General features: G+C 38.1%; 5 protein-coding genes across 5 annotated transcripts; 3 read left to right on the top strand and 2 right to left on the bottom strand.

Annotated features, from left to right (window-relative positions):
• Positions 1–8,194: 8,194 nt before the first annotated feature.
• Positions 8,195–26,093, bottom strand: LOC139719670 (uncharacterized). Its single transcript, XM_071631070.1, has 4 exons — positions 26,060–26,093; positions 22,016–22,129; positions 20,339–21,360; positions 8,195–9,148 (listed from the first exon to the last, which is right to left on the bottom strand). The coding sequence occupies exons 1-4, from the start codon at positions 26,091–26,093 to the stop codon at positions 8,216–8,218; spliced, it is 2,103 nt and encodes a 700-aa protein (XP_071487171.1). The 3' UTR covers positions 8,195–8,215.
• A 16,402-nt stretch (positions 26,094–42,495) lies between these two features.
• On the top strand, positions 42,496–63,040 carry LOC139719686 (SID1 transmembrane family member 1-like). The gene is made up of 7 exons (XM_071631084.1): positions 42,496–42,593; positions 57,040–57,113; positions 59,012–59,058; positions 60,639–60,744; positions 61,359–61,469; positions 62,103–62,216; positions 62,906–63,040. The coding sequence occupies exons 1-7, from the start codon at positions 42,536–42,538 to the stop codon at positions 62,966–62,968; spliced, it is 573 nt and encodes a 190-aa protein (XP_071487185.1). The 5' UTR covers positions 42,496–42,535; the 3' UTR covers positions 62,969–63,040.
• Positions 63,041–69,968: 6,928 nt separating this feature from the next.
• Positions 69,969–115,042, bottom strand: LOC139719669 (cilia- and flagella-associated protein 44-like). Its single transcript, XM_071631069.1, has 35 exons — positions 115,015–115,042; positions 113,303–113,374; positions 112,830–113,015; positions 111,489–112,116; positions 110,679–110,841; positions 109,563–109,882; positions 96,600–96,879; positions 95,813–95,971; positions 95,266–95,413; positions 94,625–94,719; positions 93,328–93,534; positions 92,750–92,860; positions 91,359–91,511; positions 90,910–91,036; positions 90,241–90,341; positions 89,451–89,611; positions 88,735–89,056; positions 88,179–88,394; positions 87,577–87,707; positions 86,809–86,999; positions 85,833–85,993; positions 84,855–85,043; positions 84,436–84,620; positions 81,543–81,684; positions 80,908–81,182; positions 80,313–80,427; positions 79,488–79,674; positions 78,539–78,654; positions 77,813–77,989; positions 77,011–77,207; positions 76,090–76,315; positions 75,627–75,761; positions 72,316–72,330; positions 70,864–70,932; positions 69,969–70,118 (listed from the first exon to the last, which is right to left on the bottom strand). Exons 1-35 carry the CDS (start codon positions 115,040–115,042, stop codon positions 69,969–69,971), a joined length of 6,138 nt encoding a protein of 2,045 aa, XP_071487170.1.
• Positions 97,031–100,792, top strand: LOC139719698 (uncharacterized). Its single transcript, XM_071631096.1, has 3 exons — positions 97,031–97,821; positions 98,594–98,796; positions 99,763–100,792. The coding sequence occupies exons 1-3, from the start codon at positions 97,169–97,171 to the stop codon at positions 100,785–100,787; spliced, it is 1,881 nt and encodes a 626-aa protein (XP_071487197.1). The 5' UTR covers positions 97,031–97,168; the 3' UTR covers positions 100,788–100,792.
• A 5,551-nt stretch (positions 115,043–120,593) lies between the features above and the next one.
• LOC139719685 (eukaryotic translation initiation factor 3 subunit F-like) lies at positions 120,594–132,966 on the top strand. The gene is made up of 8 exons (XM_071631083.1): positions 120,594–120,713; positions 122,336–122,406; positions 123,507–123,586; positions 124,669–124,806; positions 125,762–125,853; positions 127,052–127,188; positions 131,716–131,829; positions 132,783–132,966. The coding sequence occupies exons 1-8, from the start codon at positions 120,602–120,604 to the stop codon at positions 132,876–132,878; spliced, it is 840 nt and encodes a 279-aa protein (XP_071487184.1). The 5' UTR covers positions 120,594–120,601; the 3' UTR covers positions 132,879–132,966.
• The last annotated feature ends 11,213 nt before the right edge of the window (positions 132,967–144,179 follow it).

The raw sequence follows: 144,179 nt of genomic DNA, 5'->3' as shown, positions 1-144,179 counted from the left end.
GGGATGTCACTCATCCAAGGGATTCTCCTTTCCCTCAAATCATCCAACTTGGTTGGCGATATTGCTGCAACTTTAACCAAACGCATGCTTCCTAAAGAAGAGTGTTCTCTATTTTCAATTTTAGGAGCTTTAAAAAAAGATCTTAAATCCATGCAGGTCACATATTATCTCCTCTAAACTTGTTTCCTTTCTCAGACATCCTTCATATGTGATGCTGTACATGGGTTCACAATCTTTTCTCCGACCTGCGAGAGACCCAGTTTCCATGATAATACCTTCCAATCCCGTGTAGCATTCCTTAGTCAGACTCAGAAAGAGAGAATCATTACAACAGAGTATTATCTTATTGAGATCATGAAATCTGATAATACCTCAGAAGTAAGGTTTAAGTGGGTATTTCTTCTTCTCATTATCTGTGTCAATTTGACAAATTGACTCAGATTTAGAACTCAAATTTCCTCTCCCCTCCAATCTTCCCATCCTTCCTGTTGTTTGTTGAATGGATTCATCTTCAAAGGAAGAATCTTGAGGTTGGTGTAAAACTTTGGCTCGGCTGGGCAGCTCGATGTTTTAGATAAAATACATTTTTTAAAAAGTGACTTGGCAAGAAAACAGTTGTTCACTCTGTCCAGCATTCAAATGTTGAGTAGCATGGTGAGATTAGGGGATTACTCCAGCCTCCCGCCGAGTGTTGCCACAGACGAGTATTTTTGGCTTGGAAGGTTTTTAGCCTTGACTACATCCCACTGTTGAGGCTTGGCTGATTTCAGGCAATGAGTGGGAATATTATTGTAAGATAGGAACATTGGTGATGAGTGCAACATTATAATGTGGTCTGTGAAACTCTGTGTGTGGCTTTCGTGCCAAGATTTTACTGTATAGATATTTTTTAAACTGCAGGTAATGCCTTGAAATGATTGAAAACAATCTTTTACATTCAGCATATCAAACATATATTGGAAATAATGTCTATATTAGAATAAAGTACTGGATATATAAATAGTGAAAGGGTTTAATTCAATTCATTTGCTCTAAATTTTTTGCAGGTTGTTTTCTTTTTAAATTACTGAAACACAGTGGCCAGTATCCACATACTGTATAAGCTGTTATTTTTGTGAGGGTTAAATTTTCACAAATTTCGCGATTCACTCTTGGACCGCGAATTTAACAACATGCGAAAATGTCACTATGCGCCAGGGTAATAGTACACTTAGATAGCCAAGGTTTCCATTCGCGAAAATGTCCGAGACCTCATTCGCATAAATATCTGTATGCGAAAATAGCAGCTTATACGGTAGCTTACATGAATGGTACTTGTATCACTGCATGGTATTGGCATTGTATATCTTGGTAAGAAGAAAAAAGAAAGAAAGAGAGCATATATTATGATAGAGATTAACTAGGAGAAAGCCATGTTTAAAGAAGGGAGATACATAGTGCCAGTCAACATGGTATGGTAATAGTTGAAGTGATTGAAGTCTGCTGCTAAAAGTCTGTGGCCTAACGCAGGATTATAAGCCTGCTGTGAGTAATGTCAGTTTGATCTGTACTTTTGTTGGTCCTCATACCTGTGTGTACTCAATACACACACACAGTAATCTCAAACATGTTCACTCACATCTTGATGTATACTTTGACATCGCTTATCTCAGTGTTTGCATTTTGCATATTAGGAATGTAAAGCCCTTTTTACACTTCTGTTTCTTAACCCCGGACTTTCTCTGACCCAGGACTATCGTTAGTCCCGTACCAATTTTTTCAGCTTTTTACACTCGCCAATTAGTCCCGTACTATCTCTTGTCCGGGGCTAAGGAGAAAACTGACCTTTTTACACTCGTATTTCTTAGCCCCGGACTTTCCAAACCATATGAATATTCATGATTACGCTGTGTACTGTACACGTACACGCACGCACCGGCAGCACTTGATTACCTCGTTTCTGATTGGTCAGTGAGGGTCGGACTTCGTCTCCGTCGCTTAGCCCAGGATTATTTTTTCGTTCTGTTTACACTCACTTGCTTGGCACCGCAATTGCGGTGCTAACCCTGCTATTTTGCAGGGCCAGATAGTACGGGATTATAGGTGGGGCTAGCCCACTTTGGCAAAAACGAGTGTAAACAGAAAGTGGGCTAAGGATAGTCCCGTACCAACGGTGGGGCTAAGGCCCCCCCCCCCCCCCCCCCCCCCCCTTAGCCCCACCGTTGGTACGGGACTAAGCAAAAATTGTAAAGCAAAAAAAGTGTAAAAAGCCCTTTAGTATAATGTGTGTCTCCAAAAACATATTTTCCCTCCTTTGCTTTTACCTTGGTGACTTAATTGTTTCACATGTCAAACACACAACTATTACAACTTGCAGATTAATCTCAGTTACCATGGTAACAGCACAAATGCTGACAGCTGATTGGTTGTTGTGGCAGGTGCACCTGTAGTCATAGTGAGAATGATTGTTGTAAGTCTGGTAGATTGTGTGACACAGGGTCTTGGCATGGAGCTGAATGTGAGTGAAGGCTGCTGGAGCTACCATCGGGTTTTTACCAGGGTTTTGTTGGACACACTCCCAGCCAGCCCCACCCCGCCCCCCTAGAATGGGGGGGGGGGGGGGTGGTGGGGAGTGGGGGACTTGGTCCCTTCAGACAAGATGAACTGATAGTCAGTGGTATTCTTAGACACACTGCTGATTCACAGTCCTACCCTAGTCTTCCCAGGTTCTCATATCTACCTGACTTTTAAGCTGACATTTATGCCCCATTCACACTGAAACAGGATCAGACTGGACCATGACTTGAAATGTTATAGGTCACAACAATGGAAAGATTTCAGCAATTTTGATTTTTCTTGGTGCAAAAAATATTTTCACAATGTACAGATTGTCATGAAGCTTATCCCTTTGATAATTACATCTTTTGAAGTCATATTAGACATGTCTTCACACAGAACATGATTGCCTGAGCTCTGCACAATCTTGCACTATTTAAGGGCCATTCCATCTTCAGGAGCATCATTCGCCCAAAGAAGACAATTGATAATTGGCGAAAAGTCGCAACAGTGAGTTTGTTTTCCAGTTTCTTGATTCAACTAATTATTGAACAATGTGAAAAAGTATGACATGCTAAAGAAAGGTGTTTTATTATGTCACAACCTTACTAAACTTTTCTTACATGGAATTCATGTTGAAATTTGTGTGTGTGTGTGTTTCTGGCATTTAGGTCTAGGTGGGAAATCTGGGTCTGTTATCATGTAGGCCCAATTGGGAACCCAAAGTTTTTATTAAGGAAAAATACTGACAGCATATGCCTATGCACATGCTAACACTGCTAAATTTTCTGTGTATGTGAGAGAAAGGCAATCAAGTTTCAGGTGTGAATGGGGTCTACATTCACGTCTTGGCAGTGAGTTGAGCTAGCTGTAGACAGTAACAGGTCACGATACAGGCACTTTGCCAGGACCTGTAACCACAAACAGTAACTCACTCCCTCAGGGCTAGCCTCTCACCTCCCAAATTTGTCCTGTTCAGATTCTTATCTTAATCAGCCTCTAGAGTCAAAGGATGAGTTACATATTAATTGCTATTTACAAATAATGCATACCACACACATTCATGCTTTTTCTTGCTTGTGTATTCTTTCTGTATTTGCAACAGTTTTGATTCCATATCTGCACAGTGCATGAAAGAGTGCAGCTTGAGGAAATGGATTTGATCATGCTGATTGATACATGTTCTCTAGGGAAGAGGTCTGGTATTAGATTTCATCTCTAGCAGCTGTAAGAAACATGTGTTGGAGTGCCCTGTCTGTGTAGACAGCTTGAGCTTGTTCTCATATCATAGCAGTCACTTGCTATCAAGGAGCCATCACCTTGTGGTAGGAATTCTAGGCCAGGATTTACCGTCAGACAGGTGAAAACATTTGTCCAATGTGTATGTAAAATGATGAAAGTCTCTCCATAAATTTTGTGAGAAATTCATAGAATTAGGAGCAGAGGAAAGTTGTTGAAATTCTGCTGCCATTTTTTGCTCCTGATAATACTGTCCTTTCACCATCCTTGTCCAAATATTTCTATTTTTTCCATGAAACTTGACAGCACACAGAGAATAGTGAGATGAATGAAGAGTTTTGAAATGTTAAAGGCATTATTTACCATTTGCAATTGAAGCAAAAACCCAGCTTTAATGCTTCAAAATAGTTCTAGGATGTGAGTTAGGGATAGAAACAACTCATGTAACAATTTTAATCAGGATAATCAATGTTAAGTATTGTTGAATATACAAAAAGTTAACAATAGTTATAATAAAATTGTTTCTAGATTAAACCGGCTACAGTTATGGTTTAGTGAGAAAAATAGTGATATCTCCTAATATTTTATATTTTATTGCAAAATGTTTATATGGTAGGATGTTTTGTGATACAACTGACCTACACACGCATCAGATATAACTCAAACATTTTTGAAAATCGCTACTCCCAATAATGGTAAATTGTACCTTTAACACCATCCTGCAAGCCATTTTCCCCTTGATATCGACTGGAAATGGTAAATGAACTCAAGAAAGTGCATGCTGAGGTTTTTCAGGAGAATGTGAGAGAAACTCAAATTCATTCTTGGATATGAATTACTTGTCTCATTCCAGATTTGGTAGCCATGGCAACATCACGTCTTCATCTACATGTAGTTTCAGGTTGTTGTTTGTTTGACCTGATGCCATTTTTCACACCCAGTTGTTTTGCAAGCAAGTTTTGTTTAGAGCTTCACATCCTGCTTGTTGGTCTCGATGCATGAATTTGTGAACGTGTGAAAAGTTAGGAGAATTCTCAGTTTAGAAAATTTCATTTCAGATGGATAGATGAGACTATAGTATCAGGAAGTATTCATCAAGCTTTGCAATAAGTCAGTTTGTAATTATCCCATGTACACATAGTTCAAATGGCTTCTCATTTTGCTCAGTTGGTAAGGTTGCATTTATTTCATCTGATTTTCTCCCCTAATATATTCTCCTTATGTTTCATCATTGCTACAAACCAAAATTTGAGTTGTATAAAATTATTTTTCATGATTTTTTAGCCTTGCACCAAAAAACAAACAAACAAGCACTGACAAACAAACCCACACAAAATACCTAATGCACCATGAGCTATGAAGAGTTGCAGACTTACAAAAGAACTTGTTTACCAAGGTAGGATGTCAACACATATCATCATGATGTGGGTTGATTTCTGAAAGTCAAGCAAACTTGCCTTGACTCTTTAGCTAATTAAATTCTGCCTTGATATTTGCATTTTCCTGCAAAAACGTACTAGCCTATTACAGAGAGGTGTGACTGAGGCCATGTAGTTTGTGACACAGTGGTTGTTTGCAATATTTTTTGCTATCAGAGGTCCACAAGAAGATTTTTTTTTTTCAGTGTCTAAATGCTCCATGACTCTTAATACATGTCTTATAAATACATTTCAGAAATGTATGAATGTAAACAAGTTCTTCTGTGGAAGTCTGCAAATCTTTTATGACTATTTTGTCAATGACTAGATAATTAATTGTATACACCTGTTATAAACTAACTGTGGACAAAGTAAACATATTATATACAAGAGGTGGATATTCTGTATGGACTTTTATTACCAAGTTATTTGTTTCATTCTTTTTAATCAAACTATATACAAATACTTTACATACATATACACTACACAGTCTAGTCAAGAGATGAAGGTGATGAGTTAGAAGACACTGTGGGATTGGACAAGGTTTGTATTAAATATCTGTACAGAGCAATCCGGATTAATTGACATTATCAGTGAAATAATAACAGGTCTACTGTCTGGTGTATGGTATGAAGACAGAATGGAGGTTATTGGATGATTTAAATACCAAACTGCACTTTTCACAGTGATTTCATAACACAAAAATAAGGTTTGTATCAAGTTACACTCCAAGCATGGATAGATCTGCTATAGATTCTAAAGTTTAACACTAAGGCACCAAATACAGTTTAGCAAATGATTTTGCTATAACACGCATTTCCCATAGACACCTGTCTGAGTATAATCGGGACTAGTCTTCAACAGGGTAAGAGTGTTTCATAGCTGTCTTAAAAGTGTCTGCCTCTGTTAAAACTGTCCTCTTGAATTACCACCAGTAATCATCCGTAAGTGAGCAACAATTAATGACTTTATGCCATGAATGCTCTTCAAGAGTGATGATATAAGCTAGAAGTCTAGAGTTGGTAGGAATGCATGTTTCCTAGTATGTTTACATTAAAGTAATTGATATTACATAAATGTGATTAAACGCTGAGACAAAGATGCTCATTAGCATTGTCTAATATCTTTCCAATCTGATTTTCTTTACTTAAAATAAACAATGGACTTGAGCTCTTTTAGTATTAAAAGTTGCCTTTGATTATGAATACAAATTACACCACAGTTTTTTTTTTAAATAGTTAATTTGTCTGGCTGACAGCCAGGTTTGGTTGCGTGTGTTTCTTCTTCATTTTCTCCCAATTACAAGCCATTGCAAACTATGCATGCGGCAGTTCTCAGATTTCCTTTTTCTTGTTATGCCATGTGAAACCAAAGAGTATCATCCAAAATATAAGTTTGTTGTGCCGTCCATATGAAACTTCTCAAGCATTCTGATGTATCTGTATTACAACAAAAACATCAATATGTGAAAGTTTTCCTTTTTTTTTTTAAACCACTTAACAAATATGCTTCATATAAATATTATCTCAACATTTTATTTGTTGGGGGTGGGGTGACTTTGCTATCTTTATGAAAACAAAAACTCAAAATGCAAGAATCACATGTTATTGTACGGGCTGATAGCTTCTCTTTGGCCATCTTCATTAAAAGTAATGATATTTGAATTGACTGCAGAAGCGTATTTAGGTATTGGAGGGGAACATTGTGTGAACATGCTGAGTAGGGCTTACATGCAAATCCTACTGGGACAAAGGTATAGTGACATTCCTGTGTTAACCTATCGATGGCAAACTGATTTTGCTATAACATGCATTTCCCATAGACACCTGTCGGAGTGTACTGTTGATTAATCTTCAACGTGTTTCATTATCTTCAAGTCAAAGCATATAACACCATACATTACAGTCTTAAAACAAGTTATGAGTGGAGTTATGTACAGAGGATCTCAGTGTGAAATATGTAATAGATATCATAACATTTTTTGATTTTGCTGGCCAGTTTCACCAGTAATTGATATTAATATTTACTACATTGTATGTTGCATTTCATTGACACACTGGTAGAGTAGTAACAGCAGCATTAAAGAAAGTTTTATAAAACACTAGATATTTTGTGTCAACCATACCAGCATCTATATGCATTGATGAGATATATTGATGCTTATTACAATATCCTTTGCCGAAAAGCTGAAATTACATGCAATGCTACAGCTGTACTTACAGTACAAATTGTACATGTGGCTTTGATTCAATTCTGATTGATGTCATAATACTGTTTTATGTTTTTGTGTCAATCGAAAGCCATCAGTGCATTTGCAGTAACTTTATAATCCTGCTCTAGTTTGCTACAGTAAAGGTAGAAATTGAATTAGGTACATTTCTACTTCAGCTGTCATGAATATTCATGAGGTTTCTTTCATGCACACATTGCTTCTGCCTTAATGATGAAACAATAAGCCTCAATCTCTCTAGTGGCTTTCTCTCACAGTTTCCAGCTGGTCTGCCACTCTGACCTTCCTTTGAATCATTGCCACATTGACCTCCCTTTGAACCATTGCCTCATGTCTGAGATTGGAATGTAGTGTCATTTCCTCTACACTCTTCAAGCCCCATTCCTGTGATGAGCGCAGAGAAACTCAAGTCTTATCTAACATCCTTCATACTGACTTCAAAAGTCTGTATGTCTGCTGTAGTGTAGCTGTCTGTGAGACAGTAGTCTACATGAGGAGAAGACACACGATACATCCTTGGGTTCCTCTTCATGTTGCTCTAAAGCTATTTTCTGCTCTGTTTGAGAGGCTCATTGCCCCCAGAAAGGACCTCCTCCTTCCTTGCCCCGACTGTCAAGTTTAGGTATCCTGGCTGGCTCGTGGCACACACCGGCGGAAGCCATAATTACTGCTGTCCAACAGTTGCCTCCCTCATACTCCCTTTGTCAGTGATTATATCACGCAAGAATAGGTACTGAAGAAAATACTGCCTCTTTCTATAGCTCCATGGTTTTCCATGTCTCTGCTATTCTCGTCATGCACGAGGCAAGAAGTAGGTTCTCGCCATATCAAAGTCTTCCGTTGCATCTTTGTCGCGGGCATTTTTGATTCGCATCATGTGATTTGCTACAGACCTTGGTAGAGCCCTGAATACACTGGAAGGTGGGTGTGTCGTCGTCCTGGTAACGGCAGACACAAGAGGATTCCTACTGCCTCCATAGAGAGAATGTTCTGTGTACTCAGAGCTAGAGATGGAATAGGAGCGGGCGTAGTAGCTTGACTGCATGGCAGGGTCCTCTGGGTTCCTTGCAGCTTTCTTAATGGCATCCATGGCAATGTCATGCTCTGGAACCGTTGGTGGGATGTCGATCACTAAGGTATCCTTGGGGCTGGAGGCTGAGTTGTTTCCATTGTTGGCGTGGATACATCTTCCTGAGACATGGGCTGTAGTGATGTCAGGTTTTCTGGAAGGCTGCATGAGCTGAAGAGGCTTTGGAGTCAGTGCTTGTGTTCTAGTATGTGGTAGTACTCTATTGTTGGGTGGTGAGCCAAATTTAGGAGGTGCTCTTTCCTTAACAGGTGGTCCAGGTTTGCTGTATTCATGCTCCTTCTTTGGTGGGTTCCCAGCTGATGGCCGTGGTGCTAGAGGTGTCTTTGGGTTGCCATGGATCTCACAGGTCTGCTGGGCCCTGGCTCGTCTCACAGTGGCTGCTGCACCAATCACAGCCCTCCTCGTCTGGAGACACTTCCTCTGACAGCATAGAGCCAAGAGCATGATGAGGATGAGTGCTACCACCACGCCTCCCAAGATGATGGCTACCATGGTAACGGGTAACCCAGTCTCATTGAGGGACAATGAGCGAGTGCGCACCTCCACACACTGGTCCCTGAGGACAGCATTCGTCTGGCTCATGTTGATTAGGATGATGCTAACACACACAGTGTACTGTGAGTCTGGTTCTAGGTCCTGCAGGGAAAATAAAAAAAAAATAGACAAAAACAAACAATCACTATTTGTCAAAGACATATCAAATTTTCTCATTTATTTCATAGTCTTCAGCAAAGTACTACAAGTTAGTATGAACACTATAAACCATACATCTTTATAGTGTTCATAGCATCCTTCTATGTCAAAGAAGTGAATTTGGACTTGAAATGTAAGTGTTGCTGAAAGGAAGAAATAGGTATGATATAATTTATGATATTGATAATATATTCTATTTCTGGTGCTTTTTATATCACAAATTACTCAGTGTCTCGCTTTCAAGACTCATTAAATCATTATAAGAGAAAAAAAATGTATCGATTTGCACTAAAAGGAGATCGAATCAAAGCTGTTGCATGGAAAACAAGAGGATTGAAAAGTTAGAATAAAGGGGAAAAAAAGAGATAAATTGCTGGAGATTTTGGGAGGGGCATTTTAAGATAAAGCAAGTTTCGATTAATTCCTCGGGGAGTTTCTAGGAACTGAGTCGACTGAATGTCATCCTGCCTGAAAGTCATTTTATTTCAGGAAATTGAATGAGACAAACTTTCATTTTCTTTCATCCTACATTAAAGTTGCTAATGAAGGAAGCGTGCTGATGTGTCAACTGTTTCAAACTTCATCTTCGTCTGTTGTCATGACGATGGGAAGCTTATCTCCCTTGTGAGAGATGCTAGTTATTCATCTCCAAGGTCACCATATATCAGCTTGTTTGAGAGTTTGTTCAAGAGTTTGCAAAGAAGCTGAGAGTTGATTGATTGGGATTGACACTTTGTTTTTCTTCTTTTTTTATGGTTAGATGTGACAAAATCTATCGCTTAGCTGTGACGAAATCTGTTGCTGCGACATGAATTTTTGGAGCTTCATAATGAGATTAAGAGACTGCAGACTTCAAACACCTTTTAAAGTCCCTCAGCATCAAAGTGCATTGACTTTTGGTATGACTTGACTTCTTGATTAGAATACAGTTGGGTTAGTATCTTCTTTACAGAGTTTGGATCATAGCAGTGGTACTGGGAGTCGGATTCCAACATTTGAAATGTGCCATGATGAGTTTGAAGTGGTGTGGTCAGTGTGTGAGGGAAGATGTGGCATGATGGATGGTAGTAACTGTGTGTTCTCCTGGTTTGTTACACATCGTTGTCATGAAATACAAAGAGTTGTAGTGTGTGAATGAGTTCACTTGAATATTGTTGTTAGAGCTGTATATGTCGATGATCCAGATACCAGTAAATTTAATCAAATAAAAATTGTATATAATGTTCCATTTTATACTTTAATTTTGGTGTATAAAAGTAAATGACGTACAACGTCACTTATTTTAGGCAATACCAGCAGTCTGGACTGATGTGTTATGAAATCCTTGCAGGAAGTGAAATTATTGCATGGAATAAAAACACAGCAGGTGCTACACATATAAGTTTAATATATTTTAACAAATTTTTAGACATGTCCTTGGTAAGCAAAGCATAGTCTAGAGAAGGATCAAATGCTTTATATAACTTTCCTTAAAGCCTTAGAGAGCCATAACACGGTCTGCAGCATTTTTAGCATCTTTGACTTCCCTGAGGAAAGGGGTGGAAGGGTGACATTTAACCAAAGTTTGCCGACATCATCCGAGGATTGTGAGCTGGTTTTCAGACTCCTTTATTTTAGCCCTGGTCCTCCAGAGATATAGCCTGCCAACATTTCAATGTGGTCATGTGAAATTTTGAAATCCTTCCTTAAAATGTTTTCACACTTTTCTTTTTTTTTAATGGTACAGGATCAGATTTTGTGAGGTTCGACTGAAGGTCATTCTCATCTCAGGATATGACTCTTTGCAGAACTGAAGGAAGGGGGTTGGAGTCGGGTGGGGGGTCGGAGTCGGGTGGGGGTAAAATTAGCCATTGTCAAGATTGCGTGGGAAGCTAAATGATTTAAGACTTCAAACTATTCTTCTTTGCTTATAAGTAATACAGTATTTGCCATATATTTTGTAAGGTTTTCTTTTACACTAATTGCATAAGTTGGGATGTATTCCTTGAATTCAAAAACGTGTGATAATATTAACTCTTAGCCTGAAATCAATGCGATGTGTTCACAGACATTTCTCTATTTCACTAGAACTCTGATCCATGATCACAAATTTAACCACTCAAAAAAAAAAAAGATTGCTGAGAACTCTGGATTCATGAAAAATTAGACTTGCTAAATACATTGTATATGGCGTATACAGTAAGTGACTACCCTTTTCATTGGTTTATGTCTAAGTATACTTGGAATATTAAACTGAAAGAAAGTGATATTCTGCAGGTTAAAGGTCCTGTTTACCTTTGGGAACAGTGATTTTAAAAATGTTCAAGATATCACTTTTGATACATACAGCTGTATGTGTAGGTCAGTTGTATCACAAAACACCCTACCATATAAGATTTTTGCAATAAACCCTAAAATATAAGGAGATATCACTATTTTCCTCATTAAACCGTAACTGTAGACGGTTTAGTCTTGAAACATTTTTATCATAACTATTGTTCACATTTAGTGTATTTAACAATACTTAACATCAATTATACTGGTTCAAATTTTCACACTGGTTGTTTCTATCCCTAACTCACATTTTAGGACTATATTGAAGCACTAATGCTGGGTTTTTGTTTCATCTGCAAATGGTAAATTATGCCTTTAATATGGAGTGGAGTAAATACTCAGAATTGTCATGAATTCTGGTCTAGGAACTTCAGTTGCCACTGTATACTATATCAAAATAAGAGAAGGATTCTATTTTCAGACATAATTTACCTTGAGGTGGTCATAGCTTCTATAATGATCATGGCCATGACCTTGACATGATTTAAGCTTTCTAAAACAAGGCACAACACCAAATAGACAGTATTTACCATCTCACCTGAAATAGACAGATGAAGTGCCTGGGGAAAGGAAATTTGAATCAGTGGAGGGATAAAGCGGCCAGTAAAAGCGGCCAGTAAAAGCCCTATGTATACAAACAGTGTGGTATTATTTATCCAGGGTAGCAAGGTAGATGATGTCCAAAATTTATACAGTGTAGTTCCTGGTTATAATATATGTGATCAAAGCTGTTAACAGCTGTGGAATGGGTTGATGATTTGCACACCACCATTGGTATCAGGTTTGATTGTAGAGAGGAGTTTGAGTGGAACTCCAATGATACATGTTTCATAGTTTGTTTACTACCAGTGGTATCAGGTGATGATGTCAGAAAGAGCTATGAGGATGACATGACATGATTGGTCAAAAGCAGACCAAGTTAAAAAAAAATGAACTGAATAGAAAGAGAGATGAGAGCCATTCAAAGGACAAACTAAACGCAGCGCTCCTCTCACACAAAACATAATAGAACACCCTTCAAATTTTAGAGGACATAATGCCACGCCCCTTCTCAAACATGGGTAGGAGGCAATACAACACCCTTCTTAAAATTGGGAGGACATATTAGAGCACCCCTCTCCAAACTTGGGAGACACGTTACAGCACCCCCTTCTAAACTTGGAGGGTACATGACAGTACCCCTCTCCAAACTTTGGAGACATGTCACAGCACCCCCTTCTTAACTTGGGCGGGTATATGACAGTACCCCTCTCCAAATTTGGGAAGGCACATTACAGCACCCCTCTCCAAACTTGGGAGGATACATTACAGCACCCCTCTCCAAACTTGGGAGGACACATAGATTAACCGGCTTCCTTCAGGCAAGCGTGAATCACTTTACAGGTCTACATTGTTTGGCAGTATTTCCATATCAACCAGCAAAGGAAACTTTGAGCTAAAATTAAAGCTGCTCTAAATATAGCATCTGTCCAGTAGAACTTGACTTTGGGCAGGACATAATTAACACAGGAAGAGTTCTTTTTTTTTATAGTGTACTTTTGACAGTAAGGGTAGCAACCCTTTTCCAAAATCATGCTGAACTGTGTATTTATAAATCCATATACACTATTCTTTTTACACCAGTCCTTGTTACACCAACCTTGTTACACCAGCCCTTGTATACCAATCTCTTTACTCCAATGAGTTTTTACCAATCTTTGTGCATCAAACATTTAACACCAATTATTGTACACCAATCAATCCTTACATGACAATCCTGTTTTTTTTTTTTTGGGGGGGGGGGGGGGGGGGGTGGGGGTGGGGGGTGGGATGATTGGGAGGGGAGGGGTTCAGTGTAATATGATGACACAAATCAGTATGGTTATCTGGAAGTGAAAGGTGAATTTTCTTTACAATTCTATATTATATGAGAAACCTACTATGTTCTTCTATCTAAAAAAATACAAAAACTCAAATTTGACATTCAAAATATCAGTTCTATGGGTGGTAATTCATTGGCAAGATGATCAATCCTATTCCATTTGAAGTCATCCCCCTTGAGACTATGTAATCCTGTGGACTCTTGTGTTGTGACTTTTTTTTTTGACATAGCCTTTTTGGAGTTTGGAAGCTAAGGCTGCATTTATCTAACTTGAGAGAGAGAATGGCGTTTATCTAACCATCATACAATCGCGATTGGAGCGGTGTCACTGCTCAGCTGCTTTGCACCGTTTGACCCAGGAAGTAAAGGTTAACTGCATCTACTGCACACCACCGAACATGCCTCATCAGTCACACACAAATAATGGGTAGAGAGCACAACCGGAAACAGCTGGGATTTGACCTTGAGATATAAACGCGTTTCTAAACGGCATTGCGTTTATCTACTCACAGAACAGCGATCGTGGTCTCAAACGTCTTTCAAAATGCCCTTTGAAAGGCGTTTCAAAATGGCGTTTCTAAACGCGTTTGAAAACATGGTTGCATTTATCTAACCCCTGAAAATGCCTCAAAGGCGTTTAGAATCGTGATTCTGCCTCAGAAAATTTTTAGATAAAAGCAGCCTAAAACTAATTCAAAACTGAGCTTGTGAACAAAATGTTGTATGTCACACACTGTTCCGCCTCTCTCTTCCTACCCCTCCCTCTCTGTCCCTTTTCCCTCACCCCTCCCCCACCACCAATCTCTCAACTTCTCCACATAATGTGTGGTATCCATGTCTCTATTTCTGGGTGACCACAACTACAGAAGTTAGTCATTCTTGGCACAATAATGGACCTCCAATCCGCAAAGTTCAAAGAATTCTTTGAAATGGTTAGGTTCACAAATTGATGATGTAATGTTCAAAATGTTAGTGGTCTGTCTATTGGTCTTTTAGTGCCAACATTGTCTTCTGATGCAGAATGAGTTATCCTAGCGAAGGAACCTTTTACATTCATGACAAAACTTAACTTCCGGTAAGTTGCATTCTAGTATGCTTCTCAGATATACATGCCTTCAATCTGATTATGAAGTGTAAATCTCAGTATGATTACTATATCATCTGTTGTGTGAGGTTGAAAAAACAATGAATGAAACAGTAAAACAATCCTAATACCCCAAAACTGTCTTTGACTTCTAAGATAGAGTGTAAATGTGTAGAGTACAACTTTTCACTGAGAATCATCCACTTTTTAAATTGCTTCTTTAAGTACATATTTACTTTGAATTAACTTCCTTATGACAAGCTGCATTCATAAAAAACACACACATTTTTTTTTTCAGTTGTGTACCTAGTAATTTCTGCATTTCATCTTGTTATTATTTGTACTGCTAGAACCTTTGTCTGAAATCAGTGTTCAGACAAGAACAGATGTGTGCTCCACTTCCTATTAAATCCCATTCATGGTCAGAAGTCTGTCCGTTGTGGATTATCATAAATCAGTGCTGAATTGCAACAGTCTAAAGCCTCTGAGTGGTCACTTCTTTTGAGTGGTCACTCTTCCAGAAAGGTCCTTTTCTAGAGGTCACTCCTCACACTCCAATGGATATAATCTAATCTTTCCTCTGAGCCCCATGGCCAATTCTTTCCTTCCTTCCCAGAAATTGAGCTCGTTATCAGACAGTGGTCATGTGATATCTACCACTTCCTTTCATGTCTTGGCACTCTTACCCATTCTTTGTAATCTGATACTTGTGGTACAGTATCACCTTTAATTGATCCTAATCCAATTCAGTCCAGCAATCAGCCTACTAAATGGATTATCATGACAATTAGCAGAGCTCCTCTGGAATTTCTCACTTGTCTTTGGAATTTCTTTGTTTACACTTTTATCTTTTGTTTTGTTAATTTGTTTTTCTATCATTAAAAAAAAAAGAGCATTGAGAATTTAGGGTTTCTGGGATGAACACTGAACTAGGGCTTTCTATAGCTCAGTCGGTAGAGCACTAGGCTAGCATTTGGAGGTCTCGGGTTCGAATCCCGATGGAATCCCATTTTCTTTGCTCAATTTTCCACTAATGAAGAAAAAAAATGATTTACACCGAAAGAACATATGACAGTACGGCCTATTTTTCTCGGACATGTTATGTTTGATATGTGTGTGTGACAAAGGAGAATTTGAGTATGATTAACTGGAAGTAAGTTGATTGCCCATTAAGTGTAGCAATGAAACCAGAAGACAAGACGTGTTATGACAGTCTTACATTCTTCAGACCTTTTCAGGGGTTTGGAAGCTTAGAGAAAATTATGATCTACTTTGAAAACAATCTGGGATAGCTCTCTTACCTCAATGTCTACATTTATCTACCTTTCTATCTATCTATCTACTCAGTGTCTTTCTATCTTGTGGGAGACACAGGTCAAAGGAAACTTGGGATGTAAATAAATTTGAGGAGAGTCATTTTTTCTTTAATGATAAAGTAGTGTTTCCTGTCTGAACCAGTGAGTTAATAAGCAGGAAATTTCTCATGAGCTTCCCTAATGAGATTGTATGATATGATTATTTCTTTGTTGTTGTTGGTGTTGTTTTGTTTATTTTGCAGGCTAAGCGATACGGTCTTATGCCAGGATCACCATACCTGTGTATGACCAGCTTTCAATAGAAGTAAAAATCTTCATGGCAGATTTGGTATTAAATTTGAAAACAAAATCCTTAGATTGATTAGAATTAAAACCTTTTTCATTGTATGATACTCTGTATTTCTGACTTGTTGAAGTCTTAGTGCAAACTCTTGTAAGCTTAGTTGATTTTCGTATGCCTTTGTATTACTCTTTCATACAGGACATCTGGTGGAACAGTGTGTAAGGATATATTGTGTGGTTTGGAAGTGGTAGGATTAGCATCGGTTGAGTTACTAGGAAACCACATGTACGTAATGTAGTTTGGTGTTTGTCTGCGATAGGATGTTTGGTAGCAGGCATATGACTCTCTCTCGGACTTTTATCCTTCCAAAAGAATAAGACAGGATAGGATGATTTACAAGGATCTAAGTAACCTTGACAGGTGCAATATAGAGAGTGTGTCTTCCTCTACACATAAGTGGTCTTCTACTTCTGCAGTAGATCATTTGGTTTTAATTACTAGAGTTCTATATTGTTTGCTTGTCTTGCTTTTGATAAGGAAAAAAATGAATAACACAAGATGAAAGATGATGATTTTCCTTTCTTTCCTTCTGAAACCCCTGTAAGTTAATTTGATTTGATTTGATTTGTTAGACATATTTAAAATAATACAATATGGCATGGAAGGCAAACAGTAAGTCCTGTTTTAACTTATATCATGTTTAATTTTAAAGATAATAAAAAGTTTTGGTACCTCAAAAGTTTCCTTGAATTTCCTTGTCTTAGTTTGTGTTTCAGGTTAAAGTACCTTTCATATAACTAACACTGTGAGACTTACTCGCCCCAAAGTGCTTTCATGTCTTAGTAATCATGCAATTAACTGCGACCAGCAGCCCCATACGCATAGCGACCAGCAGTCCCATACGCATAGCGTAATCGGGCTTCGCATTGTAGCATTCAGGATCATCACACATTCAGGAACACATCACATGCGCACAAATTTCAAATCCATCACATGATAAGATGTTTGTGTGCGCATGCGCTGGCCGTAATAGTCAGTGTAGTAGCTCTCCCAAGGTCCTCTCGACCGAGTCACATTCAGTCATCAATTCGAAAAGAAAGGGACTATTGGCAGAACCAAACTTTGTTCGAAGCCTGTTTTCAATACTTCAACTTAATTGGTAAGTCTTCAAATCGAAGAAATTTTTGGATTTTAAGTTGCCATTTACCCGCGATACTAATTCTGTCATGATCCTGAATGCTATACAATGCGAAGCCCCATTACGCTATGCGTATGGGGCTGCTGGTCGCAGTTAGCTATGCGTACAATGGGCTGCACGCTGCTGGTCGCAGTCAGTGGTTTCGTACAATATTTATCGACGCCGTACGGCGACGGCTCTGGTACGAAACCATTATTGCATGATTACTAAGACATGAGAGCACTTTGGGGCGAGTAATTCTCACAGACAACGTACTTTAACGTGAAACACAAACCAAGACAAGGAAATTCAGGGAAACTTTTGAGGTACCAAAACTTTTTATTATCTTTAACGTGATGTGGGATGTTATTATTGTGCACAATGTTAACCTGTTGAGGACGGACAGATTTTGCCATTTCCCATAGACACCTATCCGAGTATACTCATCCTCAACGGGTTTAAGAAACATGAACAGGATCCAAAACACTAAGTACTATTATTACTTTTTTGTTTGTTTTTTTGCCTGAAATATATATGGATTAATTAGGGGCCATTTCTGGTTACGTTGAGTATAGTCCAACCACAGAGAGATGCTGGAATTTTGTCTAAGAAGATACACAAAAAGCAAAAATAGAATTTTCTCTCACATCATGTAATGAACAGTGTGCTGATAGACATAACTGTACATTACTCCATTTATAAGTCTGCAGAGTGTTAATGTAGTTGACCATTGTTGTGTTGCGGTTTGCTAGACAGCTGACCTAATTGAAGATAATTCCATTTATGACATGTCTGGAGGGCGTATACAGGCGGGGATCATCTAAATATTTTGCACACCCTTCCATCATAATTCCATATCCTACTACCCAAGATTCACAGGGCGAGACTGATTGTAGTGGAAGGAATCCTTTCATACTTGACTTTCATGCACACAGTGCATTAACCCACTAAATTTGGACTTCTCTCATATTTGTGCATTTTAAATGGGATTTGCGTGGTGCCAGAATCAAGGGGTTAAGTGGAGTATCGGCCTGATATCTTGTAAGCTTGTAATCTGTGAGCAGCCTGCTCTTGTACTGGGGCATACCAACCATGTAGCTTGGTGGAAAACTGGGTGCTTACACTGTATTACAGAGATTAAAGAGTCACTGGCCCAGATTCTGGGTCAATAGCAAGTGACATAGCCAAAAACAAAACTTCATTACTTTTATTTTTGTTGTTGTTAAATTTGCAAAGCATGTTTGAAGAGTAAAAGTGCATCAAAGCATAATGTGTGAGATATTCTAAGTGCTTATCATGTATGCAGTGAAATTTCACAAATTTCTAGCACTTTTACCACTCTCATGTCCTTGTGATATTTGGGTCTTTGTGATGATTACAAGAAGGACATTATTTCACTTGAAAACTGCAGACACCCAAACAAATGCCTCATAACAGACTGAAAAGCAAGGGGACTATAACCTCATCATTGTATCTTAGTGCTGTTTTACAATGTATTTGAACGCTGCATTGCACAAAAAGCCTTTTTTGAATACTTTTTGACACAGATTGTCCAGAATTACATGCATCTTGCCATGTCTAGAGGAGGATGCAAGTCTCTGTAGTCATAATTACTCATTGGTACTGTATTTTCCATATGAAAATAGGCGTATTTTTGTCATAAATTGGCACAAAATTGTGGATTGAGATGGTCCTTGATTTGTTTACAAAGTTGCCAAAGGTAGAGTGTAGTATGCAGTATTTAACCAAAGAGTATAGTTACAGTGTTTCAAGTGGTAACAGTATTCAGTATAGATAAAGCCAAAAGAATGAAGCAGAAACGATTGAGACTTACCACCGTCTTCAAACAGCAGCTACCTCAGTAAATCCAAGTGTGTAAAGACAGTGAAAGTGAGCTAGAACCTTTACAACTTTGCCTTCTAGGAAGTTATCATTTGAGAAAACAAGATATGTATGTGAAACTCCCCAGTGGTCTTAGACTAATATGCCAGAGTGTGTTTCCTGCATACGGAAACTGAGATTAGTGGGTGTTTGCCAACAGAATATTTCCTTCAATGAATTAGCCAATCAGATTGGTTCCGGATGTTTGTTTTTACTCAAAGACTCTTCCACACATGGCTTGGTATAACACAATGTTGAATGGGTGTTTTTGTTGTGAGTGTTTAGTCTTTTCACAGAATGACACGCATTCCATGGCTTCGCATTGAGAGAGGATTAAATGTCTGTAGGAAGTAGGGTCATTGTGAGATATTTCTTGATAATGTGAAGGCTGAAATGAGACTAATCACCTCACTGTGTGTGCCCTCACTCGGTCATACAATTAACCTGTTGAGGACAGACTGATTTTGCTACAACACACATTCCCCATAGGGTGTTTATATCAACTCTTTTTCTCGGCAGAAACAGGTTTTCCGAACGGCTTTCGGGGAACTTTTACAAGATGATAAACGCAAAGCTGTTTTGATTATGGGGTTCGGAAAGCCTTTTTGAAAGCCGCAAATTTGTGCTTTCAGAAACAGGTTTCCGAAACAGATTTCCGAAACAGGTTTCCAGAAACCTGTTTCTAGAAGCCCTTTGAAGCAAGATAAACGCAAAGCTGTTTTGAAACGGCTTTGTACTGCGGTTACAGTATATGACCCCTTCTCCTCGGGTCAAATTGCGCAATGCAGCTGTGAAGTGACAAGGCCAGTTTTCGTGTTCGCGATGAGTTGATAAATGCAACTATTTTGGAAGCCGTTTCTAAAGGGCTTTAGAAACAGCTTTCGAAAGCGCTTTGGAAACGGCTTTTGAAAGCTGTTTCAAACAGGGGAAAGATGATAAACGCAGCCTTTGACACTTGCCCGAGTACACTTGGGACTCATCCTCAACAGGTTAAAACATTCTTCCTAGTGTGTCACATTTTGCTGAATTTTCACCTGAACTAAATTTGTAGAATGGGTGAAAGATTTGTAAGTTTGTGCAGTTAGTTTACTTAGCCATCGATGGGTATGAAAGAAAACATGAAGACTTTGGAAAATATTATCACTTCAGACCCATGATGGTTTCACATGAATCTTTTAGAAAAAGTATTAAAAAAACAGTTAGTGAAGGTGGACTCACCGTCAATGTGAAGTCTGCTACTGAAGGATGTATGAAAGGACTGTAGTGAAAGTTTTCATAGCCAAACTTGTTGTACTGGACCACAAAGCCTGAGATCTCCTCATCAATACTGGGAGGCACTCGCCAGGAGATGGATGCCCTGGTGGTGGCGATGCTGTTAATGGTGATGTGCTGTGGTGGTGAGATGATGACCTCACATTGTTCACCAAGGTACAGATGACGACATTCACATCTAAATCCTTTGGTGTAGTCATCGATGCAGGTGCCTCTGTTCTGGCAAGGGTTCTGTGCACATGTGATCAGGGGTCCTCTAGGAGTGGCACCAGGCTCAGGTCCAACATTCCCCCCATTGTTTGGAGACCCTGGTCTTTTTGGAGGAGTTCCTTTTGGTCCACTGGGTCTCACGGGGTCCACCACAACTGGGCCCCGCCCATTACCGGGATTGACTACTCCTGGTGTTGCAGGACGTTGGGGTTTGCTCCCAACACCACCACCTTTGCCCACTGATGGCTTCTTGGGTGTCGGTTGTGGTCTCGCTTGTGGTGTGGGGCGTGGTGCTGAAGGTCGCTGTGGTCCAGGGTTGACTGGCCTCTGGGGTTTGTTAACGACAGTGCCACCTCCCCTGTTGGGCTTGTTGCCTCCTCCTGGATTGCTTGGTTGCCTTCCCCCAGGATTGCTTGGTTGCCTTCCCCCAGGATTGCTTGGTTGCCTTCCCCCGGGATTGCTTGGTTGCCTCCCCCCAGGATTGGAAGGTGACTGCCCTCCACCAGGTTGCCAAGGATGCTGTGGGGGCCTAGGGTTCACCGGAGTGCCACGATTACCAGGATTATTGGGGTTAGGATTGCTTGGATGGCCATGGTGAGGATTCTGTGGCCAGAGGGATGGGTCATAGGGAGTGTTTGGGTTGACTGGAACACTTGGAAAGTTGTAGCCTAGGGAGGCCCAAGGGTCATGGGGTTCCATGGGAAGTTGACCCTCTGATACAAAGCCCCCATTGGCTGGGATGTTCCCACTGAATTGTGCTAATGTAAGGATGCACATCTGCAGGAATGAACATATATGTAGGATTCTTGTTGCCATTGTTCTGCCTTTCTCCTATCTTGGATCAAATGCTTCAAAGTGAGTTTGGCAAAAATTGGGATTCTCACAAATATTTGTTCTGTGGTATGTGATTGGTAATAATTGCCCCTTTTTGCTCTATATATTCAAATGTTCATTTCATGATTCCTTCACCTCTGAAATTGGATTTTTAAGCAAAACTGTCTGATTGTCCATGTCAAAACTGAAATGGATGACTCAAACTCACAGTCCTCCACCAGTTCCCCCTCTTCTTTGAAGGAGATTGACTTTAATCGATTCCCTGGAGTAGTTATTGCTGTCATCTAACTTCCGTCTCAGTTTGTTCCAACCTGTTCTCTCCAGGTTACTAGACTGAAGGTTACCACCTCCTCACGTTCTCGGAAATGTCCCCAGGGATTTTCTCTGTCATCACTGTAGTCGCTGACTTCTCCTTAGCTCACTTCTCTCTTCCAGACTGAACAATCGTTGCTTCCTTTCTCTTGTGTGATTCAATGTGTCTAACTTTTCCTCATGTCAGAAATAGCACCGAGACAACCTCAGAAGACATTTCCGTTCAAAAACTTTCCATTTGTGGACCCCGGTGGTTGCTTCACCAACCATATCCCAGATGCTTCCAGATCTTGGAAAGAGTGAAGTGTTGCCAATTTGAGAGTGGTTTGTAGTTCAGACCAGCAGCCTGCAGGAATCTCTTGAGATATTTCAAGGTGATGTCTGCAGAGGAAGAGAATGGTGAAGAATTTATTTGTCTTGATTTAAGTCAATTTCTCAGAATTCACTGAAATAAATCTTGAGACAAATACAGCTAGCCAGACATTCTTTTTGTTGTTGTATATTATCAGCCTAACCAAATACTGTTTTAATGACAGTGTATTTGTTTGCAAGACATTATTTTCACATTTTTTTTTAATGAGCCAAAACCATGTCAAAATTACATTTTTACCAAAATGTTAACCAAAGATAGTAGAGGTAACAAGATAGGAAGGCGCGCGATAAAAATGGACACAAAATGGTTACCCTACATGATGATACAAAAGATAGCTAAGTACAAACTCAGAACACGTAGAAACGTCATTCATTTCCAAATGTAGTGGTATTTTTATTATCTTAAAAAGATTTGAAAATTATAGCAGTAGCTTTTTTTTTTCGATTAAGGGGATTATTTTGAAGAACGAGATTTTATAGTAATAAGGATTATTTCGTGGAGGCAAGAATTTGGCAACAACATCATCTAAAAACAATCAAAGGCGCTTGATAAACCACAACTTCAAAGACAGCGCGTCTCAGGCAAAGACGCATATCACCAGAGACGCGCTGTTTTTGAAGTTGTTGTTGTTGTTTATCAAGCGTCTTTGAGTGGTCTCAGGTGATGTGCGTAATACGCTTGAGGACCGCACGCTGTCCATTTGTTTTGTACAGGATTAGTGCACACTTTCCTGTCCTATCAGTTAAGCGTTTTTGATGTTAACCTCCCAGCATTGTAACTGAATAGTGTCTAATGAGTATATTAATACTCCCATCAAATTGAATAAAATTCTACGTTTGACAGCTAATAGGGGATAGAGGTGTGACAATGTGTGGGTGAGTTTTCTTTGACTTTTGATATGCATCATACATGGCTTTTTTCTTTCTTTTGATAAATAATCCATTTTCATGGTAGCAGTATGTAGCCTTCAGAATTCAACACTCAAAAGATACAGTTAAGGGGGGGGGGGTATGAGAATGAACGCAAATCATGAAAGAATTGATTATAGTGGTAAAATACGGTTCCTTCACATTGTACTCAAGTTTAGTCATGGGGTAGAAAGGCCAGAGCAGCTACATGTCATAAGGTTGTAATAAACAGTCATTAAATTTAAAATGAGAAACTTAGAATGATAACTTGAATCACAACATGTCATCACCCTAGTATCTTCCAGATGAGAAGTCATGAATGGATTATGGTAATCTTATAAAAAGACTCCAGGCTGAAATTACAAACTGCAAGAACAAAGTTATGTCTAATTGAAGGCAAGGTCTGAATAGTGTTGGTGTCTCTGTAGAAGACTTTTTATTCGTTGTCACGATGAATCAACTTTGTTTTGTGCTTGTCTATGTAGACACATCTACAATGATAAAAAAGAATGAATACTATTAAATTAACTTCATTGTGATTACCGTACATTATGTGTGGTCAGTATCCATCATTTCTTTCAGAATGAATTATTTTTTTTTACAGGTATTTTAGTGCCTCATCTCATTTCTGGATGCCTAATTTTCTTCTCACTTGAAGCCAAGGAATGACATACCACAGAATGAGAAACAGAAAACCCGACTCCTCAAACTTCGATCATCATCTAGTCTCTTCTCATTCCCCAGTTACTGTGAAGAGCTCATTTCTGTCAACTCTCAGTGGCTGATACCATGTTCACTGTAACTGAATGTGTTAATTCACTGGAAGAAATTTATGTAGATAGAAAGAAACCAAATTGGTGTTTAGTCTGTGTAGAACTCTACTTTTTTCTAGCTCTCTGAGGCTTTCTTTATACCTAACAAATTACTGTAAAACATGATATATTCGCAGCACGAAATTTTCATGAATTGGAGCCGACGACCTTTTTTGTGGCAAGAAATTTTCGCAAATTGCCACTTCCGTTCAATGCATATAGTGTAGATAAGAAATTTTGCGAGCATTTTAATTTCGCGAATCTTGGTGCTCGCGAAATTCGCGAAATTGAAATGCACGCGCACATTCCTCGTTTTACAGTAATCATCTGAGATTAGATGTTTATCAATGATGGAGATGATGACTCCAAGAAATATAACCCCCTCAATGTGCATGATATGACATCTGAATTAATAAGAGAAGAGAAGATTTTAAAAGAGAAGTGGAGTCAAACTCACCTTAGATTTGTTATCCTTGATATCATCACCCTGTGGGTCAAGAAGTGACAAACTGGATATCTCCCATTTGAAGAAGATGACAATCCAAATCCTACATGGAATCAATACATGTGAAGACCAACTCAAGGACACAGAACCGTTGCTCCGTTATATCCGTGGGCGCAGAAAGTTTGTGGTTAATCGGAGTTTGAATCTCGACTTTTGTAGGCGTGTTTGGCTTAGAACGAAGTGTGAAATCTTTGTTCGCCTTGGAGTTGACTGTCCTTGGAAACCTGCTTTGCTGAGGTAATATCTGGCTATGTGATCAGCTGTAGAGGACATGGACCGAGACGTTGGTGTTTCCCAAAGTGTGTAGGTTTGAGCTCTCTCGCTATCGCTGCTAGGTCATGTGTGATAGTACCAACACCTTCACGCTGCACCCTCAACTGATCAACTGAATCGCTCCTAACGATGAGAAGAACCTTATTTGACCTGCAACTCATACAGCAGTGCCCCCCTTTATCCAAGCTTCCTGTCTGATAACCCCTTCCCCCCCTCCTTTGACATGGGAAAGGCTGGTGGTCTACCATGGCGGCGCATGCGTCATTTAGCAAGGGAACTACATCAGTGGGCAGTACCATATTTACAGGGAGGGGGGAATGACTGCCGTAGGGGAGAGAAAAAGTTCCTGTAGAGGAGAAGGTGGGTGGCCCCCGGCTTGCTTCAACTGACACACTCCTACGCATATGAGTAGGAGTTGGCACATGATTTAGTCATGAAAGATTTTCATTGGACGACAGTGGGGGTTGATATTAAATGACTGCAATTCAATGTTCAAATTTAATGTTTAATCTCTAATGTAGCTTCCCTCCACCCCCCAAAAAGTGAAAACAAATATAAATAATTAATTGTACTTCATATAATTAGATTAGGAGAGCTGACATTTTTCTGTACCAATCTCATTGTATAGATAAAGATCTGTCTTGTTTTTGTCTTAGATGTCTTCTCCTAAAGAAGATGTGAGATTATTTCTCTTTTAGAGTTTCATTGATTAGTTGAGATATTCAAATGGTAGGAAATATCACAACATATTGTAGATGAGGTAATACTTCCTCATTTATTCTAATCCAGGATTTTACAAAATTCGTTGATATTGGTATTCAGAGCCCATGTTGGTATTGTTATAACTGTCAGTATAAAAGGAAATTCCATCGATTTTATGGTCAAATGTGAAATGAATAGATGAATATCTTCTCTTGTTTTCTGATTTGAATTCAATTCAATTTGATATTTGAGAAGAATTTTATTTGACTTCAGATGCTTGTCACATATATCCTTCTGAAATTCTGTGGAGATCTGTGGAGATAATGAATAATGTTGATTTAAAAAAAATGGGAAAATCTTATCACAATGATCTAGCATGAAAGCAATGAAATATTTGATAGCGTATTATAGTCTTGAGGAGATGGAAGAGAAAGGTTTGAAATATGAGATGATGGAAACCTTTGAAATCTTTTTCTTAGATGTGACTTTGACTAAAATATGATATTTGATATAAATATTACATGCTAAACCAAGGATGAGAATTCCACTTTCGTAGTAGAAGGAATCAATGACAGAGCCGAAGATCTGAGTATATAAGGAGAATTTTCCTTTATTTGATAGAAATCATTCTCTTGATACTTTCAAAGAGAGATCATGCTCTGTATATGTTTGATCATAGAGCAGATAATGAGTTTTGATCTGAAAAAAAAATGATCCATCCTGCATTTATCACATTACCTGACTGTACGGAGGTCCTAGGCACCTCAGACATGGTTAGTAGGATATGAGACAAGACGTGTGCAATCTGGCTTCAATTGTTTGGGAACCTGCAGAGAAAAGGACTGAACCAAACTCTGAGGCTCCAAGATGTGGGAACTCTTACACTCCCCAGGTCTCTAAGGTATACCCATTTCTGGCTTTTAGGACAGTTTTTTAGTCGTTCAGATATTCTATACAACCCATGAGACAGAAACACTGTACATCCTGTTAGCCTTGAGTCCAGATGTTTTTGCTTTGTTGTTCCCTCCCAGATCTTACAGAGTGGTAGACTTAAGTCCTTTTTACACTTGTGTTTCTTAACCCCGGACTTTCTCTGGCCCAGGACTACCGTTAGTCCTCTACCAATTTTTTCAGCTTTTTACACTCGCCAATTAGTCCCGTACTATCTCTTGTCCGGGGCTAAGGAGAAAACTGACCTTTTTACACTCGTATTTCTTAGCCCCGGACTTTCCAAACCACATGAATATTCATGATTACGCTGTGTACTGTACACGTACACACACGCACCGGCAGTACTTGATTACCTCGTTTCTGATTGGTCAGTGAGGGTCGGATTTCATCTCCGTCGCTTAGCCCAGGATTATTTTTTCGTTCTGTTTACACTCACTTGCTTGGCACCTCAATTGCGGTGCTAACCCTGCTATTTTGCAGGGCCAGATAGTGCTGGACTATCGGTGGGGCTAGCCCACTTTGGCAAAAACGAGTGTAAACAGAAAGTGGGCTAAGGATAGTCCCGTACCAACGGTGGGGCTAAGGGGGGGGGGGGGGGGGGGGGGGGGGGACTAAGCAAAAATTTACAAGTGTAAAAAGCCCTTTATGAGAATAGGTCTGTTTCTTTATACACTAATTTGTACAGACATGGAAGTGTATATCATTTTGTTTGAATAAAAATCTGGTGCACTGCCGAGAGAGAGATAAACTTTGCGAGAGCACAGTGAAAAAAAGTGATGAATCAAAACAAGATTTTGGGATCAGACAAAATATACATATCGTCGGATCTATATCGTAACTAGAAGGGATTTTGTTTGTTTGTTTGTTTGTTGATTATTTTTTTGGGGGGGGAGGATTGAGTCCTTGATACGATATATAGAACTTGATCTCATCTATTATGGTGTCAATTCTAAATTATTTTCATTTTCAGTGAAATGTTTAAAGTTAAAACTGCAAGGTTGCTATCTTACCCTGTATTGTATTTGGAACAATGCTTTTGAAATCTACCTACTTTTGATTTAATAAACTTTTTACTTCATGAAAATTGATTGTTTCGTTCCTATTTATGCTCAAAAATTAGAATGGGATAGTTCCTTCTGGTTCTCAGCTGAGGTTATCTTACGATTATTTGACCATTGTAGAGTCATCAGATACGGTGAGAACTGGATAGTGAATATCTTTCCCTGGGGTGATGTACAATGATTGTACTTGTATGACAAACTTCATTCAAATCAGCTGATGTCCTCTGTAGGAATTGTTGGTCTATTGGCAAAACCAAACCCACTCGTTAGCCCAAAGGGGCAACCAAACTCACTTGACTTTTTGGCCTATAGTACATGTAGCAACCAAACCTCTTTGGTATAATTGCTTATGTGGGTAACCAACCCTTTTGGATTGTTGGGCTGTAGGGGCAACCAGTCCACCTTGGGTTTTATTGTCTATTGGGTAACCAAACCCTTTTGACTATTTGCCCAATAGGGACAACCAAACCTCTAAGCTTGATTAGCCTTGTGGACAACCAAGTCCCTTAATTGACTTGTTGGTTCTGTAGGAGCGACCAAACTCATTTGACTATTTGGCCCATATGAAACTTTGTAAGACACAGGGGTTCAGTGTTGACAGGTGTGGTGTCCACATTCCTATGTAAGCATTTGATATGACTGTACCATCTAGTTATCTGAATTAATCCTATATATCAGTGACAGTCACAGGTGTAGTCCTACCGAAGACAGATGGCCGGTCTAAAATCCCCTGACTGCCACAAACTTTTCTTGAACTCCAAAGTCTCTCTGAACTTGTCACTGATCAAGGTTTCATATCTTCATTGTCGTTTCCTCTCCAAACAATCAGTCAAGACTTCCAGGTTCAACCATCCTGTTTTGTCTTCCCCTTCTATGACGTTGCTTACGTACATGATGGTTGTCATACTCAGCAGAGGAAGAACAATGCACTGTGTATACCAACCCCAATCTAGGCTTCATTTTAGACCCTTTGGGTGATAAATGTATGCACTTGTATTTCTCCACTGTGCCAGTGAATAATCTTTGCTGTTTGTTTTGGTTACATCTTATTTCCATTGCTGTTAAAATACAGATTGCTATGCCACCCCCCCCCCCCACATTGTGACCAGTTATTTCAAATTTCCAAGTATAGTATTTTAAGTTCCATGTGACATTGATTGTATTCATTTCAAAGTAAGACAAAATATCTGATATTTTGGAAATGAGATATTTTGTCATATCTTTGCTATTGATAAATACAGTATTTCTGATTCTTTAAGAACAATACTGATGTATATCTAGGAAAAAACAGAAAACACTGAGTATGTTTTCAGGCATAATTTGGTATTTGTGCTGAAATAAAAGTTGGACAAGAAGGTCTAGGAAATAAGACTAGGTCTTAGGTGTCTTGAACTTTATCTCCAATCATCTTAACCAGGGAGGATGAAGAGGAACTGGCCGAAGGATGGAATTTATGATGATTGAATTTGACAGCGTCATGGTGCTAGGTGATAGTGGTAATTTGTAATATTCAAAATTAGAAAGGTTAAATTTAGCCAATGACATCATTGAACCTGCTGCAAAGTTCATGCATGGATCAAAACAAAAACAAAAACAATTCATGGTGGAGATATATGCTGTCACATTAACCAAGAAAGGAGGTAAGGTATTGCTTTTGTTTGATGTGGTGCATTTTTTTTTTAGCACTTCACTTTAGTTATGAGATGATATCATTGTTCTCATAGTTTGTTACTTAATCTGTTGATATTGCTGCTAGGTATGAAGGTGATTATCCTTAGCAAGCCACTCACACCAGTCCCTGTCAGATCTCTGACAGTCTGTGAAGCTGATGACGTCATCAGGCACATTGTAACCACAAAGGAAAAAAAATGAGAAGATTAAAGAAATCAGCAAATATCCAGGGTTTTAGAGGATTCCCGAACTCTCTTTTGGGTGTGTGTTAGAATAGATAAAACCTCATAGCAGGACAAATTCTTTTGTGTAGCCACAGATTGATTTTCTGATTTGAATTTGAGGGTAAAATAATCTAACATGTAAATAGAGATACAGCGTACATTTAGACTTTAGCAATGTGAAGTTAGGGTATGAGTTGAGTTTTCAGCTCACCTGAGCCAGAGAGCTGATTGCAAACTTTCATCGCTCATTGTGCATAAACTTTTTACATTTTCAGCTTTTTCCTGAAAATCCAATGACAGAAATATCACCAAACTTGGCAGGTAGTATTCCTAGGGTATTAGGATCTCACTTTGTTTCAAGTTTGTCATGGCAGATCTGGGGGTGCCACCCTTGGGGCCTTTGAGGTGGGGGTGGGGGTGGGGAACAAAGTAGGGGCCAATGTTCACATTTCATCTTCGTGAATACCTGTGGTCAAAACTGTCACCAAATTTGGCAGATCTGTATTATTCCTAATGTGATAGAATGTATATTTGTACAAATGGGCATCATGTCCCCCTGGCAGGTCTTTAGGGGACCCCAGATTCCCTAAATGAGAGAATTTACCCCCCCCCCCCCCCCCCACCGAAAAAAAAAATGGAAAAAATCATCTTCTTTCAAACCAGAAATGCTGTGAGTAAATAAAATGTACATTAAAGAGTGTGCTTTCAGGTTTCTTTTTACCAGATCCGTTGTGGCCCCCTTAGGGGCTGGAGATAATTTATGGTCTGTTTTCACACTTTGGTCTTCTTTTTGAGAATACTTATTCATATTTTCCACAAACTTGGCAGGTATTGATACCAGTGTGATAGAACACACAAATGGATACCATGCCTCCCTGCATGCCCTTCCACCCCAAAGTTCTTTCAAATAATATAAAGCAAGATATTATCGCGGCATGAAATTTTTGAGAATTGGAGTTGACGGCCTCTAAGGACCATGTAAGGACCATGCTACTATGAGTCAGTTGAAGCTTTTCCAATTAGAGACTGACAGTGGACTCCTCCACCCTCCCCAGGAACCTCTCTCCCCCTCTACCACTCTCTCTACCCCTCTCTACCCCTCTATACCCCTCTCTCTACCTCCCCAGGTACCTCTTTACCCCCCTCTCTACCCCCTCTCTACCTTGCCAAGTAAAGTATGCAGGTGGCTGTACCAGTTGTCTCTCTTTGTTGCTGATGTTTTTTAAATGTTTTCATACATAAGATTGGCATTGTTCCTACAAACGAGTCTGGCTGACTTGTGGCAGGTCCTACATTGTATCTCTGACGCATTCTTTCTGTTTCTTACAATGTGCACAGAGTGAAAATCAGACTCTGTAGCCAGGGTAAATGTACCATAGCAAAAAGCCTGAGACATAATTGGTACACATTGTTTTTTATTTGTGAGGAGAATTAACCAACAAAAATGATTCTATGTAACACCAGAATATCATTGCAATAAGAATATTTTATCAATAGCGAAGTATTGAATTACTGCGTGGTATTTTGTAAAGGAAGTATGTTCAATATTGTGGGAAGATAAGTCATGTGTCATCTTAAAGGTAACATAATTTGGACTGGGGAAAAATGCTTGACACATAGTAATCAAAAAACTTACTTTTGTTAGGATTAGATGCTGGGATGCTTTCTCCCCCTTCTCTAAAGATGGGCATCTGAAGTTGTAAATTGTACTTAGTTTAAAACTGTCATGGATATGCTGTAATTTGTGTCATCAGTCTGCTTCCAGGTGCATGTTTTGAGCAAGAATGAGTTTAGTTTGACAACAGACTTTCATTAGTGTTATTCACCATCCAGTAGAATCCAAAATGTGTGAAATTTTCTGTCATATTTCTAAATATCTAGCCCCCAACGGAGGAAGTCTATTTTTCTGAGTTTTTATCCTTGAGGTGCTAAGAGATTTAACATGTTACAGCATGTAATTCATGAGATTTGTTAGAATCTTTTAATTGAGTGTCATGTCTTGTGCAGAACTTTTGTAAATTTTGACATTGGCCATAGACAGGGATTGAGTAAGGAATGCTGGGATACCAGGTGAATTTGGCAGCTTCTCTCACACCATGATGACATCTAACCCCAGGACGATGCTGTCAGAGCTCTAAAGTCACATGACATTGGGAAAAGAATCATGTTTAAGGGATATTGATAGTCCACTAATCATCCCTCCCTTGTACCCCAGCTCATTTTCTTGGCAGCTTTATGTTTTGTGCTTGTTACTCATACATCAGCTGTTTTTCTCTAGTACAAAAATTGTTTTGCAGGTTCAATCTCCAAACCTTGTCAAACCTGTCAAACTATGTATTTCTAGGTCGAATGTTCAGCATAAACAAAAGCCCCTGAACGATCAGTGCCTTCCACATAGCTGTTACTTTTAATCTCCAAGTTCCAAAAATATGATTATAACCTCCACAAGGGAGGTTATGTTTTTACCTGCCATTGATTTGTTTGTCTGTCTGTTTGCAAAAGAACTCTAAAAAGTTATGAACAGGTTTGGATGAAATTTTCAAGAAGAACTTGATGACACAAGGAACAGATCATTAGATTTGGGTATTCAGACCACCATCTGGATCCAGGATTTGTTTGTTCATTTTTTATTTTTGAAGGATTCTTCATCAACGGGAAATAGGACCCTTCTTAGCTTAACGTGATTGTCAAAGGTCTGCTCTCTCTGAGTGCTTTTCTAGTGTATAGCCTGTGCCAATATATTATGACAATACCATGGCCATGTTTGAATTCAGTACATTTTCCTTACCCAGATCATTTTGTTCCAAAGGAGTGCAGATTGGATGCTCATTTCCAACTAATCACACAGTGTGTCACAGTGATGAGATGCACGCAAGACAGGATATGCACCAGTCTGTACCTGGTCAAACTAACAGTGCACACCAAGGAAGTGTTGAATATACCAGACAAAGGGGTTTCCCCCGTCACTCTTTTGATGTTGAAGTAGAAGCGGTAGTCGGGGCAATTAGGATCAGGGCGGAGTGTGGAAGTAGTTATTGTCCCCATTAGAGTTTACTAGACCTCCTTTAGCCAAGCCCCCAGATTTCATGTGCTAGTCAGATGTTGGACAGATATGCAGAAAGCATTGTCAAGAATTGCTTGTAACTTAATGGTAGTAAAGGCACTTCAGTTTCGTTTGTCAGTATTTTTTATTTCATTTTATTTATTTATTCTCCACTCATGGGATGGATAGCCCTGGTCAGCTAAGAGCTGTTTTTCACAGGGGTCCGACCATATACAGTATTACAAAAAAAAAACCCAAAACCAAAAAAACATACAATCATTAAAATGTACAAACATTGAAACACATGTAAAAGGAATAAGAAAGAGATAGAAAAAATATTTGTACAATATATGCAATATGCTTAGAAATACACACAATACATTACAATATAATATGCATTACATTATTTAAAAAAAAACATTATTCACTCAGAAGAATGCACCAAAGAATGAATGACCAATATTTCCTGGACTTAAATTGAATATTAAGCAAGTCAAAGACATTCTTCAGTGAAAGAAAAAGACTCAGGCTAAAGTCTTTCTACCTGCCTCAGTACATGGATCCAAATGTAAACTACAAACAAACTAGAGTTGTCCCAAACTAGGTCATCCGTAACAAGCATGAAGTATAAAGGGATGAAGGGTGTGTGGGTCATGTAAGACCGTAAATGACTTGAGATAATAAGGTATTACATGATGGCACTTAAAAATAAGTTATGACATTAAGTCTGAGGACAGTCCTTAAAGCCTAGAGGCAGTGTTTGTCGGAGGAGGCTGATAATGAGTTTGAACCCTTGGGACCAAACCCATGGTGGACCCTTCTAATCACTGCTTCCTACAAAGATGCACATTATGTCGGGTGAGCTCTCAAAAGATTTTTCCCTGAAGTAAGAATAGATGGAAGCTGACATCATGATTGCACAATGAGTTTTATGCCCATCTTGTTTGTTTCTGCTCATGATGTATCTTATTCATGACTGCCTTTATATGTTTACCGCTTTAACCCGTTGACGACAGACTGATTTTGCTACATCAGCACGCATTTCTCAGAGACACCTGCCCGAGTATACTAGGGACTCATCCTCAACGAGTTAAAATGTCAAAACAATACAATAATATTGAATTGTCCCAAATTTCTTTCTTTGTAGGGGGTCATTATGTGGAAATGCACACTTTATCTTAGGGATTCCAAATTTAACAAGCAGCTGATATGAACTCCACTTGTGAATGAGTTTCCCAACATTCGTCAATCAATTTTAGAAATTATCATCATGAAGTATTTTATGAAGCTCTCAGCTGTGAGCATATTAGTTGCCGCTTTGAAGGTTCTGCTTGTTGCACCATAATTTCAGATCTAATTGTGTCCTTTTAGAGCATCAAATTAAGATTAGAGTGTAAAAGGGTTTGTATGTGTATGAAAGGGTTACACATCATGAATCAAAAGAGATGTTTCAAAGCTTCATGTTAACTATCATGTTAGTACACTTTACTGACATCCCCTGGGTTTGTGCAGAAGATATGGTTTGGACTTGACTTTGTTTTCTGGCTGGATGACTCCAAGCATTGAGCTTGTCATCTCACTCCCAGGTTTAGAGTCCAGGATGTTTCAGTATTCCCAGAGTCCTGTCTTTAAATTTAGTTCATTACATCACTTTTTGTTGAGCTCAATATAGCTGGCATCTTTCCTGTTGATGACTGACCAATCTCTGTGTGGAGGTGAAAAACTGACCCACTTGTTCTTATCACCAGTCAGAGCAGGTGCATGTAGTGAGTGCTGACACTCAAATGACCTAGGAACAAAAATGAGAAAAGTCTGTGATAAATTTTCACCAGAGGTCTAAAACTTGGGATAATTTGTCAAAATGTCAATACATATTAACTCGTAGAGAACAAGCCGATTTTGTGTTTTAACACACATTTCCCATCGACTTGGGACTAGTCTTCAGCTGGTAAATAGGTATGTAGTACCTTGAAGAAGAAAAGAGAATTGGTACGTTTTAGTACTGCTCTATTGAACTTTGTTGATGAGACAAATTAATATAAACAGCCAAGAAATGTAATGATGTTTACACTTTATTGAAAGTTCCAAAGCAGATTTCAAGAGGTCAGATAATGAGATTCATTCTGTAGACAGTGATCTGAGGTTCATTTAATGATGACAAAAGATGTGCAAATTTTGGTATACCTCAGCAGAATTAATACAAAGAACAATCTCTGCAGGTTCTACATTATCAGATTACATTTATATTGTATCTGTCATAAATTCTGAATGATCTGAGCATGGAGCTACTACAAAAGGAGCTCCATGATCCAAGCAAGAAGGCCTAGGATCATTCATCCCTTGACACTGTAGCAGCAAACTTTGTATACTTTGAGTTTCTGCCTATAAGAGGGTAGCTGTGCTTTCCAACTTATCGTTGAAATCACCCATCTAGACTCTCCACTGCCTAACGGGTGAGGCTTACATAGCCACTAGACCTGAGCAGGGAAAAGAGGTTTTAACCGACCAGATTTGTTACAGGCATCAACCCCAGCAATCTCGAAGTCATACGGATCTCCGGACTGACGCGGCCACGATTAATTCCAGGAAGGCAACTCCATGGCAATGGACTGTAAGCTGACGCAAAGAGCCCTGCCCGTGATGTGGGTGCTTTGTAGGGGTAATACACTGTGGATTAAGGCGAATAGAGGTGCTCCCAGCTTTGGGCTATTACACACAGGTGAAGTGTATTAATCATACCGTGAGATCAGGATGAGAAGCTAGCTATCTTCTAAAAATGAATTTTTGTGGCTACAAGTAAATTTTCAAATTGTGGGAGAGCCAGCTCTAGTTGTACCCATCTATCACATAAGTCTGTCTTTGGATCCATACACTTCACATGACCTACTTCTTTATTGCAAACTTTGACTTTGTGGTGCTATAGTAGCTTGGATCGGGTCTTAAACACTGGCATTTTCTGATAGATATATATTTTTAATGTGTGTTATCATGTGGGTTTTACACTGTTCCTATTAATTGTCAGTGTTAAATCTAGTTCATTTTTGTTTCAGCCTCTAGACATGGACAAATCTTCCTGTCATTTGTATTATATAATTCAAAAAGGATAACCAGGTGATTAAGTCTACAGACACACTGATCTGTAATAGGAAATACATATATTTGAAGATGGTCATGTAAACTGTGAAATATTTAAAAGTCAAATTTTATCACATTGTGATGTTTTCCATCTTATTTGGAGAGAATAAATGTAACTACCCTGTAAGCTTTCTTTAGTAATTCTTTCATCAGGCTCCTTAGAAATAAGCAATCACAACAAGATGTAAAAATTATGCCGCTGAAAAATGATGAACATCTGACTCATTGTTACATTGCCTTTTAGGGGTACTTGGCATATTACCAACCTAGCCTGTTATGTGCACTATCTTCATTACCTGGGGCATACACATTGTCAGCTGTTTTAGACAGGATCAAACTCATTCTAGATAAAGCTGCCATAACTTGGCATGTGCCTGTTCATATAGCTGGTATAGATATGCTGATGATACATGTATATCTGGTTTTAGCTAGACACCTGTATCATCTGAAGGCTTGAACCAAGGACCTTTCTATCTCAGACCCTTGATGTAAACCAGCAGACCATTGCTGTCTCTGTACAACATTGAATAAAGTAACCCATGCTCATTTTAGAAAGATATCCAAAATTACTGCTATATTTTCCAAAGTTTTCAGGATTTTTCAAATCATCATCTTTGCTTGTAGGTCAGGGGGGTGTTTCATCAATGCTTGTCAGCGCCGACAGCTGTCGACACTGACCAATTTCAGCAAAATCCTTGGTTTTGATTGGCTGAGATGCTCTGGTCACTGACTGTTACTATGGTGACTCAAGTTGTCAGCGCCGACAAACATTGATGAAACACCCCCCAGAAATGTTGCTGTCAAAGGAGAGTAATGTTGACAATGGTTAAGTTTGAGGAAAGCATTTAAAAGTCATGAGTTTTTTTTCTTGATTTTTTATCTTTAAGTAATTCTCAGTTTAAATCCAGGTTAATTGACCCTTATGGACACCCAGCCACTTCCTAGCTTTACTAAGCTTTTTCATCAACATGTAGTAATCCACTCAAACTGAATGCAGTCATAGGTTAACAACTACATTGTACATACTAGGCTCTTTAGCCCACTGAGGTGTAAAAAATGTGCCTTTATCCAACAGGAAAGCCATGGTGATACAATAGGGATTAGGTGGATTAAGTAATCTCTATTCATTAACAATTGGTTTACAGACATCTATGGCAATCAGTGAAGGAAGCATGCCAGTGTGCTTGCCAATTGGCAAACAAATCTCAGTTAGGGTTACTAGGTCATTATAAGAGCTAATTCATTCAAAAACATGAAGCATATGAAAATGAAATTGAATACGGTGATCTGTAATCCTTTCAGTTCAAGAGAATGATATGTGGACAAACTGTTTCCTGTTTGGGTATCTCATATTCATACATTGAAAGAAAGAAAGCGAAAGACTGATCTGCAATGGTATACACATATGCTGATGTATGTTGTGGTTGAGGGCTATAACCTTGCTGCTTCTAGATATATCTGAATATGTGCCCCCCCCCCCCCCCCCCCCCCCCCCCGGGTTTTCCACTTCAACTCATACATTACTCATTATCCCCCTCACCTTTGATAAATTTGAACATTTATACAGGGTAAAATTTCTCTTCTCTTCCTCCTGAAGTCAGTAGCCATTCAGTTCAGTAACAAGAATAACTCATCCATAAAATGTTAAGAGTCTTGAACAGAGACTATAAGTGTGCCTGTGTTTAAAGACACAATGTACCAAGAAAATAACAAGGTCCTAAACCGCAATGTATCACAAATATTCTGTTGTGAAGAGATAGCATAATAAAAACAAACTCTCCTACAGCAACTGTGACAGCCTTGTTAATGTGTCATCACTGGTTGTGGTTAATGTCTTTCAGGCAAGCACTGTTTTAAAGGTAGGATTTCTGTTTTCTTATAGTGAGCATTCTATACTGAGTTGTCAGGTCTAGAAAGTGACTTAACCCATTGTGAAGGACTGATTTTGCTACAACACACATTTCCCATAGACACCCGCCTGAGTATACTCGGGACTCGTCCTCAGTGGGCTGATATGTAGTCTATTCAAATTAATTTCCAATATGTTGTAATGCACTACTTCAAAGATAGTGTGTTTCAAAGCAGCAGTCGCACAAGTGCTCATTCACAAGGAAAGTTTAATGAAAAATCAGTTGTTTGTAAATATAGTTGATGCCTAAATTGTAGAAGACAGCTCCCTAAAGCTACCAAGATATTTAGCTGACTTTGTCTACGAAGGATTCTCAACCTGTATTCAGACCTTGAGGCAATTTGTATGGTTTCCTGTCAAACTTGTGCTGCCTAATTCTTTGGATGAACTTGATACCTTAGCTACCTGGATTATATGGTTTTCTGATATGTGGAAGACTGCATTCATCTCACAAAATAGTGAAAACACACTGTCCAACATTGTGCAAAGAGTACATTGTAGTCAAGATTTTTGTCACTGACTAAACATTTCTCCTCTCAGTGATGCTTGGTGCTGGTGTATGAAATCAATTATTTGTTTCCAACTTTAGGTCAATAAATAGAAAATAGGAGAGTCATTCATTAGCACACCAGAATATTTTAGGTCTGAATCTTGGCTAGAGAAAACAGTATTATAATGAATATATCTATGGAGAGTAATCTTGGCTACAGAAAATAGTGTCAGCATAAACATATTTATGGAGAGTTAATAGGATAGAAAGAGAGAACTACAAGGCCCCTCAAATAAAGATAGAACCAGTGACAGGATGTAACAAGTAATTAGAAAACCAATCCCGGGTCTATTCATACGCTGGTCACACAACTAGATGTAATAGGATATCCCTAAATGGGTGTCACTGTGGTTTTCCTCTTTCTGGCAAAGGTTCATTAGTCTTTGAAGCCTCACATCTGGTAAACTTGACCTCTCTGGACAGTATGATGGACAATGACCCACCTCATTGGTCAGTTAAGTGCTAAATATTCCATTTAATTCTTCCTATCGCATATAATAGCCGATATCGAGGGTTAACACCTCACAATACTGATATCTGATCGATCGCTCTTGGGACATACACTTCCGGTTTTGCAGTTTACCCACACCATGTTCTTCATCTATGGATGTTTTCCATAATTTCGTTGTTTTGCATCATTGACCCAGCAGTGGGCCGCCTCGCAGAAGAATCCCATTCTTCAAATGTAAAGTTACAGATTAGAAAATACAATTTTGTACGTAACTGTATTATTCAACAGTTTGTATGACAGAATTTGATATAATCTGTGAATACGAGTAATTTGGCACTCAATGTGCATGGAAGCATACATTTGCACATCACACGTTCATATCCCAAGAATTAAAGGTAAAAAAATTAGAGCGCCATACGCGTTCAGATTTGGAGATCGAGCTATGCGATAGGGAGAATTTGAAGCAGCACATTGATAGGTATGGAAACAGCATACAGACATACATTGTAGATGTAGTTTCGCATGTATGCAGCCATAAATATGTGTAGAATGCAAAAAAAAAATTGTTTTGAAGGAATGCAGTCAAACTTGATTTCATTCAAACTCAAGGAAAGAGAATATGAGACAAAGCACAGGTGTTTTTTTTTTTCATGTTTGTTTATTTACAAACTTGTCTAACATATGTTCCTAGCTGCCTACTGGAGGCGTAAATGCAATGGCCTGAGTGTGTACAGATGGCATCAAATCTTTTTTATACCCCTTCCTCTCTGTCTTCCTTCTTATTCCTCTTCCCCATCCCTCTCTCTCATTTGATCTCCCCCTCCCTTTCAATCTCCCTCTCTCTCTTTCTATCTCCCTCACTCTTTCTATCTCCCTCTCTCTCTCTATCTCTCTCTCTCATTCTATCTCCCCCGCTCATCTCTTAGTGCCCATGTGCTCACCCTTCTAAATAGCACATATTTTTTCTTTCCCATTTTTTAGCAAAAATTTGCACCATCAAGAATAGCTCCATGATATGAATAAAAACTTTCACATGTTCCTTGAACACATCCTGTTCATAAATACACTCATTTGCTTTTGCTGTATAAGTTACTTCCAATGAAGAAGCCTTCAGGAAAGAAATAGTATTTATCTGTGGCTGTTAAATTATCAAAAGAATCATTTTAGAACTTGTTCTGTCTTGAAGGAATAGTGAAGCTTTTTCCTAGTATTTTAGCCAGTACCATGTGTCTGTTATATTCAATTACATATTTGATATTTTACTGGGTATTGAATCAGAAAATACAAGTGGAACATCTCATAATTCCCTAATATTGTACAAGCTGTGTGATAGTTTATTTGAATATTGAGATCCATGTATTTTTCCCAAAACTTTTGAAATATCTATAATATCCCTTTTATTTCTAACTGGGAAAATTACTTGTTATCCTGTCAGATGGTGAGCACCCATTGGTGTGTTCACTTCTAGGCTGTATGTTTGCCAGGTGGTCTTATATAGCATGGCAATCTTTTGATGATAGCTGTGAAAATAAATTTATTAATCAATATAGAAGTGACAGACATTTAACACTCAGAGAATCTTACTTAAACTTTGTAGAGAATTCACTTAGTTCAGGATATTTCCTTCTTAGCTTAAACCTGATGAAAATATCTGTAATCTTGGGAAATTCCCCCATCCTGTTTTTACAAAATTTCACCCAAATTTTCCCCAATGATTTCTGTTGTTGTTATTGTGGAAACCTCTTCTTAACATGGACACATTAATGTTCTCACTGTAGTCATGTGAACTAAGCTGGCAGTATATCTATCAGGAATGATGTCCATAGATTGATACTAGAGAGTTTGTAAGACAGCTTCAGGGATGAGAAGGCTTTGACTAGAGACTTTGTAGGACTAGTTCAGAGATGAGAAGGCCCTTGATCCTACTCCTTATCTCTCACCTCACCCCTCTCCTCAACTCCCTTAAATTTTCTCCAGGGATAGCTTGTGATGACAGCTCTAGTACCACAGGTGTCTGCCTACTGGTATCGTGTGCTCCTCCAATCCATATCACAGGGTTTTCAAGTCACCTGTTAACCCCCTCCCAATCTTTCTTTCCTCTTTATTTCTTTGTGTTCTCACTCCCCTCCCCTCTCCCTCTCCTCCTTATCTCTTCCTTCCCTATTCCTGTTCTGTACAAATACTTCTTTCTCACCATAATCATCTCTTTCTACTTTTACTTTTCTGTCTCAGTTACTTCTTCAAAATATCTGGTTCATTCAGTTTGTTAGATTATTTCTGTGTGCTACGATATTCTGAAAACAGAAATACCTTATTTGAAAAGTATTGATTTAATCTTGCCTAAAAAATATGCATTTTCTCTTTAAAATTATCTTCTCTTGAAAATACTTACTCTTGAAATGAAGGATGTATTTAACCATGATATGACCTGGAGTTCAGCAATCAGAGAAAAAAATATTCAAATTATTGATATATAACATAGTAAATGATTCATTGGCAGTGTTTAATTGAGGAAGTCTGCACATTCATGTTTTCCCTGAAATCTAATTAGTGAGTTTTGTAACTTAGTTGGAGTCATGCCCATATTTTGGGTCCAGTAATTCTGGCTGAGATTGAAGCAGATTAAACAGCCTCTCATGTGTGCACCTCTTGATGAAATTCTCCATTTTTGTAGGTAATTAGTCACAGTTTTATCCCTGCTGCTCAATAGCTTTATCTTGTATCATGTCTGTCTTGAGTTATCCTGGCCAGCTTCTTTCTTGCTCAGGTTCAAATCCCAAGTATGAATAAGTCCTGGCAGAGGCTGGTGATTTAACTGAGTGTCAACCATCTGGAAATATTCACTCATGCTAGAAATACTGATATTGATATTTAAGCTAATGCCTGATATTGGAAGTGTGCCCGATGCCTGTAGTAGGCTTGCACAGTGTCCAACCCATTAGGATTTGTGTTACACTTTGTTCATATCCTTTGTGATTTGGCATGTAAGGTCAAGTGAAAAATGAAAACAAATCTTTCAGGCCCCTTAGGAATAGGACCAACCCATCTCTTCCTCATGCCTCTCACAGTAAGGCTCTTATTTATACTAAAAGATCAAAACCGTGACAAAGCATGGTGCCACATTATGACAATTAAAACACATACACGACTAGCAACCATTAAGCAAAGATGACAAAAAGTGCACTAAATGTAGCAGAATATGACAATGGCGCTGTCCCACTACGGACTGCCTAAAGTTTTATTACTACCTAGTACGTGTGTTCACCACATTTTACTACAGCCGCTGAGATTCTCATTGGCACCGCGACTGCCATGACAATTTTTAGACAGTTTAAAAAACTGGACCAGTATTCAGGGCCATCACAAAGTCTGCCATATTTACCCATCCCGTCCCCCATGTTGTCTTGTGACCATTTTGTTTTGTCTAAGGTGACCTGAAATGTCTTTGCTGTGGCCAGGGTGAACAAAGTGTGAATGTAGCAAAAGTTATGGAGCATTTATGAGCAGTGATTGTAGCAACACTCTTGGTAACCCTAACCCTAAAGGACTAAAGCAGAGTGTCATATGTACTCAAAGTTGGTGTTAGAGTATGTACCACTGAAGCTCTGTACCTGTTGTATCCAGCTGTTCTGTCTTTGGTGGCTGCAAGTTAGAAGTCTTCCTTGGTTTAACCCTTTCTGCACCAGGGACTTTGAATAGTAAATATTTTATTCAATGAAGTTTTCTGAGCCATTCAACACTCAAAGCACACTAAGGGTTATGTATCATCTAGACTAAGTTGAAGACTTATTTGTTTCATGATATTTGATCTTTTCACATTCCTCTATCTGACTTTCATCTTCAAGTGCACCTTTAACTTTTCATAGAATGGACTTGATTTGATATGACTGATAAAATTTGTAATTATATTATTGTACTTTGGCTGGAGTTTGTTTAAAAAAAAAAAAAATGTGAGACTTCGCTTCTTGGTCCTTAGATTGCAGGAAACAGTTCTCATTTAACTGTCTGAATAATGTATAAAATCTGTTTGCATGTTTTTTTCCCTGCTCTTTTCTTTACATATTACTGAAAGTTGAATTCATGTCCTGTATTTGTGTACACTCTGTGACAAGAGTGAAAATCAAATCAGTATGAAGTGTTTCCTTATTTCTGGTTATTTTCTTTGTTCTTTCAGATATTTTCATCATTGTATTTCTACATCCTCTTCTTCATTGTCCACATGACAACGTGTCTTGGTCTTAGTGCTCAGATATACTACATGGGAACAGTCAAGTTAGGTAAGTCACCCATTTCCCTGACACTTATATTTATGCTATAGTATTTTGATTAAAATGATCGGTTCATTGCTTTAATTGAGAGCAAACTGATGCTCCCTATCTAACCACCATCTTTCCTCCTAAAGATCCACCAGATATTACTTTACTACTCCTCTGTCTAGCTGACCCATGTCCAAGTGAGTGTGTATTACCACTCAAGGTGGTTAGATGTCCCACAATTGTAAATAAAGTGGATTAGCCCATCAAGCCCCATCACTTTTGTGTACCAAAGATGCTGAAATAATCTGTAAGAGAAAGAAAAAGCCATACAAGTTAAAGGATTAAAACTGATTTCGTGTGGTTGATGATGGTGAAACACATGAAATTCTTTAGTGGTAAAAACCAGTCTTTCTCTAAGGACCTCTTAGAGAAGCAGAATCCTCCGGGTTTCAAATTTCAGCACTGGAGTGCAGTGAGTTGGTCTTACTTAGATATGAAGTGTGAAAGACAGTGAATCACCCTAGAGCTGGACCGAGGCCACAAGGGACATATGGTACAGCTACATGTGCATGTGCGTGTTCATCAATTAGAGGCTGCACATTGGTAGGATTTGAAGGCAGGAGAATAGCCAAGTTAACCCTTTGAGGATGAACTGATTTTGCTATAACACGCATTTCCCATGGACACCTGCCGGAGTATTCTCGGGACCCGTCCTCAGTGGGTTAGGGGTGCTTTGAGTCCGAGTCTCTGCATGTGCAAAGTATGCATTGTAGAGAACACACATCACAGCTGAGGTGTTAGATTCTTGTGGCCTTCCGGGAGAATTAGTTCAACTGTCTCTACATCCAGAATGTGTTTCTTACAACTAATATGTGTAGTGTGATGGGAGGTAGATTGACTCACACTTTAGCTAACCACACCACCAGGGAGATTGGTTTAATCACCACGACTTGGTGGTATGCCAGCACCAAATAAAGCCATATTTTTTGAGCTGAATCCAAGGGAGACAGCAGTTTGAGTGTTTTCCTTCCGACTGTCTGCTCAATGTTTCAATGCCAAAGGATGGGCGCTGAAGCCAAATTTCAGTGAATTCTCCTTGGTAGTACTAGTAGGGGATGTTGATTCAGACTTTCTTCTTACGTGACTATTAAATGAAGTCGCAATAAAATCTGTTGGTGATGACAAGATGTTGATATGAAATGTGTATACTGCTTGTGGTGATAGGCATATGTGTTGTCAAATTAAACCAAACATTGATTCGCACATCATTTAAGAAAAAAAAAATACAGGAAAACTTGAATGTGGTGCATCAAGTTTTCAAGTCAGAAACACTGAGAGGGAAGTCATTGTCAATGATGGAATGAAGAAACCGAATTTGAAATCAGAATTTGGTCAATGTCTTTTCTTTCTATTGTTCAGTTGTGACTATTGCTTTAAATGTGCTGGGAGGCATGACATAAATATGATATAAAGTCATTTTCAGTATTTACTTGTATGTATCGCATTATATGTGTATCCATATTAAGCACCTATAGGTGCTTAATATGAATATGTAATTAATAATAACAATACAATACATTCACTATAGTGAATGTATTGTATTGTTATTATTAATTATAGTGAAATGAAGATATAGTTGTCCAGTTTGTCTGTATTACCATCCTTTAATCTTTGTGATTGACTTGATGACGTGCAGGTTTTATTGGTATAGAGCAAAGGAGTAGTATCTCTGATCTCACTAGACTCAGAATTAGTTTCCCATCTGCTGTCAGTACCAGTACATGAATGTTATTGAAGTACTACACACTCCATCGTTGTGGTTAACCTCTTAACGTCAGTACCCATGTCAGATGGTTGTATGTGTTTTTGACTCATGATCTTGTGCACTTGTATTTTTCTCATACCTGCATGAAGCATCTTACACAGCTGAAATAAGCTGCCCCAGTTTTGCCAATGTTGTTCCCCTGCTAACTAAAAGCATGATACAAAAAAAAGTTGTAATTCAAGCAGGGGTGAATTTCTATCATGGATATAGAACATTTCCCTGTGTTATGGAGGATGAATTTTGACCTGTATTTTAGATTGAACCATGATGTGTTAAGGAGAATATGCTATCACCTGTGTCATGGAGATTAAACTATGACTTTTATCAGTGAGATTGAACTACATTGTATGACCTTTGACACTGAGATTGAACTATGACCTTTGACATTGAGATTGAACCATGACCTTTGTCATTGAGATTGAACTGTGACCTTTGTCATGGAGACTGAACTTTGACTTATGTCATTGAGATTGAACTATGACCTTTGTCATTGAGATTGAACTATTTTGTATGACCTACAGTTGTATGTCATGGAGATTGAACTATGACCTACAGTTGTATGTCATGGAAATTGAACTATGACCTATGTCATGGAGATTGAACCATGACCTTTGTCATTGAGATTAAACTATGACCTGTGTCACGGAGATTGAACTATGAGCTATGTCATTGACATTGAACTATGACTTATGTCATTGAGATTGAACTGTGACCTATGTCATTGAGATTGAACTAAGACTTATGTCATGAGATTGAACTCTGACCTATCTATGTCATTGAGATTGAATTATGACTTATGTCATGAGATTAAAGGGATGGTACAGTATTGGTGGAGATGAGAATTGGGCTTTTAACTTTTTGCGAGATACCAAGAAAACACTAATGATCTAGTACATAGCATACCATTTTAAGAGGAATTCAAAGTTTATTTGATGAAAATATGGTTTGGAATGACTGAAACATCCAAAAACAGAATGAAACAAAGCAATTGTAATAAAGTGTGGGTCCCACACTTTATAAAAATTGCTCTTTTTTGGATATCTCTGCCATTTCAAAACCAATTTTCATGAAATAAATGTTGAATTCCTCATAGAATTACATGCTCTTTCATATTTCATAAGAGGTTTCTCATTATTTCATCAAACAATGTTAGAAACCTGAAATTAGGTCTCAACCAAAACTGTACGATCCCTAACTGTGGCCTGTGTCATGATTCTAGATAAAACTATGACCTTTGTCTTTGAAATTGAAGTATGACCTTTGTCATGGAAATTAAACTATGACCTGTGTCATTGAGATGATACTATGGCCAGTGTGATGGAGATTGAACCATTACCTTGGTCAGCAGAGTCAACCTGTTTGAGGTTATCAGTCTGTACAGTGTGGATTACAAACATTGATATGATCTTGACCAGATTAAATGTTCAGGCCAGACCAAACTTTGCTCAACATGATTGCTTCGTGCTTTGACAATCCAGAAAATGTCCAAAAATGCCTTTTTTTACAGATTGGTGTGTCATCCATGTTTTATTTCCTTTCATTTCTTGAGTACTAAGACGACAAAATAGTGCAATTAGTAATATGCCCAGGGATATTTTTCAAGTAGCAACATTTCTAGAACTTTCACTTTTGATTATGCTGAACTGCTTGAGATTGAAAAATCTTGATAATAACAGAATGAGATATGTATTCATATCATACTTCTTCTTAAAGCTCACTCAAGAGAGTTTCATACATACAAATACATACAAAGTCCACAATCATGATACATTTCTTTGTTGGTATCTCCAGACATTGTGTGTGTGTGTGTGTGTGTGTGATATACAGCTAAGATTTGCTCAATCCTTGACATCAGTGGTAAGCAAAGATCAGAATCAGCTTTTTTTTTTCGATAATTGAACATATGGATGTGTGCATATAACATTGATCACTGATAAAATCCACTATGCACTATGTATGAATCAGGAAAGGGAAATTAAAGACTTTAATTCCAGTATGAGTACTGTAGAACATGTGAGCCAATTTTTTAGTCATGATAAATCAAATGTCGTATTTGTATTGGTGACCGGAAAGGTTTAATTCTGCAAAATATCTTTCACACTTTTGTATGTTGCTCCTCTTTTCTTGCAAGGAAAACAAGTTTACGTGATTTTAGGGATATTATTCATCAGAAACAATCTTGGCAATGAGCCTCTACAAGTGACTGTGTGAGTGCCATGTCATCTGGAATTATTTCAATTTAAGGTCTCAATCCTTGATTTCCCAGGTCTGAGCCAAGAAAAGAGTCCTGTTATATGCAAATGACTGCCTGAGTTGGCCAAAGTTGAATTAACTCCTAATTGCTACCACCTTAAGGGAAATAGTCGCCCACTCGAAAACAGGATCCCTTTACATGTAGCTGAAATTGTTTGTCAATTGGAATAAATGTCCTGCTGTGAAGGAGGCTAGTTTGGGTTTAATCAGAGAGAGAGAGTGAGAGAGAGAGAGAGAGAGAGAGAGGGAGAGAGCGAAGGTTTTCATTAGGCATTACCAATCCTCACCGGTGTGTGGATTTTTTTTGTGAATTAGCCTCTCGTGGGTGAGAGCTAAAGTAAGTTTGCAAACTTTTTTATGTGACATGATTTGTGTTCCTAAATAGCCAAATAGTTCAATACTTGTACATCCCACTCACAAGGCTGTAGGTTCAAACCCCATCAGTACTTGTCATTTTTTGGCCTTCAGTTTGATCATTTGTCTATTGACTCCTGGACTTTGAATTCATTTAAAGGACAAGTTCACCTTCATATACATAAGAATTGAGAGAATGCAGCAATATTAGTAGAACACATCAGTGAAAGTTTGAGGAAAATTGGACAATCCGTTCAAATGTTACGAATATTTTAAGTATCTGCGCAGTCACTGCTGGAAGAGAAGACTACTACAGTGTATGATGTCACATGCGTACAACTACATAAGGAAAATAAAAAGAGAATTTCACAAAACTTTACTTTTTGAATAAAGTGCACATTTCTTTGACATGCTACTGACGTATGGTAAGGGTTATATTATTCCCCCTGCCTTCTGAAAGAGAGAAGTCAAGTGTTCCTTTGTTATGCGAGAAAAATGGAAATATGTTGAATTTTCTTTATTCTTTCTTTATATCGTTGTACTCATGTGACATCACAAGCTATAGTAGTCTTCTCACCCAGTCATGACTTAGCAGAAACTTCAAAAATTCATAACTTTTGAACGGATTGCCCGATTTTCCTCAAACTCTTTCTGATGTGTTCTACTAATATTGCTGCATTCACTCAACCCACATGTCTATGAAGGTGAACTTGTCCTTTAAGGAAGATCTCTTGGTCAAGGCACCTGATTTTTTTTTTTGGTTATGAAACCTTAAAACCTTTTCTCATTGCAATAGAAATCCATGATTTTGTTATTCTCTCTGATAAACTTATTTTGTACTTACAAACTCAGATGTATCAAGAATCTAGTATACAATTGAGATCCAGAGCATTAGTGTAGCATATCACACATTGATAGAAATGACAGATCCAATGATAAATTATTTCATGAACTGTTTTCAGACAACTGGAGTCATGGGTAGGATTTTGCCTCTAAGCAGCTGATGAATATGTCTTCCACCTCGATGTGAAACAATTCTAAAGAATGCTGTCACCAATACTTGTGTGGTTAATCTTAGTTCCAGAATCACTCATTCTGAAGTCTGGTTTAGCACTCAATGAGCCAGCTCCTGAATCTCTCATCTTGGACCCTGGTTCAATGTTCAATTAGTCAGCTCATTGTGGATCGATCCTGGTTCAATGCTCCAAGAACCAGCTCCTGAATTTCTCATTTAGGAATCTGGCTCATTGGTCATTGTGTCAGCTTGTGAATCTTTCATCTTGGAGCCTGGTTCAATGCTCTATCAACCAGCTTTTGAATCTGTTATCTTGGAGTCTGGTCCAATGCTCAGTTAGCTCATTTTGATTCTGGTTCAATGCTCTGTCAGCCAGCTCCTAACTATCTCATCTTGGAGCCTGGTTCATTGCTCATTGTGCCAGCTCCTAAATCTCTCATCTTTTAGCCCAGTGTGGATCAATGCTCAATGAGGGAGCTCATGAATCTTTCACCTTGGAGTCTTGATCAATGCTTTTTAGTCAGCTCATCTTGGAGCCTGGTTTAATGCTCCAAGAACCAGCTCCTGAATTTCTCATCTTGGAGCCTGGTTCAATGATCTGTGAGCAAACTGTCTAGATCCTTGTTCGTGTCCCAAGATTTCATTAAGAGGCAGTACGTCTATCCTGTCTAATCAAATTTCCATCAGTTAATGGGTTAATTGCCTGGCTGTGAGTAGATCGTTGTACACTGCCTCAAAGATGCAAATGTGCCTCTTTTCGTTTTCATTCATTTCATTTCATGATGAATGAATGAATGAACGTGCCTCTGAGCTGCTTAACTCAAGAAAAACAAACAAACTGGAAAAAATTACTACTTCGGTCTAAAATATCATCCAGATTTCATGTTTCCTATTCTCCTGTTTCTTGTCATCTGGTGTAACACTGCTATCAATTCATATTTTATTTTCTCTTTGCTATGGTATTGTGTACCTTCTAGCCCCCTTGTGTAAGATTGACAGTAAGTCTGTCCTCTCATCGAATTGCATGCATGCATGGCATGTTTACCTCATGCTCATAACCTTGAAAGATTGTGTTTGATTTAAGCATCTTAGTTTGTATTTTTCCCTGTTTTGACTGTGAAAGTTGACAAGAGGTATTGCAAATGATTTTAAAACCCTTATCAAACCAGCTTGGCTAGCCCAGTTCCAGCCATGTTTTCTTGTCCGTCACCAGAGTCCATACTGCTGTCTTACACCTGCTAATATGTAGTGCTCCAACCTTTTCTGATATCCAGCCCTTTGCTTTGAAGACCCTTTTTTTAAAATCTCAACCTTTTGACATGCAGACTGACAATCATAGCTTCATGCAGACTTCCTTCCTAGAAGCTGATTAGTTGTTGCCATGGAGATTTCTCCTTTCAGAAGTCTTTACAGTGGCTTTTGTACCCATGTCATGTCGCGTAAAAGCATGTTTCATGGATTGTTTGCAACACGTGACAGGGAGATATTGTTTGCTTGTAAGTTTAAGTGATTGTAACAGAGTCAAGATGACTCATGGGGCATGCCTGGGTAGATTGTGATACAACACTAGGTTGCTGTCAAAAGACTTGATTAGACAACTAAAGTCAATTAGTCAAATTCTGCACTGGAGAAAATTACCTGTGCGTGAGAGCATTTAAGAAAATGGTAAGGAACAGATTGAAAGTATTGAAGGATTTCTTCCATCAGGAAATTTAAACCCAAACACACTTGGCCTGCTATACACACAATCGCAGGTCAAAAACTGATGCCAATATCAATACTCACTTCACATTTTATGAGACTGAGTGTGTCATCTAGGTCCTCATATGCTATAAAACCAGAAGTTTTCTCATGCATGAAACTTTTACAAAATTTTCAAGGAACCTCAATTCATGAAAATTAAATGAATGCAAAGTTTTTGTCTACACAATTCCAGTACAAGTAGCATACTCATGTTTGTTTGTTTGTTTTTTTTTTATAGTAGACAAATTGAGAAAGCTTCATGCTGCAAAAAAAAAGACTGTTGGCTCCAATTTGAGAAAGTTTCATATTGCAAATATTTCTGGTTTCTCATTAAATGTAAGACATATTCATAATTCATGGTTGTATAGTGTCTTTGAATGATGAACCATTCCAGTCATTCTAGTGCCATAGTGATAGAAGCTGGACTCCAGGGCTAATTGACAAATATTTTTGGAGCATTTATCTGACATTCAGTTAGCAATTTTAGTTCAGTTTCTGATTTGATAACAGCAAGATTAATTCAAAATGTAATCTGCTGTGCAATTTAAGACAGAAGGCTCAATAGTCTCACTTTACAATATTGTAGAATCAGTCTTTATACTGTGGTGATATATTTGGTGTAAATTGATTTTCAGGATCCATGTTATATGGGCAGTGTATGGGTTAGATGAATCTCTGATGAGTCAAGCCTTTGGCATACATTCAGGGGACATCCCACTTGTGACCAAAAGGGCCATCCCTCTTGTGACCAAGTGGATATGTTTTTTAAGTCTTGTGTAATGCCATGAGAAACAACAGACTTCTATCCTCTATCCAATTTCCTCTTCCGTTAGCAACCTGTTTGGAGTCTCCTATGAGTCTTCTATACTCCATACCAGGTCCTCCTACGCAGTCAGCTGAACAATGACTGTCCCTAAGCTTGGCAGGGCTCTTTTCATTAATCCTTCCAATCCTAGATATTCTTCTACCATTTTTTTCCAGCTCCATGGTGGATATCTAATTTGGGGTTAAAGGTTTTTATTTAATTTGCCCATGTATGCTTGGGGGAAGGTGATCTATCCAGTGGCAATGGTATGGTGTGGAACAAGCCAAAACATTTATCTAGAAGTCTGTAAATAATGTCATCAAGGAGTCTCTAAAATTTATCTGGGAGTTTTTAAATATCTCATATTTCATGTTGATATACCATGATTCCTTTTTATAAGAGTAATGGGTGAGATCTCTTTTCACTCTAGACATCAGTCTCTTACTCTTGACTCCTCCCTCAGATGTCCTTACTTATAATCTCTGAGTGTGAGAAGGAGGAGTTGCCACTGAAGTACTTTTTGAGAGTTTTTAGGTTGGAAAAGAGACTTTAGGTGTGAAGAATAGAGGAGGTGGTTTCTGGTTACTAGTATAGTTTTAGTGACATCATGACCCCCTAGGAAGTGAGTGATCATGATGACGACACAGAAGACAAGAAGCTCTCTCTCCACCCACTGCCAGATGGACCACTGACTTGGCAGACACCTGAAACTATAAATTTAGATACTTGGTTTGTGATTGTCTTCCCCCATCCCATAAGAGCACCTAGCCAAGTAGCAGAGAGTCCTTCCCTGCCCCCACAGTCAGGGGGAGTCACCCAAGGAACTCTGGCTGCCAATGAAAAGTAGCTCTTAGTGTCTCTAGATGCATGCTTTGGTTTGTTCTGATATGATTTATAGTCCCAAGGTTAGAAGTTAGGAAGAATATTATAATCTACCAAACTTTCATGGATTAATCTTTGCTAGGGCTTATAAAGGCTCTGGTGGGCCAATTTGTTCAAATTCACACTTCTTTTAAATCAGTTGTGCATCACTACCTATTATGCTAAGCCCCTATACCACACTATTAATTTCATCCAAACCTCTGATATCTATAGACATGTGTCTTATAGTCATGTGATGTTATTGAATGCCAGTCACTTTTCTCATCATCTTAACCATTCTCTGATACAAAAGCTAAGCACCTGTCGTAACTTGGAATCCATTCTCTGATGTTGGATAGATAAGAGTGGCTATCCACATTATTCATGATGTAACAAAGTTTATTTCAGTCCGTGTTGGAAAGGAGTCCTCTTTTGTAGTGACTAAGCATTAAGTTTGGAAACCAGTCAAGAGTTACCATCAAAGAGCCTGATTGGTCAATTGTTGGTTCCATGGTTCATGCACTGATCGATTACATTGAAGTCTTCAGAAACTTTTTGGTAGTATCTTTCTGTCTCTGTTTTGTTGTTTTTTTCACTCTTACCTCTTGGAGAGAATCTACAGTGTATCTACCTGTCATGCAAAAGGTTAGGACAAGCTACATTTGTATGAAAGAATCACATTCAATTACATTCAACCTCTCTACAATGACCACTCAAGAGAAAGTAGGCAGGTGGTCATTATGGACAGGTTTGACTGTACATGTATCTCATCTCTTAACGAAATGTTATAGGCACCAATCTTTTACAATGGCTGTTGGATCATAACACCAACCCAAGGGTCTTGTACTTTCTGTTCATAACAATTAACCTGTTGAGGACGAGTCCCGAGTATACTCGAGGAGGTGTCTATGGGAAATGCGTGTTGTAGCAAAATCAGTCCATCCTCAACAGGTTAAAAGTCCAAGCCCATGTACATGGCAGAAACCCCCACAATGCACTGTGCACCCAGGGAGTCTTACATACGTGCCATCATCTGTGTTCGTTCTAACCTAATACCATGACACATGATGAACTTTCTTCAGTGACTGACAATTTACTGAGTTTACATTCTATATTAGTTTCATATCTATATAAGAAGTATGTGAAAACTAAATTCTTGTGCCATCAAAGTGATGCTCAAATGTGAATCCAAATATTGATACTAAAACTCATTCTTAGTCAATGACTGATTATTACAAGTTTATATGAAAGTTAAAATTAAGACAAGATATAAGATACATTCTCTCAGAGGACGGTATTGACATTTGGTCAGTTTGGTTGCAGCAATAGAATATCAAAAATAGAATAAAAAATAGAATTAAGTTAGCTGAAAGAATGAATGAACCTGTGATGCCGTCATGTGACCTCCACTCAAGTTATTCCTACAGTGCAGTATCCTTGTGGGTGACATACAGCTGTGTGTGTCTGGAGGTTAAAATATTGCTCATCCTCCATCAGTTCCCCCTTTTCTATTTCCCGTTTGGCCATGCTAGCTTTCCATACAACACTATTTCCTGTATTTAACAGTGTCTGGGAATGTGACAGGACATTTCGTCAATACTCCCACACAGGCAAATTATCTAATTCAATGTGCAGTGGGCTTTTTATTTGGTGACTGTGGCATTGTGATGTCATAAAGGAATGTCTTCATCATACAGACTGTAGGGGGTATCCTGTTAGCCTCTTTGTAGTGAGCCTCAACCCAGCTGGGTCATGTACATCTCTTTGTCTGTCAGCATTGCTTTACTAAAGGATTTAAGAGAGAGGAAAGAATAGCTTAGAGTCTTACTGCAGCCACTCTGCCTATTCATTCATCCTGTTTCTTGGAGTATAAGTTTACCTCTAGGGCTCTTCACACCACACAGTGTCCTCTAGGGCTCTTCACACCACACTGTGTCCTCTAGGGCTCTTCACACCACACTGTGTCCTCTAGGGCTCTTCACACCACACTGTGTCCTGTGCTTCAGAAGCTTCCTCTCATAGCACTTTCAGACACATCAAGTTATTGTATACATTCAAACAACAAATTGATATGTATGATGTATTGATATGAGTCCATTCAGACACAATGTCCTGATATGATAACTGCATGTATGGCAGCATCAGACCTGGTGTACTGTCATGTCCGATAGGAAGCTCATGAATATGTATGAGTCTTTCCCATCGCACAATACGATCTTTGTGTCGGCTTTACACCTTGTGTTTTTACATTATATTGAATTCATGTGATAGTTTGCAAAGAAGCCCCGCCTGGTTATAGTAAGAACATATGGATATGATTGGAACATTCAGACATTTTACATTTTATGAATGTATGTCATACAGTGTATATTGAGAAGATGCTGATATCATTGTTTTGACAAACCACGTCTAATTATGTTCATATGATTTATCAATATATGACCATTCAGACGCAAAAACATCTCATATCCATACGTCAGGGCTCAACATTTCCTGTGACCTGGGGCCACTAAAAATTAATGTCAGGCCACAAAATTTCTACAAATGTTAGCTCTTGGTGGCCTGATTCGGCAGCTAGTAAAATTTAAAATGAAATTTAATGTTTCCTTGCATTTTGGTCCACTGCATTTCTTTTTTGGGCCACAAAAATTTCAGATTCAAAGATTTTAGCGGTCCAAACAAGCCACCAGAGAAAACTGATAGTGTAGAGCCCTGCATACATCATGATTATATCCACTTAAGACCTCTCTAGTAAGAAGGGGATATTTCTGAAGCAACATGTGTAAGGTGTATGCTAGTGATGGCATTGCAGTCATTCATTTTCAAGATGTGTTCACACCATCCCTTCGGTGTATTACAAGGATTAGGGAAATTTTCTCAGACTTTGTCTTTATATTGATATCTGCTCCATGCTACCAACATGCTTCCATTTTACTCTGGTCTTTGATGTCAGAGCTGTGATACAAGCTCAATTTCAAGTCAATACGTGCTTAGTGCAGCTGTTGAGGAAGTCATTGAATACTCCCTACAGCTCCTAAAAATAGACTATTTTTCTATCTCACTCTTTTCTGTTGTGTCATCAATGAATAAAGTTATGTAATACAATAACTTCCTGTCTTTATATACTTCTCTTCCATTCATGCGTCAAGAGTTTTTTACTGTCTTCGTGGAAATGTCCCGACAATGTATGATTAGTAAAACTTTTAGAAGAGTGACTAACACCTTCATCATGACAGAACTACAATACAGTTTGTTGACTTCGTAGGAGAGTCTGCTGTTAGAGCCAAAAAGTTAGACACCTCAGCAGCACACTCAATGACATCACCCACTTAGACGCAATGTTGAGTATTACTCAAAAGTTTCTAGGCAAATGTAAATTTTAAAACACCTGTTTGCATGCTGTATATTCAAAGAAGTGATGTCCTTGGCTTATCTAGCACTGTAGCTTTAGGCATTTTTCAGTGGTTTTTTAGGGTCTAATTAAAATGGGTTACTTAACATTATTTCTTGGGACAGAATCAATTAGACATGATATAGTTTGACCATTTAGGCCTATGCAATGTTTTTATTTAATTTTAACCATGTAAATATGGAGGATAAGAAGGATGTATAAGTATGTTATGTCGTGTTGAAAAATCCATCAATTAATATGACAGCCACTCAAGGTGTGCTTTATGCTCTGTTATTACTTTCCAATGAGGTTTCTGTTTTCTTGTGTGGAATGTATCCTCCAATCTTGAGAGTCCCAGTAAGTGGATCTCTAATATTCTAGCATCATCACTCAGTTTTTGTCCAAATACTTGCGATATTGCTATGGACACAGGTAAAACCAGCACATGAAGACTTTCTCACTCTGTGAACCCCTTACATACAATGTACATGTGCCTCTATGTAGGACAAAGTGAGTGTAAAGAAATCAAGAATAAGAAGGCGTCATAATCTGCCTTCAACTGGCTTACGTTCACAAATGTGCCTTCACGCAATTCACACCCACGCCCTGGAACAACTGTCACCCCAGTTGTTACTGTGTGTGCTGACGGATGCAGTTTAAGGCTCCTTACAGGATATTTGTCTTTTCATCAGCTTTTTCCTCCGTGCAACCAATCCTGTCGATGAGACGATGCTGTCGTACTCTTTGATGCTTCCTATCTCTCTCAGTCAATGAGGGAAGTGATCCATTTTTCATGAGTGCTTCATGTAGGATCGAGAACAGTTTTGCGATGTCATCATCAGTTATGGTGTGAAATGAAATCAAGCAGCTACACTGGTACTATGAGATGGGAAATTTGTCACTCATCGTAATCCCTGTAGAAAGATGAGCTGGTCTCCAAAGCACCATGTTTAACTCGTTGAGGACGAGTCCCTGAGCATACACTGGCAGGTGTCTATGGGAAATTTGTGTTGTAGCAAAATCAGTCCATCCTCAACAGGTTAATAGCTGGGATTTCACATATTGTTTCTAAAGTCAAATGGGTAGTTGTCAACTGCAAACAAGATGTCCTGTTGAGAGTACATCTTTCTTAAAAAAGGTTGCCACTTATAAAGCTTTGAATGAGACGACTGATTTATGACCCAGTAGGTCAGATTAAATCCTGGCTCCAGGAGAAAAGGATGAGGAACCTGTCAGGTCAACAACCTCCAGTTTAATAAAGGTTGTTTCTGACAACCAGAAAGCTTGTGTGAGGCTTGCCTGACATAGCAGTAACTAGTATATGCCAGCTGAATTTGAAGTTTTTAAAGATGCTAAGTATGTAGAGGTCAATGTAACTTAGCTCTAGGGAAAATGTACATATGATGCATATAGATTAGTTATCCTCAGCCATTGCAGACTTAATGCTTAGAACTGTGTCTTTTGGATTTTCTGATATGTCATTATTGCTGGAAAACCCAAACATCTATTTTGAATATAAATCATAATCTTGTATAATATCTGTTGACAGAGAGCTTTATTTCATTTAGTTGTTATCCCTACAATACTAGTACAGAACTCTTTAAGGATTTGACTTTAGGATGTCGGGAGTCAAAAATCTAATTTTCTGCAAACTTGCTTGAAGTACTGTTTTCTGCAAACTTGCTTGAAGTACTGTTTTCTGTCTGCTGACAGACTTTCTAAGGATAATACACTAAACCTGCAGATAAAGTATTTTTGTGATGTTTTTCTTCGAATCCTGCACCACACAAACCTAAGTAAGATCAGATGCTCATTAACACTCTTTGTAATAAAGACTTCACCTGAATTCACTGTGTCCTAGATTTCACTGTTATGAGATTTGCAATTTTATAATTGAAGAAATTAAGGCTTCTTTATAGTCTCACATGTTATAAGAATATAACAAGGACTTCATGTAACAAGAAAACTGGTATTCAGTGAAATGAGTGTGATGATGTGTTTCCAAGTTCATACTGACAAAATTTGTGGTGCTTTTCCATTCCTTAGCACCTTAAAGAGTAATATCTGAACCATCATTATAACTGCAAATCAAGACAATCAATTCTCCTGCATTCTTGATCTTGATTGGTATATCACAAATGTATATATCTGTCTCTCTTTATCTGTCTCTCTTTTTCTCACATTTTTACTTTTTGTCACTTTATCTCTCCCTTTCCACAGACTGGGGAATTTTCAAACGATCTTTTATCATATGCAAGTCAGATATCTTCACTTGCGCCAAGCCAGTGTACAAGGTATGTAAAGAACTCTGACAGTAGTGTAATCCATTTACCTCTCTTTATACACAAACACACACATGCATTTATATGCTCATATAAACTACATTTAAATTGTTTTTTTACTGAATTACCATTCCATCATGTGTATAGACAATATCATGTTGTATTATTCCACTGCTGATTATCTTTAAATACTGCGTTGTAGTCTGCTAGTAGATTAACTAAGACAGAGCTTGATAGCAGAGTCAAAGTCATAATATTCAGACAATTGTGCACAGTCTCTTCCCCAGTTCAATTTGCATATTTTGGTTCATTTGTACCATTCTTCTCTGCAAAATGAGGAAAGAATTGATTGTATTTTGTAGATTAGACTGCCAGGATCGTTGCCTTGAAAACAATGGATAGTGTTTCTTATGTGACTTGCAGTTTAGATTTGATGAAAAGGAAGGCTTTGCTTTCAAACATTACTCAGATTGGTCAGTCAGTACCTTTACGTTTCAGTGAGTTTAATAACCAGTAACAAGGAAGAAATGAAGAGAAGGATCTCTGGAATACAGCAAAGTGATGACACAAGTTTCAGTCACTGAAGTTCCTTATGATTTCTGGTGTCATCGGCTGAGAACGAAAAGGATTGATCGCATTTTGGGGGAGTACTGAGTTATTGGCATCATGTTGTAGAGCTTGATCTCCTCTATATAATGGTGCCAATTTTACATCATTTTCATTTTCAGTAAAATATTAAGGATTAAAATCATGAGGATGCTGTTTTACCCTATATTTGGAACATTGCTCATAAATCTACTCACTTTTGTGAACTAAACTTTTTATTTCATGAAGATTGACTGTTTAGTTTTTATTTATGCTCAAATCTTAGAACGGGATAGTGCCCTTCTGTTTCTCAGCTGACAAATACGTAAAGTTTGGATTGAGACAATAAAGTATTTTCTGATTTCAGTGGTTGGATGGTTGTCCCTCTGTCTACTGACAGGATGGTAATCTATGCAAACCATTAGAGCAACGAGAAGAGGGAGAGAAAGAAAGAACATTATGGAAAGTGCTATTTTTTATTTAAAAAAAATGATTTTAAAAAGAAAGAAAGAATATGGAGTATAAAATTATGAAAAATTTCAAGAAAAAAAACCCCCCAGTAATCTGTAATGTAACCAAAATGACAAAAGCATTGGTGATTATGACAGAAAGAGAAATATTTATTAAGAAATAATCATGAAGAAAAGTGAAGTAGATGTGACAAAGTAAACAAGTTTTTGGAGCACAAATGATATGATTAGCCTTGTAAACATAGGAAGCAAGAGGGAAAGTGGTATCTAGTTACCTCTGATGATAATGAGAATAGAAAGGGTTCATTGGATTCATCCATCATATGTCAAAGAAGTCAGAGAGAGTGAGAAAAGTTTGATGGTAGAGAGAAAGTCAAGTCAAGGGGAGGAAAAAAACTTCTCCATCTCTGTCTACAGCTGTCCACGGATTTTCCAAGACTTCCGGCTGTGAGCATTGTGTTTGTGTAGCAACACACCGGAACTACTGTTTAAATTTAGAGCCGTGAGTCAGGAGGAGAAGCTCAAGTAGTTTGAATGGCCAAGGCCGTAGCTGCCATTTGTGTCTCTGTGTGCACAGAGAAAGGTCTTATGTGTTTCTTTGTATACTTACAGTGAAAATGTATTCGATCTGTCTTTGGCCAGTAAAGAAAGTTAGATTTTACAGAATGCATCCTTTCTTCTTCTAGGACAAAATATAGTTGAAAAGAAGTAGAAATTATAGCTACAGTGACAACATACGAGTTGTGTATGGAGGTCAGCCATCCAATATTACTGAGAGCTCCATGTATATGCACTGGGAGATTAAAAACTAAGAAGTTTCCGATTGTATATTGTTCTTCTCTTTTTTTTTTGCAGACACGGCTTGCACTCTTGTCAGTTGGATTAGTAGTAAACTCAGCATTGTAAGTACTCACCCTGAACTTTGTTCGTTTTTAATAGTGTAAAGATGAACATGAAGGAAGAGTGTAGTCATGGAAGTGGTTGATGATGATGTGTAATCATGTGATCATTGGATGGAGCTGGAGGATGGGGTGTAGTCAAGGGAATGGTAGATGGTGGTGGAGGATCGGGTGTAGTCAAGGGAATGGTATATGGTGGTGGAGGATGGGGTGTAGTCAAAGGAATGGTAGATGGTGGTGGAGGATGGGGTGTAGTAAAGGGAATGGTGGATGTTGATGGAGGATGGGGTGTAGTCAAGGGAATGGTGGATGGTGGTGGAGGATGGGGTGTAGTCAGGGGAATGGTAGATGGTGGTGGAGGATGGGGTGTAGTCAAGGGAATGGTAGATGGTGGTGGAGGATCGGGTGTAGTCAAGGGAATGGTAGATGGTGGTGGAGGATGGGGTGTAGTCAAAGCAATGGTAGATGGTGGTGGAGGATGGGGTGTAGTAAAGGGAATGGTGAATGTTGATGGAGGATGGGGTGTAGTCAAGGGAATGGTGGATGTTGATGGAGGATGGGGTGTAGTCAAGGGAATGGTAGATGGTGGTGAAGGATCGGGTGTAGTCAAGGGAATGGTAGATGGTGGTGAAGGATGGGGTGTAGTCTAGGGAATGGTAGATGGTGGTGGAGGATGGGGTGTAGTCAAGGGAATCTTATGGTAGATCTTGGTGGAGGATGGGGTGTAGTCAAGGGAATAGTAGATGGTGGGGTGTAGTCAAGGGAATGGTAGATGGTAGTGGAGGATGGGGTGTAGTCAAGGGAATGTTGGGTGGAGCTGGAGGATGGAGTGTAGTCTGAAAGGGAATGTTGGACGGTGATGGAGGATGGGGTGTAGTCAAGGGAATGTTGGGTGGAGCTGGAGGATGGAGTGTAGTCTGAAAGGGAATGTTGGACAGTGATGGAGGATGGGGTGTAGTCAAGGGAATGGTAGATGGTGCTGGAGGATGGGGTGTAGTCAAGGGAATGGTAGATGGTGGTGGAGGATGGGGTGTAGTCAAGGGAATGGTAGATGGTGCTGGAGGATGGGGTGTAGTCAAGGGAATGTTGGATGGTGGTGGAGGATGGGGTGTAGTCAAAGGAATGGTAGATGGTGGTGGAGGATGGGGTATAGTAAAGGCAATGGTGGATGTTGATGGAGGATGGGGTGTAGTCAAGGGAATGTTGTGTTGAGCTGGAGGATGGGGTGTAGTCAAGGGAATGGTAGATGGTGGTGGAGGATGGGGTGTAGTCAAGGGAATGGTGGATGGTGATGGAGGATGGGGTGTACACCAACCAAGGGAGTGGTGAATGGTGCTGGAGGATGGGATGTAGTCATTGGAGTGAACCAGGGAGAGGACTGGTGTGCCTACTAGGACTATCACCCACCTGTGTGCTAACCTGGAACAGTTTTTAACTGTTGTAGAGTTATGAAATTGTTTGAATTTCTTGATGTGTACTGAAATTTTGATTGAAAGTAAGATACTGTATGGGAATGGCCAGGTTGGGAATCTTGTAGTCTGTTCATGCCGTATTGATCAATGTTTCCTCTCCCTTGGTACTAGGAGTATCCTAGGCCTGGTGACCCAGCCACTGGACTTTGCCTCCTTCCTTCTTGCCATTATGATTGTCAACATGCTGCTATACCTTGCCTTCTATTTTATCATGAAGGTAAGTCTGGTCTAGAAGACCTGCAACTACTTTAACCCGTTGAGGATGGGCTGATTTTGCTACAACACACATTTCCTATAGGCCTAGACACTTGCCCGAGTATACCAGTACTCGGGACTCGTCCTCAACATTCTATAAATAGGGGCCATGAGTCATGAAATTTTTGTTTACAAATCAAACATACATGTAGAGCTAGCTCTTCTCACCCAAGGGCATTACATCCTCTGCATGTTGTAATATGACTTTTCTCATATATTTTCATATTTTCTTGTTCACTTTTCCACATTTATACAAACTTGCAATTACAGATGCATGTCTTTTAAGCTTTCATTTCCGCAGACTTTAATAGTTGATATGATTTGTCTTTGAATTGTAACACATTAATATATTTGCCCATTGCTCTTTGATGCCTGCACTCTTTCATTGTAAGGAACACAATGATTACAAATTTCACAGTGAAATTGGTATTGCTATGGTATATCACAAGAACAATAAAATGAAATGCAAATGATACTCACTGAATTATTACACAGAATTTAGATACAGACTAAACATGTGTGAAGGTACTCTTAGTCAGTGTCTGTACATCTAACCATCTCGTTATCTTGTCCCAGCTCATCTGTCGAGAAAAGATTCTCCTGGTCGTCATCCTCTTCATCCTCCTGACTCTCTTCCTCTGGTCGTCGGCTCTTTACTTCTTCCAGTTAAAGGAGACAGCCTGGCAGGTGGGTGTGTGTTTATCATTACCAGACTCCAAACAATGTTTTCCACACCAATTTACAGAAAATTCATGAAGTTCTTTTAATACTTAATGTGAAGTCTGTTGCTATTTTTTTTTTCCAACAGTCATACTCAGCTTCCTTATCAATTTGTCCAGGGTACTTGGTAGATCCTTTCTGTTTTTGCACCTCCTTTCTACTGCCAGAGGCCAGTGACCTTGTTTTACCGTGCTGTATTGGTTGACAGAATGCGGGTGACAAAGGGCAAGGTCACTAAGGGTAGCTGACTTTTCCTTCCAAAGAGACAGAATTATCATGATTCACCTTAATGTGCATTGCATTGTAATTAAACAAGAATGGGAGTGTTCTCTCTTTATGTGTGTGTCTTTTGAGTTTCCATGACTAAAAAAATACAAAAAAAAAATGTTACCCAACAAATGGATCTTTCATTTAGCTTTTATTAGTCACTGATATCTTGTGCTATTTCAACATTCATATTTGCCATTTCTCATGATACATTGTATATCAGTACCGGTACTTAGCAATGCTGTCAAGGAACAAGCTGTGTGTGATTCATTTAGCTTGCATCATCCATAAATCTTGTGCTATTTATTTATCTCATATTCTTGATTCTTCCAGTATTCTGCAGCGCGGTCTAGAGCGGGGAACCAGCCCTGTGTGATTCTAGGTTTCTTTGACCGACACGATGTCTGGCACTTCTTGTCAGCTGCATCTTTATTTGTGTCTTTTGTGGTGAGTTCCTCCAAACTAATAAACTTTCAGACATGCACTAATGTAAACATTTCTCTATTGAAATCATTTACTTGCTCTTACTAGTATTTAGTTAATCAAGGACTGAAACCATGGACCTTAGAAATCTAAGGGAACCATTTTGTCGGGACTACAAGAGTTTGCTAAAAAGAGATGATAAACTGCTTTTTTTCTACTCTTTTCATTCTTTCTTTTCAGTTCACTTCAGTCAATTTTCATTACAACATTATTTGTTACTTCAAGGTTCCACAATTATGTTCTCTTTTCAATTTTACTTTGTTTTGATTATGTAACCTTATTCTCTGTTACCAATGAAAGTGAAATGTTTATGTTTTTTTCGAAAAATGAAATAAAGTTTGAATTGAATTGAATTGAATTGAATTTTGTCTTTTATATGAGTCAAAATGTATTGACAGCATCTTTTCGTGTGATGGTGCAAGCAAACTTGACAGTGCAAGTAAGTCATGCATTGACATTTGAATCTTCAATGAATGTTTGCAGTATAATGTGCTCTACAATGTAGTTAGAATTTCATATTCTTTTTATTAACATTATTATTATCATTAGTCTGGTCGAGTGTCATGTGATAATTTATTCAGTGTATTTATAATCATTGTGTCCGTAATTTATTTGAAGTATTGATGTGATTTACTTCTCTCTGCTTCTTTCAGTCTGTTCTCTTCTTGGATGATGACTTGGAAGATCAACCAAGAACAAAAATTAGAGTCTTTTAATCATGGAGGAGGTTTCAGTGTGGAGGAGGGACCATACTGTACTAAACATTTCTCCTTCAGCTGGTAGTCCTACCCAAGCTGTAGAAGTCTGACCACCAAGTTTCATCCAAGTGGCTTGGAGGAATGGCGCCCTCTGTTGTCTGATTTTAGCAGCTGTCAGTCTGGACTCTCAAACTTTTCTGTAGTTTACACATTAAATTGTCTTGTCAGGAAATTTTGCAATCCTTACATTTTGCCCGTCAGGAGACTATGGTACTCTGTTTCTGATGTCAATGGTAGGCTGTGGAAGACTTTCAACATAGTAAAGAGTGCATTTTCACAAGTCAACTAATCTCTTGATTTAATACATGCCTTGCTTAGGAGTTTGACTGGAGGAGCAAACGTCTGAAACCATGTGTTGTGGTTGTTTATGTGAACATATTATGTCTGTCTTAACTAGCTGCTATTACGTACTTGTTCTCATACAGCTATAAGGCAGAGAAAAGGTGGTTGTATCTTGGAGGTGTCGGTGTATCTGTGGTGATAAGTTGATAGGTTTGTGATGAGAGTTAGATGACAGGTACACTCGTAGGCCTGGATTCCCACTCTCAGTCTGCGTAAATATCTCTGGTTGTCAGATGTCAGAAAACTTTCTAGTAAAGAGCTCTATCTTGTAATGATTTACTAGAGTCTTGTCATGTGGGACCAAGGCTCACAAATTGTGTGCAATCATTGACTATGTAAAATAATTGTACAATTTGCTATGTTGTTTGGTTGCCTGGTATTTGACCTTGAAAGAGGTTTCATGCAAGACTAAATGTGACAGTGCACCTCAAAACGAACATAAAGTCGCACACACTGATCTTGCGTGAGGGCTGAAAATAAGTGAAATGGGTCAACCTAGCCGATCTTGACTTTTTCATATTTTCTGAAAGAGTGGGTCTTCTTTTACATTATGCTAAAATTTGGTATCATAAAACGGGCAGGAAAGTGTGTTTTTTTAGCAGTTTATCTCGAACATTTTTGGTAGAATACTGTGATCAGGTGTGTCTTTAGAATCCCCTTTTCCTTTCTGAAAAACCTTGTCCACACTCTTCACTTTCAACTCTAATAACTTTTGAAGGGATAGAGCTACTGCTTTGAAAGTTGGCATTAAGTATGGACAGAATATGTTAATGAGGCATGGCTAATTTCAGTTTAATCTGATAATCCCTTCATTGTTGTTACTCTGGTGGTTTACTTCCTGTTTTTTGTCCCATTCATCGCACAGCCAGCGTGGTTTGGTAAAGATTAAGCGCTTGAATAGACACTGTACTTCAGAACCTCTTTTCTCAGTTCACACTTTTCCTGAGTTTGTGCTTTCTTTCCAATATTTAGATAGGTTAGGAGAGTCCATTTGATTTGAGTTATACATCATTTTAAAGCTTAAAGCCTGCTCTTTCAGAATATGGTCTTAACTTAAAATTCATGGCTGGCGACTTTTTGTTTGTTTTGAGGTGCAGAGTCACAAATGACACCGCATACTGTAGACATTCACACTACTCATATACCAATGTACCAATGTTTGCCAAATATAAAGGACTATTGTTTGTTACCTTCGTTACAATCAAAATATCTTCATGATTTGACTAAACCCGTTGAGGACAGACTGATTTTGCTACAACAAGCATTTCTCATGGACCCCTGCTAGGACTCGTCCTCAACGGGTTAAGACACTAAAGTGTGTGAGCCAGTTGCTTTACACAATAAAGGCTTTATGGTGTGTGTAGCTGTACAGTGATGTGCAATGCAGATACATCATACCTACAGTTGTATCTAATATAGAATCCACACATTATTACTAGTGATTTAGTAAGTTTCCATAGAGCAGTGACTATTCAACTCATTTGAGAGGAATAGGTATCAAAGGCACATGAAGATTTCACCTAAGATATGGATGTTCAATGTAGATACACACTTTCATCTTCATTTGATTTATTGCCTGAATATGAAGCTGTCAAAAAATTCAACACATCACGATGTGAGCCATGTGTTGTTGGTTTTTTTTTTCATTGAGGAGAGGGGTAAATAAGAGCAAGTAGTATAGAAATTGCTTTGTTTTTGCAGTGTATGTCAGATATGTGATTATGATTTGCGTATGTTTCTATTTTCTACAGTAATTTTAAATGTGTATATTTCAAGATAGTTTTAATCACTTCTGGTTTGACCTGCAGTTAAATCTAAAACCTAAGACTTTTCACCTGGCTCAATGTTCCACTATTGAGAGAATGATAATTCAGTGCAGAATGGAAGAAAATAAAAATATAATGGTTTTCAAAAGCTGGTGATATTGTATCTGTATGCTACAATCGTAGTCATTATATCATTGTAGCTGTAACTGTCATTGGAGAATGTGATTGTATCCTGCAGTATGGATATAAAGAAGAAGAAATATCATTTTTATAAGGTTTTTGTGCTGATCTTTTTTTTCTTTTAAGTTTTTTGCTACAGGACCAAAATCATGTTTTTGTTGTTTATTTGAAGACAAACAAAATGTTTACGTTCTATCAAAAAATGAGAAATTGCCTGTTCAGGAGTGCTGTCTGATTGTGTTATGTCCTATATGGACACGGCCATTATTCTGTGTACATGTAGAATGAGACCCTAAGTAAAAGTCATTGGTAGGCCATGTGTACAGGGAAATATTGAACAGCTGTAAACAGACATCAAGTTATTTTGAGAGATGGCTCCAAGTGTGTATTTTTAGCATGAAAGTTTGTGAAGTGTACCAAGAGGATTATGTTGTAATGTGGGTGTGTGACCATTGCTGTTTAAATCTTCTGCTGAAACTTGGAGGAAAATAGTGCAATGCATGTGATTAACATTTGAATTCTGCTGACTGGAATATTGTACTTGAATGTTGAATTCAGTCATTGTACAGCTGATAGTATGCCACTGTGTGAGTGTAGTACTACCTTGATACAGGCTGTAAACCAGTAATTAGCAAACAGTCCTGTGTAAAGAAATAGTCATAAGAAGCAGCTTGAAAGGATCAGTGGATTTGAAAAATGCACACTGTAATGTTAAGTTTTAATACAGTGGTGTCTTCATGAATTTCTGACTCAACCAATGCATAGAGTGACTGCTACATTCATTGCCTACCCACTGTATCCATGGCTACCCACTGTATCCATGGCTACCCACTGTATCCATGGCTACCCACTGTATCCATGGCTGCAAAAGGAGTTGAAGATGCTACAATGTTCCTCCAGCAAGAGTCCGGTATAAAAACAGTTTTAACTTGGTTAGTCCAATTAAGAATGTGATGAATAGTATCAAAGAGCGGCATTGCTCTATGTGGGTTGTTAATAGTTTCTTTTTGTCTTGCAGACATAACTTGTAAACATCTGTATGTTGGACATGGCAGAAATGTATCTATTCTGTACGTGTTGTAGGTAACATCACATGATAGAAGTGCCTCCCACAGCTACTGCTTAAACATACAAAAGTACCATATTACCACTGAACATGTTTGCCATCTCAATCATTGATGTCAAGCTAATATGAAACCTTTTGATTTCATGGTTGTGTAGCTTTGGGAAATCAACATTTCTTAGGCTGTGTTTTCCTATTCAAAAAAGTCTGCAATGCTTATTAAGTCCTCATTAAGCACTGGATACACTTTAAAGAGAGGTTGGTTTGACATTAACAGTTGAGATCTATCACATATCCCTGAAAAGCACTGAAGAATGTCATTATATCAGACATACTTCCATTTTCCAGTACTACTGATTGCTGAGTATTACAGGTCGTACAAGTATCTGTACAGAGCGATGTGATTGTTGCTGTAATACAGAATAAAATGTTTACATTGTATTTTTTATGTGCATCATTAAAGTGACCGGGTCTTGTAGAAATCATAATACAAAGAAACAAATTCAGTAAACAAACATGGCAGAAGTGTCAGATTTCAGTTAAAGTCTGTAGTGCATATTTTGGGTACCTTTACTTTTATGGTAGAATTTAGTCATACATTGTATATTCATATCCAGACTTTGGGCTGTGGTATAAAGTGATGTATTGTAATTGAGGCAGACCGTGAGACAAGTTGCCTTTTACTTTCAACGGAACATGACTCGTATGCCAAGTAAAGGTACATCAGAATGTAGGTTGAAGACCATGGTCGTGACATGGAATTAATATTTTTCTGCATTTCTAAGAGGGGATGAGATTATTTGCCTACTTTCACTCGCAAGGATTATGTATGCAATGTATATGTACGTATGTATTAATGTACAACTATGAAAACAGTACAGAAATTGCATTAAGATAATATATTATATGTCTGTGTACATGGAAGTTGGTATTTGTATGCATGTGTTTAATATCCCACATGTATGCATGACATTCTAAACAGTAGCTGTATGCATCCAATGGATTACACCAGAATCTTTGAACTACACGTATCCAAACTGATCTCAGGACTTTTAAGTCTCTTTGCTGATAAATTTGACCAGGCTGAGGTGAGTGGAGGATACGTAGGATGTAATAAACTGAGATATTAGCTTTACCATTTGAATGATAAGAAATAACGGTCCACTGTACTGCATTCCTCATAAACCACATTAAAGGTTGCATATTAGATACATGTAGTGTTTAAAATATTATAAACCAGAGTGCAGTCAAGACTATGGAAGAGCTTCCACTAATGAGATTTACTCATATTTTCCATGTAGATATTGCATGTTGTACACAGTTAGGTTTACTCTGAATTCATCTATTTTGACATGAAAATGAGCTTCAATTTCAATGGGTAATATGTAATTATACATGATATAATGAACATGTTGTAATGATGTACTGTAATGAACTTACACTTTTTATATCTTGCCCTGAGAATTATATATCAACTTAGGGGTAAACAAAAACAAAAAAAGTTGTATGTAACATGAAATTATACAGTTGACTATTGAATTCTCCTTGTTGGAAAATTTTTTACACTGGTATTAAACAAGGGATTCATGGCAAATTAGGTGAAAGTAGTGAATTTCTTCATTTAGTTTCTGAAGATAATCAGTGTAAAACATTTTTCTATTGAAACTTAACTATGGAAACATCATGAGTGACTTCATTTAAAGAAACACAGAAGCTTCACAAAATTTACCATAACATCCTTGATAAAAAGAAAAGTAGGTGACAAACAGAACACTTGATAGAAGCCTGAGTGTGGTTAATGTCATTTGATGAACCATGAATCCAGAAAGTCACACACAGTTGGCTTCCACTTTCTTTCTTTCTTGTTTTTTTTTTTTATAAAGTAAGTTAATCATGTAGCATGTCAGAATAGTACCATTTAATGTGTATATGTGTGTGTCTGCCTATGATTAATGCACTCAATATATTGATACTTCAACAGGGGAAAATCTTCTTTTACATGTTTTACAAAAGCGAGTTTGTGTGTGTGTGTGTGTGTGTGTGTGTGTGTGAGAGAGAGAGAGAGAGAGAGAGAAAAAAAAAACCCATTCTGAAAGCCCAACATTGTCTGTGAATGTTGATGTATCATACAATGTTTTCTACTAGATTTTCATGCTCGTCTTTGTTCTTAAAGAAGAGTGACATGAAATGGTTACATGTCATGTCAAAAACACCACAGATTTCATCAACCATCATTTGTGTCAGGTATTGGTTTGTTTTCCATTGCAGCCAAAACACTTTATTCACCATAAGGCTAATTCCACAGCACGCAAATGATTCCACAGAACCCAACAACATAGCATGAAGTGAATGAAATACAGTGTGGATTTATTCACAAGTTTCTGTGGACGGACTTATGATATGGTGTATGTCAAAATCTGAAAACAAGAAGGCTATAGTTAAAACTGGTACATATATGTACAGACTTTCTGAATCCAACATACAATGTTTTGATATCCAAGACATTTCCAACAAGGAGATACACACATTACATATGTTGTGCTGTGTAGTCTGTATATGATATGATATACTTGCACAGTGCTGAAATTTACTCAGATTCTAAAGCATATCAAATTCCCCTATGTATAGGTACATGACGTACGCTTGCCTCTAACTGGCACGATTCCTGGTCTTGGAACCATTTTCATGCGGACGTGTATCTACAAACTAATAAACTGATTCATGCACATTGTGTATTGTACAAGCGATCATTCTTTGGTATCTGTCACAAGTCAACATGTTCAAAACATGTTACTTTGGATTCTTCTGCTTGTTTGTATTACATTTGTATCAGCAATGTGGCAATTATACTTCAGATATATTTATATGCAAAAGACTGGATTATGTCTTATTTTTGCCAGTGTTCACTATGAGTGTGTTATATGTGTACTCCTCAGTAACAGCTTTATCCATGAAATATAAATCGGTAATGAATTGACAATTGCATGTGTGTGTGAATGTGATTCCATTCAATACGTTAAATCCTTCAATGAATGAAACTGAAAAGAAAATTAATTAAGTCAAGCACATACCATCAAATTCTGCTATCAAATAAATTTGATACATGAAGAATAATGCAAACAAATCAGAAATAAATCACACTGATTTGAAGAAGTGACAATATGAAACAACTGCAAAGAGAAAATCAAAAGAAATAAGAGTCCTAGCCACTTGAATTTACATGGCAATACAGATTCCTTTTGGGTGTTTCTCACTGGATGTACCATATGGCTCATGAATACAAATATAGCGTATATATTATTTCTCCCATTTCAATACATACATATTGTACATAGAGAGAGGTGAGAAAGTAAGCCTAGGTCTGTCATTGGTTGTGTGAACATTGTTTAAGTTTCAGAGATACAAGCCTTATAATGAGAACAAACCATAAGAACACTTGGAGAGCAGATTACATCAGTATAGAAGAGACGTATCTTGTCTACCAGTACATGTATGTCTCTGTGCATTCATGAGTTTAGAATTGAATTAGAACCTGGGATACCTCCTGTCTATCAGTTAGACCAATGAAGGCCATCTCTTGCAGTTAGGTGTATAGTGAAGACACCAGCTACATGGGTGGGTTGTGACCATTCATGGTTGATCTGACACCATGTGGTGTCTGTGGAGCTGGTGGTTGGGTAGGGGGTAAGATGTGACCTCCCTTCCTAGACAGCAGACCTATCTCTTCCTTCAAGGCCTCTATCTCTTGTGCTTGCAGCTGAAACAAAGAAAGGATATCATGGTGTCAAATCAAGAGCAATGGCATTCTGTGCAACATGAGCTATTTACAGAGAGTCTGTACTAACTTTTGTTTAAGATATCCTAAAGGGATAGTATAGTTTTGGTGGAGATGAGGATTGGGCTTCAACTTTTTGCGAGATACCAAGCAACTTGAATAATACATAACATACCATTATAAGAGCAATTTAAAGTTTATTTGATGAAAATCGATTCAGAATGGCTGGGACATCCAAAAGCAAAGTAAAACAAAGCGATCATAATAAAAAGGTGGATCCCACCTTTTACTAGGATTGCACTGTTTTGGATATATCTCAGCCATTTCAACACCAATTTTCATCAAATAAACGTAAACTTTGGATTCCTCTTGGAATTGCATGCTCTTTTGCATATCATAAGAGATTTCTCGTTATCTCACCAAAAAATGTTACAAAATCTGAAATTGGGTCCCAACCAAAACTATACGATCCCTCTAAAAGCTACTCTCTACTTTCACTGCAATTTAGGCTAATCTCCTTCACTATTTCCAATGCCTCTTGATAATGGACTTGTAAAGAATTGAGTAAAATTAGATGCCAGTGGCAATTCGCAAAATTTTCATGCCGCAAATATTTCTTGCTTTAAACTATTCATTTCATTAAATCTAAGAATGTACAATGTCACACTGATTGGCAAACTCTTATTGTGGAGTGTTGTATTGGAGAGATTAAATAAGACAAGCTTACCTGAACCAGTTGAATGAGACGCTTTTTCTCCACCACATCAGCCTTTCTGCTGCCTTGGAATTCTCCTCCCTAAAGAGATGTAAAATGGATCATACGACTGGTAAGAATTTAGATCATGGGGGAAATAAGGGAGGCTATTTGCCTGCACAGTGAGTGGTAGGCACAGTGTAACATGAAATTACAGAAGTTTGTAAATCTTTGGTTTAATCAGGCATCATTGGGGAACCACCTGTTAAATATCTTGCATTGATTTTAATGAGCCATGGCGTTTAAATTGACTAATGAGCTATGGGGTTTTTAGGGGAAGCTTTCTAAACCTTTTTCCTTTTTTTTTCCAAGGACATACAAATGGCACCCACACTGTGTACCCTGCTCCAGAAAACACTAATTAAAAACACCAACAGAAGATTGGGGAAAAAAACTCACTGTGCTAAGAATAGTTCAACTAAATTCACAGAAAGGAGGCTGTATTTGAGGTACTAATGGCACAGTATCATAAATGTGAATGAGCAATAAAGGAAGAGTCAGACAATCTGTAATCCATATTTACAAGTTTTGCTTAAATCTCAAGATGAGAGTTTTTCAGGGAGAAATGTGCTGCATCATCAATCACTACATGCAGTGACAAAAATAGCAGGCAGGGATTTCTGTCATGGATGTTATCATTGGAGCTCTCTACACTGTGAGAGTAACGTACAACTTCCTGATGAGGATTTAACTCACAAGAAAAATGTCGTAGTTCAGCAAGATTAGAGTAACTCTCATGTCTACAGAATCACCTCAAGTACATCCTGTTTCACCCAACAAAGAACAGCAATCGCACAAGAAGAAGTGTTCACCCTTCTTTTATTAAAGTCAAGAAATGGGTTTGTGTCTCTTGGAAAGAAAGTCTCGTCATTCTTACCATCAGCTTGACCTCCTGTTATCATGGTCTGAACACTTCATATTCACACTGTTTAAATCAACCTGCCATGTTTGATGTTAAGTACTGCAGCAACTCTTTGCAATTAAACATAGTACATAGAAACTGAACAGACAGTGGATCCCATTCAAACCAACCAAAGAAACAGGGAGTACTGAGAGAAAGGTATGTAACTTGATACCCAAAGCACCATCAGAATTAAAGTGAGTGAAAAGTAAATACAAAGGAGTTGAAATAAAGTTGAACAATTTAAATGGTAGATGTTACAAATCCTTAAAAATAAACCAAAAAAGAAACATAATTTGATAACAATGGAAGAAAAAAAAATCAACATTTCATAAACATAAAATTACACATTAGACTTTAGGGAAAGCAAATCACAGTTTTCAGAGAAAAAAAATAAAAAATCTTGCAAGCACATGTGAAGAAACCCATCATTCCCAGATCATAGAAAAATAACTCATGAAGGAGATGAACAGAGATTGCAGTTAGAAGAATGAAAGTGTTAGTGTGTTAGAGTGTGTATTTACCCTCTTTTTTCCTGTCTGAAATAGCATTGAGTCAGAAAATTGATGAAAAGACATGATATCAGTGAGGCACTACTCTACTGGGTCTGTGCAGCCAGTATCTACATAGTGCACACAGACTCATACACACACACACACACACACACACACACACACACTGAAACATACATCATAAACTACGACAAACTTCCAAACTTTCCATCTTCCTATTTTTTTAGTCTTTTGCAGGAAAAAAAAAATCTTATGTCAAAACCCTTCATTTTAGGCCTTTGCATACAAAACTACAAAATCATTATTAACACACTTTCTCAGAAACATACAGTGTGTATGTCTTGTGCAATCTAGGTTTCAATATCACTCTGAATGAAAATGGCAATCAGCTGTATACACCATGGGTTCTTTTTCAGATTGTTTTCAAATCAGAGTTAGGAAACCTTGTCCACATAGCACAGAAGTATGATTGGCTAAGTAAATAAGAAATCTGATGTGATTTGAATTAATTTGTTAAATCTTTCCTCCATTGATAGAACACCCTCAATAATGCTTTGATTAATATACATGACACATTATAAACTGCTTCACAATTAAAGCCTGCCTGTCTAAGGTCAGTACGTGGGTTTCCTAGACTCCAAACTCATATCAGGTCCAATGTCATCGTGCAAGAGCTTATATTTTAGTTTCAAAAACAAAGGTAGCTATTTTTCTTTTGCAAAAATGCAAGGTAAACTGTTTCAAGTTCAAAGTAATGAGCTGGCACAATACCAAATGGTTTGAACATTTGTGACCGGCGACAATGGTTTCAGGCAAAAGTCAGGAATTTTGAAAATTTGTTTTTTCACTGAATCACACTGCCCATTTCCTAAGCTTTCCATTGATATAAAACACTTGTATTCTTCGGCACCATAAATGGGCACAGAAAGCGAAATAAAATGGACTTTTTAAGTTGTTAGCCTGACAAAATTGCGAGAAAACGGGCTTTGAAGCCCGTACAGCTTCTCATGCTGTACACATAAGCAAGGGAGAAAGGTGGCTTGCTACACTGTACAACCAACAAATCATTTATAATTTCAAAAAAGAAAAAGAAAACAAAACTATTGATTTCTCTGAAGAAGAATAAGAATCTGAACAAGGCATAATTCAATAAAAAAAAGAACGTGAAAGCACAAGAATGCATTTGCAATAAATTGCACAAGATAACAAGTGGGGGAAGTATGATGTACATAGGAGTTGCTCAGTCACGTTCTATAGAATGTCTAAACACAATAGGGCATCAAGTGCATCATCAAATACAAAGGGTCATTACGTGTACATCGATCTGTGTGCAGTCAAATCTACCACCAGAAATTTACTAAATTTCTATTGATAAACATCAAGCTTCCTTAGTCCTGACTTATACCCAGGTTCCTTGTTTGAAAAAAACAAACAAATGACATACTAAGCAAGTCATTATGTGAGCTGCCCAGCTATAATGTGTCATCTCACATATGTTTGCAGTTGTTATATCATATGGCTAGAAGCCATGTGAAGAGTGAACACAGCATTGCATTCCATGACAAGCTATTCTCACTGGCATCCTTTCTCTACACTCATAAAATTAAATTCAAGCAGCTGTACATTTCACACATCTACACTGTGCATTGTTCTTCATCTCTCTACAAATAACAGGGATATCGCAAGCCAGAACACCTTGCATAACAAAACTAGCATGCAAAAATGATATGCTAATATCTGCTGAAATAAAAACAATGCAACAATAAAACAACGCAACTGATTCAAGCTTAGCATGCAGCGGTGTATGACAGTAGTCTTGGCTGCGATTGAAGAATATTGGCGAATGAAAAAATAAAAATAAAACAAGCAACAAAACTCTAAGAAAGAAGACAGAGGAATGAGAAGTACTGCCTTCTTTCTATCAACTGTGATTTAACTTTGGTCTCACCTGTGCTTGGGGTGGTGGTAAGTCATATTTATTCTTTTCATATGATAAAGACAGATAAAAAACAGGTAACTTCATCACTTTAATTGCTTTAATTTCTGACTACAAATGTGTAAACACACACACACATACACACAAACAAACACACACTATCTCCTGATGCAGTGTCGTCAGACATCTGGCCATGTTTGGACCAGCAGCCATCCACACAAGTGATACTGCTGAATAAGAGAATTTTGCTCACGCACAACACTTTCTAGCAAGTTGTGTTAGAATATACACAAGGCACAATTTACAGTATTGAGAAGCATGCATTCTTGGCTCCAAACATACAAATATGTGAATATTTGATGACATATTATACATACAATTATGTGAAATGGATGAAATGGAATGTGATACTGCGAAAGTGGATATTTTAGCACAAGTAATTTTTTGCTTGGCCGGAATGATGAATTTTGCATGTTTTTAATTCTGGGAATCAGGACAGTTTCTACTGGAACATATGGCATGCACATATATTTGTGTGCTTTTATTTTCGCGCTAGCTTCTGGTTGTGGGAAACGCGCGAAAATTTTCTACATCACCACAAAAATTTCCACTTTTACAGTAATATGACAAATAGCATACAAACTTACAACAACAATATTGAGACAAGAACTCTTTGAGTCAGTGTAAGTACAAGTAGTATACTGAGAGTTAAAGGGTGTGTACTGTTCTGGTCGAGGTGAAGATTTGGCTTTTAACGTTTTGCGAGATATTCAGAAACCACTCTATGAGATGTCAAAGAGCATGCAGTTCTACGGGGTATCAAAAGTTTATTCGGTTTTGAAATGGCTGAGATATCTAAAAACAAGGTGAAACAAAGAGATACTAATAAAGTTGGGGCATGTCGCCTTTTATTATTAGCACTTTTTTGGATATCTCAGCCATTTGAAAACCAATTTTCATCAAATAAACGTTGAATCCTTCTTAAAATCACATGCTCTTTCATATTTCATAAAAGGCTTTTCATTATCTCACTTAGAAATGTTCAAAACATGAATCCCTACCTCAACCAGTACTGTACAGTCCCTTTAATACAAGCTCTGTGAAGCTGGACTTTACAATATGGTTTATAGCATATTTCTCATGGAGATGTGATTTAAACAAGTTAGCTTCTACTCAGTGCAAGCTGTATTAGAGATCTATCATGATAATGAGATTTGATGTGTGCACACGTTAGCAGAACATTGATACATGACCTACATGTAATTAGCACTGGATAGTGAATTTTTGATATACATGATGCAGGACTAGTGAAGGATTAGCTTCAAATCATGCCTTGCTACATTTCAAAGGTGTAAAATATGATATAATGTTAGATATATCCTCTTACCAGACTTGTCTGACGTGCATCCAATGCCTTCTCCAGTTCCTTGTTCTCTCCTACCAGTAAGGTAAGCTGCTGTAACCTGGCAGTGTTGTCTTGAGTCAGCTCTGTGATACGCTTCTTCTTAGCTAGGATCTTCCTCTGAAGTCACAAGGCAAGACAAATAAAGAAAGGCATTGATGTCATTGAAAAAGGCTCTATAAGCTGGTATAGAGGACATCAACCCTGTCCCTTTCAGTTCATGCTATCTAGAGACATTTAGTTTTCAAAATATCACATGACTGCAGCTAGAAAAAAGAAACAATCTTCAACAAATTACAGGACAACACAGATTTGATCCTCTAGAGGCAGGGACCAGGGACCAGAGGCATAGACACAGGGACCCTCTGCTTAACTTGTCTGGCTCTATCAAGTCACATGTTACAGGTGACAATTTACTTCTCTGGTACATGGAGCAAAGTAGACTCACCTCCCACTTCTGTATCTCCTGGGCGTTTGTTCCCTCATTGATTCTGATCTTTTCCTTCAGCTCTTCCACATTACGATTGACACCAACCATCTCCAGCTTGTCCAGGTCTACAATGCGGCCAAACTTCAGTCGCATCATTTCGTTACATTTCTCATGGAGTTCATCGATGCGGGCTTCCATCAGTTTGCGGTCCTTGATCAGCTGTACGTGCTGCTGACGATGCTCCCTATAAACCAGGAGACATAATCAGTTCACTTACATTAAAATTTCCCTTTTCACAAGACTTTTTCTTCATCAGTCTATAACTACTTTTTGTTTTCTTCCATCACGTATTTCTTGGCCCGCTATCCCCTTGCTGCTTACTTTGTTAAGAATTTATTCAATGGATCTAAATATGGCCATTCCATCATTTGTTGTGCATAGAAGATATAATTTATTCAATGGATCTAAATATGGCCATTCCATCATTTGTTGCGCATAGAAGATATAATGTTCAGCTGCATAAATACACTAAAGGTCTCACAGCATCATAAATGTTTTGAGCTTCAGCATATAGAGATCGTTCTTTGCTGTCACAGCACCAGCTTTGTGGAATGGGTTGCCAAATTTTGGGCCGAGATGAACCCTAAGCGATTTATAACATCTTCACAAACTTTTCCTTTCTTCTTTCTGAAATATAGGAAAGGAGTCTCCTAGATTATTACGTGCCATACAAGCGCACATTCTAATTATTATCAGTACAAAAATCTACTAAATATGAACAATTGTGTAGAGCATTTAAACCATGACAAACCAAGTGCGGCAAGGGTAATTATTTTCCTTCAATCAAGGAGCATGCAAAAAGACTGCTTGTCTATGTGAAAGTTGCAGTCATACAATGTCCATGCCAAAAAAGTTTGAAAGGAAGGAAGGATAACTGACTTGTAGTGCCTCCTCTGGGCACTCTTCTCCTCTTTCAGCTCTCGGATACGTCGCTGGAGACGGCTGATGGCAGAGTTGGTAAAAACCAGGCATTGGGTGACGTCTTGAGGCACTGATCCATTGATGACATGTTCTACTTGATGTAATCTCAGTGTCACCACCACGTCAAGCTCATTCAGCTTTTGCTGCTTCTCAAGCTGGAGAAGGAAACATAGCAGTGTGACCATTTGTACATAGGATTACATAATAGAAAGATTACTTCAGGGGCCATGTATTCATTTTACATCATCCTCTTGAAATGAGGTAATCACAAAGACTCTTCACATTGTTTTTACTGTCATCTGCCAGGCTATATCGTTGTAGCAATAAGAGCTGCAGATGCCAGTTTCATGAAGTACTATTCCTGGTTAACATATGTAGCTCATTATACATATTGTAAGGTGTGGGAATTCTTGGGGATTAGCACTCTACTGAACAGTCACAAATTCAAAACAATATATGTTTGAGGTATCAAATAGGTAAAAATAAGACTTATCCACAGGATAATTTACAGGCAAAGTTCAGGGCCCCCTTGAAAACATACACGTAGTTGAATGAAATGTTCCACTTGTGTACCATGAAAATGCATCACTTGAGATCATACCACATGCGTCTCTATTGGTCTCCAGATATACATGTACAAAATTTCTGTCATACTAACTGTATATCATGCATGGATGCTACAACATCTCCCATTTACTCTCATGACATGCACATTACTACCCGTGAGTCAAAACATTTTTTTTTTCTTTTATCTTTTTACCTGAAATTGTTCCAGATCTGCCTCAGCTGTCTTCAAGCTGCTCTCAATAATTTTCTGCTTCTTAATGAGAGCATCAGTCTCTTTCTTCAAGGCTTCCGCCGTCTTCTTCTCCTCAGCCATCAGCTCCTCAATGTCTAGACGTTTCTCACGTAGTGCACACGTGTTGTCAAACAGTGCCTGGAGCAGATCAAAGTGTGATGTCCATGGATTATATGATGGAAATTGTTGGGTCATGGATACATTTTTATCTTAGCTTCTTACAGGATGTCCTGTAATGGATCTTTAGGTCATTTAATATATGGTAGAGACTGAAAAATTTATATCAATAAACTTATACCTTGACAATCATCATTGAAAAGGCTGCATGGAATCCAACAGCTGTACTATAACAATGCCTGAATTATTTTCACTTGACTGAAATAAATAGATCTGAAATTAATGATACTGGTATCATCATAGTGTATTTTCTGTACTTCAAGATAAAAAGTTGAAAAATGGCAAAATAACACAACCCTGTTATGATTTCAGGATGCTTTCTGCTACAACTCTATACCCATGCTGCTGATATTATGTATTCACAGCTTAAGCATGATACTACAAACTTATTCACTACAAACGATGTCACAATAATGTTTCAACTCCTCAAAATGACAGTAGACTTTCAAACTTCTCCCCTTCCGTAAGATTCTAAGATAGTAGTCTCCACATTCTTCCCTTTTTTCTCACCTGATCACATCCTGGAGGACAGACAGAGTCATCCAGCTGCTCCTCACCAGATTCATCATCATCACTGGACCAGTCTGACTCATCATCAGAACTCTCATCACTCTCCTCATCAGACTCTATTCACCATAGCAACAAACATGAGATTAGTTGCATAAAAGGGTTGAAACACAGAAATATATTCACCAGTACAACCTGGGTCATACCGACAAAAACAATACTCTAATTGTGCAAATGCATTATGATTTTATTTGATAGGAGAGGAAATAGTGTACCTTAATCTGTTGAGAATGGCCTGATTTTGCTTTAGCATGCATTTCCCATAGACACTTGCCCAAGTATACTCAGGATTAATCTTCAGCAGGTTAACATCAAGAAGGAGATCACCAGGAATAGCATACTCATTCTCCATACACGTACAAGAAATCTAATAACTATTATGAAGTGCTACAGGACTGATGATCCCAACTATTTGTTGGGTTATCCAAATGACGGGACATGACTGGAAAGCAATTACCACATTCAAATAAAATTCTATACTACAAAGGTTACTTAATGACAAGAGATGAAATATGTCAGTAAAAGTGAAGGAAGGATCTTTGTATGATATATTGAAAGCGCTCTCTTCTTTTTTGCATGACACTTGACACTATCACTAGCCACCTAAGTAGAGCAAACCATGAGGGGTCGGCACCGTTCGCCCTGTATTTGGTGTAGTCATGTGGAAGGACAACTTCACCGGGTTAGCACTGTGCTCTTTACAAAACCATAAATTGGGATGAATGAATGAAGTGGGATCTTTTATGTGCATGAATCATGATTCCATCACGCATAAGACCTCCATTTAATATCCTATCCTATTGAACATGTCATTCAATGCTAATGATAAGTTGTGCAGTCTGAACAACCTAGACCCAAACATTTCTGGGGGCAGCTTGGTTTATGGTCTTACCTCCTTCAGTCTTAGCCTTTTTCTTGGCACGCTTGATCTTCTTCTTGAAGACTTTGGTCAGGAATTCTGCAAATTTGTTGTTTTCACCCAGTGAAGACTGAAAGGTAGCATAGAGAGCCTTCTCCTTCTCATTCAGCCGCTCAATGTCTTTCCTTTTATTGTCCAGCTTGACCTGACAGTCACCCACCTGTGAGAAAGAAAAGTTGATACATGGAGATAGTGTTCAGATGGAGGCCCTGTCAACAAGGGAATTCAATAGTTCACTTCATGATTACACCGTAGATCGCCCGTCATTCATGTTGACTTTACACTCGATGTGCGTACTAATACACAACAGAAAGAGAAAACACAATTTACAATTAAAGCCATTATACATTGTCAAGTTAACCATGACATGCTGTGTTCAGATCTTATTACAAATTTCATTAAAAACACCAAAACACAAATTGTGATGGGTGTCCTCTTGTGTGCATTACAATCTATTAAACTACATATGGCAACATTTCAACAGAAAGGTGGAGACTGGAAAGGATTACACATCCATGATCCTTTCTACTTAAAGGAGACATTACATTCAATCTTATGAATTCATTGATGAATTCAAACAAGTAAACACTAAAAAGAAAGTGGAAATGCTAATTGGCAGATAATACACTCAAATAGGAAATAGAAATGATGTCATAGTTTTAATTCAGGTCTGATAAGAGATCAGTGGATTATCATCATGATTTGGGGGTAATTTTTTGTTGTTGTTTTAGATTTTCTTTTTTTTTTTGCCACAAAAGCCTTGAGAAGCATAATGAAGAAAATGTTGATGTGACTCACCTTGGCCTGCATGTCCAGTCTCTCTTTGATCTTGACATCCACCTTGGCTGCTAAGACATTCTCTCTCTTCTCAAACTCCTTCAGAAGCTGGAGCTCTTCAAACAATGTCACACGTCTGAGGGCAGAAAGACAAATCTTTACTGAACATTTCTAAATGAAGTTACAACTGAAAATTAAATTTTAAGCCACTGTTCCATGACCTTTGACCTTTGATGAGAGATTTTGTCTCCCAAAATCTCCGCAGTGTATCTACACCTCATTCAGCATAGTTGGGCAAGGTATCACAGGAATTCACTAGACATAATTTTGATAAATTCATGATAACAGGATTCCCTGGGACAAAAGGCAAACAGATATAGAAACAAACACATGGACAACTGGAAAACATCAAACCTCCCCTGCACCCTTTGGGGAAAGGCTTAAAGTATGTATTCATGTGGGTCAGGTTATTCTCATATAAGATAAGTTTGTTTGGTTTGTGTGATAGGAACTTCCTTCAGTCATTGTTCTTGTGTCAACTACCCACAATACCCAAACACTGTTGTCATCTCTTCCTACGTGTATGACAAGCGCCCTCCTCTCCCCCAGGACCTACCGTAAGTCAGCATTCTTGAGGTCTACATCTTGGTTGAGCTTCTCGTGACGCAGCAGCCTGAGCTCAGCATCGAAGTCGACGATGAGTTCCTCAACGCGGGCCAAGAGCTGATCCTGACGAAAGAGAAGATCAATCTCCCGGACTGTCTGTAGCTGCTGCTCTAAGGGAGACAGCAGGGTGGGGTCTGATGGGATGGGTGTGACTAGGTTGGTACCGCTGCGGTATGACATGGCTGACTTGCGTGGTGCTGGACTAGCATTTTTGCCTTCAGTTTTCTGTACATTGGGAGAAAAAAAAATAAGGCATAGACGTTTTTCATGGTACATGTAAGAATGGGATCCTAAGTGTACCACAAAGTGACCAATATGGGATCAAACTGATAAAATTGACATGTTGGTCTTTCTTTTGCAATGAATGAGAAATGGAAAGTTACGGCACCTTAATGACACAATGACAAGAAACCAGATTGATCTTCAAGTAGGACACTAGTCAGGTGATGACATAACATTAGTCAGGTGATATACCATGGTGCATTTAAATGATGACTTCTTGATATGACTTTTCTGGCTTTTCACCTGACTGTACATCATTCACTATCATTAGATTGCTTGTTGTAGAAATAATCTCATTCTAACCTGAGCAGCAGCGGTGCCGCCTCCCAGACCTCCAAATCCACCACCGAAGCCACCACCTCCTCCTCCAGTGATCTTGGCCAGCTCCTTAGCCTTCATCTCCTCTCGGAACTTAGTCAGAGATTCCCTGGTGTATTCATATTTCCTGTGCAGGGATAAGATGGGCATGGTATTAAAGATGACTTCAATCAAATATCGCCTTATTAATCAGTTGTACTTTGAGCATGCCATTGTATGGAAAAAAAAACAACAACAATAAAACATTGGTGTTTTCACACTAAACATGGCTATCACTGTCAAAACTAAAATTGTCTCAATGCACATTCGTTATACTTCATGCGCCTTGGAATAATGAATAATGCATCTTTGAGATAATAATTTCATGTCAGGGTATATTTTTGTGTAGAAAATGTTACAGTTCCTTCTCAGCGGAAATTTTTACATTTTGTTATAAAGAAGCTAGTTGATTTTTTTTTTCTTATCCAGTCAGTGATTAGAATTCTGTTGTTTATTCTATTACCTAATTATCCAAACATTTAATACCTCTACATTGTACATAGCATTATGTATGCAAGCATGGTTTTGTTTTTGGTCTTCTTCACTTGCTTGTTTGGTTGTTTTGCCACACCACATGATGCCTACAGAAAACTCAAATAGAAATATGATATTCATGAAAACAATGATATTAGCAAACTACTAAATATCTTCATTGTACATGTAGATATTATGTGAACCTGATGTCATTAATACTATCAAAAGTTATACAGTCAAACATCTCTATAGTGGCCACCCAAGGGATACGATAAGAGTGCATGTTATAGACAGGTGGCCTCTAAGGCAGGTTTGACTGTACATGTAAATAAGATATACTGTGTATACACACTTTCATCAAGAGCTAGTCAGAGTGATCCATTCATACATATTCACTTTGTAGGTGGTAATCTATATGTGATACACTGTATCACTGTTCCATAGCACGGTGATGACAAGATAATTACATTATTTTTGCTTTTATTGTCTAGCATACAACAATGACACAAATATTGTGCATTATACAGTAGTTCAAAACAAAGGCTTGATATAATACATTTCTGCTGACACAACAGTCCATTTGAGTATACAGCAGGTGGTGAATAGGACAGTGCACATTTCTTATGTGAAAACATGGTCAATTTTTCGCTGTTATCTACTGGTAGATAATGCAATGAATGAATACAGCACTTTTCTCTGAAATAATGACTTGAGAGTCTCTATAGTCCCCTGCAGAGTTTTGATCATGAATATTTATTTTGAAAGAAACAGAGTGCTATGATCTATATTGTTTTGCTTTGCTTTGTTTTACAAATTGACATGTATTCTGGTTTGAGTACCTTCTCTGCATCATGACAAATTTCTGCTAAAGACAATAAGCACAAGAAATTTACAACATGATCATTGGAAAACTAACTTGGTCTTAAAAACTGTAACATTCACCGAGTTGTACAAAATGTATTCCTTACAAGCACATTTTACAAAATCTTCTTTTATTGCAACAAAGAAGAGCAACAATATTCCCATCCACGTAATTTCTCAAAGCTATACTGAGCTCTAGAGACTATGGATAGACAACAATGTGCCTAGATATATATCAAGTTCATTGGGTGTCAACAAAAGTGCATGACATGTGTCACAGTTTATATAGAACATAAGTGAATGCGTGCTGTGTGATCACATACTATGTGATAGTGAAATACATATTCATATGATTACACAACACTAAATATACCATGGTGATACTTGGTACTTCAGCAAGATTGGTTTTATTTTTGTCTTTTGGTTATATCTGAGAAGGAGCTCTCTTTCGCAGCATAGTTTCCTTCAGTTGCGGGATGGAAAAGTTAGAAGATTAAATGTTATACACAAAGGGGAAACTTTCCTCCTACTCAGTTACGAACCAAGTTGAAATAAACACAGGCTAGTACAAAATGTGTATTTCAACAATTTCTAAACTGATGAAGATACACTAGTCTCATAAATGCTGTATGATAATGAAAGAAGAGAAAGATACTAACAGTGTCAAAGACATTGATATGACCTTTATCCAGTAAAGTACAGTGTATTTGTTTTCCTCATAAAAGAACAGTGAACACTGTAAATAAGATTGTACTGATGATTCATTGATTTACAAGATGTACTTTCATAAAACATTTTGTCATTTTGATGAGATCAAGTAGTTCATCTTAGGAATGTCAAAAGTAGCTTTCAAAATGTTGACACATGTGACAAAACATATTAGAAGATACTAACTAACAGTGAATTATGAGTTACATTCATTTATCAAAGTACACAAACTTTTTATATCAACTGTTATTAAAAAACAAAAGAAAACAGAGAAGCTATATCATTGTGATGGGAGCAAAGATTCAGTTCAAACTTTATCAGACTTGTCAAATTTGATATAAATTAAAGGAGGAAAATGGGACAAGTCTTTACAGAGGATGATCACAAAGAGCTAGAAATCAAGAGCTTGGCAAATCAGAAAAAATGAAAATATGTTGGCAAGAGTAAAATCATTAAAATATGTGTATCTTTACCAATCATGAATGCAGGTTTGAATAACAAAACGATGACCTTATGTCACTGTATGACAGCATTTGTACTCAAACCATGTTTTACTGACCCTGAATGACATGCAGGATTCAAAGTTACCTATGAGACCTGCTCACTTCATATGACACAGAAGGAGCCCAAACTTTATTTCAAAGCATGTCACTTCCTTTACATTTCACAACCATGTTTCAAATCTTTTATGTCATTTGGGTTGTAGTTAAAGAAGTATTTGTGTTTCATTCTGAACTTTACATTCTTCTAAGTGGCATTTTCCTGAAAACAACGATAACAACTAAAAACAACTTACTTTTCAGGAGTCTCAAAGGGGTGAAGAATGGGGCACTCTGGTAGCTGCTTGATTTGGTCGTCACGGAGACTCTCTTGGATGTTGACAAGTTCTTCCAGGATGCTTTTAATCTCCTGAATCATGTTAACCTTCTTGTCTCTAAGATGGATCACTCGTCGGTTGATGTCCATCTTGTGAGTGTGGATCTGACATGACCAAGATAGGAAACTTTTATGAAACAAACAGGAAATTACTTCTTATCAATCTGATCATGCACTATCAAAAAAAATCTCCATATCAACTTGGGTCATCATGCTCTATAAAACAAATCTACCATCAATTTCTCTTGACTATGCTGACAAAAGGCTTTAACTGCATGCCACTTCTTATCTGCATCATCACAAATGAATTGTTGAGAATTAAAATAAAGTACATCTTACCAGTTCCTCCAGGGTGAGTAACTGATTTCTTTTCTTCAAAGCATTCATCCTCAGGTGTTCAGGGACCACATAGTCCTTGGCAGTCTTCAGCTTGAAGTCTCCCATGTTGTCTTGAGCTTCTTTGATGGCGTGTACATCAGCTGGGTCCTCGTAATCCTCTGGGGGCTTGCTCTTGTTCAGTTCTGTCCACTGGGAGTGCAGAAAGAAGGGTCACAAGAACAAAGTTAAGACACTTTAGAGCCATGCAACATTTAATGACACTAAATGATGCAGATATCCTGGCAAAAAAAGAAAGAAAAGAAAATGGACATAATATACCTTTTGTAGGAGTTTGATGGATGGAAATATATTAATCTATTTCTCAACTACACATACATTGTAAATTTGTTTTCATATTAGATCAGGTAAAACAAATATCTTCCAGGAAATATAACATTAATAAATACTCAAAACAAAACACAGGTTTCACACTGTTGTATGGCAATCTCAGTCATTGTACACTTCACCATTTAATATCTTTACAAGAAGTGTAACTCTTTCACAGGAAATCTGACAAATGTACTTAGCAAATGTGAGTTGACAAATTATTATAGTAAACTTGCATTATAAGATATTGATGCTTATTTTCCCTAACCAATTGTCAAACCATATGTAATAAGCATCTTGATAGGTCCATCATCAACTGCATTTAATGCTATGGAGCTATGTGGTAAGTCTGTCCATCTCCTTTCAGTGAATATCCACAGCAGTAATCAAGTGAGTTTGCTTCTGAGGAGACTAGCACACTGCATGTCATCATACCCAACCTTCTCCTGAAATGGAGACTAGCACACTGCATGTCATCATTCCTGACTCCTCCTGAGATGAAGGTTACCACAGTCACATATAACTCCACCTGAAACGGAGGCTAACACACTGCATGTATTCACACCTAACCTTCTCCTGAAATGGAGGCTAGCATACTGCAATCAGTCATACCTGAGCCTGTCTGGCCAGTCTCTTCTGCTTGGCTTTCTCAGCCTTCTGTAAAGCCTTGGCTACCTTCTCCCCCAGCCTCCCTGTCAGTACAGTGGTCTTTTTAGCCTGGGCTCCAGGAACAGCTGCTGAGTCCACTTCAGTGTCAGAGTGTTTGGACTGACCTGTAGGGAAAGAGATACATGTAGCTTCAGCTTGTTATTGGATACAGACATTATACACACTGGTCAAATAAAATGTATTCATTATCAAGACAAGGATATTGCGGAAGAATGAAAGTCAATCAAAGTGCAAATATTTAGTATAATTTATATTTAATCTATCGAAAGCTTGGTGTTTAGGTCAGGGAGAGCTTTACAATGGTTAGGATTACCAACTGTTGACTTTTTGATTCCACCCTTCACCCTAGAAGCACAGAGTCCTCTCTTGTCAATTAACTGACTTGAAAGTCTTTCTACTGAGAGGAAAGACATCATGCCATATGTCTGTATCAGTCAATAATGGATTATTCCCAAAGATTGAAAGTGTTATGGCACATCTACCCCGTTTGTCCTGCTTAGTTAAGAGGAATGTAGAAGAACTCATCTTACCGGGTTCAGTCAGGGGGAATGAAGTAGACCTGGTCTAACATGGGTTCAGTCAGGGGGACTGAAGTAGACCTGGGCCCCATCTCATAAAAGGTTGATACGATAACAACTCTTGCTGGAATGGCAATTGTCATGGTAACGACAAGAATCCAGCTTCCTGATTGGCTGTTGCTATTGGAAGTTGCCATTCCAGCAAGAGTTGCCATCCTAACATCTTTTATGTAACGGGGCCCTGGTCTAACATGGGTTCAGTCAGGGGGAATGAAGTAGACCTGGTCTACCATGGGTTCAGTCAGGGGGAATGCAGTAGACCTGGTCTAAGAGGGTTCAGTCAGGGGGAATGGAGTAGACGTGGTCTTGATAGTGGTCCAGTCAGGGGGAATGGGTCTTACCACTGATAAGCTGGTCCCTTGTAGGGTCCCGAGATAGAGACTTCTCTGAGACCATGGTGGCTTTACGACTCCATTCCTCCTTCTGCAGTAGGAAGTCTTTACTCAGCTCTGCTGTACGATACGTGGATACTTGATGGGAGGATCGCACAGCCACCACCAAGATGCGTTCACACTCCAACTCATCCTTGAATCTAGTAGACATTGAAACATACTATGAATCACACTTAAACTTTATTCCTGAATAAAACGGTGCAAATACAAAGGGGATGATATTCCTATATATCTAACTGTAGGCAGTTGATGGAGTTTGAGTTTTTATACTGTTCACACAAATGGGTTTTATGGTCCTAACAGTTTGATGGCACCTTAACAAAGGGACACTTGTTGGGATTGACAAGAGATATTATGGCATATCTGGTAATCTGGTACACCCTACACATATCTGGTACACAAGTAGCTTCATCAAAGTGGGAGCCATCTTTACAGCTAGTGATTACTTGTACCGAACAAGGCAAAAAAAATATTGACTAGAAATAGATGTGAATCCTTTGCTATAGAAAACAAACAAAAAAAAAGTTTATGAAGATAAAGGACCACACAATCACTCTGACATATTCCTTCTACACAAAACTAGTAAACTGTCTATCCTAGTTTGTACAGAGAATTTTTAGATTACTTTTAAACCTCTAATTGAAAGACATTGATATCAATTCATCAATGGACCACAATAAGGCAAGACTGCCAAACACAGTATTAATTCTAACATACCTCTTCTTGAGTTTTTCCAAACCAACTCGGTGTTTGTCAGCTTCCCAGGCTAACTCCTTTCTCACCATGTCAATCTTCTCAGCTGTCTGTCTTTCCAACTCTCGGCGGATTCCTGGATCCATTTCAAATTCCTGTAGGTCATCATTGCAAACATAAGAAATGCTTTCTGGATAAAACTCAATTTTGTACACCTAACTTAGGACATTATCAGACACTACACAATATATAAGGTTCATATAAGGTTTATGGAAATCTTTAGAATATAGAGAAACATTTCATCAGTTATATTTACCTCATGAGCTAGTTAGTCAAGATGTAAACTGTGAAATACCACATACTACATAACGCTCGTTTTTTAATAGCACATATGAATGTAAATGTGTGCTTAATTTTTTCTTGCATAGGAATGATTACTAATTCAAATCGCCTGGAAAAAAAAAAATCACATCACATATAATTGTTCACACTGCTTTCACAATGTCTGACCACATTGAGTATCATACTGACTGAAGCTTAGTGCAGGCTATCAAGCCATCAAGATATCGTTTTTAATCTGTCTGAATGTAGGCTATCAAGGTATCAATCTATTTTTGTCTGCCCACCTTACGCTCCAGCTGAAGATGAGAGGGAAGCTCTTGGTTGCGTTCCAAGAGTTTCTTGAATTGACGGCGAAGCTTTGCGATGGTTCGGCGGGCCTCCATCTTCTTTTCATCAGCAATCTTCATCATTTTGTCATGCTCTGCCTTCTGCTTCTCAAGCTCGATGCTGTAATGCTCTTGATTCTCAATGTCCGACACCTTTCTCTCTTCATCCTCTTTCTGCAACAACAACGAGACATCAAATGTTTGTTCACACCCCACACAATAATGATTCGAAATACTTGGGACAAATATCATAATCATCATGTACTTTAATAGTTACATTGCAATAGACTAAATACTATAAATTTTTGGATTTCTTCATCTGTTTTCATCTTGTCTCTATGGGTGATTGTAGGCCCTTTAGATTATAAAAACCAACAACAAACAAACAAACCAATCCAACAAAACACAGAAACTAACAGACAAATCATCTATTGTTGCAAATAAATGTCTTGCTCCATTTTAAACTAGAGGGCGTGATGTTTTTAATTGACCACAAAACATGCATGATATTTACCCTTGCTGATGGGATCTTAGCCCTGGCTACAGCCTTGGCCTCCTCTATCTTCTCTTCACTCATCATCTCAAAGACAAAGAGGTTTCCATCTCCTCCACTGGTCATCACAAACTGGTCATCATGGCTGGGCAGAATGGTTGTCACTTGACCATAGTTATTGTCATGGACATTCAGCATCCAGAAGGCACCAAGCTGGCTGAGATCTGCCTGGGTCGTGTCAAAAGGACGAGGGGTGTGTCCCTTTGGAGCTCCGTCTTCTTCCACTGCTTGGATGCGGATTATGCCATTATTCATACCAAGGAGGGCGTGATGACCATTTTTGCTGCAAACATAGAAAACAAACAATACAGATATTTCTAAACTAACATCAATTAGTACTGAGGACAAGAAGCCACAGAAATAAAATACACATTGACCTTTTTTATTAGAATTCAGCACTCATATTGCATTGTATTGTATTTGCTGCAAGAAGAAAGATACATGAAATGAAAGAACACAAAAAGTAAGAAGAAGGTTCACATTTTAAATAATTCTCAACAATAGTCAAAGCTTTAGTCAAATATTTTCCCCTACCAATTCAAGTTAGACTAAATCAGAATGCATTTACTGAGTAATGCTACAGCATCGTTTCAGAAAAACCTACAGTTTTGTAATGCTAAATATGCTTGTGATCACACTCCCCCCAATGACAAATGTTTCTTGATGATTTGTCTTACGTGAAACTGATGCAGGTGATGGGAACATCATCACTGTCTGGGACTGGAATGGACCTCATGGCCTCATTGATGGCATGTTCCCTTCCTTCCTTGATAAGAGCTGTTCTCTCCTCCTCATTGAAAAACTTGCACTCATACAGATAGCCAGCATCAAATGCTCCCTGTAGAGACACAAACACAAAGAGTGAATCTTGGTCCTTACGAACTTTTCATTCTGAGCATTTCATAAATAAAATCCTGTTGGGTTCACACACACCAGCTACTTCTCATTCTTTTTACTGAATGAAGAAACAACAGCACCGCATACTGTATGCAGTAAATATTTTGTGAGGCTTTTATTTTCAGAAATTTCGCGAATTGGTTGCTATTCACAAAATTGCGAACATGTGAAGATATTATCTCCCATCCCAACATGAATGTGACATGCATGCATACATTACTTCATTCAGGCCTGTACTCCACAACTGCTAATTCAACTTCTCACGAAATTGTTGGGAAGTCCCAATTCACAAAATATTACACTAGCTAAATATATGGCATACAGTATTAAAATTTCTAACAAATTCTACTTGCAAGCATATTATGAATCGGAAAACCTCCCTAATTTCATCCCATCACTCTTCTGTGGATATGACGAGGTTTAGTCCTTTCAATATTTGAATTACAAAGCGATTCAAGCTTCTTTACATCACTGTTTAATTAACCTAAAGTCACCACAAAACTACTGAAGAGAATAGGAACCTATTTTCACACTGTAAGAAAACTTTACTAGAAAGTTTAACTGGCATACCATAGAGACCCAAAAGGTGTTTGGGTCATAAGGTGAGTACATTCCAAAGAGAATGGGACTTGGTTCTTCTGGGATGAACAAAGGTTTTTCCTCTTCCTCCTCTTTCTCCTCTGTGTGGTGAAGAATGACAAAACATGAAAAGTTTGGTGAACTTAACATTGACTATAACACACTGATAGAACTTTAATCTGTTAATTTTGTTATATGGTTTTGACTTTTGTCAAGGAGTATCGAAGCCTTATAACCTAACCAGAATAAAACACAAAATGACTTCACTTGATTTCAGTGGTGTCAGAATTTTCCCAGTAGATGACAAAGCCATACGAGGGCTAAAACTGAAGAAATGTTTCATGACAAAGGTCACAATGTAAATCCCTTGCTCTCCATCGGCCATACAACCAACACATCAAGGCATAACTACTAACTCTTCTAGAACTCAGTTTATTCTGAGAAAACTGGATCAAACAAATAATGATTTCAAAGGTTTAAATCTTACAAAGTCCAGTTCCGCCATGATTAATTGTCTTGTGAGTGGGAGTATAGTCTACATGTGCTTCACATCAACTAATACCCTACAGGCTATTTTATAACTTGGAGAGTCAATGTTCCAGAAGATTAGAGGTTAACTTTAAATTATAGTGTATACATACTCTTGGCACACCACCATACCTTCTTCTTCCTCCTCTTCTTCTTCTTCATCTTCAAGTCCTCTCTCTCGACGGATTCTTCTTTGACGTTCCTTCTCCTTCTGTCTCTCCTCCTCTTCAATCCTCTTCCTCTCTTCTTCCTCCTCCCTCTGTGGTTAAGAAATAAAAAAGAAGAAGCTATGTTTGGAAACTGTACATGAATTGCAAAGATGATAATAGTGAGAGATGTGAAATTATACAGGCCGCATGCATGTTAACTCAATATAGATACAGCAGACTAAAACTGGACAATATTTGGTTGAAATGGATTTGATGATAGAAGAGAAGATTCCTGCATGTATGGTGATGTTCAAACTATTGTAAAACAAGATATGAAACTTGTCACTTGAAGACAAGTTGGGTGATACGCTATCAGGTGATACACCGTTAGCGTATCACCTATTAGCAGATGATGATTAAAGGTCTCCATACCCTGAGTCTGGACTTGATGCTGTTGAAAGTGAATCTCCTTTCCTCCAGTCCAGAGATCTTGAAGGTCTTGGATGTGTCATAGCTCCCTGGCTCAGGGGCCACTACTTCCATCACTTCTCCATTTTCACAGAACACTAGGAGTGTGTTCCTTTCCTAAAGACATATGATGAATTGATTGAAAGACATCATGAATGAACAAGAAAATTCAATACTATTACTGTATGTAACACACACATTCATATAGACTGCCAAGCTGAAAATGTCATGCACGTAAAGATATAAAGAATACTGCAAAACGAGGAAATGTTCGCGTGCATTTTAATTTCGCGAATTTTGCGAGCGCCAAGATTCGCGAAATTAAAATGCATGCGAAATTTCTTGTCTACACTATATGCATTGAACGCCAGTGGCAATTCGCGAAAATTTCATGCCACGAAAAAGGCCATCGGCTCCAATTCGCGAAAATTTCATGCCGCGAATATATTATCATGTTTTACAGTAGTGATTTAATTTAGAGCTATCATCATGCTGATGTGACTAAAGTAGCATAAAGCTGATGATAGCTTTTTAAAGACAATCATCTGAATTCTCCTACAACAGCAGTTTAAGTTTTAATCATGCATATGAAATACAAAGAAAAAGTATGATTCTTTTTGTGACACATAACATCACAATTAGTCTTGTCTGTATGAAACACCTATAATCTCAGATGCTCATATTTACCTCCGCCAAGGGGGGAGGTTATGTTTTCGTTACCGTTGGTTTGTTTGTTAGTTGGTTCGTTTGTCCGTGTGCAAAATAACTCAAAAAGTAGTGAACGGATTGTGATGAAATTTGCAGGAAAGGTTGAAAATGACACAAGTACCAAACGATTAACTTTTGGTAGTGATCCGAGAATTTTTTGGGAATTTATGAAGGATTTTTGATATTTTGGCAGGTAGGGTCAATGAACTAGGGAGTTCAGGCTGCGCGTATTTGAGGTTTGCATGTGCGCACTAAAGCGCGTGCTCTACTTTCTGCTAGGGCGAGGCGCGCTGTGCAGCTGAGGGTCTATGACGTAACAAAGGCTTCTATATTGGGAAATCAGGCGGCTTTCAGCACACAAAGCAGTACGTATGGGTGGAAATCACTGATCTCAAACAACATCAGTGCGGGTGGAAATGGGCTGCATGCTTGGCGGAGGTCTGCGCTCTCAGAGCGCTTTTCTAGTTGGTTCTGTTATGTGTTTGAAAATGAACTGTCAACTATTTCAGACTTAACGAGATAACATAAGCAATGTTTCAATAAATTTGATTTCATTTAGAGCATTCATGTAGTTTGTTATTACATCCATGTCTAACAGCCACTGTAAAAACTTCTGTCAGTGTCAAATCATCCAGCCTCATACTCACAAAGTAGCCAGGGGACCAGGTGAGGTGTGTGACAGGACCTGGTGTCTCTATGAAGCCTACAGGCTGGAAGGTGTCTACTACAGACATGAAAAACAGAGTGCCATCTGCTCCCTGTTAGTATACAAATAATACAAATAGTCAAGACAATGGCATAATACAGATACAAAGTTCCATAGGTGACAAATATAAAGAAACTCCTCCATGAAGAAAGGAGGATAGCATATTTTGCAAAAATTATAAATCTACTCCTCTTAGCATCAAGATGATGGTAAAAGTGGGATTTAGAAACTGTAACATACAACAAAAAACATATGAATTTGCTTCATTTTTTCCTATAATACGTCACTTGAGACAAGAATTACAAGATACTGAATAGTAGAAATCAAAATGCATTATCATTACATTAACACTCAAGACTTGATTCACTGCTTGTCATTGTCTATGTTTAAATCAACATAATTACTATACGACTGAGTTCATAAACTAACACAAGGCACAGTACCAATGCCATACAGGCTGAGTATCACAGCATCAATGACATACAGGCTGGTAGAGTCTAGCAAAGAAATCAGACTCACCCCAGTAGCTAGTAGTTCTCCCTTGTTGTCAAGAGCCATAGCACGTACAGCCTTGGTGTGAGGTTTGAAGGCTTGCTTGAGAAGGAGCTGAGCCTGTGGTAGCTGGCCTGCCTTCTTGGGATCCTGGTGGTCCTGACGGGCGACTACCAAGGCACGGACGACACCATCATCAAACCCTGCCAGGATTGTGGCCCCTTTGGGATCAATCTGTGTTGGACGTTAAGCATATCCACCATCAGCAGTGGCAAGTTTTAAGCCTAATACAAACTGTACAAGTGAAAATTTTTGCAGTGCTGAAATTTTTGTGCATTTCGCGCAACCAGAAACTAGTACAGAAATAAAAGCATGCGCATATTTTTGCTTGCCATATGTTCCCGTACTTATTGTCTTGATTCCGCAGAATTAAAACTCATGCGAAACTTTTTTTAACAGGCCGGGCGCAAAAAACTAGTCGCAAGAAAATATCCACTTTTACAGTACTCTAATGAAATGGGTGATACACAACAAAACACCTTCTCAAGTACTAGTATTGGATCAGAAATATACACTTAACCTCAGTAATGATAGTATGTTTTTGAATTAGCATTCTACGACTGGCCTGCTTTGATGTCGGCAAATTAAGGATAAAAAAATTGTTTACTGTGAATAGTTTATATATGTTATCTTTCACATCTGCATTTGACATGTTGTGTAATGCTGTGTAAAATGAAGTCAGCTCACCAGGGCCCAATTCATATAAAGTTGATATGATAGCAACTCTTGCTGGAATGGCAATTGTCATGGTAATGACTAGAATCCAGCTTCCTGATTGGCTGTTGCGATGGGAAGTTGCCATTTCAGCAAGAGTTGCTATCCATAAGATCTTTTATGAAATTGGGCCCAGATACTTCCACATAAAACGTTTGAAATCCAACTCATGCAGTCTGTTAACTTTCGGTTTACCGTACATCAGAAATTCTAAACAATCACATTACATCAGAGAAATAGGGAACCCCATCTGAGAATCCTTGGTCCTTAAAAAAGACAGTAACAGTCTTTGTTCTCATTGATCATATCAGATCAGAATATAGTTATGTCACTATTTCTACTTCCAAAGTGCATATTTTTAAGTTTCAGCCAAAAATATGTTCCAATTAACTCACAAATCATCGGGTGGGAATGAGAAGGGCGTTATGCTGCCACTAAACCCATGATAGTTTTTGAGACAACGTAATGCCCTTCTCATTCTCATCTGACGAAATGATATCTGTAGAGTTCTCATTTTTGTAGCTAAGATTGAGAAGACAAATGAACTTACAATCTGTGGAAGCCAGAGAAGAGAGGTGGAGCCTGCATTGAACTTTGAGTGACACACAGGAGTCTTGGCTGAATTGTCATACACCCTCACAGTGGCTGTAAGAGACACACACAACATTGTTTAGTTCAGTAGAGACTGGAAAGCATTCCCAGTGACATGGAAGACACAATCAGAGATACAGATTCATGCCCTAAAAATACTTCATAATCTGCAGCTATTGTTACTTTTTGTTTTCACATAGCTGATGAGACATCCATGCAAAGGGGTCTACTTGTGAAGTGTTTCTCTTTGCAAAAGAGAAATATGATAAGAGAATGCTGTTTTGCATGACACCTGTAAGTCAACATTGATTTGTGACAGCTGATGAAAATGACAATGAAAAGCCCTTAAATTGTCATTCATGGGACTGATTGAAAGGAAAGTTTGCACTGGATATCTTCCAAAGTATCACTGAACTCTAGGTATGCATGCTTCCTCTTAATGTTGAAAGACTGAAACATGTGAAAAAACTTAGAGTTGTCTTTTGTCAATTCTTTTTGCAATGTATATGTAAAATAAATTGAGCTTCAACATGACAAGACACTATCCACTTCTTAAAGAAGGTGATGTGCCTTGAAAGAGAGGCCTAAGAGAGGACTTACCATCGTGAGCTGTAGAAGCAATGAGCTGAGAGGTAGGAGAGACAGCTACAGACGTTACCTCCCCAGCATGGTAAGAGAAAAGCTTCTCTGGGTCCTTGGTGGTATGTGAGAAAGACAGGTCCAGCTTCCAGATACCACCATTAGCATCCTAGTAAAGAAAGACAGGTGATGGAAAACAGCTAGGCTCTCAATACAATCATCACAATGTCATTGTCATTTCAGAAGGCTACTGTATCCCAGGAATATGGCATTTTGGGCATTTTTTGTAAACATTTTGAGCTGAAGTGCACTGACCCTTGACATTCAACTCTTCAAGGAGTTTCTTAAAATCTAATCTGCACACCAATACCTAAGGCAACATACCTCCACTTTCAAGAAAGATTGGTGAAATTGAATTTCTTGATTATGTTTCTAAGATTTGCGGCAATGAATGAGGCTAGCAGGACCCTTTGGGGTTACACAACTCTATACTGTCATTAACAGATACTAACAGCATCACAAAATGAAGTAAGTCAGACATGAAGAGCACAATGTGAACAGGGCTTACCTGTGCATACCACAGACTCTGTACATCAGGGTCTACTGATTTCACCATAGAGACTAGGTGGACATCATTGCCAACTTTGAGTTCATTCATGGGATCCATCTCAAAGACACCAGACTCATCTGTGGAATCAGCTGTATCAATGGACTCAAAGTCCCATACCTAGTGCATGAAGAGGAAAGACAAGCAATACATTTATTACAGAACTAATGATGACCTGTAACACACAGGAATCATCATCCAATTTTTCTATTCATCATAGATATCATTTCCTGCTCTCTTTTTGAATTATTCCAGCTCAGGTTATTTAATTGCCTACAACCACTGCTCCAGTTAATAACTTTGATACATTTCCGTCACCCTTGAGTTCATCTACTGATAAACTGCCTAGAAATATGAATACTATCAAAGCGGTTTGGCCATTGACTACTTATTTGCACCACAAAATATCTTTTATTTCAGTGGTATTTCATTCTGGTGATAAACAATGACATAAACCCCTTGACATCCAAACCTGATAACTTCTGCTGTTGTGAATATCCTCTCATCATAATATTCTGTAATTATTTGATAGAAGCAGGTATCAAATGATTTTACACGATACTGATCAGATATTGTAAGCCTAATTCTCAAGCCAAGTACAGTTCACTTGATCAAACAATAAAGTACTGAAATATAAAAAGTATCTAAAAACAACACCAAGCCCTAGCTGGACATGGCCTACTTCACAATGGTAAGATATGATTTGAATGTATAACAGAGAGAGCTATGAAAGAAAGACTCAACTTACCCTGACAAATCCATCAGCTCCAATGGTAATCAGCTCTCCCTCATCCATGACAAACTGTTCAATGCTTCCCTGATGGCAGGCCTTTTTACCCTTCCGGCTGATTTGTACCTTGATGAGACCACCATCCCAGAGGAGCATGTTGCCCCACTCAGTGCCAGATAAAACCTTGCCATCAGGGAGCTCCACATAGCCTCTTATGTCTGAGATCTCAGTCCGGCCAAACTTTCCCAACTGACCCTGCAGCTTTAAGCCTGTGAAAGTGCGTGCCATCTTCCAGAATCTGAAACAAAGGTATAAAAGCAGCAGAACTTGTAAAACAACACATGGTAGTCAGTGCATAGGAGAACATACAGGGCTAAAGTGTATTGAAGAACGTATGGAAATCTATCTAAATTTCTTTATCACGATGTATAAGCCGATTCGCAATCTCGGCGCGCATTGCATTGTGGGTTTATGTCAAAGGTCATTGGAGATAAACAAACTTATAATAATCGTAGTCTGCACTTGAATCGTACGTGTGTACAGTGACGATTAGAATTCAGAAATGAATATTTAACTATTTATCGAAAATGGAGGCAAATGGGACGGAAAATGAACGTCAGCTAACCTTGGAAGAAATCAAATTTTGGAAAGTGGACGCTTTAAAGGATTTTCTTCGCATAAGAGGACTAAAAACGACGGGTTTGAAAGCGGAGCTGCAAGCGTTAGTCTACAGCGCAGTGCGATTTGGATACAGTGTGAAACCAAGCGAAGTTGAAGAAGAACGATCGCGGTCAAAACAGTATGCAGAATTGTTGTTCATAAACGGAAAACAAATTCCAGATCCGTTGGCGGACCTGAAAGATGACTGGTTGCCAGAAAAAGAAGGAGTGAAGTTTTGGCCACCCGTTAGTTATTTTGAAATAGCCGAGTGGTTGTTAAGCGAGGCGCCCTGCCCCAGTGAAGCAAGTAAGATGGAACGGAAATCGCGTGGTACTAGACCAAAAACGTTGCAAGAAAGATTACTCTCAGACTACAAAGAGGGAAAGGCCTTCTCTTACTTCAACAGCAAGTGGCTCCACGAAATATTCTACCACCCAATTTCAGCGGAAAGTGAAGTTTCTGTGTTGAAAGCACAATGTACTCCCTCATTGGCAGTAAAAAACATACCTCACAGCGTGTGGGTTGCCATTGACAAGTCCTCCGGAAAAATCTACAGTGCCTACTGTAGTTGCTTTGCTGGGTAAGAATCACACAAATTATGCAATGATGTTGTTGCCAGATAAACTTGCACTTAGACTCTAGTAAATTGCTGAATAATAGTTAATACGAAGGTAGACTATATTGTTTGGGACTAGGTGACTTAGGTCTAGATCTATGTGCCGTACAAATGGGCATCTAAATGAACCGTTTGATTTAAAAACCCAAAATACTTACCTTGTCTCTTCTTGCGTCCAGTTGTGGAAAATTTAGGTTTTGATGAGCGCACTGTATTTTTTTCTCCTATCCAATTGAATAAGCAACTTACACACACTCCTGCAAACACCATGTAACTCTATGGCCAACACAAATTTCAGCACTGCCCTCTATCTGACAGATTGATTTATTTAATTTGGGGGGGGGGGGGGGGGGGGGGTCCGCCAGTGCTAATCCCTCGAGTCGAGATCTAGTATATTTTAATAAAATATGAACAAGATCAGTGATCAGCATGATGTGAAGCACATCATCAAGATATAGAGTCTACATGTAACATGTATCCAATTGAAGGAGTGGGATGAAAAAAAGGATATTTTATCACTAGGGTGTACAGGACAATATTTTCCACAAGTTCGATAATGTTCATTTCTGTCTCCAACTATAGAAACTGCATGACACGTAAATTTGCACAGCTCATACCAATGGCTCCCCGACTGGGTAAGAGTAGGATGATACCTCCGTTTTGAAGTTTAAAACTATTATTATATTGTTGTCTATATATGTTAATTACATTATGATTTGTATTCTACTTTCTACAGTCTGGGATCTTCATGCAACCATGTTGCTGCACTGGTTTTCAAGTTGGATCATGCCTTCATGACTGGAGTGTCGCAAAATCGACATCTACCATGCACATCGAAAGTCTGCAGTTGGAATGTGTACAGTGGGGGTGCAGCTGCAGTTCTTCATGGCAAGCCAGTGTGTGAGATGCAGTGGGTGAAACCAAGCTATGGAAACAAAAGTAAGCATACTTTACTTCCTATTTTCAATACCCCCCCCTTTTTTTTCTTTTTTTTTAATCATTACATTAATTCATCCATGGATTATGAGTAATGGTTAGGAGGGATGGCATATTTCCCGATCAGAATCTTATTTCCCACCTAATTGTCCGGGAAATATAAATTTCTCCCATTGACTTTCTATTGTTTGGACAGGGTTCGGGAAATATGACCAAAAGTGGAAAATATGCCAGTGCCTGATGCCTGATGGTTAGCATGATCAAGAATTGATTTAGACCCCAAATTTATGATAAAGGAGAGGAGTAATAGAAGGTAACTTTTTTGTTTAGAATTGAATTATCTTTCTCCCTCGATAAATAGGCCAATATTTTGTTATTGTACATGTATATTAAAGGCATAGTTTAACAGTTTCTAGATTTAAAAAATCTGAGCTGCATGGTCCTACATGCTATCAGAGTATGTGATGGGGTGTAAAAATGCACCTGTGAAAAAATTAGGCTTCAATGTTATTATTTAGTGCTTCAAAAGAGTGAAAACCTAAAAGATCACCCCATAGACTACAGTACTGGAGTTATTATAGCTAGCGATAATAACTACAACTTTCATAGATATCTTGATAATGACTGGTTTTCTTTCATTATTTTTGCATTCTTGGCTGTTTTTTCATCCATCTGAACATGATTAGAGAGGTCAGGCTACACAGTTTTAGAATTTTTTAAATCGATCAGTTACGATGTTAAACAGTGGCTTTAAGCCGTGTGTTTTATCAAAAGAATTGGAAAACAAAAAACTACAATAAAGTATGAATCTAGGATGTAAATTTTTACTACTTGTTTAATAACTTCTGATATTTAATGAACTTTAAAAAAGTATATTTAGGTTGAAAGGCCTCTGAAGGAAATTATCAAAATTATTTATTATGTATTTTGGGGTTCAATGTTGATTCCATTTTTTTTTCTCTAATACAGGGAAACGCAAACAGCCAGTCAACACAGCAGTAAAGAGGCTATTCAACCCAATGGGAAGCAAGGCAATACCACCAGCAAGACAACTTGCGAATGCCATGTACCCAACTTGTGAGAGATCAACAGTATTTAAGTATTTACAGGATGAAGAAAGCCACAATGTGTCACCATCTGTGAACTACTCTCCTGAAGTAGACTTCAATCTGGGACAAGAGGTAGAAGTTGAAACAAAGAATTCAGTCGATCCCGACTGTCTGACAACTTTAGGTGGCAGGTATGAGACTGTAGAGTCGTTCCTGAATGGTTTGCCTACGTATACACAGGAGGAAGTTAATGTCGTGGAAGAACATACAAGAGGCCAAGCAGAAAATATACAGTGGGCAAAATTTCGTGCAGGAATGATAACAGCATCTAACTTGAAATCAGCCATTACAAGGCAAGCTACGCTCGATGATCCATGTTCTTCCAAAAGTCAGGACACAAAACCTATCATAGAAAGACTGATGGGTCGTTCTACTATTGATCGAAATTTACCGAATCTGAAGTATGGACGGATAATGGAGCCAATCGCAAGGAATGCATATGAAACAATCCAAAAAGAAAATGGCCACCAAAGTGTACAGGTAAAGGAGTGTGGTCTATTCGTCCATCCAATCAAGGTGTTTCTTGGAGCTTCACCTGATGGATTGGTTTCTTGTAAGTGCTGTGATGAGCCTGGAGTCCTAGAGATAAAGTGTCCTCGGACCATTGCCTTTGAGGAACCAACAGCTGAGAATCTCGACTATCTCACCATGGTAGATGGAGAAACAAAACTGAAAAACAATCACCAGTACTATTATCAAGTTCAGTGCCAAATGGGGATCACTGGACGCACGTGGTGTGACTTCTTTGTATACACCCAATCAGGATTCCATCTAGAGCGCATTTTTTTTAATAGAGAAATGTGGAACAAAGCGATGGATGTGGCCGAGAAATTCTTCTGCCAACACATTGCCCCTGAACTTGTCAGTAAAAGCCATGAACCGTAGCATAGTGTGTGCAGCAACTGTATTGAATATTGACAGTACTATGAATGGAATATAACTTAAAGGACAAGTTCACCTTCATAAACATAAGGATTGAGAAAATGCAACAATATTAGTAGAACACATCAGTGAAAGTTTGAGGAAAATTGGACAATCGATGCAAAAGTTATGAATTTTTTAAATTTTTGTGTTGGAACCGCTGGATGAGGAGACTACTACAGCTTGTGAGTCATATGCGTACAACAGTATAAAGAAAATGTAAAAGAAAATTCAACATATTTTCACTTTTTTCACATAATAAAAGAGCACTTGACTTGCCTCTTTCTATAGGCAGGGGGAATGATATTACCCATAACATTTGTCGGTAACGAGTCAGGGGAATGTGTGCTTTTTTCAAGAGATGGAATTTTGTGAAATTCTCTTTATATTTTCCTTATATTGTTGTACGCATGTGACATCTAAGTTATTCATACACTGCAGTAGTCTTCTCATCCAGCGGGTACTGCACAAAAACTTCAAAAATTCATAACTTTTGAACGGATTGTCTGATTTTCCTCAAACTTTCAATGATGTGTTCTACTAATATTGCTACATTTTCTCAATCCTTATGTTTATGAAGGTGAACTTGTCCTTTAAAATATCTGGAAAATATTTATCATTCACACTACCTTTTACCCCTTAACTCTTTATGCGTTACTTTAAGATTACTTAAAGAGTGATATCCAAGAAAATGAACTTAAATACTTTTCTGAGCACATTAACCCTCTCAGTACCAGACCTTGCAAACTCCATTGACTTACTAGACATCTACATGCCTATGGTAATGAGAGGGTTAATAGTGCATTGAATTGGTCCCCCAACAGACCCAGCACCTTGGGAGAAAGGTATTGATTTTTTCGATTGTTCATTCCCAGAACAATGAGCAGTACTTCCTGCCTTTGAATTTCATGACAATTGTGCAAAATTGCGAACGTAACGCATAAAGGGTTAATGGCAGACAGAGACATTTGCAGCCTAAAATGTGAGATTTCTTCGGTTATTTATGTCTTTCACATAAAGCAGTTATCAATCTAGAACCTTGAATTAGTACTTTGTAATATTTTGTCTGAGCTAGTTCAAGGGGACATGACAAAGTCTCATCATTTTAAATTTTATCTGGTTAAAATGTATATTGCGATATCAGGCGACACTAGTTGATTAGTTTTCATACTTTACAAATATTGTATTAAAGGTATGATTCTAAGATTTCACACACATTTTGAGAAGAGTTAACATTTATTCATGCAAAGTTTTGTGACTTTTCAAGGTGTATGAACATATCAGGTTTTAGGCTGCAAATGTCTCTATCTTTAAGATATTTTTGCTAGTATCATTAATTTTCTGATTTTATTCATAGATGAAATGAAAAGATACGTGAACTTGAAATATCGAGGTAATTTTATTGGTCGTTAGCATATTGTGAGTTTGCACTGTTCAAGGAAACAAAAATCGTCATTGCTATACCTGCTACTACATGTACATGTACTTACATACATGTACATGTACATCACTGGGAAATACCTGTGCCTTGCCTAAATGACTGCATACAGATTCACACTCTTTTCTCATAGATTATTAATATCAAAATGCAATTATGCTTGCCATTTTTTATGCTTCAAGAGTTATTCACAATGACCCTGATGAGAACGATGTATTTGCTTTAATATGGAATTTAATAGACGCTAGTCTGAGATATGGAATTTAAGAGATGCTACTCCGAATCTTCACACAACTCGAATAATCGTATAAGTCAAAGAAAAATTCTGGTTCAGATAGGTGTAAACCAGTATTTATTTTATTGTGTAAAGCAACATTTGTGAAAGGATTTTTTTCTTGTTCATTTGTATTCAATTTCAGCGAGGTTGACTGCACGTATTCGTGTACTGTTCTACCTCTCCCCCCCCCCACCTCCCCCTTTTCTCACTTTTTTTTAGTGCTCTCTCAATCTCTCTCATGCATTCTTCACCCTCTCAACCCTTTCACTCTATTACTGCAGGCAGCTACTTATGACTTTAAAAGATAACTTGTGTAAGTACAGCACATAAGAATTTGAAGACTCAAATACAGGTGCATATTCATTACATGCATCTTTCTCTTTTAATGACATGGCCATATTAAAAAAAACATCTTTCAAATAGTTCTTTACATTCAAATTCATCATTCATGTAACCATTTTTAAAGGGAATTACTCAATGTGCAAGCACAAGTGATGGTGGGATAAACGTGACAAAACAAGTAGACTGGGAAAATCATGAGTGATCTATGAGGTTACATGTACATGTAATTTCTCTGCATTCTTGATAGCTGTTTCAATACAATGTCAGTATTACACCTACATGTACATGTAGGTAAATGTGTGTGTATTCTTCATTCTTAATTTATTTCCATCCAGTATCAGTACTAGACCTGTGTGCTCCCTAGATATAATTAAAGCAACAAACTTTAATGTACAAGACTAGTAGCCTGTAACAAAGTTTAAAACCTTTAAAATGATGGTAAAGGTTATCAGGTTTTTCATCAAATTGTAACTAAAGCCCACCGCGTACTATTGCCAAGATTCACCGGTCTTAAGACCAGAAGTGTGACGTCACAACCTTGTCAGTCTCCAGTCTTAAGACTCGGTCTTAAGACCAGTCTTAAGGATTTGACATGTCAAATTTTTTAAGACTGGCCATTGACCCACTGTGCAGAAAATGTATGCAATTTCATGTTACTTCATGGCTGAAGACCATCGTGTAGTGTTCAGCGGGCATTAAGGTTATGTGTTTTACTAAATTTTATCGGGTGTACTTATGTATACAGAAAAAGATCTACCTCCTCAATGTCTGAGCTTCAATGCATTGAAGACTGGCTCACTTCTAATAAAACAAAACACCTGAACATGTAACTGAATTACATTTTGTTTCATTTGTATAAATTTCTGTACAGACTCTCAGTAGTCATGGAATCACAAGATACATACATGTATTACCAAGTGCGGACCTAGAGCCAAAGATTATAATCATTATACAGGGAAACCCCGTTATAACGAGGTCCAAGGGACCGCCAATTTTTCCTCGTTATAACCGGTACCTCGTTATAAACGTATGCATTTTTGTACCATTTTGATATGTGCAAATGAAAATGGGACCAGTAAAATCTCCTCGTTGAAAGCGATATCTCGCTATATCCGAGCTCGTTATAACGGGGTTTCCCTGTATACTGACATATAATGTACAATTAAGCCCCCCTCTTCCCCGTAGAACCGCGCCTGAATATTACAATAATTTTCAAACAAGTGTTCAGCATTACTCCCACGTGCCGAAGATTGTGACTTGGCCTTGAACCAGAACAGCCTGGTGGGCAAGTTCCTGCCCTGCATGCAGTAGATGGCAGGTTTGAATCCCACTTCCAGTTTTTTTGTGACTTGGTGACTTGCGATATTCATTACAGATCGAACATGCGACCTTCACCACATGAGAGTAATGCCGAAATTTGTTTAACAAATTACAGTTCACTCCTATTAAAGCTTCTTTATTTACTATACAGGGCGGCCCAGAAAAAAACGGCCTAACCTATTTTCCACGGATTGTTTTTGCAATGAATGGTATCAGTGGATAAGGTAACATCTGATTAGAAAAGTGACACCAAGATGAGCAAATTTGGTTGAGTAGTTTTCATTTTCTAGTACATTTTGTCAGGTAATGTCGAGCCCTAAAAATTTTCTCGTCGGCTAACCCTAAACTGAAAATAGTGGATATTTGAGCGTACCACAGTTGTTTAGGGTAATCTGATTCAGTTGATAAATTGTATTGACTAGAGACTACTCGTAAGAATTGATCAACTTAATCTGATTACTCTTTCTAGCTGTGGTACGCCCGGATTTCCACCATTTTCAGTTCAGGGGTAGCCGACAAGAGAACAATTCTAAGGCGTGACTTTGCCCCACACAATGTACTATTAAATGAAAACTGCTGAACCAAATTTTCTGATCTTGGTGTCATTTTTCTCAGAAGACGTTACCTCATCCACTGATACCATTCATTGCAAAAACAATCCGTGGGAAATAGGTTAGGCCATTTTTTCTGGGCCACCCTGTATAACAATTGGTCAAAGTTAAATGATAAACACATTAGAAACCATTTAGCACCTAAAAGCAATGTTAGGTGCATTACATCAACAGCACCTAAGACAATGTGAGATGAAATTTAGAATGGATTGAGCATTGATTCTATTACACAAGCCAGGATTTGGAATGAGTGGGGGCACAAAGAGCAAATATAAAATTGGCACAAAATGACAATTAGATTTAGCTATATTAGTGTACACATTCAATGTTTTGGTGAATTCAAAAATTTTTTACTTGATCTACAGAAAGTGCTGGATTTTGTCCCAAAACACAATTAAACCTACTAGTACTTGCAATCATTTTGTACAACATATTTTCATTTATAATTATGACAAATGGCAAAATATCACTATAGGACCCTACATGTAGTACATACAATACCTATATGGGAACAATTCAATATTTCCAAAGTTTTCGGTATTTTCTTTTGAAAATGATTTAACAAAGCATTAAAATTATTCACCCAGCACCACAAAATAGCACATTTATAAAAAAATTTGATTTCATTCAATTTTTGCAATTTACCATAACTATCTTGTGGCTTAAAATTACAGAGGGAGCGCGCATCAACTTTGTCCCCTGCCTGGATCCACCACTGTGTTGTTTTGCTGTCTCTTTCAAAGCACGAGAGGGGGGAAAAGGATATGAAAGAAAATATTTTCGAAGAAATACTTTGTAGTATATGTAATTTTTTTTTTTTAAGTACAAAAGCAGTAAGACATCACTTTGAAGAATTGAAACTTTACTCTGTTTTGGATATATATGTACATCTTTTCCATTACAATTTTTTTTCAGTTATTTGACCTCACAAAAATATTTTGAATCATAGTCATGACATAAAACTACCACAAAAGTTTGTAGTCCACCTGAACATCACTTAATAAGATCTGGTTGCAGATTAACTAGAGCTGCACATACAATCAATATATCATCTGCGCTGGGTACAAGTGTGAGAGGCATTGTGTTGTTTAAGATTTTAAAATCTTTCAAACGATTAATTGCTCTCTCCACATGAATTCTAAGATTGGCAATAACTTTTGTCTTTTGCACTTTACTCCTTGTCATCTGACGCTTGCCTTGTGCAGCTGGTGGTATTTCAAGCGTAGCATGGTGCAAGAGTAATTCTTCCTGTATTGGAAATCCCCTATCGGCCATTACAACATCATTTGGGTCTAGGAGGCTTAGAAACCCACTTTCTCTGAAGATTGCAACATCAGATGCTCTTCCTCCGTAGGCTTTTGACAAGAAGGAAATATGCCCATTTGGCGTGATCCCAACTAATACTTTAATGGTATTATGTTTCTTATAATCTGACCAAGTTGATGCCTGCAGGTCAAGTGATCGTGGCCTCTCAATGAATATTTCCGTGCAGTCAATTATGGATCTAATGTTCCGGCAGTGCTTCCTAAATTGTATGGGCATATTAAGAGAGATGGATGATCTGTTTGGCCACACAATCAGAGGTTTTAGGGTCATTGCAAGGAACCTTAACCAAGTTGTAATTATCTGGGAGCATGTGCTGGATACAATTCCAAACAGCAATGCTAGAAACTGGACAGTCAAGTCTAATCGAAGACGCATCAGAACAAGTAGAAATTCATCCTTGAGTTGCAATTTTCTCCTTGGACCAGATTTCTTTGGGGTACCCTTGAATGGACGGCCTTTCCTGCTACATTTAGCACTCTTCCAGTAGCTCATTGTCTTTGCATGAGGCTCTACAAATTTGTACATGTCCTCAAATGCTTGTTTGGAGCTGATACCTGTACAATGGTTAACATCTTTGTCAGTACTTATGTTCTCTGCACATATAAGTTTCTTTCTGCAGCTCTTTGGTCCTTTGTTTTCAGTTTGTCTTGAAATTAATTTGTGTTGTAACTCCTTGACTCTGTGTTCAAGAGAAATAATTTTTGCCTGTTTTTGGATGCAGCCTACACAATCACAACTAGGCTTGCAATCACACTTGTAAGTGTACCTGTGATCCTCTTCAACCTTCACTGAAGCAGCCATGCCAATAGATGGACTTGGTGTTGAAGATGTAGTGGGAGTACGGCAAACTCTTTTCCTAGATTTGGTTGGCTCTTCACGATCTCTTGGTGGTGCACGCTTTGGTGCTATTTGCGGTGAAAGTTTGTATCCAAGATGAAGTACAGGATCAGGATGCGCCAAGGTTGGTTTCCCATCCGGGAAATGTTTCGAACACACTCTATCATGAGGTTTGTTTATCCAGTTTTTACCAGTTGATTGATCCTTTTGGTTCATAAGCTTATTCCATCGCCTTCTGCCATCTTGATCTTGCTTCTCAGTGGGAAATGGGAAGAGATGAAATGGAGGATCACAATCACAACACCCTAGTCCATTGAAAGTTTGATGCTTGGAGCATTTTCCCTGCTTCCACTTATCCAGCTGATAAGATCCATTGCTACAGCCGACAACTGCACACAGCTTCATGGTGATTCGAGCTGAAGTGGAAGAAAAGGAAACAAAATAATTTACGATACTATCTATCCAAACCATCTTTATGTGTAAAAACTAAAATGTGCTGGCTCTACTGCCCAGCACACAAAAGTAGGCATAATTAATCATCTTCTAGGCCCAACTGAATTAATGCATAGCTAGTTGGGCATTGAACATGAAAGAAATATAACGATACACAAAAAAATATATAGCAATATAGACCAACATGTAAGGATTTTCGATAGTTACACCGGAAAGGGTTCTGTCAATTAAAAAAAAAATGAAGGAAGCAAAGACCAAAAAGTAGGTTGCATAAAGAAACAGTGCACAGTACCATGCCGGTGCTTGTCAAATCCACCACCACCATCCTGCGGAGAAGTTAGAACAATTGGAATTGTGAACCAAATCGACTGCTCCCCGCAGAATGGGGGAATCAGGCACTGTGCATGGTTATGCAATATTACTTGCAAGCCTCTTTCATGCTCTGACGCTAGACATAGATCTGATGACTCACTCTCCACAAATGTAAACAAGATGCTAAGACATACACGCACACCGTACACAATATTAAACATAACAACTTTACACTCACACCTTCAACATCTTTCTCACAGTGACAAAAAAATGTGCTCTCTCATCCAAAGACTCCCATTTAATTAAGGTTTTACAATAACATGTCATACTCATACTATAGGCTGAGTTTACACGTAGATCTATAGTCTTCTCTAGACCACTTCTACAAGTACAAGGTCAAATTACAAGTAATATGACCTTATACGGGCACGAACGTAAAATACAGTGGCATTTGTTTGAGTGCACACTCGTGTACAAAAGTCCCAAAACCGTACGGGATCATTTTGGTGACTATGGAATTAAAGTAGGTATAATTTTTTTTTCTTTTAACATTTGGATGTTACTGTTAGCTTATGTTTTCAGCACTTTCTGGATGTTTGATATTGATGTAAACTAACAATGAATTTGAATTTGCAAAAAGTAATTTAAAAGAGTAAATATTTGAAGCAAATATTCATGAAGAAAAGGTGGTGTCATTTACCATTACTGGGTATAGTAAGTGCTCTATGAGTGCTCTAGACCTAACAGTCTACATAACAATCAAATCGACAGAATTCAGAATTCAAACATAAGAGTATTTTTGTCAAAAATCCAATTAATGCAATCTCAAACATCAGTTCCTGGCCTGTACGTAACCATGAATAAATATTGCACCTGAAAACATATTCAACATTAGGCCTAGAAATCTATGCCATTTATAGAAGTTAGAACCTCATTCTTAACAACACTAACAGTCCCATCCATTATCTTTAATATGTGATGTTTTGTCTGAAAGCCACGTTATCCGGCCTACCTGTCCTAGCCTGGACCTAGCCCCGGGGACCGCGCCGCTTCGTGCGACGGCTGTCGCAGTTAGCCTGGACCTAGTCTAAAACTGACTATGATTGAAGATCGTCTAAAATCTCACAACGCAAAAAAATAAAAAAAATAAAAAAAATAAAAAAAAAATACATGATTCATTAATATAGGAATATATAGATAAACAGATTATCAAAGGCCTAGAGTCAAGATTCACAGAATGTCGGCAAAAATTACCGTTCGTTGGTCCGCCAACATCCACAATGCATTCACGAATCACCTGTCGATTCGATCGCCCGGCCCGAGCCGCGCACGCATTGACTGTTTGGTTAATTTATCTCCAAACCCGATTTTCTCGCGCATGCGCAGTTACAACTGCGAAAAGGCTTATATCACAAGTGTGGAAATCCTTCCTATTTAGCCTCTGACACATTTAAAATCTTGCAGATTAAGATTTGTCTTCGAAGAAAAATGGATCACAATGATAGCTATGATATGATGATGATGGCGATAATGCTTATACTATCAACAATCTGGCATGTAGCTATTAAGAAAAACAACAGATTTACACTCTGATAATTTTTTATAGACTCTGTGATAATGTTTCTTTCAGACTACAAAGAAAGACAAATGTAAAGGAAAGTTGAGGAAAGGGGGTGAGATTGTCCTTGTAAAAAAAAAAAAAAAATCAATCTTGCTTTCTCTCAGGTACGAGTAAGACTAATTCATCATTAATGTTAGACAAAATTTAAGCATTAGTGAGAATGCATCATATGAAAAATTGTATCAAAGTGTTGAGTTCAGACCTGATATGGCCAGTACCACTGGTTGTCAGTTGACCCTCATTCTCTGGGGAGAATGTCACACGGAAGACATCTTGAGAGAAAGCTTTAGAGCGTAGCTGGGTTTTCTCTTGTTTCCAGTCCCACAGTGTCAGCATGAAGTCTGGCTGGCAGCCAACTGAAGCTAACAGTGTGCCAGCTGGATTGAAGTCTACAAAGGCATATCCAGTCATAGTGCCTCCTCGTAGGATACGGTAGAGCTTGAGCGAAGGGTACTCATACACATTGATGTTGGGCATTTCACCATTTTCAGCCACCACAAAATACTTCTGGCTGGGGTGGACCTACATGAAAAAATGTTATTGAACAAGAAAACTCACTTTATTTGACTCTCATGAAAACATGGGTTACATTTTCTCAAGAGAAAGAAAAAATATAGCAATGGTTAACAGGATCTGCAGTCAATGTTGAAAACTGGACATAATTTGAAGCAAACATTGCAGTTCAATAAATATGAATTTTATAACTAGACAAAAACAATTTATTTTCATCACTTTTGTATACTCATTGCAGAAACATCTGTTCATTAAGAATATTTTCTTGCACCTTGTACATCTGCTGTTAATCTATTAATAGTCCTTTCTATGTCACAGCTCACATCATTTCATAGCCATTCTCCCTACAGCTTACTGTACATGCCATACAGTCAACTTTGCCTATTAGTCAAATCTATTTGGACTGAAGAAATAACTTTGTCTTTAAGGAAATTCGACTTATGAGGGATTAAAATCAAAACAACATACAGGGAAGAGGACTTAAAAAAACCTTTGACTCAGGCAATTATTCGACCGCAAGATCGACTTAAGCAAGGTTGACTGTATTTCACAAGCATAATAGCAAAGCAAGCTATAACCACAGTGTGAAAATGACCAAAATGTTTTGCTTTACATGTTGACAAATTTCCATCTCTGAAAAGAGGTAAATTGCATTTTGTTACGGAAGGCGATGTTTTGGAATGTTGTTAAATTAGCATGCAATATCAGCAGACTTGGAAAATTCACATTGTGAAATCTACAGCATACTTGTACCAGGATTAAACACACATGGCATACACACTTTACACTGATTTCTGCTACTCACTGTAATGGCACCAACACCTCCTCCACTAGTCGTCCTGATGTACTGCTGCTCCTTAGTTTGCAGGTTCAGAATCTGGACGACATTCCCAGCAGCAAACAAGACGGTGTTGGCATCAAGCATGTACAAATTTGACAGCTTCTTGCAGTCATATCCAAAGGAGTGACTGTATGTCAAATGTACATTAAGGAAAATTTAAAATGGTTTAAGGTCTTTACATACATGGTACAAATATCCTCTTGTTTAAACACAAAATTAAAATCTCAACAAATCTCATGCTGTAATTAGTGAAGCAAGAAATGATTTTAGAGCAAGGAATATCAGCTGCACTCAAAGAGGTTGTGCTGTATAAACACTATTCATCACTTTTTCATATCAATATATTATTACACTTTATTATTATCCAAGTTGCCTATTGATTTGTGTGTGACTGTCACGCAACATACACAGATTATTCAAGCCATACACACAACACACACAGACACACACAAATCTGTCATTATAAGTGAGTATGTTGCAGCAAAGGCCTCTTAGTAAAAAACAAATAAACAAAAAAGCTTTCCCTCATTATTGATCAATGAAATTACCTGCTTTATGCCTAATGCCTTTGACATGAAAATTATGGATTTGATTAAGAGTCTTTCAAATACAGATACAAGTCCTTTATTTCTCTTATAGGTTCAATAACCATAAAAACATAGATAATTTACACCTGCAGCAACTGTATTTTCCTAGTCAGTGGAAAATTTGAAATGGTAAAACTTAGCCTGATGTACAAGGGATTTTTGTTACAATAATGAAGATAAAGGATACAAGAGTGTGAGCATGTCAGGAGGCAGGCCTGAATCCTGGCTGATCACTGGTTTGGACACACACTCCTCGTAGTCATAATAGAAATTCTCTGGTATCAGATCCTCATCTTCTTCTTCTTCTTTCTTTTCATTTTGCATCTCCTCTCCTTCAGGTTGTGCCTCACCACTGCTGGCTGGTTTCTGCTCTTGTCCACTGCTAGCTGGTTCCTGTGCCTGCTGACCAGCACTAGGGTCCTGCTCCTGTCCCTCAGCAGCCTGGGTTGTCTCCCCTGCCTCACCCCCATCAGAAGGGACTGGCACCTCCTGGCCTTCCTCTTGGGCTTGGAGTGGTGGAGCAGTTTCCCCATCAGCATTCTGCTGGCTTTCTGCTGTGGTGTCTTGTGTGGTATCCACTGCATCACCCTCAGTCACAGCCTGAACATCTCCTGTAGTAGCGCCCTCAGTGGTACTAGGAGGTTCATTCTGTGAGGCGTTATCCATCCCGCCCTCTGCTGGTTTCTCTGTGTCAGTTACTACAGGCTCTGAATCTTTGCCCTCTGTCTCTGCTTCTTGTCCGTCTTGGCCTGCCTTCTCCTCCTCTTCTTTTCCATCAGATGCTGGCTGTGTCTCTGATACATCACCAGTCTTTCCTGAACATATTTCATATGTAAATAAAACACATGGCTGGCATCATTTCCTTATAACTGTCATTCAAAGCAATCAGCTCCAGATCTACACTCATTTGAATTAACACATTTGACAAGACAGAAAGAAGAAAGGCTGCTGTGAAAAAAAAAACCAAAAAACATTTGTTGTCAACTGAAACATGTGACCTTACAAATGTATTAATCTAATTCCACCTTCACTGAGAAAGCTTTGTGAGTATGCAACTTTAGGAAAGAAATTTAGGAAAGAAATACATAAAATTTTGAAAAGCACACCCAAGAAACTATGTATAAAATAATAAATCTGCATGTAGTAAGTAGATTATAATATAGCATTTCATGGCAAGTGTTTAAAAAAAAGCAAACACTTTGATAAACTTAACTCTATTCATAAGCCTGACAGTCCTCTCCACTCACTGATTCTCATAAATATCATATCAATGTAACTGTACTTTTGAAAAAAAACTTTGGTGATCTTCCAGTTATCTTAAAATCCTGTCGACTTCATACTTCGTGATTTCTAAACATTATTTCCTGCTAATCATGTCTAACGTTAGTCAGCATTTTAGTGTAATCTTAAAATCAAACCTTTGTTTGATTGAAAGTGATACCTGCCATTCTGCTCTTTTGCAACATTTATCTTTTTCAAGTTCATCCGCCACATGGAGTCAGAAAGGTAAGACAAACTAGACAAATACCCTCAGTAGTTTGGTCTCCTTCATCAGCAGGTTTCTGGTCACCCTCCTCCTTGGTGTCATCTCCCTCATTGGGGGTCGTCTCTGTTGTCTCAGCTGCAGCAGCCTGGGTCTCTCCTACAGCCTGGGTCTCTCCTGCACCCTCTTCACTCACTCCTGCCGGCTCCTCAGGACTATTCTCTGTTGCTCCTACAAATGTACATGTATATATATCATGAACAAAACAAATTCACACATTCTTTTTCCTCTGGGCAGATCATCAGACTTTGCAATGTGTACTACGTGCAATTTCTTGTGTGCAATTTGAATAGTGAGCATTTGGGTCTATTATGTACATTTTGAGTTGTCAGACAATGGTTCTAAGTTTTTCAAGTTGTGGAGATAGAGAGATATCAGTATTGAAAGTGCATCTGTTTTAATTTCCTAAAAAATGCCATAATAAAAAATGTGTTTCCACTTTCTTTAGTCAGTCTCACCATTTTCAGTTGATGGCTCTTGGGTTGTATCGTTTCCTTCTCCTTGCTGCTCTTCAGCAGCTGCAGAAGAATCTGAAAATAAGAACACATAGACAAATAGAGGATTAATGTCTTTAAGGAATCCTCTTCTATGCCCATTTTTTTTTTTTTTTTAAATCAGCACGTTAATTTTTAGTCTGGATGAAACTCGCTATCCTTACATGTACATGATACTCAGTGACACACCCAGAGTAAAACCATCAATTTTCGGACACTTAAGCTTTTCTGCAATATTTGTTCAACTCAAATAATACATACAAACTTATATCTACAACAATGTACGTTAAATATAATTCAAACACAGGCTAGACTCTACGTGCATTGAATGTCAGTGTGCATACGAGGCTGCTTAAAAATAGCGCCGCGCCATACTGGCACAATGTTGCATCATGGACGTGGCGGCGCCAGCTGGTGTCCGAATTCTGGCAAGTTGGCACCTGCATTCAAACCCTGTGTTTCTACATTTAGTCACTGCATCTGCACGTACAGAGATTTTGTTTTCCTTTTGTGTTTTTGAGGATACCATCACACTTGAGTCTAAGCTTGCAATAATAAGCAAAAAATCTTGCAACAGAACAGCATACTTTAAGCTATTTCTCAATTTTTTGCGCTCTTTGGCAACCCTGATTCTAATGCGGGAGTTAATTTGCATGTGCTTTGAAAAAGTTGCACAAATTCTGTTTTTTTGGGTTTTTTTTAACACAGGCGAAATTCAGGATTTTTTTAGATGGATTTTTGGAGGTCTCTTAGGCACTTTCCTGTTGTGAATGACGGTGCAAGTACAATATGACATGATGTGATCCTAATCTATGCATGTGTTGCGACAGTAGAATTTGCTGGCATGCAATAGATCTAGAAGTTAGAACCATAACGTTACATGTATGATGTATTTCTAATTCTATTTCTAGACTACAGACTGTAGTGTAGATTCTAATTGTATCTCTAACATTTTAACCTTGAGGAGAGTTGAGAAGATATAGACTCTAGATCTTGTGGTAGTGGGTCCAGGTGTCTACAGCTATAAACTCTTTAGTGAATTCAAGCAGAACTCTCTAGATTCTACCCAACCATATTTTCTTCTCTACCCCACCTAAAACACTAACGTTAAGAGGTCACTCTTACAAGTTGTATCATAGACGCTACAAAACCCAGCTTGCTGGCCACTTCTATTCTAATAGAGTGGTCAAGTCATGGAACTCCCTCCCAGCATGCCTAGCTAGAGCACGTTGTGTCTGCACCCCCTGTGGCATCCTTCAAGAATAGACTGAGAGCCCTTCCCACAGGAATAGAGGGCTAATCAACCAAGTATCCAAGTAAGTAAGTATCTCCCACGCTTAACTGGTGAGTGGTACACAGCCCTGTCGCTGTACAGGTACCCAACTGCGGCGTCCGGACGGGCTACTGTTTCTCACACGGGAGAGCCCGCAGCGCCACAGGCGGAGCTCCGCGGAGAGTTGCACAGCAGAGAGGGTCAGCCCCCGTAGTTTTAATGCAAAACTAGCTAGCACTGTCACCAAATAATGACTGGTTTTCTTTTACCCAGTAGCACCAAAGCTGCCAAACAACCTACAAGTATGTAGATGAATTGCATATTGAAACAAATTGTCTTGAAAGTTCACGTGAAAATCATCGAAAACAGTCCAGTTAACGCGTGTAAGTGGATAGATACTTACCTCCGTTCATCTGTTGCTCGTCGTCCATTTTGGAGTTTTCGGTTGTCAAGGAGAAAGGATCGAGGGCGCACGTATAGCGCAGGATGCTATGCATGCCATGTATTATGCACAGCCAGTTAGCTAGCGAGCGAGCGAGCGGCGCGGTACTGGCTGCGCGCGTACTGGCTACTGGCTAGCAGCTGTGGGGAAAGGCATGGGTTGGTGCTGCGCACGCGCGATCATCGCAGTCGCTATAGGGCTCACACCCGTAAATATAATGGATTCTTCCCGGCCTGATCACAAATTCGTACCAAAGATACCAAAATTAATTCAGAAAAAAAATCATTAAAAATCAGGAAATGAAGGTAGAAGAAAAGTTTTTAGCTCACGTTGATGAGTGTGAATTCCTCTACAAAATATGTTCTGCTTGGCAGGTGATAGGTTTTTCTTGTGGAATTTAAAGGGACTAATTTAACTCGGCGCACGCACAGAAAATCAGAGCCTTTTTGAGTTAAAAAGACACGTAGTCTGACTTTGCGGACCTTTTGACAGAGTTTGAACTGAAAAAACCCCCTCGATATTTTGATGAGTGAAAGGGCACATCTCACTTTATTTTGACATGCGATATGAAAGACGCCATTTGTATGAGTTATTTTACAGAATTTTTTAAAGTTTGATTTTTAACACACATCCCTATGGGGAAATATTTATGGGTGTGAGCCCTATATTCTGTGTTGCCCTCTCCTGTGCGTCGCGACTAACAGTAGAGAACGGTTCCAAAATAAAAGTGCATTAAAGTAGACTGTATAAACATTTTTGTGTGTGTTTTTTTTTTTTTTTTGCTCCCGACCTGCAGTGGCATGTAGGCCTAGATTGCTCCCTTTCATATGAACAATGTCCACGCTGAGCCAAACATATCAAACCTACCCACAAACATAACCAGGGGCGGGTGGGGGGGGGGGGGGCGTGACTAATATTTCTGGTGCCACTTCCGGGTTTCATTTCATTTTTTTTTCTTTTTATTTCTTTTGTTTTTAACGAAAAATAAAGGGGGTCGTGCGCCGGTTGCGCCCCCTCTGGATCCGCCACTGGTAACCCTCATCCTGATCGTCACATCAAACTAAACATAAAATAAAACTTTTAGATGGAAGTTCCCTCGCTTGTGAAGTGTGGTAATGGATGGAAATGATCTAGTAAATGGCGGCATTCTTCATGCATCGAGTGTTATTTTTCTTGCAAACTTCTCTGCACTCTTTGTGTTCCCCGCTTAAATCCTGTCCATAGGTATGTGTGTGAAATTTGTGCATATTTTTGACTCATTAGCAGAGAATGGATTAATCCAGCATAGCAGCTTCTATATGTTTTCGAAAATATAGACAGTATAATCCTGGTTTAAAACCATTAATCTTGTCTTTGAGGCAATTGAGCCAATATGGGTGGTGTGACTCCGACCCACATTTTATCCTTTCTCACAAATTCAACCTAATAAGTAACGGAACTTTAAGATGGCAGGCTAATTCGATGTGGAATGAAAAAGCATTATCCTATAACCATCGTGGAATAATAAAAAAAAAAGTAGGCCTAAGTATAAGTGAATGGTTTCAAGAGAGAGAGAAAAAAAATCAGTCCATTACAATAATATTCAAGTTGACTGGAAAACATAGAGCAGAAAATAAACAAGCATATCACTAGAATTATCATGTGTCTAAAAGTTGACAAAAGGAAACCGGCCTGCTGCAGTTTGGTTTCATAATAATATGTTCTCTCCATTCAGGGATGGATCCAGGAATTCCGTATAAAGGGAGGCATCTTTGCAAAATTCAATTCCTTTTTTTCTTTTTATTTCTTTTGTTTTAACCAAAAATGAAGAGTGGCGCGCACCCGGACGGTGCCCCCCCCCCCCCCCCCCATCCGCCACTGCTCTCGAAAGTACCGGTGTGACGACGGTCACTATATTTCATGGAAAAAAAAAAAAAAAAAAAAACTAAGATGCTGATTGCTTCGTCTTATTTTTTTTTTCATTTAATTCCACCAATGTTCGTAGAAATCATTATACACGCTTCTTATCAAAATATGGAATTATAAAGAATAGGCCTAAATGAGCGAATGGTATAATTTAACAACTTACACTCACCTACCCAACCTAGACCTGCATCCCCAAAATATTTACATTTTGAATACAAGGCCTTATACAGGCCTATCTCCGCACAAGGACAACTCTGAGACTATCAATGTTATCTTTACCTTTTGAAATAATATAGTCGGCCTATACCGCTTTTTGACTGATATTTCCAGTTGAAACGAATAATCATATAGTGACTTAATTGAGTGAACTTTCTGTAACTTTTATTTACATGGTACTTCTAAATTTTAAAAGGTTGAAAGTTTCTCCATTCAACGAGTGCCATGTAGCCTGATTAATAGCGTATAATGTGTTATCAAAATCTCTAGCCACGCCTTCATCGTAATATACCTAATGGCCGTTTTTTTCTTTCATTTTAATTTCACAGAAATATTGCAGATTTCAAGAGCTAAGTTACCTCATCTAATGTACAATGTTTGGCGGTGAGTTTTTTTAAGTATGCTCTATGAAATAAAGCTCCCACCTATAATATCAAACTCTTCAAGGAGCGATGTCTGCTTTCTCAGCACATCCGGCCTGCCATGCTCATCATTCGTATTTTTTCGAATTGCTGTATAATAGTGTAGTTATATAGGGATTTTATTTGTTGCAATTTTCAATATAGGCCTAACTGAAACTCTGGAAAAGAATATGAAATCAAATTATTACTGACTCAGTAGAGTCCCAACAAATTGCTTCAAACCATTACTTAAAACAATGTGCCATATTCAGTTGTCAGAGATGGAAAAACGTAGAATAGACCGGCGTTCTACAATGACAGGCCCATAGGCCATGTGTATTCTTTTTATGAAGAGTTTTATCGCAAAACGTGCTAACTCCTTTTTTGTTAAGTTGAAATATTTGTTATTAAAACTGCTAAAAAACAAAGTAAATAATAAGAAAATACAGGATCATCACTTCTAGAATATTCTTTGTTATGTCATAAGTGAGGTATCGCCGGAAAGTTTTATTTTGCTCTATCTGAGGATGGACTTATCCATTATACTTTGAATTTTTTTGATAGCGCTTAGCTCATTTTTGCAATAAAATTATAGCCAGCTGTTGCTAAGAAGTCTTGAGAGTCTATAAAATATTGAAATACACTGGGTAATGGATTTCAGGGGCGGATCCAGGAATTCTGTAAAGGGGAGACGCCTTTACAAAAACTTTCTGTCACATTTCATTTATTTTAACAAAAAGAAAAATAAGATAAAGAGGGAGGGTGCGCCCGGCGCGCCCCACTGGACCCGCTACTACAATCAGCTAACACTATTTTCTCAAAGGAAAAAAGGAATATGTGCATGCATCCGTTTTGTTTTTTGTGCCGCCATTCATATGCCATCTTTATTATTTGATGGTGATTATTACCGTCATATTTAGCATCAAGTATGAGTATACAATGAGCAACTCAAACTCTACATGACCCATTACACTGATATTTCCATGGAAATACATTAGAGGATAGATTGTGGAATTTCTCAAATTTATTCATTGAGGGCCCTATTCACCACAATATAAAGAAATACATAAGAAATTGAAATGATTTATTATGCTTATAATGCGATCAAGTTTTTTATTTATGATTTTTTTTATTTATGATTTCTTTATCATTAAAATCGATCATATTTGGCACATTAATAGAACAGTTCAAACTTTATGACCTCAATTTTATCTCATGATCGGCCAGTGTGAGCGTCTTGTTACAACATAAGAAATTAGACCTATCTTAACTGTGTATTGTTCATAGGTATCTTATTGGACTTTTGAGTTTACAGATTTACGATAATGACATACGAATCATACCATTACAGGCAAAACATGTAAGAAAGATTAAAGATGATGCATAAAAAAGGAGGCCTATGTTTATTAAAGAAAAAATCATTTCCTGTATATCTATATGGTTGATGCCCACGGCAATATCAGCCCTACGCAGCACCGAGAAGTATGCACCCGAAGTTATCATCCTAATAAATTCTACTTTACACGGTTCTTCAACTGCTCTCGCCAACTCCTATGAATTCTTCCATAGAACAACGAATGATTGAAATAATCTGCCGAGTAATATTAAACAGATTCATAAATTTGATACATTTAAAGAAGCACTCTTAACAGCGTCACCTCTGTTGTGCGGATCAGCTGCACATCACACCACAGTGCTGAGTGATATACTCTATAGGGTACCTATCCAGAGTTTTTCAGGGTATTTATCCAGATCCAGAAATGGGGGCACAATGCGCTCCCTTAAAGGGATAATTTCGAGGTTTTGGTTGAGACCTAATTAATGCTTTGAGATTTCTAACATTTTTGGTGAGATAATGAGAAACCTCTTATTAACCCTAAAAAGGCCGGGGGGGGGGGGGGTTGAATCAACCCCCCTCGACATTTTTTGCAACTACTCCGCCGCGCGAAATTTTTTGACCGCGCCGTTCGCTGACATTTTACTTTCAAGTCTCGCGCATCTTTTGACACCATTTTCGTGAAAATCGTGCATACCGTTACGACGCTGCATAACGTTTTATACAAGCCTGTCAGACCGAAAATGGCTCAAAAACATTATTTTGTGTATAAAGTCGATGCAAATGGAGTTTTCTCTTCTTATTCATAAAGAAATGATTATTTTCACTTTTATAGGCTGAAACTAATTAATTTTAGCATAATTATGCTTGAAATAGGTTCTGTCATAAATTTTGCGAAAAAAAGAAATGATAAAACAAAAGTCGAAAAACAAAGAAATACATAAGAAAATCATAAAACAATAAAATACATAAGAATTGATTTTGATACCAATTTTTTTTCAAGTATATTGTTAGGAATGCTACAAAGAATGTTTTCAAAAAAAAATTAGGATTCTAGGAGCTTTAATTTCTGATTTAGAGCAAAATGTATGATTTTATGCATATATATTAGCATAAGTAATAATATTGTGACGAAAATTTCCATTTCTTTTTGTAAAGCTTGGTAGATTACGTCACAGGGAGTGCACGTGCCAAATTTCATGGTGATTGCGCGATCGACGGCCGAGATCTGGGGGGGGGGGGGGGGGGGGGGGTTGAATCAACCCCTCCCCGGCCACAGAACACCCAGGGTTAAATATGAAAGAGCATTAATCTATGAAGAATTCAACGTTTATATTATGAAAATTGGTTTTGAAATGACTGAGATATCCAAAAAAGAGCAATTCTAATAAAGTGTGGGACCCATGCACACTATGTTAAGATTGTTTTGTTTTACTTTGTTTTTTGGATGTTTCATTCATTCCAAACCCGATTTTCATCAAACAAACTCTGAATTCCTCTTAAAATAGTATGCTCTGTACTATATCATAAGTGTTTTCTTGTTTGTTGTTGTTGTTGTTGTTTTTTGTTTCTTGAGATACTTTTCTATCTTTCCTTTTTGTATACTATACGCGCTCTTTATCTTCGGATGGTGTAGCTGTCGTTGACCGTGGTGGTTGACGAACACGAGTCGTAGAGGGCACTCGTCAAAATGGCTGTCTCACCGAAAGTCGTCAACATCCACCCAGTGGTATTATTTTCCATCGTAGATTCGTACGAAAGGCGAACTGATGAAAATGCTCGTGTCATAGGAACATTGTTAGGTAAGAGCAGAATATGTGTGTGTGGATTGGTACTTCAAAAAATACTTTAGACTGTTGTTTTTCCAGATGTCAAGTCTACCATATTGCGAGTGTTCGCACAACAAACCGTGCACCGGCAGCTCACCATGCCCGCGCTCGACCTATCATGCCATGCAAAGCACCACGCGTTGTTGGATCAGATAGGATCGTAAATGAATGAGTTCAACAAGAGAGCGAGGCACGTGCACTTACACTGTATGGAACATCCACGGTCATGTCTGTCTTTTTAGACCCGACACGACAGGCAATCCACAAAAGAATGTCGATTGAAATGCTGATGAAAATGTTCGAGTTTATTATTTATTACCTACAAACTGAACTAATGATAGGAAAAATAAATAAATAAAGAGACTCCTCCACTTATCCTACACCTAGATATACATCATGTGTGCCGTACAAACGTAGCTACAGCAGCTAAAACCAGCTTCCACAGTCACTGTCTATAGACTATACACAGCCCTGTGTAGCTGTAGGCTACACACAGCCGCAAGTGTTGTGCCAGGGACTGACCTCCAGAATCATATCCGGACACCCTTGGTTGTAACCTGTATGGGTTGTAACCTGTATGGGACATTAGGTGAATGCGGTTTGGTGGGGTGGCTATGTTATTGCTATTGACTTAATACACAATTCACAACTTACTGAAAAGAGCACACTGCCTCACTGCCTTGATTGATATGATATGTGACGATCAATTGTTATGTCATTATGATTTAAGGATAATATGCCAGAAATATTCCTTGTGTATGGTGGACTATTAAATGTTTAAAATGTATTTCACAAGTCATGAAAGCATGATGTACATGTACTGTATATGCATTTGATGTTCTTTTTTTTAAGGAAAGACTTCCTTACAATGTACATGTTGTTACCTGCACCACTAATTTTGCCCTATCACTCTACATAAATGTATGTATGTACACGTTCGTACGTTATCCTGCCTGTAGCTGTAGCTTTGTAAGCTAACTCTGGATGTACTTTGTAATATCTCAACACTCACCAAATGTATCACATGCATATATGTACATGGGTGTGTAAGCTAACAAGGGTAGTGTAGACCACCTGGTGTAGAATGGCATGTCAAAATTTGATAGTAGGGGACATAGAAGTCTTGTCTTTTCTTGTAGTCTAGATTGCTTTGCACGTCATCCAGAGTTCAGACACTGAGTGATGTGACATAATTTATTGTGGTTATTCCTTATGGTTTGTCCTTGTGTTTTATGTTCTGAATGAATATTAACCATGCCTCATTTCCAGAGTCTCAGTTTTTTAAAGATTTTTTTTTTCTTTTGAAATAATCCACCAACAGCTGCAGATGCATTTGATTGCAACCAAAAAGCTGGTTAAAAGTAAAATAGAATCCATCATGACAGCTGGAAAACATAACATCAGAATTCGTAATGCTTTCTACAGTGACATCAATTGTATCAAAAGTACAATGTATGATTGTCATCCAAAATTCTTAAGGAAATGCTCTGTATTTTAAGAAATGATTTTATGGTTATTTGCTCCATGCGTCTTAAAATGCAAAGTAATGCACTTCACAGTTGACATAAAGACATTTCATTTTGTTTGTTTTTCAGGAACAAATATTCAAGGAGTTGTCGAAGTGACAAATTGCTTTTGTGTTCCACACAATGAGTCAGAAGATGAGGTAAGAGGGAAGACTTTCATCACAATGCAGTCATGTATTGTAACATGTTCACTTGCTACCCATTCATTCAGGGATAACAGTCACACTATGTTGTCACTAGGGTAATCCAGCAAGTGGCTTGAGGTGTATCCTGAAATAAACACATTCCAATGAAATAAAGAAATTAGGCCATCCTGGCCATGAGATTTTTAGAAGGTACAAAGTGTACATGTACCAAGATGATAATCATTAGATATTGAGCTAAATTACCTTTACACATTTTTCATTCAGGTATATATTCAGCTATGTGCCACAATGTATAAGGTGGTGTAATTCTTTGATTTATTGTTACCAGTTAACCGGATTCAAAAGGCTCAAGTCAGCTCATGAATTCTGCATGGTCCAAGTTAGCCAAATCAAAGCAAACTACAAAGTGTTTTTTTTTTAGTACCAAATGAATAGTGAAATGAATACTGTACAATGAATGTTCGTGTGCATTTTAATTTCGCGAGCGCCAAGATTCTCAGAGTCTTTGCTGTAATAGAGAGCAGCTGAAGGTGTCATGATAAAAAGTTTGGTTCAAGAATAAGTGAGGACAAAAGAAAGAGTCACCAGTTTGATTTGTCGCCTTGTCAATTTTATTGGATAAACTTTCTGTGCATGAGCTTTATCATGGATGAACCAGATTTGATGGAATCAAAAGCGGTGAAGAAGAGATCCTATGGCGATTCATTGTACTAGTATCTGTTAGATACCAGGACATCAATTTCTTGCAAAAAAAAAGTGGTTCTGGTACATTTTACCTTACAGTGTATGTAGCACATAGTTCTAAGCACTAATAAACTATTTCTTGGAATGTACTAATGGACCTTGTAAGTGATGATTTGTTACAATGCTCTCTTTATGGTTGTAATGAATAATCTGTCAGTGGACTCTGTCGTCTCTTGGAAAGTGTGGAAATTGTTTTATCTTCTTTGATAATATTACTTTGTGATAAAATATTTGTGATTTTATGAATATTTTCCAATGTAGATGAAATTGTGTGTGTTATGATGGTAACACTGACAATCATCTCCATCATGTGTTTTTGTTTGTTTTTTTGTTTGTTTTTTTTCTTTTAGGTTGCAGTTGACATGGAGTTTGCGAAAAACATGTTTGAGTTGCACAAAAAGGTGAATTCCTGGGAAAACATTGTAGGCTGGTAAGTACATTGTGATCAGAAAGATTAGTTGAAGTTTGATGCTGCATGTACAAGTAGTCAAAAGTATAATGTCTATCTTTGTAGACAAAACCAATTGCTCATCATGTGGCTGTACACTTCATTTTGTTATTATCATGTGATTCTCAAAAAGAAACAGGCAGTTTTTTTAGAAGCATAAATTATCACATTGTAAGGTGATTTTAGCACAGCAAATCACACTTTTCTACAATTGTATGTGAGACATTGATAAAACAAAGGAGCTTTTATTGAATGATAGTTGAATTTTCTGCTTGATGAAAGCAAAGATGATTAAATTTGTACCTAGTGATGCATTACAGCAAAGGAGAAGGGGAATTGCCACAGCATTGGAAAACAAAGGCAAAACAAAAGAAAAAAAACACAATAGCTTGGAATAGTCCAAATGAAGGAATATCCCATTTGTATGTGTTCAAAGATGTGCACTGTAGTACAGGCATGTAGAGGACGGTCTATGAGTTATCGATGATGAGTTGCTGAGGCAGCATGGGGTATTGGAGTACAAGGTATAGTACTATCATATCCTCCAAGATAATTGCCTTTTCAGTGTGTATGAGTGGCACACCAAATAGAAATGGGAAGAAAGAGCTACCTCCCTGCTTAGCTGTAACCCACTGGGAAAATATAATATTTGCAACATCAGATTCAATGCTTTTGTATACACTGTAGATGCATTTGTAGGATCATATTATCTTGAAGTTGACAGTGTTTCATGTACAGTGGACTCCTGTTATAATGAAGTCCTTGGGACTTGCAGTTTTCTTTCGTTATATCAAAATTTTGTTGTAACTGAACAAATAAACAAGAAAAATACATAAAGCTGATAATGTTGCGGCCTGAATTTGTACTTTGTTGTATCCGGATTTTCGTTATAACAGGAGTGCACTGTATTACAGTTGATGTGTGATGGGATTGCATGATCATTATCATACAGTACAGTTCTGTATATTGATCATACAATATTGAAGTTGACAGTGTTTCATGTTGCAGTGTTTTGTGTAATGATAAGGTATGAATATCATTATTGCTGTGTAATATCTTTACAGGTATGCAACAGGAAGTGACATCACAGGTCATTCAGTCCTGATCCATGACTACTACTCAAGGGAATGTCAAAATCCAGTTCATGTGACGGTAGACACAACATTGACGGACTTTAGTTTGTCTGTTAAGACATGGGTCAGGTAAGTCAAGTAATACCAGAGCCACTTTCGAGGTACTTGAATACATTGTAATCTATAAGTTGAGGTATTGTAGACACAATTTTAAACTCAGAGCAAAACTATTATTGGGACATGACTGGTGTAGATAAGTGTAGGTTGAAAGTACAGAGTCATTGCCTCTTTGTTTCCTCTTTCTTTGTATATTATTTTTTTTTCCTTGGAGACCTAAAGCTTAAGATTTGCACCAGTTGAAGGAATGTTCTGGATCTTGAAAGTGCATGGTAGACGTTGCATCATATATGACAAGAAATTCAATAGCCACCCAAATGCTCATGGTCAACCCATGAAATGATGATAATTTTCATAAAATAGCAGTTGTGAAAGGTCAAGGGTCACTGCTCTTTTGGCCCAAGAAAAGTTCTTTTCAGCCATGTTTTCAGCGAGAAATGTCTTGTATTATAGTAATCTTATGGACAGAGTGGTAATGGATACATTTTTGCATGAAATGTCACAGATAAAAGTATGAAGCCAAGGTAAAAGGTTTCTATTACTTCGGTGATACCCAGCCATTTTAGTTTGAGATTGCCCATGCTGTTTTGGTGGAGATTAGCAAAATACTATTGATAACATGAATATGATAACTAGTGTATATGAGTTAAAGGCTGTAGTGCTGCATTTTGATTTAAAAAAATAAGATAGAAAAGAAAATGTAATTTTCTTGCTATAACTTCAGCAGTGTGATCATATGATAAATAAGAAAGCAGAAGCATCCCAGTCAATTGAACACAGCTGTCAATTTCTTCAGGATAAATGATGAGTTGATAATAAGAAATATCAAACCACTTCTCTTTGTTTATTCTATGTCCACAGGTTAGATCATGTCATCTTGCACATTTTGCCTACATACACATGTATCGTATTCTTTTCACATTATACCAAGATCAATGATCTGTTCTGCATTCTTTCTTTCAAACAGACAAAACATGGGTGTTCCAGACAAATCACAAGGAACAGTCTTCATTCCGATGCCAATGAAGATTACATGTCATCAACCAGAGAGAGTTGCAAGTGAGTAATACAATCACATACCGGCATAGGAAACATCTGAGATGTAAATATGTTGAAGCTGAGTTTGATTTTTCAATAGTATTAGTATTGAGTATTCTTGAAAACCATTCTGTGCTTTAAATATGTGTACATATGTACATTGTAGTATCCTTTTTCATAATTCCTTGTAGTTCCTAAGCATAATTAAGCTTAAAGCCTTTGAGTTTCAGTATATTGCAGTCAAATTCCAAAAGGTAGAAGATGAATTTTTAGTCATTAGAACTTTGTTTAGTAGCTTTAAAGGGATGGTGTAATTTTGGATGAGATGGGAGATTCAGATTTTAACTCCCTATGAGATATAAACTAGAATCCACTTATAAATATTAAAGAGCATACAATTCCAGTTGGTACTCAAAGTTTATTTGATGGAAATCAGTGGTGGGTTGGAAGAATGTTTCTAGTTTATGATGGTCGAAAGGTGACCTAGCTGTAGTATTGAATCATGTGCAGCTAAAATGCTGTGATTGCAATTGCAAATCACTCTCATGCAATGGATCCTGCTTACTTCTGCTACGGTTCGATATATTGTGATTGATTAGAAATCATCATAGCAGCCACTATTAGGAATGAACATAGATTTTAGTCATTGTGGTGTGTCTTTTTGGGTAATATTTTTGCAGTTTTGTCAGTACCCAAATGAAATTGTGATGGCACAGCTTAATTTTACATGGCTTATGCATACATATAGGGAATTATTTTAGAGCAAAAATCAACAGTTTCGGCAGTACCATCAAATTATTGCAAAACATTTGTGCCAAAAGCCATCTGAAATGTTCCACACCAGAGTCAAGTTTATTGTGACAGTGGACATGAGAATCTTGCTGGTTTTATCTTGCTGGTTTAATTTTTCAGTTATTACCACTTCATCTTAAGATCACTCCCATTTGCCACACACAAACCTATTAAACGTAGCCAGATAGCCAGGCTACACATTTTTAATATCTATAGTTGCCTGCAGGCTGGTGGACAGTGATGAAAACTCAGTACATGTAGTAATGTCCCAAATGTTGATGATAACATTAATTTAATTGGTCTATTGCTCTCATGGTCTTTCCTTGTAAGAAGAGGCCTTATGGGTAATTGCACAATGCATTTTATGTCTTGTTTGTTTGATGTGTGGATGATAGTTTAATGTAGAATTGTTCCTTTTTTTCACTAGTGGATGCTCTCCTGAGGGGGAAGGACCCACACAAGAAGACCATGGACATGAATTCAGACCTGGAATACGTCTCAAAGTCTGCAGGCAAGCTTCAAGATATGTTGTCATCAGTTCTCAATTATGTGGATGACATCCTGGTGAGTACCTGGTCATGTGACCTGGTCATGTGACCAAAGGGCATGAATGTTAACATGTGTTAGTCACTGTTTCTTACGTTAGATTAAGATTTGCACGTACAGGTGTGCAAGACAAGCTTGCTATAACAAGGACCAAACAACCATTACAATAACTTTATTATATCAGGCTTTCCGCTTTATCAGGAACAAAAGGAGGGAATTTAAAGAGTTTGGATCTTCAGTATCACCATGTTACAAGAGTGTTTTGTCATATCAGACCTCTGTTTAAAGAGGTTCTGCTGCATCTGCAAGTCTTGTTCTTTTTAAATCAGATGTAGCTATCAGCTCATCAAAATCCCTCATTATTACTTTCAGACTGGAATAACAAGGCATACGTCACGTAGTTGTCTTTAATAATTGTGTTTGCTCTTTTAACCCTAAAAAGACTGGGGGGGGGGGCCTTTTAGGCCCCCCCTCGACATTTCGCGCGATTACTCAGCAATACGCAATGCTCTCGCCGCGATGCTCTATGACTTTTTTCTTTTGAGTTTCCCGCACATTTTGACACCAAATTTGTGACGCTCGGGGGTACGATTCTGAAGTTACATAACTTTTTGTACATGCACGTGAGACCGAAAATGGCTCAAAAATGTGATTTTGTGTACAAAGTCAATGCAAATTAAGTTTTATCACATGGTTCATATAAGGGCAAGTCCAAGATAACGCGCACGTTACGTATGGGACATTCAGAGACTTTTATGACCTGAAAAATAGTGTTAATGGCCTTTGATCATATTGAACTTCATCATGGTGATTGATATAGATCTAGAAGAAGTATAATCATGTAAAAAATTGAGAAAAATGACCTTGACAATTATATTCTAGAAGAGAAAATATGTGCCGTTACGTATGGGACCAGAAAAATTTTGTTTTTTTGAACATTTTTTTCAACCTCAAAACTCTCTGAAAGTATATCATTCTACAACTTGTAACTCACTGTGATGAAAGTCACAACACTCAAGATTATCACAGGTAAGTTTCATGTCATTAGGCAAAAAGCTCTAATTACAGGTTCTAATTATACCCCCGCCAAACGAAGTTTGAAGGGGGTATATAGGAATCAGCGGACGGTCGGTTGGGCGGTCGGTCGGGCGGTCGGTCGGGCGGTCGGTACGTTGCAAATCTTGCGTCGCGAACTACTTCCTCAGTTTTCAACCGATTCCCATAAAACTTGGCACAGATGTGTGCCTTGGGTTGTAGATGTGCAAGACGTATTTTTTGACAGAACCCAAAAGTACGTTGCCATGGTAACGGCATATTATGGGCAAAAATGGGTACAAATCTTGCGTTGCGAACTACTTCCTCAGTTTTCAACCGATTCCCATAAAACTTGGCACAGATGTGTGCCTTGGGTTGTAGATGTGCAAGACGTATTTTTTGACAGTACCCAAAAGTACGTTGCCATGGTAACGGCATATTATGGGCAAAAATGGGTACAAATCTTGCGTTGCGAACTCCTCCCACAGTTTTTGATCAATTTTTATGAAATTAGGTACAGATGTTCATCTGAATATGTTAATGTGCAAGACACATATTTCCGCAGTGGCAAAAAGTGCGTTGCCATGGTAACGGCATGTTATTGGTAAAATATAGGGCAAAATGCTTCATGGCAAAACTGCTTCATCAGTGTTCTTCCAATTCTCATGGAATTCATATTGAATGTTTGTCTTAGGATATAGGTCAGCATGACACATTTCTTGACAGTGACAAAAAGTATGTTGCCATGGTAACAGCTCACATATTATGAGCCAAAATGATGGAAAATTTTGTGTTGCAAACTACTTCCTCAGTTTTTGCCCAATTTCCATGAAACTTGGTACAGATGTGTGCCTTTGGTTGTAGATGTGCAAGACGCATTTTTCAACAGTACCCGAAAGTACGTTGCCATGGTAACGGCATATTAATGGCAGAAGATCAAGGAAAGATCTTGCGGATTTAACTACTTCCTCAGTTTTTTGACCAAAGCTTATCAAATGTTGTTTTGAACAAAGCTTATGAAATGTTGTTTGGCGGGGGTATAACCAGTCGCTGTAGCGACATTTCTAGTTAAAGACAGACATGACGTGTTACGTATGGGACAGTTACGTATGGGACAGTTTGTCCCCCATTCATTTAGTGTGTGAAGAACCATGTTTATGGGTATTTTGCATGATTATTGAAGTAAAATCAGTTGAAACTACTCAAATACTGATCCAGATTGTCAAGGAAACAATATTCCCCAAATATTCACCATCATAATCATATTCAATCATATTTTTATATTTTTATGACCAACCTGGGTATGCATGCCCTTTGTCCCCCATTCGTTTAGTGTGTGGAGAACCATGTTTATGGGTATTTTGCAAAATAATTTTGCAAAATACCAATAAACAAATTTTTGCATAATTATTGAGGTGGAATCAGTTGAAATTATTCCCCAGATATTTACCATCATAATCACATTCAATCATATTCTATATTTTTTATGACCAACCTGAGTATGTATGCCCTATTTTTATCAGGATAGTTACTACCGTACTGAAAAATTGAATAGTTTAAAGTGTTTACTTCCCTTGATGAAGGGCAGTTTGCCATTTAGTTTCAATAAAAAACAACTTGACACAAGAAATATTAAGTTTAATAAATAAGCAATACCTGCTGCGTGGAACCCCAGTGATCGAGTAGATATATGATGTCTGTCTAGCTGTCAGGTCATTGATTCAAGTCACACCTCAGTATGTATACCCATGAATTTTGTTGTAGCTACTACTGAAAACTGAATAAGGACAATTTGTGTATCACTTGCAATTAAAAAAGAAAAATCATTTTACTTTTTTTTTCTATATATATCACAACCATTTCAAATTGGATCTCCACATAAACTTTGAATTCCTCTAGTCTTAGGATTTTATGCTCTTACATTGTAAGTAATTCATATAATTGGTTTCCAATCATCTCTTTAAATGTTAAAAAACTGAATCCCCATTTCTACAAAAAAAACTATACCATCCCTTTAATGCTGATTTTTCATTGTGTATTTTGCCATTTTCCCCTCCCCCTTTCTGAAAATTGTTCAGTCAAGTTCATGTATTGTTTCAAGTGTCTATAAGTCAAAAAGTAGCTACAATGTTGGGATGCTTTCTTCAGGATGATTGACCATTTGTGTACTGAGAGACCTTCCCAGCTAGCTACATGCATTCACATGCAATATGTATGAGGATGTCCCATACGTAACGCATTTGTCCCATACGTAACATTATTTCAATGCCTGATAAAAGATATTTCTTTTCCTTTTTTTTCTTTTTTCTCTGGTATTTAATTTCTCTAAACAATAAATTAGAACTTTCCAAAAGGGCATTAAAATAACCGTAGCAATATCAGAAAAAACCTAAAAAAATTACCTCATTTTGTTACATATGGGACATCTCATGATAGGACACGAGCTAATTTGCATAATCATTTGCATAATCCCTAAATTTTCATACCAAGTTAAACTATGTGATGAACTTCTTATGTCCACATATTAATCAAATATCATTTGCTTTCCTTTGAATTAATATGAATTTTTATAAATGTCCCATACGTAACGCTGTGTTTCACATTTATGCAAATGAAGCCCTTGAAATTTGCATAAATTTACATAATATAATTTTTTCTTCCACGGAAATCAAAACTTCAACTCATAAGCTTCAGAATGATACCAAACATGTCAATATTGAGCAAAGATGAAATTTTGCCTTCTGAGGGGACCTTATCTTGGACTTGCCCATAGATATGCTTATTTTTACTCTCAATGGCTAAAATCAATCTGTTTTAGTAGTATTATGCTTCAAAAAGGGTCTGCCACAAATTTTGCTGAAAAAAACAACAAAAACAAAAGGTCGAAAAAACAAAGAAATACATAAGAAATTCATAAAACAATAAAATGATTAAGAAATTAATTTTGATACCAAATTTTTTTTCAAGTACATTTGCTAAGAATGCCACAAAGAATATCCAGACCAAAAATGAGCACTTTTGGAGTTTTATTTACTGATTTAGATCAAAAAGGTCTGATTTCTCGCATAAATTAGCATAATTAATCAAAATAAAATAAAAGAAGACTATTTTGGAAAATTTAAATATACGATCTTGTAGATTACATCGCACACTACCATTGTGCAAATTTCCGCGGCGATCGCGCGATCCACGGCCGAAATCTTAAGGGGGGGCCCTTTAGGCCCCCCCCCGGTCTTTCGAGCTACCAAAATAGCCCAGTCTTTTTAGGGTTAACCCGTTGAGGACGATTTGATTTTGCTACAACACGCATTTCCCATAGACACCTACACTGTACCCGAGTATACTCGGGACTCGTCCTCAGCAGGTTAATGACTGCTATTCCTATGTCCCAAAGTGGGACAAGTGGCTACTTACAATTTGTATTTTTTCTGTTTTATCCACTTCTGTCTTTATGTTTGTCATACATCACTTGTTAAATATTTATTTTTTTCTCTTGTGATTATTCAACAGAGTGGAAAGATATCAGCTGACAACCAGATTGGACGTTTTCTCATGAATCTTGTGGCTAATGTACCAAGGCTACAGAGAGATGAGTTTGATGAGATGCTGAACAACAGTATGAAGGTGAGGATTCCCACAGGTGGGGGGCATTTTGGCCCCCCTTGACGTTTCGCGTGATTATTCCGCAACATGTGATGCTCTTGCCGCGACATTTCATGACTTTTTTCTTTCAAGTATCGCGCAACTTTTGAGACCAAATCTGTTGCTCCCGGGCATACCGTTTTGAAGCCATGTCCCTTTGAAAAAAATTTGTCGACCCAAAAATAGCTCAAAAACATGATTTTGTGTACAAATTCAATGTAAATCGTGCTTTTGCAATTAATTCATGTAAAAATAAATATTTTTACTTTCAATGGCTGATAATGATTTATTTTAGCCTGATTATGCTTTAAAAAGTTTCTGCGACAAATTTTGATGAAAAAAACAACAAAGACAAAAAGTAAAAAACAAAGAAATACATGAGAAATTCAATAAACAATAAAATACATAAGAAATAATTATGAAGCCGAATTTTTGTTACAATATTATTGTTGAGGATATTGAAAAGAATATGTTCACCAAAAATTAGTCTTGGAGCTTTATTTTTTGATTTATAGGCAAAAAAAAAAAAAAAATTAACATAAATTAATTAATATAAATACATGAATTATCATGTGAAAATTCTAACTGTACTGTCTTATACATTACATTGGCCTCTACCTCAGTGCAAATTTTCGCGTGATCCACAACCGAGATCTGAAAGGGGGGGGGGGGGGGGGGGGGCAAAAAAAAATTAGTGTATTGCCAGATAGCCATTCTTTGCCACTCGTGTGATACCATTGTCTCTCATTGACAAGATGTTCTGTAGACCTGTCAAGATAACAATGTTCTACAGCAGTGGAGTATTTGTTGCCAGAGCGATATTTTCATTTTTTTCTTATCGTATGTAAAAGCTGATCATCTAGCCAAATGATTGTGATACTGAAATATTTTTCAGCCGCGCTTTACATAACACTTGTCATCTCTTCCCCCTGCAGGATTTACTGATGGTAGTCTACCTGTCAGGTTTAATTGAGACTCAGCTAACACTGAATGAGAAGCTCACCTTATCACATGCTGCAAACTCAGTCTAGAGTGCAGAGAATCCATCAACATCGTTCCTATCAACACCATGACTTCCAGGAAGAAAATGTTCTACAAAGTCATCACTTTCAAAGACTCGATTTGAATGGTCAGCCAAACTTCTGACACTGACTGTTCACTTTGCCCATACTTCTGTTTCCTTCACTGTCCCAATGTTGAATCTTATTTTTACACCCCCTCCCCCCGGTGAGACCCTAATTTTAACATGCCCCTCGCTTGCATTTGTGTTGTTCTCCCAAGCACGTGAGGATATACATTATATTTTTCAGTCAATTGAATATATTGTAGAGTTAATTATTGTAGAGATACTACATTATGTTGTTTTACTGGTACACTCTTACCCAACATGTCTGGCATAACTTGGCAAAACAACATAATGTTATGTTATTATGCACACTCTGTGTAGCACTGCTGTGATTTTGCAAAGCAATGTTTGTCTTTATACAAACCACGCACATCAGCGCTGTGACTTGGCGAAATATCAAAAGTTATAGTATGGTGTGGATTGTTTGTGCCACGTGGATCAAAGCGGGAATGTTGCTTAGGTCAAGATTGAAATTTCGGAGAAGTTTGAATTATGTTCAAACTATAATTTGACAGATGGAAAACGATGTCTTGATGTATCCAAAAACCTGAAAAAAAAAGGTTAAAAAAATTAGAAACCCCTAGTAACCAAATCATGACAATACCATCCTCAATTGGCGACTCTCTGTTTAATTTCCTTGGCTTTTGATGAGTAATATTTGATGTCAGTTGATTCCTGCCAATGTTTGCTGAATGTCAGCCGATGTTGAGATGCAGACAATTAAAAAACACACTTTAATCAATGTTTAATGAATGTCAAAAGTTGCCCTTCTACATGTACGTGTAGAACCTACTACCAAATGATACAAATCAGGCGATTAGAATGATTTGAGATAAACAGGTAATAAAATGTAAATAAGAATCTCCAGTCCTTTTGTGTTTAAAAGAATGGTACAGTTTCGGTTGTGATGGGGGGCTTCAGGTTTTCTTCTTTTTTAACAATAATTTATTGAGATAATAAGAAACCTCTTACAAAATATAAAAGGGCATACAATTCTAAAAAGAATTCAAAGTTTATTCGATGAAAATTGATTTTATAATGACTGAAATATCCAAAAGCTTTGTTTATGGATATCTCGGCCACATTTCAAAACTGATTTTCATCAAATGAACTTTGAATTACATTAAGAATTGTATGGTCTTTATCATTTTGTAAAGTGGTTTCTAGGTACATTTGTACTAGTACATGTGTCTTAAATCCTGAATCGTCACCTCAACCAATACTATACTACCCCTGTAATTCAGATCTATATACAGTGCACTTCTGTTACAACGAACACGGTTATAACGAAATTCCGGTTATAACGGAGTAAAAATTTGGGCTGCAATGTCACCCACTCTGTATTTCTATTGTTTATTTGTTCGGTTATGACGAAATTCCGATATACAAAAAAAAAAAAAAAAAATGCCGGTCTCGAGGACTTCATTATAACGGGAGTCCACTGTAGTGGAGTGTTCGTACCACACTGTGTGTGCTGTGTGTTACAATGTGTCTCTACCACACTGTGTATGCTGTGTGTTACAATGTGTCTCGACCACATTCTGTTGCATACCAGTATGTTTTATAAGGTGTGCCTACCACACTGTGTATCCTGTGTAATACAAGGTTTACCTACCACACTGTGTATCCTGTGTAATACAAGGTTTACTTACCACACTGTTTATCCTGTTTGTTATAAGATGTGCTTGCCACTCTCTGTTTTTGGAGTATCAGGTGTGCCTATAAACTCTGTGTATGCTGTGTTATACAATGTGAGCTTACTACACTGTACAGAGACTCCAACCCCAAGCACCTTGTAAACTGGAGATTCTCCCGCCAGAAACCCCTAGCAAACTGGAGACTCCAACTTGATGTGCGCAAAGCGCACATCACGAGCGCGAAGCGCGAAGTCCTTGCGGCCGGGGTCCAGGGCCCGCTCAAGGGCCCTGGAAGCTCTAGGGTTCTAGATGCTCTCTCATGCTATCTCAGGCTTATTTTTCAACATACGATGGCACAAAATATAAGTGAAAATTTAGTGATTGAAATCATATTTATTGGCTCAATAAAAATTTATTTCACATACCATATGCATGCAGATGCTATTTTCATTCAGCGATGCATATGAAATTGATTAGCATCTACAAAATCTTATGCAAGTAAGTATGCCTATGTGATACCTTCATTTGGTATCTACAAAACCAGTGGAAACTTCAAACAGTAAATACTACATCACCTAACTTGGAATTGGAATTTCCATCATCTACAGAACCATGCTGGTATGCCTATGTGATACCTTCATTTGGTATCTGTTAGCCAGTGGAAACGTCAAACATCAATACTACATCACCTTGAAATTGGCATTTCCAGCATCTACAAAACCATGCTAGTATGCCTATGTGATACCTTTCTTTGGTATCTAACATGTATTAACCGGTGGAAATTTTAAACATTAAATACTACATCAATCACTTTGAAATTGGCATTTCCATTATCTACAGAACCATGCTGGTATGCTTCTGTGATACCCTTCTTCGGTATCTATTAACCAGTTGAAACTTAAAAGAGTAAATACTACATCACCTTTAAATTGGCATTTCCAGCATCTACAGAACCATGCTAGAATGCTTTTGTGTGATACCTTTTGGTATATAACCAGGGGAAACTCAAACATTAACCACTACATCACTTTGGCTTTAAATTGGCATTCCTTTCCACCTTGTCTCACCTGTTACATTAACATGATGATGATTTCTGGAGTAACATTGGTTTTACTCGCTATTTCCCTGTTTTCTGTGATTCTCACTCGTATTGTTTTTAGAAACCAAAAGGCAAAACGAAGATATCTTTTTTTTGATATTCTAATGATGTACAAAAGTAATCAATTCAATCATAAAAAGGGCAGTGGAGTAATGTTTAGTCACTTTAGTCATGTTAGTCTGAGTCTTACCGGTACTTGTCTGTCCTTCTTTTTTCTTTAGACAGAAGTATGTTCTTGGTTGTATTTTCTTGTTGCTGACTTTGCTGCCATGATCAAACACTTGGGAGGGATGAATTTGTAGCTGGGCTCATCACAGTTGACCTTGCAGCTGAGAATAGCAGCAGTGGCACGGCTCGTCAAGTTCGGCCTGAACTCTGTGGAGTTCTTGCGTATCAAGGAGAACATCCTTTCCACAGAGGCTTGATTGTACGGTAACACGAGTAGTGTTCTCATCACTTTTGCGAGACACGGAAACCTGGGCTTTCCGCTAGCTACAGTTAGCGAAAACACTTCCAGCCACCAACGATCAGCAGGAATCCCTTCAAATTCTGGAAGACTTCTGCTCAACTGTAGTTCCTGCCACTCTCCTTCCAGGTTTTCCATGATTTCATCAGTCTGCTCATCTGCCTTGAGGAAACGCTGAGCCAACGAAACAACTGGAGCAGAGACGTTGGCGGGGAGAGGGGAAATATGACTACCTTAATTAATCGTTTACACCTAATACAGTGTATATTATGTTCATTGTTGTAGTACAAGGTTTGTAGATACAATAGTTAAGCTGCAAATGGATCATCCAAAACAATTCCCATGTTACAGAAATAGCACTTTCTGTTACTGTTAAACGCATTTCCATATTGGTACAAAATTAGTTTTATCATATTTGTATGTTACAAAATAAAACTTTCAAAAAATTTATATATATATATATATATTATATATATAAGTAACAAAGCTGCAACAAAGTTCATGCTGTATTCACCAACGGTTTATTTCTTCACACAAATTTTCGAGCGTCTCGCCGCCCTTTCTCAAGTGTTGATCAGGGCGGCGAGACGTTCGAAAATTTGTGTGAAGAAATAAACCGTTGGTGAATACAGCATGAACTTTGTTGCAGCTTTGTTACTTATCTTTTTATCTTGCCAACACGTGGACTACCTTATCAACATATTATATATATATATATATACATTGTGATATAAAAATAAATGGATGGAAATGCAATATCAGTATAATAACCCATGTCTGCACTGTACCTGTGCACTCTGTGTATTTCATCTTGTTGCTTGGGTTGATTATCCCTAACTCTGTGAGCACCTTGTTCTTGAAGGGTAGTCGCTGGATCATCTTCTTCACACCTGCTTCAAGAGATCCCCTGACACTCCTGTGATGCAACACATTTTTAAATTGTACCATGTATTTTATTGCTTTAATAAGCAGGCCCATGAAATAGGTTATTACACATTGTGATAATGATTTCAAGTGCCACTGTGTAGCAAGATGTCTACTGTTACAACTCTGACCTCAAGTCTTAGTAATCCAGGAACATTATAGCTTCATCTCTGTTGAAGGGTAGAATTTCATTTGAGAGTAAACCCACTTGGAAGATTATCATTCAGGTACATTGAATGAGGTGGAGCTTGCACCTGCACCCCCCCCCCCCCAAAAAAAAAGTATTTTATTTACTGGAAACAGAATGGACATGACATTACTTGACATCAGGAAATATGATTTGTTTACCTGAAGAACCCTGTAGAATCAAATCCCTCCTCCTCCTCCAACGTGGTCAAATACCTCCTTGTTGCGTTACCAATGCTGATGCAGTCATTTGCCTTCTGATTGGTACTCTTGCTGTAGTCTACTTGGGTTAGATCCTCTGCTGACACGATCACCGGTGCCTTGACAAACATAGCCAGGTATGACCCCAAAAGATCATGCATCTCCTGACTGATTTCACCCAGCCTGCACTCATCGGCCTGTAGGGAGATTAAACAGACAAGAAGTCGATGACATTCTGATCAAACTACAATTTGTTTACTCTGAGACTGTGACAACAATAATTAATAATAATTGCAATGTGATCTGTTAATTGTATATTAAAGTACATTTGTAGTCATTACAACAGTCTGATAGTATGCAGTGTATTAAGGAATTGAATATTGAGCATATGTGACAGTGCACCTCAAAACGAACATAAAGTCGCACACACTGATTTTGCGTGAGGACTGAAAATAAGTGAAATGGGTCAACCTAGCCGAACTTGACTTTTTCATATTTTCTGAAAGAGCAGGTCTTCTTTTACATTATGCTAAAATTTGGTATCATAAAACGGGCAGAAAAGTGTGTTTTTTAGCAGTTTATCTTGAACATTTTTGATAGAATAGTGTGATTAGGTGTGTCTTCAGAATCCCTTTTTCATTTCTGAAAAACCTTGTCCACACTCTTCACTTTCAACTCTAATAACTTTTGAAAGAATAGTGCTACTGCTTTGAAAGTTGGCATTAATTATGAACAGAATGTGTTAATGAGGCATGCTTAATTTCAGTTTAATCTGATAATCCCTTCATTGTTGTTACTCCAGTGGTTTACTTCCTGTTTTTTGTCCCATTCATCGCACAGCCAGCACGGTTTGGTAAAGATTAAGCGCTTGAATAGACACTGTACTTCAAAGCCTCTTTTCTCAGTTCACACTTTTCCTGAGGTTGTGCTTTCTTTCCAATATTAAGATAGGTTAGGAGAGTCCATTTGATTTGAGTTATACATCATTTTAAAGCTTAAAGTCTGCTCTTTCAGAATATGGTCTTAACTAGAAATTCATGTCTGGCGACTTTTTGTTTGTTTTGAGGTGCACTGTCACATATAATATGCATTGAATTCACTAACTTTTAAGTATCTATCATGACTCTCCAGTGTTTCTAACACTAAAACTGAAGCGTTTTGTCTACAATGTACTTGAGAGGGATGCTCTTCACAAGCTTTCTTAGGCCCCCCATCTGTTTTCAGGTATGATATTCTCCAACTTGCATAGTTAAGTTTCTTAAAGTCACTATTACTTTGTACAATTAGCTATGTACCACACACTGCATTACGGTATTTGATCTCATATTTGATGTTTTCTAAAGACAAATACATAAGCATGAATGTCAGCCTAAATCAGCAGTCTAGGTCCAAAAATACACATACAAAGTCAATAATGAAGCTGTATAGACAAACCTGAAGTCTTGTGTTGAAGGCATTCAAGCGACGGAGAGAGTATGAAAGAAAGTGGTAGGTGAGTTTCATCTCTGGGTCTGCAAGCCGTTCTGCACACCGCTTGACTTTTCCAGGCTTCTCAACATCTGGATGACTGTTGAAGTAGGATCTCAGAGCTTCCCACTGATTCAAGAAACGGTTGACACATGCTTCCAGGCTAAGCCACCTCGTTGACACATGCTTCAGAATCTTCAGATGATCAACCTCAGCAAAGATTTGAAAATCTCTGTACTCTTCAGCTCTCTTGGCACTGTGAATATTGATTGAACATAAACCTCATATTGAAATAGTAACATACACACAGTTGAATATACTTCATCAGTATTTGTATCAAAATAAAGTATGGTGTCTAAACTGAATAACCTAATGGGGAGCGAAATTCCATAAACATTTTCATTATTTACTTACACTATAGTTCTCACCTCTATTTCCAACATTCAGTTTGCTAATGTGAAACATTTTGCTTGGTATATGTTTGTGTCATGAGCAGTATATAGTCACATCATGTACAATTATCAAAAAACAATTTGAATTGCAATTTCAAACTGTTATTAATCATATATGCCTGTAGGCACTCTACCTGTGCTCAAAGAAGTAGTAGACATCAATCAGCAGATCTTCCACTGGTTGTGTAAGCGCCTTGACCATCTGGGATGCACAGAGATGTGCACAATGCGATAGACATCCAACATCAAAGACCCTGTCATCTGTCGCTGTCTTGATTCTCGAAAGTACAGAGTTGTTTTTTCCCACCATCACCGAAGCATTATCGCTGCTGAAACCGACACAGTTGCTCCATGGGATGTCTTGCTTGCTGGAAAACAAAAACAAAATGGAAACACTATAGGCCTATTATGATACTAGCTGTGATGTGCAATATACTTTCGTCATTTAACTGAACAAAAATTGTAGAAATATGCTTGATTAAAACCTAAGGGGCATTTCAGACAATTTTCGTAATTTCACATTAGTACACAAAAAATTGACAGCTCCATAAATAGATTTGTGGAATTTATTGCGGTCCTTGAGCAGAGAAACAAACACTCTGAAAAATCTCAAAAAGAATACACTGAACAGTGTTGGTGGTCAACACATTCACATATTTCAGAAATGTACATTGTAGCAGCGTAATTCCATTACAGTACCTCTTGCTTAGCAAGTTCACCTGTGTATAATCTTTGCAGGCCTTCTTATTTTGTTCTGAGCCCCAACTCATGCATTCTTATGGTGAGATCTGGGTGAGGCTGCCATGTCATCATCCTTGTTCATTGCACTATGTTGTAAATGTTGAAAACACTCTTATTAATCCTCATCCCAATCACTATAGATTCTGAAACCCTGTACCCAGTATAACCAATTTATAGTTGCTCATATGTAAAACCTAGCAATTAAGTAATGTAAGTAATGTAGGCCTTTAATTCTATATCTTTAGTTTTAACCTGTAACGTTAGGGCCTAAATTGTCGAACAGAATCTTGTTAGATTTGTTCACTACATATGTCTTTTGGAAGACCCAATAATTGTCAGTAATAAATAATTTCAAACTTACTGTGCAATCATATCTATTGATTTCATATCCGTTTGTTAATTTCAAAATACAAATAACAGGCAAAGTATATTTAACGTTAAGTTTTTACCTCAGTTCTTCGTTCACAGAGTTGAACACCTTCTCTGCTGTAGCTATATTCACTGTTGGCAGGCCCAGAAAGCGCTCCTTTACTCCACCCTTCTCTAGAACTCTCACTAACACGGCGCAATTTTTTTCGTTATGCTGGTCATTACTCTCATCTACCGCCAACGAAAAGTCAGATTTTCGGCATCTCTCTCTGACAGGTTCCAGAAAATGTGGTGCCAGGACATCCTTGATGATAGTTGCCGTTTTTGTATGGCCGCATGCAAACTTCTTGGCAATGTCACTGTCGGGGAACATGGCCTTGCAGAGGCTAGTGAAGCTGTCTCCAAGACTGAAGGGAATATTGCTGTCCGCCACCCACTTGCAGAACAAAATTTCTGCTTTTGTCACTTTATCCTGCAGAGATTCGCACTCCCTTGACTGACCAAAATAATCAGCCATTCTGGCCTGCCGTCCCTCCTTCTTAGCTGCCTCAAGCTTCGCGCGGTGGCTTCCCAAGCCCACGTGTTTAACCATATCATTGATGCCACCGTGCTTTACACAGAATGTAGTTACACAGTAAGTACAAAAAACAGTAGAAGTCGAGGTACCGGCGGTGTCCTGATGAGACGCTGTCAATCCACGGAAACGGTCTTCGCGAAACCATTCTGGCTTCACTGAGCACAAATACCTCCTTTTAGTAGATTTACCCGATTTACCGGAACGGGAATTTCCGTCGTCTTCGGCATTTTTGCGTTTGGTAGTAGTAGCAGACATGATGATCAGAAAGATCTTTCAGCTCATAATCCCAGCATCAGCTCAGTAATGCATACTAACCTATTCGCACGGCCGGTACACTGTATGTCTACGTACCGTGTACCGTACGTGTAAGGCTAGGCTGGCTATAGCTACATAGGGCCTTCAAATCTACCTTAGATCGTACAGTACGTAACGCGCGCGTATCCATCCCAAGAATCTCTTTGATCCCAAGCTGCACCTTTACGTTACCTATACCCCACCACCTTGGTCTCCCTGGTGGTGAGCGCGCGGGAGCTCGTATCTAATACCAGTAGCTTCAATACTCACCATTTACTGAGTACGTAACGTACTCACCGAAGAGTAAAAGCGCGCGTGGACGGTACGGGTGTATCGTATTTGCCGGTGGGTCCGGCGGTACATGTATTGTGTATGACTCTGTGCATGCGTTTTGTTTTAAGTTAAATTATAAGGGACGGTGGTGCGGTATAGCCAAAGAGGTTCTAACATGTAGATGTTACAGCACCTGTACGTGCGTTACGCACTTACTACCTCGTTGATCGTGCACGCACTTGACTTGTATTTGTTGATCGCATAGCAGTGATTGCGCGATGCGTGTTTTGACGCTTGATGAGATCTCCTTTATTAATATATGATTTTTAATGCCGAAAATTTAATTCAGGTTTTAGAATGGTGTTTCGGCGGGAGAACGATTAGTTTAAGAGGGAGAAAATACATCTTCAGCGGGAGACACATAGCCAGAGCGGGAGAAATGAAATCTCAAACGGGAGAACGGGAGATTTTGCAAAAATGGGCTTTCGGCGGGAGATCTCCCGTCGAAAATGGGAGAGTTGGAGTCTCTGACTGTATCCTGTGAGTTATAAGGAGCGCCTACCACACTGTAGGCCCAAAACCACTATTTCGGCGCAATTGGACAAAAATCGTGTCGCTTATGTTCCTACTCACCTAGGAGAGATAAAAAGCTCTTTCAAAATGCCCCTGTGATTTTATGTGATGCCAAGGGACATATAAACAAAAACTGAAATCATTTCGAAGGCGAAATCATACCACTAAGCCAGTGGTGGAGGGTTAAGTTCGGCCAACAGGCTTAAAAGTGCATGTCGCCAACGATGATTTTTAATGTTTTCTCAACTTTGTGGGAAAATATGAGCATAAAGAGGAAGCTTACTCACGGTTTCAGAAAAGTGGCTTAAGGTTCTATGAAAACCTAACACAACTTTTTAAACTAACCATTTTTTATCAACAAAATAACTGATGGAAATGTGTCGCCAGATTCGTTGAAACATACACTGCAAAAAGTCCGGTGTTAAATAGTGAACACCGAGCTGGTGTTAAATTTCCGGTGCTCATTTATGGTGTTAAATTAACACCTCCGGGTGTCATTTCCAAATTTTTAACTGTTTTTTGAAGAGTTTCTTAGTAACTGCACTTCTTGTTGATTTTTGATTTAAACAAGACGATCAAGAATTTTACATTAAAATACTAGATTTTTGAAAAAATGTGAAAATAAATTTACACCAAAGTAACACCAGCTGGTGTGGTCCTTTATTGAAGCTGGACGGGTGTTAAACCATTGATATTAACACCAACAAATATCAAATCAACACCATGTGGTGTCATTTTTGAATTAACACCAGTACAGTGTCAAAATAACACCAGGTACAGTGTCAAATTAACACCACGAAGTGTCAAGTGAACACTTTTCAACACCATCACAGTGCATTTTTAACACCTGTGGGTGTGGTCCTTTATTGAAGTTTGATCGGTGTTGGATTTAACACCCGTGGTGTTAAATCTAACACCCATGTTTTTACAGTGTACGTTACCATCTTTGTACTGCCAACTTGGTTATGCTATTACAGTGAGTACTACACAATTGTATTGTTTTTCTGACCAAAAGGGGTCTAAGTTTATGTTAAAAGATATTTCATCACTCAGCATCAAAAGACATGCGACTGCTAATCTCGCAAATATAGATTTTAAAAAGGTAGATTTAAGAGAAGTAACATACGTTACCATCTTTGTAAAAAGTATGAAGGTGCATGGCTCTGAATGATTGTTCTAGAGTTGAGACTAATGGAGTAGATTGTCGTCATACCCATGGGTGGCAAAAGATTCATTATTATGTTGCTAACTTATACGATTTAATCCACAAGTGTAACATACGTGATGTAACTTACGTTACCACCAAATGACAGAAAGCTTAATTACACCATTAATTACCACCTAAATGTACATTTCTCGAATCTGTGCCGTCGATTTGAGGTCATGGGATAGCTCAGCAACTTCTTTCAATGGCATCTTGAGCATTGGCAGCGCGCAAAATACCTTTACATGATGTGTTGAAAAACTGAGTAAGTATTTGATTGTTGGAAATGTGTTGTTGTTTTTCATAGAATCATGCTTTACTTCTGTTTATTGTGTCTTTATTAAGTCAGTAGATTCCACCGTAAAAATCCAGTTATTGCTTTGCTGTACAGGTTTAATCTTTTGAAATAAATCACTCAATTTATTACGTAACGTATGTTTCAAATTTTGGTAACGTAAGTTTCAAGATGTTGTCATGTTCATAACAGACAATCCACAGAAAAGCCCATTTAATTTGAGACAATTCAATTGTTGCAGTTATGATGTTGATGAGTTTCTCCGTCAAAATATATCAAATTCATTTACAGCTGTATGTTCTTGTTTGTTAGGAGGATGCAGTAAAAGGGGACATAATCATAGTATCTTTGAAAAAAAAATCGTTTGGTGGGCGTTGATGTTCAACTTGGCTTTAATGATGTCATATTCCAGGTATAAACAATGAATTTAACATTGTTTTAAGAAAAT

Source organism: Diadema antillarum, unplaced genomic scaffold (genome assembly GCF_040938485.1).
Source record: "Diadema antillarum isolate AM-2024a unplaced genomic scaffold, OU_Dant_1.0 scf00000113, whole genome shotgun sequence".
Classification (NCBI taxonomy): Eukaryota; Metazoa; Echinodermata; class Echinoidea; order Diadematoida; family Diadematidae; genus Diadema; species Diadema antillarum.
The sequence above is the reverse complement of the archived record's forward strand: the minus strand, read 5'-3'. Positions and strand labels throughout refer to the sequence as shown.

Bases quoted from the DNA above. Each gene is read 5' to 3' on its own strand.
- LOC139719686 (XM_071631084.1), top strand. From the start codon at position 42,536: ATGACAACGTGTCTTGGTCTTAGTGCTCAGATATACTACATGGGAACA. The intron at 60,745-61,358 runs GTAAGTCTGGTC...ATCTTGTCCCAG, and splicing joins CCTTCTATTTTATCATGAAG to CTCATCTGTCGAGAAAAGAT. The intron at 61,470-62,102 runs GTGGGTGTGTGT...TGATTCTTCCAG, and splicing joins TAAAGGAGACAGCCTGGCAG to TATTCTGCAGCGCGGTCTAG.
- LOC139719698 (XM_071631096.1), top strand. From the start codon at position 97,169: ATGGAGGCAAATGGGACGGAAAATGAACGTCAGCTAACCTTGGAAGAA. The intron at 97,822-98,593 runs GTAAGAATCACA...TACTTTCTACAG, and splicing joins TACTGTAGTTGCTTTGCTGG to TCTGGGATCTTCATGCAACC. The intron at 98,797-99,762 runs GTAAGCATACTT...TCTCTAATACAG, and splicing joins ACCAAGCTATGGAAACAAAA to GGAAACGCAAACAGCCAGTC.
- LOC139719670 (XM_071631070.1), bottom strand. From the start codon at position 26,093: ATGTCTGAGGTGCCTAGGACCTCCGTACAGTCAG. The intron at 21,361-22,015 runs GTTGGTGAAGCA...TCCTTACATTAG, and splicing joins CTGGAAGCATCTGGGATATG to CACAATTCAGTGGGAACATC. The intron at 9,149-20,338 runs GTGAGTCCACCT...TTTTCCCTGCAG, and splicing joins TAGCAGACTTCACATTGACG to GACCTAGAACCAGACTCACA.
- LOC139719669 (XM_071631069.1), bottom strand. From the start codon at position 115,042: ATGGACGACGAGCAACAGATGAACGGAG. The intron at 94,720-95,265 runs GTAAGTCCTCTC...TGTCTCTTACAG, and splicing joins TGCTTCTACAGCTCACGATG to CCACTGTGAGGGTGTATGAC. The intron at 76,316-77,010 runs GTCAGTTATCCT...CCTGGTTTATAG, and splicing joins GCCCAGAGGAGGCACTACAA to GGAGCATCGTCAGCAGCACG.
- LOC139719685 (XM_071631083.1), top strand. From the start codon at position 120,602: ATGGCTGTCTCACCGAAAGTCGTCAACATCCACCCAGTGGTATTATTT. The intron at 120,714-122,335 runs GTAAGAGCAGAA...TTTGTTTTTCAG, and splicing joins TGTCATAGGAACATTGTTAG to GAACAAATATTCAAGGAGTT. The intron at 122,407-123,506 runs GTAAGAGGGAAG...TTTTTCTTTTAG, and splicing joins ACAATGAGTCAGAAGATGAG to GTTGCAGTTGACATGGAGTT.